The sequence below is a fragment of the Gadus macrocephalus genome, chromosome 6 (genome assembly GCF_031168955.1).
Source record: "Gadus macrocephalus chromosome 6, ASM3116895v1".
In the NCBI taxonomy this organism is placed as follows: domain Eukaryota; kingdom Metazoa; phylum Chordata; class Actinopteri; order Gadiformes; family Gadidae; genus Gadus; species Gadus macrocephalus.
Genome location: NC_082387.1, coordinates 1 through 141,080, shown reverse-complemented (window position 1 = coordinate 141,080; position 141,080 = coordinate 1). Strand labels below are relative to the sequence as shown.

At 43.9% G+C, this 141,080-nt stretch overlaps 8 protein-coding genes, 6 long non-coding RNA genes and 12 other non-coding genes across 41 annotated transcripts; 18 read left to right on the top strand and 8 right to left on the bottom strand.

Moving 5' to 3' along the window:
- Positions 1–14,116: 14,116 nt before the first annotated feature.
- On the top strand, positions 14,117–16,901 carry LOC132459016 (uncharacterized). Its single transcript, XR_009526075.1, has 3 exons — positions 14,117–14,265; positions 16,165–16,269; positions 16,399–16,901. It is a non-coding gene; the product is annotated as an uncharacterized LOC132459016 (long non-coding RNA).
- Positions 16,902–51,213: 34,312 nt separating this feature from the next.
- Positions 51,214–51,404, top strand: LOC132460239 (U2 spliceosomal RNA). The gene has a single exon (XR_009526390.1). It is a non-coding gene; the product is annotated as a U2 spliceosomal RNA (small nuclear RNA).
- A 941-nt stretch (positions 51,405–52,345) lies between these two features.
- LOC132460233 (U1 spliceosomal RNA) lies at positions 52,346–52,510 on the top strand. Its single transcript, XR_009526384.1, has one exon. It is a non-coding gene; the product is annotated as a U1 spliceosomal RNA (small nuclear RNA).
- Positions 52,511–52,919: 409 nt separating this feature from the next.
- On the top strand, positions 52,920–55,150 carry LOC132459145 (uncharacterized). Its single transcript, XR_009526114.1, has 3 exons — positions 52,920–53,071; positions 53,993–54,020; positions 54,714–55,150. It is a non-coding gene; the product is annotated as an uncharacterized LOC132459145 (long non-coding RNA).
- Positions 55,151–56,394: 1,244 nt separating this feature from the next.
- Positions 56,395–56,585, top strand: LOC132460238 (U2 spliceosomal RNA). The gene has a single exon (XR_009526389.1). It is a non-coding gene; the product is annotated as a U2 spliceosomal RNA (small nuclear RNA).
- Positions 56,586–57,189: 604 nt separating this feature from the next.
- LOC132459144 (uncharacterized) lies at positions 57,190–60,285 on the top strand. Of its 2 annotated transcripts, XR_009526112.1 has the most exons (3): positions 57,190–58,209; positions 59,127–59,154; positions 59,849–60,285. It is a non-coding gene; the product is annotated as an uncharacterized LOC132459144 (long non-coding RNA). The 2 variants fall into 2 exon arrangements; XR_009526113.1 differs by having other exon boundaries at positions 59,127–60,285.
- On the top strand, positions 57,527–57,691 carry LOC132460232 (U1 spliceosomal RNA). The gene has a single exon (XR_009526383.1). It is a non-coding gene; the product is annotated as a U1 spliceosomal RNA (small nuclear RNA).
- Positions 58,738–60,082, bottom strand: LOC132459143 (uncharacterized). Its single transcript, XM_060053523.1, has 2 exons — positions 59,821–60,082; positions 58,738–59,720 (listed from the first exon to the last, which is right to left on the bottom strand). Exons 1-2 carry the CDS (start codon positions 60,080–60,082, stop codon positions 59,194–59,196), a joined length of 789 nt encoding a protein of 262 aa, XP_059909506.1. The 3' UTR covers positions 58,738–59,193.
- Positions 60,286–61,529: 1,244 nt separating the features above from the next.
- On the top strand, positions 61,530–61,720 carry LOC132460237 (U2 spliceosomal RNA). Its single transcript, XR_009526388.1, has one exon. It is a non-coding gene; the product is annotated as a U2 spliceosomal RNA (small nuclear RNA).
- A 604-nt stretch (positions 61,721–62,324) lies between these two features.
- LOC132459141 (uncharacterized) lies at positions 62,325–66,807 on the top strand. Of its 2 annotated transcripts, XR_009526108.1 has the most exons (3): positions 62,325–63,344; positions 64,260–64,287; positions 64,982–66,807. It is a non-coding gene; the product is annotated as an uncharacterized LOC132459141 (long non-coding RNA). The 2 variants fall into 2 exon arrangements; XR_009526109.1 differs by having other exon boundaries at positions 64,260–66,807.
- LOC132460230 (U1 spliceosomal RNA) lies at positions 62,662–62,826 on the top strand. Its single transcript, XR_009526381.1, has one exon. It is a non-coding gene; the product is annotated as a U1 spliceosomal RNA (small nuclear RNA).
- LOC132459137 (uncharacterized) lies at positions 63,871–65,215 on the bottom strand. Its single transcript, XM_060053518.1, has 2 exons — positions 64,954–65,215; positions 63,871–64,853 (listed from the first exon to the last, which is right to left on the bottom strand). The coding sequence occupies exons 1-2, from the start codon at positions 65,213–65,215 to the stop codon at positions 64,327–64,329; spliced, it is 789 nt and encodes a 262-aa protein (XP_059909501.1). The 3' UTR covers positions 63,871–64,326.
- On the top strand, positions 66,663–66,853 carry LOC132460236 (U2 spliceosomal RNA). The gene has a single exon (XR_009526387.1). It is a non-coding gene; the product is annotated as a U2 spliceosomal RNA (small nuclear RNA).
- Positions 66,854–67,457: 604 nt separating this feature from the next.
- LOC132459142 (uncharacterized) lies at positions 67,458–70,551 on the top strand. Of its 2 annotated transcripts, XR_009526110.1 has the most exons (3): positions 67,458–68,477; positions 69,393–69,420; positions 70,115–70,551. It is a non-coding gene; the product is annotated as an uncharacterized LOC132459142 (long non-coding RNA). The 2 variants fall into 2 exon arrangements; XR_009526111.1 differs by having other exon boundaries at positions 69,393–70,551.
- Positions 67,795–67,959, top strand: LOC132460229 (U1 spliceosomal RNA). Its single transcript, XR_009526380.1, has one exon. It is a non-coding gene; the product is annotated as a U1 spliceosomal RNA (small nuclear RNA).
- On the bottom strand, positions 69,004–70,348 carry LOC132459140 (uncharacterized). The gene is made up of 2 exons (XM_060053522.1): positions 70,087–70,348; positions 69,004–69,986 (listed from the first exon to the last, which is right to left on the bottom strand). The coding sequence occupies exons 1-2, from the start codon at positions 70,346–70,348 to the stop codon at positions 69,460–69,462; spliced, it is 789 nt and encodes a 262-aa protein (XP_059909505.1). The 3' UTR covers positions 69,004–69,459.
- A 1,244-nt stretch (positions 70,552–71,795) lies between the features above and the next one.
- LOC132460235 (U2 spliceosomal RNA) lies at positions 71,796–71,986 on the top strand. The gene has a single exon (XR_009526386.1). It is a non-coding gene; the product is annotated as a U2 spliceosomal RNA (small nuclear RNA).
- Positions 71,987–72,929: 943 nt separating this feature from the next.
- LOC132460228 (U1 spliceosomal RNA) lies at positions 72,930–73,094 on the top strand. The gene has a single exon (XR_009526379.1). It is a non-coding gene; the product is annotated as a U1 spliceosomal RNA (small nuclear RNA).
- A 1,045-nt stretch (positions 73,095–74,139) lies between these two features.
- On the bottom strand, positions 74,140–76,512 carry LOC132459139 (uncharacterized). Its single transcript, XM_060053521.1, has 3 exons — positions 76,447–76,512; positions 75,228–75,768; positions 74,140–75,127 (listed from the first exon to the last, which is right to left on the bottom strand). The coding sequence occupies exons 2-3, from the start codon at positions 75,487–75,489 to the stop codon at positions 74,601–74,603; spliced, it is 789 nt and encodes a 262-aa protein (XP_059909504.1). The 5' UTR covers positions 75,490–75,768; positions 76,447–76,512; the 3' UTR covers positions 74,140–74,600.
- Positions 76,513–76,936: 424 nt separating this feature from the next.
- LOC132460234 (U2 spliceosomal RNA) lies at positions 76,937–77,127 on the top strand. Its single transcript, XR_009526385.1, has one exon. It is a non-coding gene; the product is annotated as a U2 spliceosomal RNA (small nuclear RNA).
- A 943-nt stretch (positions 77,128–78,070) lies between these two features.
- LOC132460227 (U1 spliceosomal RNA) lies at positions 78,071–78,235 on the top strand. Its single transcript, XR_009526378.1, has one exon. It is a non-coding gene; the product is annotated as a U1 spliceosomal RNA (small nuclear RNA).
- A 1,039-nt stretch (positions 78,236–79,274) lies between these two features.
- Positions 79,275–80,849, bottom strand: LOC132459138 (uncharacterized). Its single transcript, XM_060053520.1, has 2 exons — positions 80,363–80,849; positions 79,275–80,262 (listed from the first exon to the last, which is right to left on the bottom strand). Exons 1-2 carry the CDS (start codon positions 80,622–80,624, stop codon positions 79,736–79,738), a joined length of 789 nt encoding a protein of 262 aa, XP_059909503.1. The 5' UTR covers positions 80,625–80,849; the 3' UTR covers positions 79,275–79,735.
- Positions 80,850–83,008: 2,159 nt separating this feature from the next.
- Positions 83,009–85,910, top strand: LOC132459135 (uncharacterized). 4 transcript variants are annotated; one of them, XR_009526106.1, is made up of 3 exons: positions 83,009–83,293; positions 83,515–84,067; positions 84,623–85,910. XR_009526106.1 is itself a non-coding variant. In XM_060053517.1 (3 exons), the coding sequence occupies exons 1-3, from the start codon at positions 83,089–83,091 to the stop codon at positions 85,548–85,550; spliced, it is 1,179 nt and encodes a 392-aa protein (XP_059909500.1). In that variant the 5' UTR covers positions 83,011–83,088; the 3' UTR covers positions 85,551–85,910. The 4 variants fall into 4 exon arrangements, 3 of the variants coding, with proteins under 3 accessions (XP_059909500.1, XP_059909499.1, XP_059909498.1); XM_060053517.1 differs by having other exon boundaries at positions 83,011–83,293; positions 83,584–83,689; positions 84,683–85,910; XM_060053516.1 differs by having other exon boundaries at positions 83,012–83,297; positions 83,519–83,689; positions 84,683–85,910.
- On the bottom strand, positions 84,874–88,108 carry LOC132459136 (uncharacterized). Its single transcript, XR_009526107.1, has 2 exons — positions 87,591–88,108; positions 84,874–86,671 (listed from the first exon to the last, which is right to left on the bottom strand). It is a non-coding gene; the product is annotated as an uncharacterized LOC132459136 (long non-coding RNA).
- A 27,662-nt stretch (positions 88,109–115,770) lies between these two features.
- On the bottom strand, positions 115,771–123,173 carry LOC132459193 (histone-lysine N-methyltransferase PRDM9-like). 5 transcript variants are annotated; one of them, XM_060053588.1, is made up of 14 exons: positions 122,966–123,173; positions 122,618–122,744; positions 122,383–122,496; positions 122,019–122,149; positions 121,275–121,418; positions 121,112–121,176; positions 120,672–120,862; positions 118,808–120,258; positions 117,674–118,606; positions 117,555–117,605; positions 117,425–117,475; positions 117,280–117,344; positions 117,056–117,164; positions 115,771–116,588 (listed from the first exon to the last, which is right to left on the bottom strand). In XM_060053588.1, the coding sequence occupies exons 1-8, from the start codon at positions 123,044–123,046 to the stop codon at positions 119,483–119,485; spliced, it is 1,629 nt and encodes a 542-aa protein (XP_059909571.1). In that variant the 5' UTR covers positions 123,047–123,173; the 3' UTR covers positions 115,771–116,588; positions 117,056–117,164; positions 117,280–117,344; positions 117,425–117,475; positions 117,555–117,605; positions 117,674–118,606; positions 118,808–119,482. The 5 variants fall into 5 exon arrangements, with proteins under 5 accessions (XP_059909571.1, XP_059909570.1, XP_059909573.1 ...); XM_060053587.1 differs by having other exon boundaries at positions 117,674–120,258; XM_060053590.1 differs by having other exon boundaries at positions 117,674–120,258; positions 122,019–122,200; positions 122,618–123,173.
- Positions 123,174–124,201: 1,028 nt separating this feature from the next.
- Positions 124,202–140,304, bottom strand: LOC132459187 (C-type lectin domain family 4 member M-like). 6 transcript variants are annotated; one of them, XM_060053569.1, is made up of 10 exons: positions 140,172–140,304; positions 132,408–132,557; positions 131,239–131,388; positions 130,888–130,959; positions 128,133–128,183; positions 126,600–126,742; positions 126,334–126,434; positions 126,089–126,249; positions 125,150–125,450; positions 124,202–124,776 (listed from the first exon to the last, which is right to left on the bottom strand). In XM_060053569.1, the coding sequence occupies exons 2-9, from the start codon at positions 132,496–132,498 to the stop codon at positions 125,164–125,166; spliced, it is 1,056 nt and encodes a 351-aa protein (XP_059909552.1). In that variant the 5' UTR covers positions 132,499–132,557; positions 140,172–140,304; the 3' UTR covers positions 124,202–124,776; positions 125,150–125,163. The 6 variants fall into 6 exon arrangements, with proteins under 6 accessions (XP_059909552.1, XP_059909551.1, XP_059909553.1 ...); XM_060053568.1 differs by lacking the exon at positions 140,172–140,304 and having other exon boundaries at positions 124,202–124,685; XM_060053570.1 differs by lacking the exons at positions 128,133–128,183; positions 140,172–140,304 and having other exon boundaries at positions 124,202–124,685.
- Between the last annotated feature and the right edge of the window lie 776 nt (positions 140,305–141,080).

The following is a 141,080-nucleotide window of genomic DNA, read 5'->3' as shown; positions in this document are numbered from 1 at the left end:
ATTAACATATTAAGATCAAATTACTAACATTTCCATCTCACTCTAGATTCAATGCATCTCAGTCGAGTGTGTCTTGACGAGGCTGGCTGCTAGCGCCAGCTTCAGGGGCTGTGGCAGCTCGTACCTGCGAGCTTTCTACCAAACGTTTTGCGTTGAGGTGATATTTAAGGGTTGATGAACTCCGGTGATAGGAAAATTCCTTACTACAGTGATTGCAGATAACGGTTGCTATCTACAGTTCCGTCTGGGAATTTAAACTTGAACTTTCCGTGCACGGGGCCGAGCAGCGTCTTCTCGTCTGCCTCCATTTTGTTTCAACGCAAATGAGGCACCGGGTCAAAGGGCACTATAGAAGTGCGATTATTGTTTTGGTTTTTTTCTGTGATTAATTAATCGAAATTAACGCGGTAATTTCATAGCCCTCATTTTATTCATATTAAGGCCAGACATGGCAGGTGAATAGGGTAACATTTTTAAATACAAGGGATCACCATGAAACTTTACCAGTTGATTACATACATCATTATAAGAAAAGAATGTATTACAAGTTTTTGAATTTTGCATATTTAATTATGCTAATTAGGCTGAATCTCATTAAATATGCACGTTTTTGCATATATTTCCGGTGCATGAATCTTAAACTGTGATAAAGCCAGGACCAAAATTCTTTTTTTATTTTGTTTATATATCAAATGACAAAAAATCCTCACATGGATTTTAGGATATCTGCTTTTATGACCTGGGAAATCAAAATATACTATCCATGGCCTTAAAAACCCTATTTTCGCCATGATTTCCAGGTAAAATGACCCATAAATCTGGCCAGGAACAATTTATAAATAAATCCATGTGTATATGTCTTCATAACAATGCTATGTGTGAAACTGAGAAGTGTGGTGTACCTAGGTTCTACATAGGCTGAGAAATGCGCACCTAAAAATGGAAAAACACTCATTTTGAGAAAACGGCATTTAAAGATTCTTATGGAAAAAGCCAACCAAGCATGAGAGCATACCACGTGATACATTCGAATCAATCGTCCGGTCGGAAATCGAGTCCAGCCAATCAGATATCAGTTTTATGTTGTGCAGCAGATCGAGTGCTTTCCAATGATACCACGGAACACATATGACAGAGACCGGCTGTAATTTGAAACGGTGCGTAATAAAGCAAACGTTTGGTGAATCTTCTGTAAAATTCAGAGGCGCAAGTTGACAAACTATAATAAAACAAACACCTAAATGTTTCGTTTTGACTTTTTTTTTTCTTTTGTGCGAAACATTACATGTTAATGGTGCAAAATAGCCCAAAATATCAAAGTTGACCAGTGACTGAAAAATCGATGATTTTGCCTGCCGTGTCTCGCCTTAAAGGTTGCATCAGCGATTCTGATTGAAACATAAAGTATCACATTAATCTGCTTCTTCCTCACGATCCGCTAGCTGCCCGTCCCATAAGCAGGCTGTCAAAAAACCGCGTCTCTCTAGGCAGCCTAGGCTCCGAGATCGCACACAGAAACCAATGGTACTACCAACACCTCAAAATCGAAATAAACAGTGTTCCAACAAGTCACAGACAAGGGGTGGGTGTTGTGGTGTTTCGCGCTTGTGCACGCAAAGTGGTGGCTACAAATTCCTGTTGCATTTTCATGCACGTTCATGAAAATGCGCGTCCATGATCATTTTCAAAACATAGGAGGGAGGGGCTAGCTGGCTCTGTTTTTTTGGAATCTCGCAACGGAAGTCAGGGTAACCAGAATCGCTAATACAACCTTTAACCAAGAGGCGGTGAATCCACCTCGGTGCAGTTCACCTTCTGGCCAACAGGATTAGGGTGAAGGAGACACAGGTGTGTCGTGTGTGTGTGTGTGTGTGTGTGTGTGTGTGTGTGTGTGTGTGTGTGTGTGTGTGTGTGTGTGTGTGTGTGTGTGTGTGTGTGTGTGTGTGTGTGTGTGTGTGTGTCTGTGGCGGAGGTGTTTGAATGGTTGAAGAGCCTTTGGTGCTCAACACTCCACCATGTTGAGTCAAACAGCACTATGTTAGACGCTGGGGGGGCAATGACGGTGGTTACATCTTGACATGCTAAGACAGTGTGTGTACGCGCGTGTTATTGTGTGTGTGTGTGTGTGTGTGTGTTTATGTTAGTATGTGTGTGTGTGTGTGTTCGGTGTGTGTGTGAGAGAGAGAGAGAGAGAGAGAGAGAGAGAGAGAGAGAGAGAGAGAGAGAGAGAGAGAGAGAGAGAGAGACAGAGACAGAGAGGGAGACCTGAGAGAGTGGGGCCCTCACCTCCAGGGCCGGTGAGGGCCAGGTTGAGGCCAAGAGAGAACACCGCAATCTTGGATGTGTATCTCAGACCTGTGTGACGTGTTGCTATTTGGCACCGGAATAACTCTCCATGTGGACGTCTGTGTGGGGAGGGACCCGACTCAGGGTTGAGTCACCGATGATCACTACGGGCTGGATGGATCTAATAGTCCAATCCCTAACTTTATGCCCCGTAGGATCGTGTCTGGTCCTTTAGAACATCGTCTTGTTCGGTCGAGGCTTCGGGTCGGTGGTTACACTGATGTGTGTATATATATATTAATTGTGGAGGTGTATATATTAATTACTATATTGTGGCTGAGCTGATGTGTGTTAATGTGTGTGTGTGGAGGTGTATATATTAATTAATATATTGTGGCTGAGCTGATGTGTGTTAATGTGTGTGTGGAGGTGTATATATTAATTTATATATTGTGGCTGAGCTGATGTGTGTTAATGTGTGTGTGGGGGTGTATATATTAATTAATATATTGTGGCTGAGCTGATGTGTGTTAATGTGTGTGTGGAGGTGTATATATTAATTAATATATTGTGGCTGAGCTGATGTGTGTTAATGTGTGTGTGGAGGTGTATATATTAATTAATATATTGTGGCTGAGCTGATGTGTGTTAATGTGTGTGTGGAGGTGTATATATTAATTAATATATTGTGGCTGAGCTGATGTGTGTTAATGTGTGTGTGGAGGTGTATATATTAATTAATATATTGTGGCTGAGCTGATGTGTGTTAATGTGTGTGTGGGGGTGCCGGTGGGGCTGTCTCTGGGCTGGCGGTGGGTGAACGCTGTGAGGACAGCGGGCTCCTCAGTGAGTGTGGGACCGTGTTGAGGACCTGGGCCTCCACGGGGACCGTTCTGCCGGCCGGGGGGTCTAAGGTGGGGGCTGAGGGAAGTACCTGTTGGGATGTTGTCAGGTTGAGTGGTGAAGGTGTCGAGGGGAGTTTCTAGTAGGGGACTGAGATCAGTGACTATGCAGCTGTTGAGTGGCGTAGGTTCTGCTGTTGTTTCGGTGAGTGGTTGATGACTGGGAAGTGGATGGTGGCGTTGGGGAATGTGGTAAGAGCGTTTATTAAGGGCCGATATTTGTTTGATGGATGTAAGTTCGGGGTTGTGATTCATGTTGTTTATGCCAACTGAAAGGATGACTGTTTGTGTGTTTGGTGTTTTCTGTAGGATGTGTTAGATATGTCCTATGGTGGCCCCGGGATAACTGTCTATTTGTATGTGTGCGTGTTCATGTGGGGGAATTCTGTTGAGATTGGAGTCGCCGATGATGAGTGTGGGTGTGTGTCCTAGGTAAGACCAATCCTGCAGCTTGTGGCCCCCCCTAACCTTATGGTAGGTGGGTCGATAGTATTTTAACACTGCAGGATTGGTCGGGGAGGGGATGGACTGTGGTTTGATATCTGGAGGGGGTAGTGTAGGGGGGGGCAGTGGGGGCCGGAGGGTTGGTGTCAACAGTGACCTGGCAAGAAGGTTGTGGGGGGAGGGGGGAGAGTTTTGGTCAGTTGGGTTTGTTGTGGTCGTGTTGACCTTAGTAGGCCCCTTCATCATTGCTCTTAGATTTTTCTCCAGGCCACTGGTGACACCTATGGGGGAGAGGGGGGGGGGGGGAAATGGATTTTAGTGAGATGGAGGCAACAAGGTCCACAATGAGGTTGGTGCGTGTGTGTGATCTAAGGAGGGGTCTGCTGGGTGTTAGTGTGTGGGGTGTGGTGGAATCTGGTGGGGAGTTATGGGTATGAATGACCTGTGCGTCTAGGTGGAGGATTGTCTCCTTGCGGGGGTTGGGAGTGGGAGAGGTTGGATGCAAGTGTGTGGATGGAGTGAGGGGGAACTCTGGAGAGAGGGTGGTGTATGGTGGTGTGTTGGTTGTTGCTCGGTCCTCTGAGGTGGAGGTTCATCTGGTGAGAGGATTTCTGACTGGGGGGAGTGGGGGAGAGGGTGGGGATGGGTGGGTGGGGGTTGGTTGAGTTGGGGGGGGGGGGTCATTGATCTGAGGTGGTGTGGAGGGTGTGTGGTGCGACTCTGTGGGTGTCCTGGCTCCTGCTGCAGGTAGGGAAGGTGGGGGCCCTACCCCTCCCCCTTATCCTTGAGGGAGGGGGGAGGGGGAGGGCCGGTTGTGTGAGGGGGGGTCTGTTGTGTTTCTGGTTGTGTGTATAGTTGTGAGCTCCGTCAGTGTGGGGCGTGGGCCTGAATAGAGTGATCTAGGGTGTGTGTGGGTGCTGGTTGGGGAGGCAGAGGGAGGCGGGGGGGGGGGGTCTGTGTGGCTGAGTGTGGGCTGTGGAGGTGTCGGTGAGGGGGAGGTCCAGGCTCGAGGTGGGGTGGTATGGGGACTGGTCGGTATGGGGGAGGGGGGGAGTAGGTTGAGGGGGGGTGGGTTGGTAATGAGTGGTGAGTGAGGGGCGGACGGTGTATGGAGTAGTGTGTGTTCTAGTTGATGTAAGGTGGTGGGTAATAGTCTGTGGCCCAATCTCTTGTGCGCCCGGTTGGTAGCGGTCTGAAGTGAGAGTGTGTTGGTGGGCTGGGGTGTGTGTGTGAGTTGGTCTATTGTGTGTGTGTAGTGTTCTTTTAGGATCAACATGTTATTGTGCATCCAGGTGTTGGTGTTGTCATTATTTCTTTGTGATGTGATGTCTGTGGGTGATGGGTTTGATGAAGTGTGATCATTTGAGGACCTGTCGTAACATCCCCCTGGGGAGTTCCCGGGAGGACACCGCTCTGTCCGCTGGGTCCCTGTGGTGCAGGGCCTGGAGTATTTTAAAATATACTTTGTCTTTTCCACGGGTTGGGCCGTCTGGTGCAATGTACCGGGTGTGTGTTGGTGGTGGTGGGAGGAGTGGACGGGTGGATGGTGGAGGTGGTCTTTGTGGTCTGAGTGGTTGTGTGTGTGGGTGTGTTGGTGTGGGTCTGGTGTGTTCTGTGGTTTGATATGTGTGTGTGGGTCTATTGTGGTGATGGTGGGTGTGTGGGGGTCTATACTGAAGGCTGGGGGGTCTATAACGGGATGTAGGTGTGGGAGGTAGCGTGCGTCTGTTGTGTGTGTGGTAGTGTGGCTGTGTGGTGTTGGTGGGATTGGTGTAGGTCGGCCTCCAGGGTGAATACATTTCAATAAAGATAGATCTATTTCAAAAGGGTGAAGCTGTGATGGGGCTCTGACCTGCTGACGGTGACGGTGGTGGTCCCGTGGTGGGTAGCCGGAGAGGGTGGGGGTCCCGTGGTGGGTAGAGGAGAGGGTGGTGGTCCCGTGGTGGGTAGAGGAGAGGGTGGTGGTCCCGTGGTGGGTAGAGGCGACGGCAGGACGGTCCCTGGTAACTGCTGACGGTGACACAGCCAACGGGCCCATAAAAACACACTTCTATTGGAAAGTACACACACACGCATAGAAGTATATACATATACATATATATATATATATATATATATATATATATATATATATATATATATATATGTGTAAACATATGTATAGAGAGAGACACACACACACACACACACACACACACACACATACACACACACACACACACACACACACACACACACACACACACACACACACACACACACACACACACACACACACACACACACACACACACACACACACACACACACACACGCATGTATCCACGCATCCAGACCCATCCATACACATCCTCTCATTAATAGTAAATCATGCACATTTACGTAAAATATAGGAATAAAAGGAGCACACTGCAATCTCAGTAGAAGTCATGGGTGAAAAATGCAAGAACCCTAAAATTGCACACACATATACATATATATATATATATATAAAAAACATGGTAAAAGCATGCAAGAAGTATTAAAAACACACAGGGTAAAGATAAGTGCTGGCAGATAAGTGCAAAATAGATGAAAATAAGACATAGTAAAACCATTCACACATCCATACCATCCTTCCACATAAAAGAAGCCTCCAATGAATAAGAGGGTAAGGGTTAGGGTTATGGGTAGCATAGCCCTAACAGGGAGGGTTATGGGTAGCATAGCCCTAACCCCCGTCCCCGAGCCCAATGGACGCTGTCCTGGGCCGTTGTTTAAGGTGACCACATCGGGGGTCCACCTCCTCTACGCTGTCTCTCACAAAGCTGCTGAAGGCCTCAGTGCAGTGGAGCTGGTGAACGGATAGCTCGATGGAAACAGAGGAGAGGAATGACGAAACGGGCCTGAGGGGCTTTAGCTCTGGCTGTTCCAACGAGTCGTTGATCATGATGGTCACACCCACACCCATGGTCATCACTAGGTGCTGGGAGGCGTTGGGTGGTGTTGGTGGAGGACCAGCAGTGGGTGTAGTCTAGGTGCTGGGAGGCGTTGGGTGGTGTTGGTGGAGGACCAGCAGTGGGTGTAGTCTAGGTGCTGGGAGGCGTTGGGTGGGGTTGGACCAGCAGTGGGTGTAGTCTAGGTGCTGGGAGGCGTTGGGTGGTGTTGGTGGAGGACCAGCAGTGGGTGTAGTCTAGGTGCTGGGAGGCGTTGGGTGGTGTTGGTGGAGGACCAGCAGTGGGTGTAGTCTAGGTGCTGGGAGGCGTTGGGTGGGGTTGGACCAGCAGTGGGTGTAGTCTAGGTGCTGGAGGCGTTGGGTGGTGTTGGACCAGCAGTGGGTGTAGTCTAGGTGCTGGGAGGCGTTGGGTGGTGTTGGTGGAGGACCAGCAGTGGGTGTAGTCTAGGTGCTGGGAGGCGTTGGGTGGTGTTGGTGGAGGACCAGCAGTGGGTGTAGTCTAGGTGCTGGGAGGCGTTGGGTGGTGTTGGTGGAGGACCAGCAGTGGGTGTAGTCTAGGTGCTGGGAGGCGTTGGGTGGTGTTGGTGGAGGACCAGCAGTGGGTGTAGTCTAGGTGCTGGGAGGCGTTGGGTGGTGTTGGACCAGCAGTGGGTGTAGTCTAGGTGCTGGGAGGCGTTGGGTGGTGTTGGTGGAGGAGCAGCAGTGGGTGTAGTCTAGGTGCTGGGAGGCGTTGGGTGGGGGGGGTCCCTCTAGTTGTTTGGCTGGTTGAAGGCCAGGTGTGATAGTAGAGGGGGGAGGTAAACCTGGGGTTAGGTTAAGGGAAAGAGGTGGGAGGGCCAGGAGAGAGGGGATAACGTAGGTTTAAACGGTAAAGTGAGTGTGTTGGGGTGTCTAAGAGGGGCTAGGGGACCTGTGGTGGTGTAGGGAGCGGTGGGACGCCCTACTCCCCCTGATGAGTAGCGGGGGGGTGGGCGGGGGGGGCCCTACTCCCCCTGATGAGTAGCGGGGGGGTGGGTGGGGGGGGCTGAGGTGGTTAACAGGGAGTGTAGTGTGGTGATGGAGGATGAAGTCAGTCGCCTGCCGTAGCCTGGTGGGCCCACCTGAGGGCTCTGTCATAAGCCTCATTGTTGAAAGGCCCTAAACCAGTGCTGAGATCCAGTAGGATCCCAGCATAGTGTTCTTTAGAGCAGTCAGGTTCTGCTTCATCCACTTCGTGGTGTTATCTTTTGTTTTATTTAGGACCGTGTCGTTTGGAGCAGCTGGCTTGATGAATGAAGTCAGGTGAGCTACCTTTTGAGCCATCCCTATCGGAGGGGAGCCTCTTGTGGTTGCTTCTTCAAGAATCTCTCTGTGATGAATAGCTTGTAATAATTTGAGGTAAACTTGTATTGAACTCTAAATTGCTTGTTGTGTTTCTTTCTACAGGGTTAACAGCTAGTAGAGGAGGCCTACGTGGTGTGGCGTGGCCTGAAGCCAACACTCTGAAGCCATTATGGTAAGAGTTATCCATGGTTTTATGGGAGTGCATTCATAAAGGAATAGAGAAAGGGCCACACTTGATTAATTCAAATGAGATGAGGGAGGGGGGGTAAGAAAGAGGGAGGTAGGGGGGGTAAGAAAGAGGGAGGGAGGGGGGGTAAGATAGAGGGAGGGAGGGGGGGTAAGAAAGAGGGAGGTAGGGGGGGTAAGAAAGAGGGAGGGGGGTTTTAGGAGGTAAAAGTAAGATGACAACAGAGGCAATGCAAAACAAACTATAATTGGGTTAAGTTATGCATTACCATTGGAAACCAAATACTGAAAATAATAACCAGTAAAATCAGCAGGGAGGGAAAAAATAATAACCAGTAAAATCAGCAGGGAGGGAATAGGGGAAAATATAATACAAAGGGGGGTTTTAAATCATAAAATAAAAATAATTAAACAGATACTGTAACAGAGAAGAAAAAATACTAATGTTCTTTGTCCATTTGTGGAGAGGTAGGCTGTAGCTAAGTCGGATGGTGGGAGGGTCAGGGTCAGGGTCAGGGTTAGGGTCAGGGTCAGGGTCAGGGTCAGGGTGAGGGTCAGGGTTAGGGTCAGGGTGAGGGTTATGGTTAGGGTCAGGGTCAGGGTTAGGGTTAGGGTTAGGTTCAGGGTCAGGGTTAGGGTTAGGGTCAGGGTCAGGGTTATGGTTAGGGTCAGGGTTAGGGTCAGGGTGAGGGTTATGGTTAGGGTCAGGGTCAGGGTTAGGGTCAGGGTCAGGGTCAGGGTGAGGGTGAGGTTGAGGGTCAGAGTGAGGTTGAGGGTGAGGGTTAGGGTGAGTGTTAGGGTTAGGGTTAGGACGCTAAGGACGGTCAGTGGGACCCGACAGTATGTCACCTCATCTCCGAGTCCAGTGGTGGTTAATGTGTGTGTGTGTGTGTGTGTGTGTGTGTGTGTGTGTGTGTGTGTGTGTGTGTGTGTGTGTGTGTGTGTGTGTGTGTGTGTGTGTGTGTGTGTGTGTGTGTGTGCGTGTGTGTCACCAAAGCTGTAAAGAAAGAGCGTCTGAGAGAGAGAGAGAGAGAGAGAGAGAGAGAGAGAGAGAGAGAGAGAGAGAGAGAGAGAGAGGGAGAGGGAGAGGGAGGGAGAGAGAGAGAGAGAGAGAGAGAGAGAGAGAGAGAGAGAGAGAGAGAGAGAGAGAGAGAGAGAGAGAGAGAGAGAGAGAGAGAGAGAGAGAGAGAGAGAGAGAGAGAGAGGGAGAGGGAGAGGGAGGGAGAGAGAGAGAGAGAGAGAGAGAGAGAGAGAGAGACGAAGGGTTCTCATTAGACTTGAAAACCAACCTGGGGGTGGGGGGGGCGTCCGCTCACTCTGATCCACAGTGTCGTCCAATCACAGGGAGAGGGTTTGGCTCACAGAGGGAATATTGCATTGGGAATCGGGATGAGTGTGTGTGTAAGTTGTGTGTGTGCGATGAGCGTGTGAGTGCGTGAGTGAGTGAGAGGATTTAAACAGTTATTGCTCTGAGGTGGTGTGATTAAGAGGAGGGATATGGCTGTTTTAGCGATGTGGTTGACCTGGTGTGAATGATTGCAACTGTTTGTTCGTCTGAATTCATCAATCTCCGTTCGTAAACAACATGAACAATTATTACTATTGTAAAATGACGACTTTTTACTCTGAAATGTGACTTTCTGCCTGGACGAGTGAAACGTAAATGTACTTATCCCAGGAACAAGGCCTCATGAAAAAAGTTTGGTAACCCTTCCTTTTACAATTTAAGAACACTTAAGGGTTGCCTTTTGTCTCTATTTAACGATCACTTAGAAACTTTATTTCATGAGCAAAAGAGTAATTTAATTAATACCCTTTTTATAACCTATTTTAATCCCTCAGTTTTCAGCACCAGTGTTTCCCCCATGGGGACCTTCCACACTGGGACTAGTTCTGGTCTACCAACACGGGTGCAGTCCCATAGATAGCTCCAGCCTGGGTGGCTGGAGGGCTCTGCACCCCTGTGTGGAGCCTCCTGTCTGCCCGGGCCAGGGTGGTCACTGTGGCGGCACTCCCTATGGTCGTGGGCGATGACCCCTCTCAGTCTGGATGGCCCCCAAAAGTGACTTTCTTTGGCTCAGGGTCAGCCTCTGTGAAGCACGTTGTGTAACTTTATGTATGAAAAGTGCCATATGAATATTGTTGGATTTGAGTACACTAAATTGAGTATACCTTTTTTGTTTTTATTTTCAAGTTTTTTTTCTCTTAAGCTTTTCTTTTACTTGGAATCGATTCTTAGTTTGTTTCTCATTGTGCCTTATTTGTTTTCACAGGACGTCACCCAAGAAGCAGTGAAAGAGGACTGCAGTAATCACATGATGCAGATCAACGTCATCCATCCCAATGTGGCACAGGAAAACCAAGATCCTGTGTATGTGTCAGTCATCATCAAGTGTGACAAACGCTTGCCTCCTGCTCATGGGTGTCATCTATGCTGTAAACTTAAGTTACCCACTTAAACTGAAATATACGTTTGAAGTATTTCAGAAGCTGTTTCTTGAGCTTGACGTCATTACAATGTCACCAAAGGTCCAGTTTCTCCACAATAAACTTTTAGCGTGAGTGTTCCAGTGCTATTTGTGCTTTTGTCCAGCACAAACAATCTCTTTACTTTTGTCATTTTTCTGACTGAAATTTCAAGTTTTGCTTAGTTTTTAAGTTATTTCTGTCCTGAACATCCTGAGAATGTCTGCAAAGGTAGCCATTGCAGTTTATGTATGCATTCTTTGCTGTTCTGAAAAGTCAACTGTAACACTGTATTCGTTTGTATGCTGGAATATCAGTCCTAAAGTCAGTTGGTGCTTTGTCATTCCGCATTGAATTTTTCAAATCCTAAACGGCTTTACTTTTGAGCTTTTGTGTGTGTGTGTGCACTGTTTTCAAATTTGCTAGCAGGAAGTTCTGTGTGGTTATGTTATGTATTTTAAATACATCTATGCCATTTCAAATGTGAAATAAAAGTGTATTTGAAACATCCCTTAAGCTGCAAATATTTGTTTCTGGAAAATATTGAATTAGAATAGTAAAAATATTTACTAAATTCAATTAATATGAACTAATACATTCCTAATAAATATTACTTAATAATTACATAAAATATAACAAAGAAGAGATGAGTAAGAAACACAAAGAATCATGAGCAACGTTTACTTGGGTTTTGTAATTAGATGCAATGGTAATTTGAGTGAAAGTTACAATCCATAGGCAAGTACTGTCAGTGCAATTTACTTGTGAATTTTTCATAAAAATTAAGTGGTTCTAGTAAGTAAATATTACTTAGAAATAGCCTGAGTAAAGATTACTAGCACTTTCTGTGTGGAAAAATATGCCTTAGTTTTTTTAAGTAAATGTCACTCCAAATTTCTTTCAGTGTGGGGGGGGGGGGACTGCTGCTGCTGCTGGGGCTCCTCTCCGGGGGGTCGGCAGGAAGGACCCTTCAGAGCGTCTCGGTCAGAACTATATATAGAACCGGAACTAGAACTATAGTGGTCCCGAAGAGCAGTGCTTGGTTTTGCTGTCTTTCCTTTTGATGTGAAAATGCGTCTGTCTGTCTGTCTGTCTGTCTGTCTGTCTGTCTGTCTGTCTGTCTGTCTGTCTGTCTGTCTGTCTGTCTGTCTGTCTGTCTGTCTGTCTGTCTGTCTGTCTGTCTGTCTGTCTGTCTGTCTGTCTGTCTGTCTGTCTGTCTGTCTGTCTGTCTGTCTGTCTGTCTGTCTCTCTCTCTCTCTCTCTCTCTCTCTCTCTCTCTCTCTCTCGTGTAAAGTGGGTCAGTAAGTGCTTCGATTCTACTTACAGTCAGAGCCTTCAACAATGAAGATGTACACCAAAAGTGCAAAAATCCTTTAAGTACATATAAAACAAAATCATGAAATAACTACAGCAACAGCTTTTAAGTGTTGTATTATGAAGACAAGACATAGCGATGGATAGAGGACATCTCTCAGATAGCACTTGTTCTGATACCATTATGTCTGCACATTATCATGGCTCCTATTGCACTCCTACCATCCCTGGAGAGGGATGGTAGGAGTGCAATAGGAGCTTCTCCAGGTTCCCTGATATTAGGGGGGGTTTCCCTGCCCTTTGGGGGGCTAGGGTCAGGGGGCGTCCTTTAAGAAGCGGCCTGCGAAGCCCCTCAGATCTCTGGTCCAGGGCGTTCTAACCTGTTTGACCTGATGGGGATGTGGTGTTTCAAGGCTGCTTGGCTGGGGAGTCTATAACGGATTGTGTGCGTGGTAGTGTGGCTGTGTGGTGTTGGTGCGATTGGTGTAGGTAGGCCTCCAGGGTGAATACATTTCAAAAAAGGGATATCTATTTCAAAAGGGTGAAGCTGTGAGGGGGCTCTGACCTGCTGACGGTGACGGTGGTGGTCCCGTGGTGGGTAGCCGGAGAGGGTGGTGGTCCCGTGGTGGGTAGAGGCGACGGCAGGACGGTCCCTGGTAACTGCTGACGGTGACACAGCCAACGGGCCCATAGATTTGGTAGGTGACCTTTTTAGAGCATTTAAAAGAAATAAACCACTCAAATAAATATTTCCATCTATTATGTTTATATATTACTGTATAACTGTGTGTATGAATTTATTACTGTGTAACTGTATGTGTGTGTACATGTTAATAATCAGTGAATAATAACAAGTATGCTAGAGACCAGCACTTGTTCTGCTTAAGTGTGTTCTTAATTCAACACGAGAGCTACAGTACTTCTGATGTTTCTTCTAGATGGGGAGGGATTCTGCAGACCGTAGGAACACTGTCTGGACTGTGAATGACAGCCATGCAGTATGAATGAACGTTGTGCTCCGAGGTTTGCAGATGGAGGGACTGCAAAAGGTTGATGCGAAAAGAGTTCTAAAATTCTGCTCAGTCTCAGCGACCATAGGCAGCCTCCACATCTGGAAGAGACGTTGTGTTGTCTATCCCTGAATGCCATATTGTCATATGCAATGCTTTAACCTCAGCTAAACCATCATAATTTCATCTCTACTCCTCTGCGTGCTTAAGAATTTTGCACATTCAGTGTCTGGTTAGTTTTCAGATTGAAACCTTCTAATTAATGTTTGGATCAAAAAAAAAGAAAACTTTGTTTTGCTTGTAGATCCAAATAAAATAATTTAAACCTGTGTGTGTGTGTGTGTGTGTGTGTGTGTGTGTGTGTGTGTGTGTGTGTGTGTGTGTGTGTGTGTGTGTGTGTGTGTGTGTGTGTGTGTGTGTGTGTGTGTGTGTGTGTGTGTGTGCATTTATCTTTTGAGTTTTATACGTCACCATAATCACGAAACATTGACTGAGCGTCTCTCTCACGGTCTCTGACAGCAGACAGGGCCCCGAGAAAGGACCGGTCCCAGGTATTGGGGAACGTGAGGGTCCGGGTGAGGGCACTACGAAAGCAGAGGGTTGGAACACTTACCATCGCCCTGAAGGATCAGGAGGAGGTGAAGCCTTTCCGGCCCTTCAGGACGGAACCCCTTCAGACACATTAAGATGGCCTGGGCCGAAACCAAAGCCGTCATCACCACCGACGCCCCCTGAACAACCCTGAACATCAAGATTTAGTCGTTGAGGCTGAGAAGGAGGGGGAAGCCACACAGAAGGCTGAGGGGACGGGCCTCAGGCCTCGGTTGAAGAATGACACTCTCAAACTTGTGTTTGAGTATCAATAGAATTGATCAGAGACAAACTAATGACTAGTCTTTCTTGGCCCCACTGTGAGTGTTAATGCAAATGTTTGGGTATAAAACATGAATAGATTTGGAAACAGCTGATGGACTTGGGAGAACAAATTTCCAATGGTGACTTTGTAAACACGACATGTTATTGTCAACTTTTTGTGTTAAAGTAATATTCTTATTTCAGTGGTTTCCATTTGAGTTATTAAAAGGCCTATTCGGTAGATTGCAATAAAAACAAATCCAGTTGCCTGCGACGACGAATCAACATCAGGTACCACCTCTGGCCGGTCGGAACCCGACGGGCCGCTGTGACATCACCGCCTCTATATAAGTCCCCGCTCCTCAGTCCAGTCCTCAGTGGTGATCAGAGAGCAACGACTGAGCTGCATATCAATAACCAGCGACAGCAACAAACTGAGAGATCCACTATGGTGAGGAAGAGACAGGAAGAGAGACAGGAGGGAGACCAGGAGACCCTGTGTGGGGACCCCTCGTCGCCCCCCGGAGAACAGCGTCCGGCACAGGTGAGGAAGGAGAGGACACGCACGCCAACCGCACACGCACACTTTGAGTCTGCAGACGCACATTTGTATTCTGTAAAAACTTGTGGTTGTACATGATTATATTAAGTTAGGGTCCAACTGACTTTCTTTAAAGAAGTGCAGGCAACACACACACACACACATACACTCACACACACACACACACACACACACACACACACCCACACACGCTAAAATACACACACACGATTGTACACATTTAATATCAGTGCTTTATAAAAAAAGATATATGATACATATGTATATGATCTATAAATACGTTTATGCATGTTTTTCTTGAACTTTTCTATTCGAAAAAACATCAAAATTATTGATTTATGCTTCAGCATATTTTTGCCATTTTCAAAAGAATGTATCCCCAAACATTCCGTCCCCGTGACGACGCCCCCTTGACGACGTCCCCGTGACGACGTCACCGCGGTGGCCCTCTGACATCACGGGGCCACGCTCCTCGATATAAGATAATAATAACAACTAGAAAATGCATTTCCTGCAGAAAATGAGTGCTTTAGTGCAAAGTGAGGTTGAAAATATTATGAAAAGCGCTGTGCTTAGCCTGTATCGTAGCGCGGTGAACTCTGTAGGGATTGTGCTTTGCGGGGTTTGTTTAACGGCGTTGCTATGGTTACCTAAATTATTGTAAGCAACTGAAAACGATGCCGGTTTGAAACTAAAACTGTGACTTTGGAGAAAGTATAAATGCTATTGAAATTTCGTTGGTATAGTATTGAAGATACAAGTGTGTAGATTTGTTTAATGGTTTGACCGATGATAAACGGTTGAAAAAGGATTGAGTTACGAAGTTATAAGAAGTAGGTGTATCAGAATGGGCATTGACGTCTTCAATGAAAACAGCTGAAAACGAAGCGGTATGAAACTAAAAGTGTGATTCTGAACAAAGTTTAAATGATATCGAAATTCCGTTTCGATATTATGGAAGATACAAGTGTGAAGATTTGTTAAATGGTTTGAACGAAGATAAACGGTTGAAAATTGATTTAGTTACGTTACTAAGTACCATGGTAGGAGGGCTCTGCCGTCCTCCCATTGACTCCCATGTTATAAAAAAGATAATATTTTAAAAGTAGAATATCTCAAAAAGTATAAAATATTTTCAGAATCTGAAGAGAAACGCGCGATTCCAAGCTATTCTGAATATTTAAAAATTTGAATGGAGTCTCTAGGTGAAAAATTGAGGAAGGAGATAGGTCCCAAAGTTTGTAGAGAATAATAAAGAAAGAATAAAACTTATGAAGAACAATAGTTGAGCGCTGCATTCAGCACTCACCTAATAACCTTTATTTATGCATTACTTTTCCAAACAGAGCTACAAAGTGCTTTACAAATAAAAAGAAAGACAGCAAAACAACCAAACAAAAATTAATGTCTAAGAATAACTGTATCACAGGTCTTTTTTTTTTTACAATAATGAAACCAAAAATACCATCAATGAAAAGTGTACCAGGCAAAAAACATAAAAAATAACATTTAAACTTAAATAAACTCTTCAAAAGCTTTGCGGTACAGGTGAGACATAAGGAGGGACTTAAAAGATGTCACCGAATCAGCTAACCTTATTTTCTCAGGCAATGCATTCCAAAGCTTTGGGGCTAACACAGAAAAAAAGACCCGTCCCCTTTAGCAGCTAGGCGGGACTCAGGAATAGTGAGTAAAATATAAGTCACCGCTCCTCAGTGCCGTGCTCAGTGGTGATCAGAGAGCGGTGCGATGAGCGTTACCTGGTGATCAGAGAGCGAGAGCCAGAGAGCAGCGGCCAGTGAGCCAAGTTGGCAATCAGCGAGGGAACTATGGAGAAGAGAGGGGCGAGGAAACATTAACGGTGACGATCTCCTCCGACAGGAGGAAGAGGCCACCCCCGATCCGGACTCCTCCTCCCCCTCTCCGGACCCCCCCCCGCCCCATCAGGTCTCCACCTCGTCACAAAAGAAAGAACGTCTGAGACAGGTGAGGAAGGAGAGGACACCAACACCAACACAGAGCGACTGAGACGTCTTTGTGTTTCCTGTCGTGGGTCTTCAGTGTCGGTTCGTGTTTGACCCGAAGGGTTCCTGATGCCGTGTGTTTGTGTCCTAGGTGGTGATCAGATGGATGGAGACAAATGAAGAGGCGAATGACCCGGACCAAGGCCAGACCCCCCCGGACCACGGCCAGACCGCCCCGGACCAAGGCCAGACCCCCCCGGACCAAGGCCAGACCGCCCCGGACCGAGACGAGACCGCCCCGGACCGAGGCCAGACCGCCCCGGACCGAGGCCAGACCGCCCCGGACCAAGGCCAGACCGCCCCGGACCACGGCCAGACTGCCCCGCACCAAGGCCAGACCCCCGATGAACCTGGTGAGTTCGCAGCATTGTTGTTTTTACCTGTTTGTGTGTGTGTTTACCTGCTTGTGTGTGTGTGTGTGTGTGTGTGTGTGTGTGTGTGTGTGTGTGTGTGTGTGTGTGTGTGTGTGTGTGTGTGTGTGTGTGTGTGTGTTTGTGTGTGTGTGTGTGTGTGTGTGTGTGTGTGTGTGTGTGTGTGTGTGTGTGTGTGTGTGTGTGTGTTAGAGCCCGACATATATATCCGCGGTCAGATATTATCGGTCGATATTACGCATTTTCCAGACGGAAAATATCGTCTGATTAATAAATATTAAAAAAATTTAAAGTTTTTAGTTATTGTGGTTTTGTTCAAAGGACATTGATTCTCATATCTTAAGTTTGTATTTTTATACATTTTATTTATCAGGAATTTAATGAATTTTGATTTTGACTTTTCTGTTGTAACAATAAAACAATAAAATAAAGTTTATTTTAAAACTGCATTACCTTATTATTTAATTGAGGACTCATAAATAACTACAACTAACCAATGTTAGGGAAATCTGTTTATGTTTTGTTACGCGTTTATGGAATTTCTTTTTTTATATGTATCGGCCGATATATCGGAATATCGGATTTTTAAATCACAAGAATATTTGTATCGGTATCGGCCTTAAAAATCCTTTATCGGTCGGGCTGTAGTGTGTGTCTGTGTGTGTCTGTGTGCGCACACGTGTGTGTGTACAGTATTGTTTGCATTTATCTTTTGAGTTTAATGTGTCAGCATAATCACGAAACATTGACTGAGCAACTCACTGTCTCCCACAGCAGACAGGGCCCTCAGAAAGGACCTGTCCCAGGTCACGGGGAACACGAGGACCCGGTTGAGGGGACTCAGGGAGCTCTGGGCTGAGATCCTTACCATCGCCCTGCTGGATCAGCAGGAGGAGAAGCCTTTGGGCCGCCCTTCAGGCCTGAACCCCTTCCCTGGCCAGACCGCCCCGGACCAGACTGCCCCGGACCGAGGCCACACCGCCCCGGACCGAGGCCAGACCGCCCCGGACCGAGGCCAGACCGCCGCGGACCGAGGCCAGACTGCCCTGGTCCGAGGCCACACCACCCCGGACCGAGACCAGACCGCCCCGGACCGAGGCCAGACCGCCGCGGACCGAGGCCAGACCGCCGCGGACCGAGGCCAGACCGCCCCGGACCGAGGCCAGACCGCCCCGGACCGAGGCCAGACCCCCGATGAACCTGGTGAGTTCGCTACAGTTCTTTTAATCTGTTTGTGTACCTGCGTGTGTGTGTGTGTGTGTGTGTGTGTGTGTGTGTGTGTGTGTGTGTGTGTGTGTGTGTGTGTGTTAGAGCCCGACTAATATATCGGCATTCCGATGTTATCGATCGATATTAGGCATTTTCCAAACTATCGGTATCGGCCGATTAATTAATTGTAAGAAAATAAAATATATATATTGTTTTTTAGTCATTGTGATTTTGTTCAAAGGAGATTGATTTTCATATCTCAAGTTTGTATTTTTATACATTTTATTCATCAGAAATGTAATGAATTTTGATTTAGACTTTTCTGTTTTGACTAAAATAAAGTTTATGTTTAAACCGCATTACCTTATTATTTTAGTGAGGACTCATAAATGACTTTAAATAACCAATGTTAGGTAAATCTGTTGATGTTTTGTTACTCGTTTCTGGAATTTCTTTTTTTAATATATATCGGCCGATATATCAGAATATCGGATTTTTAAATCACCAAATATTTGTATCGTATCGGCCTTAAAAATCCTTTATCGGTCGGGCTCTAGTGTGTGTCTGTGTGTGTGTGTGTGCGCGCACTTGCGTGTGCGTACGGTATTGTTTGCATTTATCTTTTGAGTTTTATGTGTCAGCATAATCACGAAACATTGACTGAGCCACTCACTGTCTCCCACAGCAGACAGGGCCCTCAGAAAGGACCTGTCCCAGGTCAAGGGGAACAAGAGGACCCGGGTGAGGGGACTCAGGGAGCTCTGGGCTGAGACCCTTACCATCGCCCTGCTGGATCAGCAGAAGGAGAAGCCTTTGGGCCGACCTTCAGGCCTGAACCCCTTCCCTGGCCAGACCGCCCCGGACCGAGCCCAGACCGCCCCGGACCGAGTCCAGACCGCCCCGGACCAAGGCCAGACCCCCGATGAACCAGGTGAGTTCGCTGCAGTTTTTTTAATATGTTTGTGTCTGTGTTTGTACCTGCTTGTGTGTGTGTGTGTGTGTGTGTGTGTGTGTTTGTGTGTGTGTGTGTGTGTGTGTGTGTGTGTGTGTGTGTGTGTGTGTGTGTGTGTGTATGTGTGTGTGTGTGTGTGTGTGTGTGTGTGTGTGTTAGAGCCCGACAAATATATCGGCGGTCCGATATTATCGGCTGATATTAGGCATTTTCCAAACTATCGGGATCGGCCGATTAATAAATATTAAAACAATTAAAAATATATATATTGTTTTAAGTTATTGTGGTTTGTTCAAAGGACATTAATTTTCGTATCTTAAGATTGTATTTTTATACATTTTATTTATGAGAAATGTAATGAATTTTGAACTAGACTTTTCTGTTTTGAAAATAAAATAAGATTAATTAATATAAAAAAAAAAAATATATGCATACGTTTTTGTAGATATTGTGTTTTTGTTCAAAGAACATTGATTTTCATATCTTAAGTTTGTAATACATTTTATTTATGACAAATTAAATACATTTTGATTTTTCTATTGTGACGATAAAGGAATAAAATAAAGTTTATTTTTAAACTGCATTACCTAATTTTTTTAGTGAGGACTCATTAATAACTACAAATTACCAATGTTTGGGAAATCCGTTTATGTTTTGTTACGCGTTTCTGGAATTCTTTTTTTTAATAAATATCGGCCGATTTATCGGCCGATATATATTTATACCTTTATCGGTCGGGCTCTAATGTGTGTGTGTGTGTGTGTGTGTGCGCACGCGCGATTACGTGCGTGCTGTATTGCATGCATTTATCTTTTGAGTTTTATGTGTCAGCATATTCACGAAACATTGACTGAGTGACTCACTGTCTCCGACAGCAGACAGGGCCCTCAGAAAGGACCAGTCCCAGGTCACTTGGAACACGAGGACCCGGTTGAGGGGACTCAGGGAGCTCTGGGCTGAGACCCTTCCCATTGCCCTGCTGGATCAGGAGGAGGAGAAGCCTTTGGGCCGCCCTTCAGGCCTGAACCCCGTCCCTGGCCAGACCGCCCCGGACCGAGGCCAGACCGCCCCGGACCGAGGCCAGACCTCCCCGGACCGAGGCCAGACTGCCCCGGACCACGGCCAGTCCGCCCCGGACCAAGGCCAGACCCCCGATGAACCAGGTGAGTTCGCTGCAGTTTTTTTAATATGTTTGTGTCTGTGTTTGTACCTGCTTGTGTGTGTGTGTGTGTGTGTGTGTGTGTGTGTGTGTGTGTGTGTGTGTGTGTGTGTGTGTGTGTGTGTGTGTGTGTGTGCGTGTGTGTGTTTGTGTGTGTGTGTGTGTGTGTGTGTGTGTGTGTGTGCTAGAGCCCGACAAATATATCGGCGGTCCGATATTATCGGCTGATATTAGGCATTTTCCAAACTATCGGTATCGGCCGATTAATAAATATTAAAAAAATTAAAAATATATATATTGTTTTAAGTTATTGTGGTTTGTTCAAAGGACATTGATTTTTATATCTTAAGTTTGTATTTTTATACATTTTATTTATGAGAAATTTAATGAATTTTGAACTTGACTTTTCTGTTTTGAAAATAAAATAAGATTAATTAATATTAAAAAAAATAAAATATAAATATATTTTTGTAGTTATTGTGTTTTTGTTCAAAGGACATTGATTTTCATATCTTCAGTTTGTAATACATTTTATTTATGAGAAATGTAATACATTTTGATTTTGACTTTTCTATTGTGACGATAAAATAATGAAATAAAGTTTATTTTTAAACTGCATTACCTCATTATTTTAGTAAGGACTCATAAATAGCTACAAATAACCAATGTTAGGGAAATCCGTTTATGTTTTGTTACGCGTTTCTGGAATTCCTTTTTTTAAAAAATATCGGCCGATATATCGGCCGATATACATTTATACCTTTATCGGTCGGGCTGTATTTTGTGTGTGTGTGTGCGTGCGTGTACGTGCGTGCTGTATTGTATGCATTTATCTTTTGAGTTTTATGTGTCTGCATAATCACGAAACATTGACTGAGCGACTCACTGTCTCCGACAGCAGACAGGGCCCTCAGAAAGGACCTGTCCCAGGTCACGGGGAACACGAGGACCCGGTTGAGGGGCCTCAGGGAGCTTTGGGCTGAGACACTTACCATCGACCGGCTGGATCAGGAGGAGGAGAAGCCTTTGGGCCGCCCTTCAGGCCTGAACCCCTTCACTGGCCAGACCGCCCCGGACCACGGCCAGACCGCCGCGGACCGAGGCCAGACCGCCCCGGACCGAGGCCAGACCCCCGATGAACCAGGTGAGTTCGCTGCAGTTTTTTTAATATGTTTGTGTCTGTGTTTGTACCTGCTTGTGTGTGTGTGTGTGTGTGTGTGTGTGTGTGTGTGTGTGTGTGTGTGTGTGTGTGTGTGTGTGTTAGAGCCCGACAAATATATCGGCGGTCCGATATTATCGGCTGATATTAGGCATTTTCCAAACTATCGGTATCGGCCGATTAATTAATATTAAAAAAAATTAAAATATATGTATTGTTTTAAGTTATTGTGGTTTGTTCAAAGGACATTAATTTTTGTATCTGAAGTTTGTATTTTTATACATTTTATTTATGAGAAATGTAATGAATTTTGAACTAGACTTTTCTGTTTTGAAAATAAAATAAGATTAATTAATATAAAAAAAAAAAGAAAAAGTATATATTTTTGTAGTTATTGTGTTTTTGTTCAAAGGACATTGATTTTCATATCTTCAGTTTGTAATACATTTTATTTATGACAAATTTAATACATTTTGATTTTTCTATTGTGACGATAAAAGAATAAAATAAAGTGTATTTTTAAACTGCATTACCTAATTTTTTTAGTGAGGACTCGTTAATAACGACAAATAACCAATGTTAGGGAAATCCGTTTATGTTTTGTTACGCGTTTCTGGAATTCCTTTTTTTAATAAATATAGGCCGATTTATATTTATACCTTTATCGGTCGGGCTCTAATGTGTGTGTGTGTGTGTGAGCGCGCGCGATTACGTGCGTGCTGTATTGCATGCATTTATTTTTTGAGTTTTATGTGTCAGCATATTCACGAAACATTGACTGAGCGACTCACTGTCTCCGACAGCAGACAGGAACCTCAGAAAGGACCTGTCCCAGGTCACGGGGAACACCAGGACCCGGTTGAGGGGAATCAGGGAGCTCTGGGCTGAGACCCTTACCATCGCCCTGCTGGATCAGGAGGAGGAGAAGCCTTTGGGCCGCCCTTCAGGCCTGAACCCCGTCCCTGGCCAGACCGCCCCGGACCGAGGCCAGACCGCCCCGGACCGAGGCCAGACCTACCCGGACCGAGGCCAGACTGCCCCGGACTACGGCCAGTCCGCCCCGGACCAAGGGCAGACCGCCCCGGACCACGGCCAGACCGCCCCGGACCAAGGCCAGACCCCCGAAGAACCAGGTGAGTTCGCTGCAGTTTTTTTAATCTGTTTGTGTCCGTGTTTGTACCTGCTCGTGTGTGTGTGTGTGTGTGTGTGTGTGTGTGTGTGTGTGTGTGTGTGTGTGTGTGTGTGTGTGTGTGTGTGCGCGTGTGTGTGTGTGTGTGTGTGTGTGTGTGTGTGTGTGTGTGTGTGTGCGCGTGTGTGTGTGTGTGTGTGTGTGTGTGTGTGTGTGTGTGTGTGTGTGTGTGTGTGTGTGTGTTTGTGTGTGTGTGTGTGTGTGTGTGTGTGTGTGTGTGCTAGAGCCCGACAAATATATCGGCGGTCCGATATTATCGGCTGATATTAGGCATTTTCCAAACTATCGGTATCGGCCGATTAATAAATATTAAAAAAATTAAAAATATATATATTGTTTTAAGTTATTGTGGTTTGTTCAAAGGACATTGATTTTCATATCTTAAGTTTGTATTTTTATACATTTTATTTATGAGAAATTTAATGAATTTTGAACTTGACTTTTCTGTTTTGAAAATAAAATAAGATTAATTAATATTAAAAAAAATAAAATATAAATATATTTTTGTAGTTATTGTGTTTTGTTCAAAGGACATTGATTTTCATATCTTAAGTTTGTAATGCATTTTATTTATGAGAAATTTAATACATTTTGATTTTGACTTTTCTATTGTGACGATAAAAGAATGAAATAAAGTTTATTTTTAAACTGCATTACCTCATTATTTTAGTAAGGACTCATACATAGCTACAAATAACCAATGTTAGGGAAATCCGTTTATGTTTTGTTACACGTTTCTGGAATTCCTTTTTTTAATAAAAATCGGCCGATATACATTTATACCTTTATCGGTCGGGCTGTATTTTGTGTGTGTGTGTGCGTGCGTGTATGTGCGTGCTGTATTGTATGCATTTATCTTTTGAGTTTTGTGTGTCTGCATAATCACAAAACATTGACTGAGCGACTCACTGTCTCCGACAGCAGACAGGGCCCTCAGAAAGGACCTGTCCCAGGTCACGGGGAACACGAGGACCCGGTTGAGGGGACTCAGGGAGCTTTGGGCTGAGACATTTACCATCGCCCTGCTGGATCAGGAAGAGGAGAAGCCTTTGGGCCGCCCTTCAGGCCTGAACCCCTTCACTGGCCAGACCGCCCCGGACCACGGCCAGACCGCCGCGGACCGAGGCCAGACCGCCCCGGACCAAGGCCAGACCCCCGATGAACCAGGTGAGTTCGCTGCAGTTTTTTTAATATGTTTGTGTCTGTGTTTGTACCTGCTTGTGTGTGTGTGTGTGTGTGTGTGTGTGTGTTAGAGCCCGACAAATATATCGGCGGTCCGATATTATCGGCTGATATTAGGCATTTTCCAAACTATCGGTATCGGCCGATTAATAAATATTAAAAAAAATTAAAATATGTGTATTGTTTTAAGTTATTGTGGTTTGTTCAAAGGACATTAATTTTCGTATCCTAAGTTTGTATTTTTATACATTTTATTTATGAGAAATGTAATGAATTTTGAACTAGGCTTTTCTGTTTTGAAAATAAAATAAGATTAATTAATATAAAAAAAAAAAAAAGATGTATATTTTTTTGTAGTTATTGTGTTTTTGTTCAAAGGACATTGATTTTCATATCTTCAGTTTGTAATACATTTTATTTATGACAAATTTAATACATTTTGATTTTGATTTTTCTATTGTGACGATAAAAGAATAAAATAAAGTGTATTTTTAAACTGCATTACCTCATTTTTTTAGTGAGGACTCATTAATAACGACAAATAACCAATGTTAGGGAAATCCGTTTATGTTTTGTTACGCGTTTCTGGAGTTCCTTTTTTTAATAAATATCGGCCGATATATCGGCCGATATATATTTATAGCTTTATCGGTCGGGCTCTAATGTGTGTGTGTGTGTGTGCGCGCGCGCGATTACGTGCGTACTGTATTGCATGCATTTATTTTTTGAGTTTTATGTGTCAGCATATTCACGAAACATTGACTGAGCGACTCACTGTCTCCGACAGCAGACAGGGCCCTCAGAAAGGACCTGTCCCAGGTCACGGGGAACACGAGGACCCGGTTGAGGGGACTCAGGGAGCTTTGGGCTGAGACACTTACCATCGCCCTGCTGGATCAGGAGGAGGAGAAGCCTTTGGGCCGCCCTTCAGGCCTGAACCCCTTCACTGGCCAGACCGCCCCGGACCACGGCCAGACCGCCGCGGACCGAGGCCAGACCGCCCCGGACCAAGGCCAGACCCCCGATGAACCAGGTGAGTTCGCTGCAGTTTTTTTAATATGTTTGTGTCTGTGTTTGTACCTGCTTGTGTGTGTGTGTGTGTGTGTGTGTGTGTGTGTGTGTGTGTGTGTGTGTGTGTGTGTGTGTGTGTGTGTGTGTGTGTGTGTGTGTGTGTGTGTGTGTGTGTGTGTGTGTGTGCTAGAGCCCGACAAATATATCGGCGGTCTGATATTATCGGCTGATATTAGGCATTTTCCAAACTATCGGTATCGGCCGATTAATAAATATTAAAAAAATTAAAAATATATATATTGTTTTAAGTTATTGTGGTTTGTTCAAAGGACATTGATTTTCGTACCTTAAGTTTGTATTTTTATACATTTTATTTATGTGAAATTTAATGAATTTTGAACTTGACTTTTCTGTTTTGAAAATAAAATAAGATTAATTAATATTAAATATAAGATTAAATATATTAATGTATATATTTTTGTAGTTATTGTGTTTTTGTTCAAAGGACATTGATTTTCATATCTTAAGTTTGTAATACATTTTAATTATGAGAAATTTAATACATTTTGATTTAGACTTTTCTATTGTGACGATAAAATAATCGTCAGCAGACAGGGCCCTCAGAAAGGACCTGTCCCAGGTCACGGGGAACACGAGGACCCGGTTGAGGGGACTCAGGGAGCTCTGGGCTGAGAGCCTTACCATCGCCCTGCCGGATCAGCAGGAGGAGAAGCCTTTGGGCCGCCCTTCAGGCCTGAACCCCTTCACTGGCCAGACCGCCCCGGACCGAGGCCAGACCGCCCCGGACTGAGTCCAGACCGCCCCGGACCGAGGCCAGGCCGCCCCGGACCGAGGCCAGGCCGCCCCGGACCGAGGCCAGACCGCCCCGGATCGAGGCCAGGCCGCCCCGGACCGAGGCCAGACCGCCCCGGACCAGGGCCAGACCGCCCCGGACCAGGGCCAGACCGCCCCGGACCGAGGCCAGGCCGCCCCGGACCGAGACCAGGCCGCCCCGGACCAGGGCCAGACCGCCCCGGACCAAGTCCAGACTGATCAGAAGGAGAGGCCTTTGGGCCGCCCTTCAGGCCTGAACCCCTTGGGAGACATTAAGACGGCCACACAGCAGGCTGAGGGGAAGGGCCTCAGGCCTTGGATGCATGTCCTGTAAAGAAATAATCTATATCTATGTATATAATAATAATAATAATAGCATACAAAAAAAACAAAAAAATAAAAGCCCCATAAAATGTATTACTGCACCATTGTACAGACAAAGTATGCACGTCAAACATCTGATTGCACCCAACCTATCATCAATGTGGACTTGGGCGGGACCCATCCGATGTTTGAGGTCCATACTTTGTCTGGGCCCAGGTGAATTTATAAAAAGTATGTACGTCAACATCTGATGGCACCCGACCAGGTCGACATCAATGTGACATCACACAGGAGGGAAACCCCAGCTTTGTCGGAGCCCGGGTGAATTTAAACAAAGTAGTCAAACATCTGATGGGACTCAACCAAGTCCTCATCAGTGTTGCATCACACTGAGGTGTGTAATGCTTTGTTTAAATTCACCTGCGCTTGGACCAAGCTGCGGTTTCTCTCCAGTGTGAAGTCACATCGATGTGGACTTGGTCGGGTCCCATCCGATGTTGGACGTTTCAATTCGTCTGGGCCTAAATGCCAATTCTTGTATATAAAATCGAATAAAAATATGTTTGCCGGCGGTTGTTTGAGGGAAAGTAATAGCTAAAACCTCTAAAATAAAGAAACTTAAAGCAGAGGCGTACCAGAACCACTCTTTAAGATTAAGAGAACTGGAACAGCAATATCAAAAGACAAACAACCCGAATATATGTAAAAAAATTAGGGATACCCAAACTAAGATAAATTATATATTAATGGACGAATATGGAAAAAAGAACATATTTATGAAACAAAATTATTATGAAATTGGCCCAAGAGCAACTAAACTCCTAGCAAAACGGAAACGGAAACAACAAGCAGTTAATACCATACATACAATTAAGGATCCAAGCACCAATGAGACGATAGACGAGCCGGAAAATATAGAAAGAGTATTTAGGGGGTTCTATGAAAAATTATATACACAACCGGCTGCTGCGAACGAGGAAGAAATTAGAACCTTTTTAAACTAATTGGATTTACCGTCAATTGGCACTTACCAAAATGAAAGATTAACAGCAGACATTACAAGGGAAGAGATTATTTATGCAATAAAATCATTGAAAAACAATAAATCTCCAGGGAGCGATTGTTATCCTGCAGAGTGGTACAAGATTTTGAAGGAGGAACTGCTACCAGCTCTCCAGACTTCCTGTAATTGGACTCTAAAAGAAAACAAAACACCACCAACATGGGCAGAAGCAATTATATCAGTCATTCCAAAACCAGGCGAAGATAAGGATAGATGTGAAAATGATAGACCGATCTCAATACTAAATTTAGATTATAAACTATATCCGTCAATTATCTCTAAAATAATAAATACCTTCATTACAGAATTAATTGACGAAACTCAAACGGGATTCATATCGGGCCGCCAAACCCAAGATAGTATACGCCGAACTCTACAAATAATTGACAATGCAAGAAGAGAGAAACAAAGCACTGTACTGGTTAGCATTGACGCGGAGAAGGCATTCGACTGTGTGAATTGGAAATTCCTTTATCAGGTGTTGGAACGATTCGGATTTAATACTAAATCAGTACAATTGATTAAAACACTTCATCAAAAACCCTCTGCCAGAATTAAAATAAATGGAAGTTTGTCCAAGAAAATATATCTACAGAGATCGACCAGACAAGGATGCTGTATGTCGCCGATCCTGTTTGCGATTTTTATTGAGCCCTTAGCTCAAGCAATCCAACAAAATAAAGAACTTAAAGGGGTCACGACTAAGGGTATAGAACATAAATTGGGACTTTTTGCTGATGATTTAATAGCTTTCCCCGAACAACCCAACACGTCGCTCCCTAATTTGATGAAGCTACTACACACGTATGGCCATCTGTCAGGATATAAAATTAATGTTTCCAAAACACAGATTTTATCGTTGAATTATACCCCACCAAAAGAGATCATGGAAATATATGACCTTAAGTGGAACCTAAAGTCAATTCAATATTTGGGCGTTACGATCACTAAAAACTCCACTGACCTATATAAAGCAAATTATAACAATTTAGATCAAGAAATAATAAAAGATATAGCAAGATGGTCTACCCTCCCACTTGATCTAAACTCAAGAATTGAGATAGTTAAGCTTAATATATTGCCCAGATTTCTCTATCTATTCCAATCTTTACCAATAGAGGTCCCCAGGGGTCAATTTGCTAATTGGGACAGAATGATTTCCAGATTTGTCTGGGGGGGCAAAAGACATAGAGTCAGATGCAAAACTCTTCAGCTAAGGAAAGAGAGAGGAGGTATGGGTCTTCCAAAATTAAAGGAATACTATTATGCTGCTAAATTGAGACCTGTGTACTGTTGGTGTAGGTCAGAATTTAGAGCAAAATGGAAAGACATAGAAAGAGAAGTAAACCAAATTCCAATTCAACATTTCATTGGAGATAACAAACTATACAAAGAACTAAAAAATAAAATGGACCGAACAACAGTACACACGCGAGGTCTATGGTTTAAAATGTTGAAAGTATATAAGATTCAGAATGACATTAATATATTAAAATGGGTAGCACATGATATAAATTTAAAACCTGCATTGTATGATCCAGGATTCAAGCACTGGGTAACAAAGGGAATAACAACTTGGTGTGTTTTGGTAAAAGACGGGAGGCTGGAGAGTTTTGAAAATATAAGAAGAAAATATGAATTGGGAGCTCATGAATTCTATAGATACCTTAAAATGAGGGACTATTTCAAAAGGGAAATCGGGTCAGATTCTCCCAAGGAGGTGAACGGTGTCATCCAAATCATAATAAAAGCATATCAGGAAAGTAACATAAGAATAATTTCGGCAATGTATAGAGTTTTGAATACTAACGACAAACATTCAACTAAATATATTAAGACGAAATGGGAAAAAGAACTCAATGTACAAATTTCAGATGAAGATTGGCATGATATGTGGAGGGTACATCACTCGTCCACAGTTCACGAACTTGGAGGGAATTCTCATGGAAGAATCTCATTCGTTTTTTTATAACACCAAAAGTGAAAAGTAAGCAGCGACAAGAGTCAGAAATGTTGGCGGGAATGTGGGTCTTACAATGTGGACCATGCACATATTTTTTGGAATTGTCAGAAAATAACTGTATTTTGGGAAATGGTTTGTAAAGTATTAAAGCAAATACTAGGATATGAGGTCCCCAAAAGTAGTTTGGTGCTCTATCTATGTAAATTTCAGGAAGAGAATATTATTGCGAGTGTTATATATTTGATAAAAATACTGCTGGTAGCGAGCAAGAAAGCTATCACCAGACATTGGTGTAAAGAAACACCACCAACGAAGACTCATTGGTTTACTATTGTTGAAGAGATAGCTGTAATGGAGAAACTGACACACAAACTGAGACTTCAAGAAACACAATTCGACTGTAAATGGGAAAAATGGACACTTTAAGGACTCAAAATGAAGACATTGGATTGGAACAGTAGTAGATAATTACAAACTCAGGATATGAGAATATGAAGGTACTTCCCAGGCAGGTTTTTCTTGTTTTCTTTTTCTTTTTAAATTTCTATTGCCATTCCATTTGTTGATGTTGATATAATGTTGTCATGTTACTGTGAAAAACTGTCAATAAAGATCTAAGTGACAAAAATAAATAAAATATGTTTGCCAAAATCTTCATCCTCTACACACTCTATGACACACACGTGTGTGAGTGTGCACACACACAACAATAGCAGGTGGTGGAAGAAGAACCTGAAAGCCATGAGTCTTCCCAGAAAAGGGCCCTGGTAAAAGTAAAAGGCCCCCAATAGAATACGACTTGAGTAAAAGTCTTCCACTATCTGATATTAATTGCACTTAAGTATCAAAGGTAATTTTCTGATATTATGTGTAATTGAGCATGGAAATTAAAAGTACAAGTATTGTTAATAAAAAAAGCAAACCAATAAATGTTTTCCGATTTGAGATTTATTGGAACTTTGACAATAACACACACACACAGAGAGCGAGAGAGAGAAAGAGAGGAGAGAGCAACAGAGACAGAGAGACAGAGACAAAGAGTAGGCACAGCAATTGTCACCGCATTGTCTGTGTCGTTTCACGTCGTATTCACTGTGAAATGGAAAAATGACTCAAGCAAACTTCACACAAAACTTTACCAGACTCGCCTTGCACTCGTTTCACCCAGGGAAAGATAGTTTCCCAGTCTTTATTGTAGCTGCATTCCTGTTCTTAGCCGTACGAGTCGTGCTTTCCTCCGTCTTGTGCTGAAGGCAGTTTGACCTGAGTTGCATTTTTTCTTGTTGGTGGGCGTGCCCTTAACCTGCGTCCGCGTCCCATTTTGATTGACATGATCAATCGGCCCGCCCCGCCCCCTGATGAAAGCCCTCATTGAACTAAATTGAGATTCTGAAGCCCTGTTTACACGAAGGGAAAACGCAGATATTTCCACGCGGTTTGGCCTCTCATTTACACGAAAACGCAGTTTTTGTCACAGAAAACGATCATTTCTAACAACTCCGGCCAAAGTGGAGATTTCTGAAAACGCTGGTTATGTGTTGTCGGGTCAACGGGGGGAAACAGGGTTTTAGGTTCTGAAGCGTCACATTATGCGCCAGGAAATGCTTAACGTCATATGAGTGCCCGATGTCAAGTAGGTCTATCTGCAGCCGGAGCCACTTGCCAAACACGCCCATTGCTTTGCCAAACACGCCCATTGCTCTGCCAGACACGCCCATTGCTCTGCCAGACACGCCCATTGCTCTGCCAGACACGCCCATTGCTCTACCGAAACGTCCGTTGCTCTGCCAAACACGCCCATTACTCTGCCAAACACGGCCATTGCTCTGCCAAACACGCCCATTACTCTGCCAGACACGCCCATTACTTTGCCAAACACGCCCGTTGTTCTGCCAAACAGGTCAAGTCTATTTTCGGAAATGTAGGGGGATATATGAGTGGCCCCACGTCGAATGGCATGACCCAAGATACGTCCGACAGAGAAAGCGCGCAAATTCGAGCAAAATATGTTTGACAGTGGAAGGATTTACATGGTTGCTTGGGTTATAGACTTCAAGACCATGTTCAAGACCCCCCGGCCCCCCCCCCTCTTTCTCCTTTAAGTTTGGCGCCGAACAACTCGGCCCATACCAAGTGTGACGGGATATTGTTGGTCAATGAAATGATTGAATAAATGTTCAACATGCATGCATGTAGCCTACTACTTTGACTTTCTAATCTTCTGGCGAAATTACCCAGGTTAAGTGTAAATATTAAGCATATATAAAGCACATACGTGCCTTTTTTTTCATAAATATCCTTAATACATAAAGCGGTGCAGTAAGAATTAAATGACGTCTTCCAAGTAGCTCTAAGCACTGCTTATTAATATTAGACCAAACAAGACTCGTAATGGTAGGTAAAACAATACTTTATTAAAGCATGCAATTGTGTTGTAGAACAAAATAAAAATAAAACGTATGAAGTGCTTGCATGATATTGAAGCCTACAGCGATCATTAGTTAACCTTGTCATTTGTTTACCCAGGTGCCATAGCAACACCATTGCTACCTCTCATTGGCTGAATCTTTGAGAACGTTGTAGACTCAATCAATATAAGGTCGCGGGGAGACGAAGCTCTGTTGGTTTGTATATTTTATTTACGTGACCATATTTTTGTTTTATGTAAAAAAAAAAGAATCAAAGAACCAGGGGCCGTATTCACAAAGCATTTTATCTTACCGCTAGGAGTGCTCCTAACTCGCGCTAAAACATTTTACGTAGGAGTTTTTTCTTAAAAGTTATTCACAAAGCCGCTGAGACCTACTCTTACTAAGGATAAATCACAAAGAGTGAACTAAGAGTGATGCGCCGTTGCTATGGATTACGTCAATTCTCGTGAGTAGTTGATATTACGTGCCCTTTGGGTCCATTCCTATCAGAACTCACTTCCGGTTGGGGAGGGGGTGGGGGTGGAGGGTGGGTCCCTATTCACAGAGGCACTTCCGGTTGGGGTGGGGGTGGAGGGGGGATCCCTATTCACAGAGGCACTTCCTGTTGGGGAGGGGGGGTGTAGTGGGGGATCCCTATTCACAGAGGCACTTCCTGTTTATGTTTTATGACGGGTCATAAACATAGTTTAAAAAGGGGGCGACGGTTGCTGTAGGGTCCCCGCATCAAGTTGTCTGCAGTGTTCTTTTCATTCAACATGGACTGCTCATCAGAAGAAACCCACCGATCAGATAGTGCTATTTGGTTGTATAGGGACCCTCGTACCCAGTCACCACTGGCTTCTCCCGCCATGGACGACTCTGTGTCGAGCAATGAGGACATTGAAAACCAGATGCCTGATGGTATGTCCGACTTTAGTACGCCTGTGTCTAACTATGTCAATAGTTGTGGAGATGCGGTACTGCTTAATGCTCCACTCAAAAGAACGAGGCCTGTTTTAGGCTTGAGAGACCGGTGTGTCGGGGATTCATTCACCCACGTTGGCGAATACGGCTTGGAGTATGTAATATCATGAGTAGTAGATATTATATGCTCTTTGGGTCCATTCCTATCAGAACTCACTTCCGGTTGGGGGAGGGGGTGGGGGGTGGAGGGGGGATCCCTATTCACAGGGGCACTTCCTGTTTATGTTTTATGACGGGTCATAAACAAAAGTTTTAAAAAGGGGGCGACGGTTGCTGTAGGGCCCCCGCATTCATCAAGTTGTCTGCAGTGTTCTTTTCATTCAACATGGCCTGCTCATCAGAAGAAACCCCCAGATCAGATAGTGCTATTTGGTTGTATAGGGACCCTCGTACCCAGTCACCAATGGCTTCTCCCGCCATGGACGACTCTGTGTCGAGCAATGAGGACATTGAAAACCAGAGGCCTGACGGTATGTCCGACTTTAGTACGCCTGTGTCTAACTATGTCAATAGTTGTGGAGATGCGGTACTGCTTAATGCTCCACTCAAAAGAACGAGGCCTGTTTTAGGCTTGAGAGACCGGGGTGTCGGGGATTCATTCACCCACGTTGGCGAATACGGCTTGGAGTATGTAATATCATGGATCGATGGTTGGGTTATTTTGAATGTTAAAGATTGTGCTACAGAGTGGCGGTTGAACGTTCACGAATGGAATTTTTTCTTGGAGAATTTATGCCCCATGCTAGACGGTGTCCGGGGTACATGGCATGCGGGAACCCATGTATTCCAATGGACCTTTCAGTATGAATCGAGGATTCATCGCATGGATGCAAACTATCATACGAAGAGACCACAGGATTTCATTTTTTTCAGACGCTGTGTTGATACAGACGAGCTACCACAGTGCTATGATATGCATTGCATCGGTAGCTCTCCTCTACGCACCAGTGTTTTAGAAGCTGCTGATTATTTTGATAATGTCTTTTTCATGCAGTGGGCTGATCTGTCTACACTACGTGGAATTTTTGCAGAGATTGATTCTCTGGCTAAGACGAATGAAGCACCATGGAGCACACCTGATGATGAATGCCGAATGTGCCTGTTTGAGTCGTCTGTGTTTGATGAGGGGGTACATGGTGTGTTTGAGTATGTTTAGGGTTATGCTAGCATTAGAAAATGTCAGCAATGTATAAGAAGGTGGGGGTACATGCTAGTAGTATTAAGTGTGTTTTATTTTCCTTTTTAAATGTGTTTTTGATAGGCTATACCTTATATTAATATGTGTGTGTGTTTTTATTTTCATATTCTAATGGTATATTTTTGATACGCTATGCAGCACAGGTCAATGGTGAACATGTGCAAAGTGGGGGTGTGGCTATGGAGACTGCTGATTTAAAGGCTGTACAACCCGGACCCCACTGGCTTCAAGAGTATGCCATCTACCTGACCGGATTGAATCTGACCTTCCTACACATCGGAGAGGACAGTGAGCTGGAGGTGGACACTTCTATAGGAGATGACGGATGGCCTGTATCAATACAGATCCGTTTAAACCCTGCATCGTTGGCTGTTCTGCGATTTACCACGGGGCTCTGTGTGGTCGCCATCATCAACCATCAGAAGCAAGCGGCCTGCTGGGGATGCCAATGTGATTGCCCAAGTCAACGACGCCATTCATGCCTGCAGGGAGCGACACATCATCACTATGAATCCCACTATCATGACATCTGTGTTATCCTGGACAGACGCCCCTTCCTGTTACTTTTAGAAACTGTTTTAAAGAAGACTACAGGGTTGACTGTGTCCCCAGGAAAAATCTATGGCGTGGTCGAATCTTTTCTGTGTGATTTAATATGCAATACCTATGATACCGAAAACCTGCCGACGGGTGGCGTTTATAATGGGGATTTTGTTTTCTTATGCGTATGATGTGGATAGCAAGTCTGTATCAGATAGACTAGCTGTTTTGATGCATGCTGCCATAGAAAATGATACGTATGTCCAACATAATGCTTATATCAAATGTACGTATAAGGGTTGGAATGATCTGGTCATGAAATTCTTGTGTGATAAACCTACTGATCAAATGTTAGCTGAAATATTTACCCATTTCCCCGATGGTGACTGTTTTAACGTCGGACATGTCATGTGCATATGTGCATTTGTATCGGATGTCTTGATGTTGAATAATGTCTCAAACGCCGAGGGTATTAGAACTGCTAGAATGATGGCTTGTAAAATGGTGCAGAAAAATAAGACTGTCTGTAAACTTTATTTGAGAATTGTTTTGAGCGGACAGACATTTTAAATAAAAGGATGGATAACTCTGAGCATTGTTTCAGTATTCGTTTTTTGTCACAGACATACGACATGGATAAACGGCTGCATAAGACTTATTATGATCCCTCCGGACCAGGGGGTTACGGCGGCATCAATAAACTAAGAACGGCCCTAGAGCATAGTGAGGGTGCAGCGCCTCCACTAAAATATATCAAGAAATGGCTGCTGAAGCAGGATCCCTACACCCTGCATGTACCTGCACCGATACATTTCCGCAGAAATAGAGTATTGGTTAGTGGGATAGATAGACAGTTCCAGGCTGATTTAGTGGATATGTCAGAGTATGCATCCGAAAATGATGGTGTGCATTTTCTGTTGACATGCATCGATGTATTCTCAAAACATGCATGGGTTCGTCCGTTACCAACCAAGAGGGCTATCGACGTCGCTAAAGCTTTTGATGATATTCTTGGCGAAGGGCGTACCCCCGATAAACTGCAGACTGACGCTGGCAAAGAATTTTATAACAAGATCTTTCAGCGTTTGATGGAGCGGTACAACGTCAAACATTTCTCTACATCTAACGAGACCAAGGCCAGTATAGTGGAACGCTTCAACAGGACTCTGAAAACCCGCATGTGGAGATATTTAACAGCTGCCAACTCCAAACGATATGTGGATAATCTACAGGATATGGTCCATGCTTATAACCATTCATACCATAGATCGATAAAAATGACCCCGGTCAGCGTTGATAAAGATAATGAGAAAACAGTGTTTAACACGCTATACAAAACCACTCACGAGCCGATGGTGGTGTTTAGATACGATGTTGGTGACACGGTTAGAATTTCAAAAGTCAGAGCTACATTTCGAAAGGGGTATGTGCAGACATTTACAGATGAATATTTTGTAATATCGCAGCGCCTAGCAAGGTGTCCTCCAGTCTATAAGCTGCAAGACTATGCAGGTGTCCCTGTCCATGGAACATTTTATGGGAAAGAGCTACAAAAAGTTATAGTGTCTAAAAACAAGGTGTATAAAATAGAAAAGATTATAGATAGAAAAAGGGAGGGGTCTAAGAATCTGATATATGTCAAATGGCTGGGGTGGCCGGAGGCATTCAATTCATGGATAGCTGAAAAGACACTAGTCGATGCATAAAGAGACATACAATCCGTTATAACCAGAGTGTACGATGGATAAGGAGGTGTCTGGGGGTTTCTATGTGACTCTGGCGAGTAATGCATCGGCAGGGATCTACCCACAAAATAAGATATGGAATTTTAGAACTAAATTAGCAAAAGCTATACACACCAAGCAGCCCTATGAAGTAGGCCTAATTGAAGCTCAGTACCCATGCAGCTGGCATAGTTTTCCTACCGAGGACGCTACGATGACCGTTCACGATAGTAAAACGGGTCATAGGACATCATGTCTATTAGTTGGTGGGCTTTATGAGAGTATCGGATCGTTGTTACTACAAATCAACAAGACTTGGGCCAAACATGATCCTGACTGTAGAGCCATACTACATCATGAAGGTATTAGAAACCGCGTTTATGTAGTAGGAGACGACCACATATCTGTCGTCTTTAGAGGAAAACTGGCTGCTATGCTGGGTTTCGATGCAGGGGTCAAGCATGCAGCTCATAAAACGTATGTAGCATATGCCCCCCATCCCACCGATATTCACGGCGGGTGTTACAACATGTTCATATATAGCGACATTGTCGACCATCAGCTGGTCGGAGATAGTTATGTCCCCCTGCTCAGGAGTATTAATATAACCGACACCCGCAGGAGACACTGCATTCACATGTTCGACAAGCCGCATTACGTACACGTAGCCCGAGACCCTCTTGGAGATATTGAAATCGATCTAAAGTCTGACCAGAATACAAATATAAAATTCACATATGGTAAAGTGATACTCAAGCTGTATTTTAGACCTGTAAAACAGTAGAATTCATAGCACCATCTATAGGGATGAGGGGGTATAGACCGCCTTACGACGAGAACAAATATGTTCAGTATTATTTAAACCAAGCAGGGAGTGGGCTACCTGGCTATGAGGGCAGCAGCACACAATATGGAGCCGGTATCGGAGGGATGTTCCGTAGCCTCTTTAGAATGGCTATACCGCTATTTAGGCGTGGGGTTAGCATAGCAAAGCCTCATCTGAAGACTGCTGCTAAACATATTATAGGCGACGTTATGACCAACATAGCCCATGCTGCATCTACGCCCAAACAGCAGGGGTCAGGCATGAGGGTATATGCCAGAAGAGCAACAAAGTATCCTCCTATAGGTTGTGGGCGTACCCGCGCACCGGCACGACGCCGTAAACAGAATAAAAGATTGGCATCTATCAAAAAGAGACCCAAACCTAAAAGGGTCAGGAAGGCGGCAACCCGTCGTTTTAGAGGGGCGGCTAACGATATATTCATCTAGTATAACAATGGCGCTGCTACATAACTTGTCAGACGAATGCATTAAGAGTGAACTGGACCTCTTCTCCCTGCCGATGACGCAGACTTCGATAGAAAAAAGTACATATATTGAAATACCCCCACTATCGGCGCTAACAGATGGTGGACCCATAGAGTTCTTTGTATCGGCCAGCAGCGAAGACTATATTGATCTAAACAATACGTATTTACACCTGAGGATCAAGATTACTAATGCCGATGGAACAGACTTGGCTCTGGCAGCACCCGTGGGACTGATTAACTATCCAGGATGCACATTATTCTCCCAAGTAGATATTACACTGGGTGATAGGCTTATCACCCAGTCGTCAAACACCTATCCGTACAGAGGCATAATAGAATGTCTGCTAAACTATGGAAACGGAACATTAGACACCCAATTTGGCTGTGGTCTATTCCAGAAAGACACACCCGGACATATGGATGCGATTCTTCCCGGAGGCCTCAATCTAGGCTTAGCGGCAAGGAGCGTATATACGGCGCAAAGTCGTATAGTGGAGTTGATATCTCCTATACACGTCGATATGTTTTTTCAGGAGAAACTGTTGATTAACGGAGTTGATCTCCGCATGAGATTCATTAGAGCAAAAAATAATTTCTGTCTCATGTCCGATGGTGCTGCGGAATACCGTGTCTCTATAGCGTCTGCAAATGTTTTCATTAAAAAGGTATCGGTAGCACCAGGCGTCAAGCTGGCACATGCCCGTGCGTTAAACCAAGCCAACGTTAAATACCCTGTTGATAGGGTATGTCTAAAGAATGTATCCATCGCGGCGGGCAGCCGTATATGCACACAGGATAATCTATTTCTAGGACAAATACCCAAGATGGTTATTATAGGTTTTGTGAATAACGAAGCATTCACAGGGAGCTATGCCAGGAATCCTTTCAGCTTCCAGCATTTCGGCATGGAGTTCTTATCCCTATATTGCGACGGTCAAGCATACCCCTCTAAACCCTTTCAGCCTGACTTTAGAAATGGCCTCTATACACGAGAATATTTCCAGCTCATTCAGGCTACAGGTCGACAGCTCAAAGATAGAGAAATAGCCATTAATCATAAGGAATTTGGGGACGGGTATGCATTATTTTGTTTCAACCTTGAGGCAGATGAGGGCTGTGGACAACATGTATCGCTAGTCAGAACAGGGAATGTGAGGCTAGAGGCACGATTCAGAGCAGCATTGGCTACAACGGTCAATTTGATATGCTATGCAGTTTATGATTCTGTTATAGAAATATCAAATAGACGGCAGGTGCTGTTGGACTATTACTGAGAAAGGTGGTGCGATATGAATACTATAGAGCTAACAGCCGTGTGTCAGAAAATGGCACACCAGGCATATTTTCTTGGTGCGCTACCGTGTAATCACCTACCCCGGGAAATTCATCAGAGGCCTGCAATGGTGGTGGTCAACACCGAACCTTCACACATGGCCGGGGCACATTGGCTGGCTGTATATATTACGGCTGAGAGCCAGGGCTTCTTTTTCGACTCCTACGGCAACCCTCCCTCATACTCTGAGTTTCCTGAGACCATACAGCGTTTCCTCGATCAGCACTGTATAGACGTTGTTCATTCTACACAACAGGTCCAGGATCCGTCAAGTACCGCATGCGGGCAGCATTGTGTTTTTTTCTTGTTTAATATGCAAAAAGGGGTATCCTATCAAAAGTTTTTGAAAATGTATGGAGATAATTTACCCCGTAATGATGAAAAGGTTTATGACTTTGTTAACCGTGTACAACCTAATGTCTGTAATGAACATGATATGATGTGTGTGCAGTCATGTGTATGCGGATGTAACATGTAGCATGTGTTGTTGCTGTTGTTATGGTTGTTTTCTGTATTGATAATAAAAATACAATAATTTGATTACAGTTTAGTCGTACCGTTTTCTTTTATTTTTACGGATAACACATACATTTAGATACATAATTTAAAATGGTATCCACTCGGCCATATGCATACCAGGGGAAGTAATAGATGACAATGGCTGCTTGCGCTTCCTCCTTTTAACAGACGAGACAGGCATAGATGCCGTCGCATTGTCGTCCGTAGTGACGGGGTTATGCTTATACATGTCTACAGTTTGTCTGAGCTGTTTATTAGGGATAGCCGATAGCGGTATATTATTACTGGCTAAAGATTTCAGAAATACATTCCATCCCTGTGGTCTGACAGATTCGACAACATTATAAGGGGCGGTAACATTCTTTAACAGATCAAACATATGGGACCCCTTAATAGTTTCGCCATGTAATATGATCTCCCCCTTGTCCGTCCATGAAACATTTTTAGATTTCTTTAAAGAGTCCAGGATATGTCTGGTATTGCTCTTGCTTCTGACGGGTATATGTTTCATTATATCCTTATAAATATGATCGCCGGTGCCATCATCGCCATGCGGTGCCGCCATAGACGTATGAACTGGGTCCCCCTCAGCAAGTGACAGAGTTAATTCTCCATGCTCGCGCTGCCCTTGCTTTACCATGGATAGATAGCGCTGCAGGACCGCTCCGTACCTAGCAGCTTTTTCATATAGGTCTGTATCGGGAGTGTTCAACACCATCGCAATTGCCTTATCCAGCTCATTTTCAGCAGTCTGTCTAACAGAATCCCTGGGTTGGGTATGCTTTAAGGCATCGAGTTGATGTTGAGGAACTAGATACATCTTGTGCGTATGATCCATTATAATCACCCTCCTCTTGAGAACAGGCTTGTAAACAACGGTATGGCCACAGACAGCAGGGGTAGGAGAAATCCACCGGTCTGATTGATTAGTCTTTTCTTTCTAGATATTAGTACATTTTTATTGGCGAGTATTCTGAGGTCCTTCTTTCGTCTACGCAATTTCGTATGCTGGCGTGGAGTCAGAGGTATTTTGCCTTGTAAAATGTTCAAGGCTATTTCACACAGCGAGTTGATAAAGTCGGCGTTGGCTGTCCTGAGGATAACTTTACGATGGGCCGGAGGGGCGCTATATAGTTGCTTAAGACGCTCACGATTTCTACTTATACGTGCGGACATGGTCTTTTGGGCTAATCACTTTGGCTCTCTGAGTGTATACAACATGCCGGTCTGACAATATAGCTGTTCTAAGTCTCATGTTGTCTGGGGTCATGGCTTTAAAGTCTACAAGCAGATAGCCGTAAGGCATGTCGGTAGCATCGTTAAAGGCTTCTAGAAAATATTTTGTCTTGCACGGAAACATCTGTTTGGCTATCAACATAATCTGATATTTGTCACGAGGGTTCTTAAACAAAACCATGTAATTGGTATTTAGACTAATCGTACGGCTGGTTTTACCCTGCATAAATAAATTCTGGACCAGATACATACAACTGAGATTACGATGGTGTACATATTTGGTAAAAACGTATTGAACCTCTATATTATTGCATGCATCGTTCATCAAGTCGTCAATAATGAGCAGATTTCTAGTATGGACTGGTAAGATTGCATCATCACATAGAGATTTGGGGATCCCTTCTACAAAGTGAATGTTCCTTATTTTAAGCAAATCATCATATATGGGCTGCCAGCATGAATAAACATATACTATATTTTCAATCTTTTCTGAGAATAACCGATCCATATTTTCAATGACTGTTTTGACAAAGTAGGTTTTGCCGCTGTTTGAAGGTCCCGATACTACCATGCTGAACGGGTGTTGAAGTCTAGGGTCGAACGTAGAGTGTACAACAGCCATCTCTGCGGTCTGTGTGCATCCCCTCTGATGGACGGGTGTATTGTGACCATAGAACATGAAACATTTGACGGTTAACATTCTTTATTAGCACAGGCATTCATCATTAATACATGATGCATAAAAAGTATATTCAGATACATGATGATACATATACATTTAACATGTGATTTGAATTTCTTTTAGCACAATATGAATACCCTCCAAAATATAAATGAATAAAAACATGGATCATTTGAAAACAATATGTAAAAAGAAGAATAAAAACATGGATCATGTGAAAAAGTGAAAAACAATAAACAATATGGTTAATAGCCGTAAGGAAGCGTGGTGTAGTCGGGGAAGACCCTGCGCTTGTTGTAAACCACCCTAAGCCGTTTAACTACAGTAGCGTTTTTAAGCAGAAACCTAGTCTTATCCCGCTGGATGGTATCTACAGTGGTGGTGACGTCGAGGGATTGAGGCCGATGGTTGACAAAATCATCCAATAGACATTTCAGTGTCTGCTGGGTGACCACTTTAGAATTTGCTGCATTTAAAGTCACCCCTTTGCTTTTGACGACAGACTTGTGGTGACGGGTGTGGTAGGCATAGCTTTTAGGACCTGTTGAGACATATTCGCTAATGTAATCCTCCTGTTTGGTACCATACAGATCACCATCATTTATCTCATCGGTCAAGTCGCCCAGATAAGGGCCTAAAGGGGGTACCCAATCACCCTCCTTGGAAACAAAAATGATGCTGTCTGTGTCGCAATAGAGGACACGTTCCTGTAGTTTGTCTAGAAGATCGTAGAGCATGAGCCTGGCATGGGCGGTAGTCACAGCCCCCACAATCACGTTGACATCCCGCGCCCTGGCGAGACGTGCATCTACATGTTTCCATTGTACAAGGGCAACTTCATCAGAGATAAAGCAAAAGTGACTAATGTGATAGCTATCGCTAAACATGAGCTGAGTGAACCTTTCAGGCTCAGAAATGAGCTCACAAGTGGGTAGGTCTGGTCGTAGTGAAAAGCGACCCCACAGACTGTTTAGAATCAACTTGTTGCAATTACGCATGGCCTTGTTCGCACACATGTTGTCGTGATCCAACTGTATACCTTCCTTTTCCAGGTAGTTTTGCACATACGCCCGCTGTTTCGCTGCAGTATCCACTGTGCTGGGGTATCCTGAAGCCTCCTGTTTACGCTTGAGAAATGTTTTGACATACCCTTTAAACAGAGTCTTTGACAGTTTGGGGTAGTGCCACACCTCATGCATTTGGATTAGCACGTAGCCCATTTCAACTGCTTTTTGTAGCTCAAAAGTCACCCAGGTGCCTGTCAGAGCCCGTTCATCGTTGCAGTGATGACACGCGGCTGTCTGATTGAGCTCAGTGGCGCATGTACCACAGAGGGGGAACATCAGCTTCCCATGACACCTGTAGGGGAGCACGGGATGGTAGAGACCTCTGGGGGGCAACACGGTGCATTTGATGATGCCGAAATACCCATCCAAAGGACCAAAATTCCTGAAAATGATCTGGGGGTGCCCTACAGGATAAGGACAGCGAGCCTGTACTGTGGGGTAGAGAGAGGTAAAGTCATAGTAGCGTATTTTCTCACCGGGCTCGGCCTTGTGATACATTTTGATGGCATTGGTGCGACCCCCATAGAGAGAGTCTCGAGGATCAATCCTGGGTTGTATCTTCAGAGTAGCCAAGAATGCCTGCACTGCAGCATCTGTCTTTTTCAGACGGTGCCACTCACACTCCCACATGACCACGACTCTTAAACCATGATCTTTTTTGAGAGCCTTGACTTTGAGGTGAAACTGCACCCACAATTCGCCATAGGTCTTCTTGAGGACGGGGTTCTGATGTCCTGCATTGTAGCACTGTTCACACCCATGATAAAAGCATCCTGCAAATTCATAGGCTGTGTTTATAGACGGTGCATGTCCGTCTAGGAAGAATGGTCCATATTTAGCCTCTCCATGGTTGAGAGCATGCCGAATCTCCATGTTATTGGAGCGGGATAGATATTCAAGCCACTGGATGGATGCACATGAGAACGACTTTTGTTTTTTCTGATAGACCCCCTCGTAGGTCAATGCCAGGACGTTTTTCTTCAAGAATGACTTTTTGAAGGTGGCCATGCACGCCGAAGCCAGAGTGGCGTAGGACAAGGGGTCTATAGTGGCACACTCTATGAAATTTTCCCTGTAGATCCTACACGCCGTGTATAGGATCATCACATCATTGACGCAGTAGAGACGCAGCTGTTTCTGAAAGTCAAATTTTTTGTGTCGTACAGATCTGTACCAAATAGCGAAATCTGTCTTTTGATCGCTAGTCATGGAATCATACCCATAATATGAGATCTCAGGGTAGGCACCGACATAAGACTCGTTGGCCCGTGTGTTGAATTTATGCGGAAAATTACCTTTTGCCATATCATCAAAATCCAACGCCGCCGGTGCATTAGCCAATCGCATGGGCAAGAAGCTAAATGAGTCGACCCATCTCTGTTGGTAGGCGTCATCACGCATCAGAATGACTCTGCTACCCTTCATGACTATATTGGGTTTAATACCCTGCTTGGTCATGTAGTCCAGGACAAGATAGTTATCAAAGCCCGACGCATTGTGTGCTACAAATGTATACAACGAATACTCCCCTCTTCTGTAGCGTATCACAAACTCTCTTACACAATCTAGACCGGTAGCATACCATTCTATGCCTTCAGACGTTATAGCAGCCACACAGTTTGCTTCGTGACGACCATCATGCATGCGCGTTTCGAAATCATAGTATATGTATTTATCAGGCGGAGCGTCGTCATCATCAGAGTCATCCGGTGGACCCGCGCGACCACCCCTGCGTTTCTTTTTCTTTTTCTTTTTGTACGGCTGGATATAGCAATCATGTATTCCATCATCGGGCCTCGGCTCACCACAGTTATGACACTTTGCCACGCTGCATACGTGACCATTATCCTCCTCCTCCTCCTCCTCCTCCTCCACCCCCACCCCCTTCTTCTTCTTCTTCTTTTTCGATATGATATACTGTCTACAACAACGATCGCAGTATTTGAGCTTTTCACAAGGTATCATGTCATGTTTGGCAGAATGCTTCTTGTGTGTGTTGTAGCAGACCTGCGAGCGGCATATACGACTACAGTCCTTGCACTTTATCGTGCGACCTGATAGTCTATCGCACACTGTCAGACACACATTGCAATGGATCGGGCATTTGTGTAATAGAATTCCCTCATGGGCCTTGTAACAATATTCACACACATATCCCGTACCAAAGAATGCCGTTCTGTTCTCTATGCAGTGATAATGGTTATCATGGAGGTACAGCCATACTGTTTTTGGATGCTGGGCCGTATGTGTCTGGAACATCTCCAGCTTCCTGAATGCATCATTATGATGAAATATCAGGATTTTAACATCTAGATGTCTCTCAAATTTGGAAACATCCGAGAAACCCACAGAGTGATCTGGACCAAACCCCAGATCACTGTGTAATTTGCGAGCCGCCTCCAAATTAGTCTCGTCGAACGCTGTGTCGCCCCCGGTTACCCCCTCATGCAGAAAATGTGTCATGCATAGTGAGAAACACAAATTGTCGTGAGTATTACTCGGTGTGTAGAGACTTAGCTTCTTCTTGTGTATGATTTCATCATAGGGAATGTTTTTTAACTTCAAACGTGCCCCACCCCGTTTGTTGTGGACCCCTGTGACCACCAACTCTAGCACATCATCCGTCAGACCTGTGTCGTTGCTCTGTATGACTTGGCTAATATGCTCCATAAACAAATCCGCATTGTAATCGTCACCCGTTACGAGCACAGCCTGTACATCAGAGGCCAATGAAGGGCCTCTCAGCACCACGTTTAAGACACTACCCTCGGCTGCACTTTGCGAGCAGCTTGTTATGACACCCGACAGCCTCTCCCTAATCAAATCAGGGACCTCCTGTAAATTTGCAAGGGATATACTTCTCAGATCAATGGACTGTCTAACCTCAAAGCCGTTAAACCGGGGGAATAATCTAGTATGCAACTCGTCATTATCTCCCCCCGTTACAACAGGCACAGGCGTACCACCATCAGCAGCGCCACCGTCAACATCACCGTCACCACCGCCATCATCATCAACAGCGCTATCGTCAACGTCACCATCACCGCCACCCCCCACCCCGCCAACACCTCCACCCCCCACACCATCACCACCACCACCACCGCCACCACCCCCCACGCCCCCACCACCACCGCCCTGTATAATCGACTCTATAGGGACCCCTACCACCACCGGGGGGTCCTGAAAACCCCCGCCAACCCCTTCATCACGCTGCGACACCTGCAATACATCGATCTGCGCTGATGTGTATAGACTCTCTTGTGCACTATCCAACCACCCCCCGACGGCGTTAAGTACATCTCGGGTGTTTGCCCCCGCATACAACACACCCCTTGTGTCTAAATCTCCTGGCTCCATGTCATCTAGACCTGGCTCGTTCGAAACATTTATCTGTGCTGCCTGATATAGAGCATTAGCCATGCTATGGCCCCATGCCTCAGCTGCCATTAACACACGCCTAGTTCTATCTACGGCAACACATATTTCCCGTATGTCTAAACAACCTTCTGCATGCATGCGCCCGCCCCCCACATGTCCTACGGCCGACAAATGAGACGTATCGTCGGTTGCGTCATACCTCATTGTCAGCTCTTCAAGTTCTAAATCCATAATGCTACCCCCACTATCAGATCTACGCCGTCTCTTGGGATTACCGTCTATAGATTTGAATTTCCTTTTTCTAGGGCTAATGGCGTTATCCATAGTGTACAGCTATAGTTTTTATTTTATTTTATTTTTATGGCAATAGATAGAAAAAAGAAATATATATATATATATATATATATATATATATATGTATATAAATAATAATAATAATAATAATAATAATAATAATAATAATAAAAAAAAACGTTAATTAGTCAGGTATTAAAAGAAAAAAGTTTTATTACATGCAGTTTAAAACAAAAATACCCTCTCCACGAAATAAAAGAAAAAAAATAAAACATTTAAAAAACAAAACAACAAAAAAAACAAAACAAATCAAATAGCATTCATCGTAAGCGTTGCTAGTGTGTCATTTATCACAGACATCTCGGTACTCATTGCCCGATAGGCATTGACGTTAGCCTCGCTAGCAGATTGAATTAGCCAGAATTTTCTAGCGGTTTTAGCAGCTCTTAACCTCTCTTGCGCATTAATTCTCTCTATCCCCTGTTTGTTGACACGCACAGTTGCCTCGGCCTCCAAATGCTTACGCTGAAGAGCAACGATAGCGCGACCATTACGCGTCTCAGTGTTTGGGGATTCAGCAGTCATACGCTCACTCGCAATCTCGGCCCTGATGGCACTGAAGGACTGCTTAGTCTGCTTTTCGAGAGTCTGATATCTAATGTCAACACGTTTAGCAGCCGCCACACTCAGTTTACTCTGACGAGCAATGGTTAAGGAGTTTACATCCACCGATGCAGTTAACAATGCTAATTTATCAGCAAATTCTTTACGCCAGTTAGCACATCGCACCCCTGCATGGTGTTCATCAACCGCAATTACGGGGCCAGCTGGTAGCAGCGGCACCGATACCTCTTGAGTGCTGAGACTCACGATGCACTGAGGGTCGCCGCTAGGGTCTTGAAGGGCGTGTAGGGATCCAGATGGAGGATCTGCAGGCTGCTGGTGTTGCACAGTCTCTGCACTGGTAGCCCCTAAGGATGTAGCAGGAGAGTCGATCCACTGTGCTGGAGTGAAGTCTCTATGTTCCAGAAACGATGAAGTCCAGGACAAGATGTCGTCAAGACCCTCCAAATCATAGGCGGTCACCACTGGTGGTGGCGCACACTGGGGATCTTCATGGACTGTTTGTAATAGAAAAAAGAAAAAAATCGGTATCAGTCCCATCATAAATCATTACACTCTATAGAATATATATATATATATATATACTTTTTTCATTTAATTTCCTACCGTGTTGTATAGCCCCATTCGGTTGCACTGTGACGATCTCTGTAGGGGATGCAGGCACATGGACCTCCACGGCACCGATCACCTGGCGTTTGGCATCGGACCATACAGCTCCATGTTGCGCGATTTGTGGGTTTATGACGGCCTGTATAACATGGTTAAAATTCTCCGGAGCTATAGCACTATGTGCGGCGTCCTTGCGCGTCTTTTTATAAGGAATTTGCGGCTGCTCTATGGTCAGCGATGAGCCGGCTATAGCCGCATCTATCCCCGCCGGCCTTTTCTTGGATAGTCGGCTCAGTCCGGGGGATCGCTGATTCACGTTGGCCGCGATAGGTGCTAAACACGCATCAAAAAAAACAAAATACAAAAGTAATCATGGGTTAGGTTTGGTTGTTTTAGATGTTAAATAAATAGATAATTTATTTTGGTAATACACCTATAGATATACTATTAGCGGGGGCGTATTAACAACTTACCAAAACTACCGCATGTCAACACATTTGTCTGGTCGGCTAGAATCGTTTGTTGAATGTCGAGCCATATATCATTCGAACCTGTTACACATGGAGAAAACACACATTTAATCGTTGTTCTACATGAATATACCATAACAACTAATAATAATAATAATGATAGAGCGATTGTATGGAACTAAATATTATACGCTACTATAAAAACAATAAAAACAAACATACTTCCATGTGGCCCCAGCTGATGTTTCGCGCTCTCACCGACGGAGCCCGCAAATCGCTGCGGGGCCGCAGATCGCTGTGGAGTAATCACTGATTCAGTCAGATATAAACAGCTGATTCACATAGACAGTCATAATATAATCATAATACACTCATGTGAATACTTACAGTCAGTCGGCATAGTGACGCAGGACGGCTCGATGTTTTTTTTTTTCTTCCCGCTGCAACGATGCGTTTACTAACGTTTGGGTCAGAGGTTGTACTCTGCTGATTCATTACCTCCGCATATTTATGCCTGATAAACGCCCATCTGCAAACATTCGCACCTAGGCCCACAACGTCATAGACTCCTGGCCAATAGGCACTGATCCCACCCCATTCGCACCTACCCCCTCGCCGTCATAGACTCCTGTCCAATAGGCACTGGACCCACGACCATGTAGCTACCTATGACATACGCCCACTCGCCCGACCTTATACAGAATCTCATATTGATAAAATAAAGTTAATCCAAATACACTATATTAGATGAGAAATACTAAACTATCTTAATAGTATCATGACATCACCTAATATATTGTCAATGTGAACCACCGTCCGTATCTTCACTATGATAGTTCTACCATCGGTGGAGCCCATTACTTTTTTAGCCCTACTATAAATATATCTAAAATATTTATATATACATATATATCTATATCCCTATACAGATGATTACGGCCCTGTTATTGGCATCCCCATCACTATATATAAATGTATCTGCCAAATCAAATCAATCTGACTATAGTGACGAGGGTACATCAAACAGCACTTGTTTTCCAGTACCAACGACTCTGTCCCGTAATCAACATAGAGGGTGGTGTGGTCGTCATGCATATGTGTGGCAATCGACGCATCGCATCTCCTCCAGCCATTAAGGCACCGAATTATACATCCCCTCAGTGTTCAAAGGCCTTGCATGTCACTACTTACAAAACACATTTGTTATAAGAATTGTATCATATAATGCTGCTGCTACTGCTGCTGTCCATATAATGCTAATAGAATCAAATCACTCTGCATACAGTATCGGGAGAGACTTGAAACAGCACTTGTTTTCCTGAAACATCTGTTGACACATTCACACACACACACACACACACACACACACACACACACACACACACACACACACACACACACACACACACACACACACACACACACACACACTCCCTTCAAGATCAATCTGCCTATAGTGACAAGGGTACATCAAACAGCTCGTGTCGATCCACCTTTCGACAGTGTCCCATCTCACACGCTTTATGACCGTGTCTACATCCCCCCCTTCCTCCATCAAGGGCCTCACCACACAATCCGTATATACGACTGCCTGTCCTTCCAACGCCCCTGTGCCCACACAACAATCACCCCTACAGAACACACACTATTGCATGGCATCCCCCTAGTACCACACACACACACACACACACACACACACACACACACACACACACACACACACACACACACACACACACACACACACACACACACACACACACACACACACACACACACACACACACACACACACACACACACACCTCTGTCTATACAGACCCCGCATCCCAGCGACCCCTACAGGATCACCACTGTCATTACAAGGGTCATCCCAACACACAGGGCTATGCTTTTATGACCTGTCATAAAACATAAACCGGAAGTGCCTCTGTGTATAGGGATCCCCCCCCCACCCCCACCCCCTCCCCCAACCGGAAGTGAGTTCTGATAGGAATGGATCCAAAGAGCATATAATATCAACTACTCAGGAGGGACAAAGCTCTGGCTGCAGGATGGCCCACGAAACAGGACGGAGGGGGCCTGTGGCTGTGCGGGGAGGACCAGCAGTATGGGTGCTGCCGACACAGGGGCGGGCCGTAGGTCAACGCAGCAGGTGGCCTCGGCTGGAGGTGGGTGGACGCAGGAGGCCTCGGCAGAATGGGGGTGGGCGCAGCAGGCTTCAGCCGGGTGGAGGACGACAAACCCAGTGGGCTGAACGGGCCGGTTCGCGGGAGTCCCAGGCTCATCAACAAATAATCTGGAAACATAAAATACACATGTGATCAGTATTGATATGACTTGTGTGCTATTTGCTTTCCACAGCCAACAGGTGAAACAAAGTGCTTATGACAACTTACCTCCGCTTCTCACCACGTCTCTTTCCAGCCTCGTGATGGATGTGCCGGTACTGGACCTGAGGCCGGTCTGGCGGAGCAGTCGCTCCTTCTGCCACTTCAGCAGCTCGTTCTGCTCTCCCTGCTGGCAGTACTGGAACAGCAGCCACACCAGCCAGCCGACATCATTCTCCACAAGCCACCTGAAGGTCTGACCGGCGTACTTCCCGAACGTGATGACCAGCTGACCTTTCCAAAGGTCTCTGCCGTCTTGAGATCCAGCCATTTAGGGTCAACAACAGTGCTGCTGCGGTCCTCTGCCACAGACCTTGCTGCCTCTGTACAGTACAGCCTGGCCTCTCCTTGCCGGTACAAAATGATGTTGGGGTACTGGTGTAGCTGTTGATGGCTGACCAGCGATGGTTTAGTGGCCAAGCTCTTCCCGCAGACGTCACAGATAAAGGTCTCCCTGGCGATGGCATGGATCTTCAGATGCCTCGCCACGTTGGACTTTTCACCGAATGTCTTGTCGCACACGGTGCACTGATGTGTAGGCATGTTCCATCTGGCACAGTAAAACATGAATAAATGAGTAAAACTAAAAACAGATCATTTAGATTGACAATATGTAGCCCTTTATTATACAGAAATCTGCTGTTGGTGTATTAGCCTAGGACAACAAGCTCGCCAGATTGTCGAGAGATTAACACGGTCGCCAAATTGCTTCATGTTACAATTACTCTCGCATCAGCTGTTGTCTAAACAGTCACATTTACCCATATTAACACATATCCACATCAAATTGACCAAGAAAACGTTGATTGTCGCCGAAAAGCAACAAGTTTGCAGGTAGGCTATGCGACGTAGCCCTTACTATTGTGAACAGTGTCGTTAGCCGCGCCTAGCTATCGTCACAAAACACACATTAATCAGCTTATTATTTCAACGACCCTTGGGTGAATATAGTAATGCCATACACCGTTGGAAAGCTTAGATTGCCACGATTAAAACGAGACTTCCCACGGGTAATATGGTTGCTCACCGACAAAACGGCGATAGGTTGACTAAAGTCTACCCAGCAGCTAAAAACGTACCCACTACTTCTTCCCTTTATACACAACGACCGCGTTATGACACGGTCGAAATATTTTCTCTTTCTACAAAATCGAAACAGCTTAATACAAACCGTAAAAAATAAATGTCTAATTATTAACTAGCAAACGATGCAGGGGATACAATTTACCTGAGTGAATCCTCCGTTGACTGCTTCACCGGGGAATACCACGTGCTGTAAGCTATTTTCTTTTTCAACTCGAGCTCATTGGCTGCAATAGAGTTCCGGGTGTTATAGATATATATTTATTTGTCATTGGACAGAAGTACAACGAAATTCAGTGCACTCACGTACTGGTCTCATTTAAAAAGGTAACATAATAAATAAATAAAGAAAGAAAATACATTCAACATTTCGTTCACTCACTGCTTCACCTGTAGTCTCATAGAAGCCTCCACTGCTCCAAACTCTATTTGTGAAACATGCAGACGGCCTAGTGAGACTGCCAGCAGGCAGCAGCAAAGAGATGTAGCGACCTCGGTTTATTTCTCCAGCTTTCACAGACACACAAACACGCACACAGATTGCTTGGTCTTTTTTTTGTTTCGTCGTTGTCTTAAACCGCCAAGTGGAGCGACGTGTCTGGGAAGCTCGCCTATTGGTCTGAGCTTGTGTGTGCATCGCTTCTCGGCCTTTTGGCTAAGATCAAGTGTAGTATCTGTTCTTATCAGTTTAATATCTGATACGTCCCCTACCCGGGGACCATATATTAAATTGATTTTTGGAACTGGGAGATGGAAAAGGGGCTTGCTCCGTCCACTCCACGCATCGACCTGGTATTGCAGTAACTCCAGGACCGGTGCACCCCTCTCTCACTGTGAAAAACAAAACTAAACTCCTCCTGAGAGTACACCCGTCCGCCTGTAGACAATAAAGTGTCATTTACAATTCATAAACGCACTGTTTACAATTACTCCAACGATATTCTGTTGTAGTGATGTTATGGTTTGCGTCGAGGCATCGGGGCGTGTGTCGAGTACCTCGGCTCCTCCCCCAGCGAAGCTCCGTATCACATAGGCGAAATGACGTGGCGCGTGACGTTCGAGGCTTCATCTCGGGCTGTTCCGCGATATGGGTTCACAATTGGCACATTTTTACAAAAAGAAGACCCTACCCAGTTCCAAGATCACTTTTATGGCAATGTAATTAATCACACTCGTTCTCAGTCATCATGCAGTTCTATTATTACAATTATTAGTAGGCTACTGTAGTTATAAGACAATCTATTTTGCCCGGGATGACTTAAAACCTTTGTCAAATGATTTGTTCTCTACCATGAGCTCGGGAGATATTTATGAACGGCACACTCACACGCATCACTGAAATGACTTTAATTCTTAAACGTTTTGATGTTGTACGAAGCAAACATCACATCATCACAGGAAACTCTTTCTTTCATCATAATTTCATTCCTTGTCCCTAGCGTACTCATTTGAAGCTTCGAGGTCGAACCACTTTTATGGTTCACCTGGCTGCGAGGCTTTGACGTTTCATGAGGCATCATCTCGTCACCACTATTCTGTTGTTTAAGAAAGAAAAAAGGATTCTTTCTGTGGCGTGTCGATAACTCGGACCTCCAGGTTTCCTTTCGTTATGCTTCCATCACGCTGATTTCAGATTCGCCTGTCATCGTGTATGATACCGGTGGTCTACAGTGTTTATTAAAGTCTAGACATCTCCGAATGCTTTGCAACCGTTCTCCTGGGGAACACGCGTGGGCATCGTTCAGCCCACCTGAACGTGTACAACTCATACTTACCTGGCAAGGGAGATACCATGATCAAGAAGGTGGTTCAGCCATAGCGAGGCTCAGCCATTGCACTGAGGCTGTTGCTGACCCGTGCGAATTCCCCAAATGTGGGAATCTCGATTGCAAAATTTCTGGTAGTGGGGGACTGCGTTCGCGCTCTCCCCTGGTCGTGTTGTTCTAAAGAAATAATAGCTATGAAAGATACCACCCTGAGCACGCCCGATCTCGTCTGATCTCGGAGGCTAAGCAGGGTCCGGCCTGGTTAGTACTTGGATGGGTGACCGCCTCGGAATGGCTCATGACCCCCCAAAGTCCCTATCCCTCAACCCTGGGATGGATCCCAAAGGATCGAGGATCAAAACGGACGGCTCCATCTGGTGGCCACTGGTGGGTGGTTTTATTTTCAGAAATGTCATGTGCAAGGCCTAGATGATCAAAATCCACTTGTCTGCTGGATGTTTTGTTTATTATTTTCATACTTTGAGTGGATGTAGCTGATGAGATTCATACAATCAAGTGGAAAAGTGTTAAATTGTTACACATTTTTGGGCTGAATTAAGAAAAATAATAAGACTGTATTCAGTGCACTCTCACTTTTTCTGGAAGACATCAGAGCCATTCACAGAACTCATTGTTTTGACCACACAGGGAGTGCAGCCATCACAGTGGGGGTGTATTCACACCTCTGGTTGCGGGAGTGAAGACACAAGGACTTCTAATTGCTTTGGTGTGTTTTTTCTTTCCAATACCCCACCCCTTCTGAAACCCAAGCACACTGAGACTCCGAAATACTTTTACAACTTTTATTTTTCAACCAGAATGTGTTTCATTGAAAAAGCAATCCATATAAACAAGATCATTTTAGTTAAAAGCTCGCCCACCACGACTAGGTACAGATCTACAGGCGAGAACACGAGAACATGAGACGAGAGACAAACATGTACTACCATTTGCAAACATTTAGTTAAACATGGAGCTGACAGACATACACACATCACAAGGACAGGCACATATAAATAACATTAATAATAATAAAAAACACTCAACAATTAAAGAACACACACACACACACACACACACACACACACACACACACACACACACAAACACACACACACACACGTACTTAAGATACAAATCAACAATTGGCTTGTACAGGCTAAAGTGCAATAATGAACATGATTATCCATAGACTCAGGTGACCAATCAACAAATAAAGGCTCAAGCTGTTCCTGGCTTTTGGGTTTTCTTTAGCAAACTTTTGTTAAAACTGAAGCAGACAAATACATACAAACATCACAAAGACATGAAGCTGACAAAGACAAACAACATGCATGACAAAAACACAGATTATCTGAACATGAACAACCACTAAAGGGTATGTAAACTGATTGTGTTAGATTGGAACTGATTATGGTTTAAAAGATTGGCCTCGATATTGAACATAGAGCAGAATGGATACTACAAAGTTAATTTTAACAGCAATATAAATAATAATAAATAAAAAACGAACAAAAGAACTTCAAGTAAAACTGCAAAGTGCCTTTTTTTTAACGATATAAAAAAATAGATAGTGCTTGCTGAAGCACTTTAAAAAACACACACAAAGACAAACACACACAAACAAGCCTCTTTCTCTCTCTTACAGATGGCACAGGAACAGTGGCATCACAGAGGTAAGTTATTCACACACACACACACGCATTTCCAGGTATTTACACAGTCCTCCTTTCCAACTCCGCATCCACGACACTCTTAAAGTGTTCAAAGTTGTCATACACCACATTGTAAAAGCCAGGGGTAGTGGACATCCTAGTGGGTGGACAGTAGGAAAACATTTTCTGCATGCTTCCAGCCACTTTGTCCTTGGAAGGGGTGTACCTCTTCCGCTGTCCACCACAGTCTGGCACGTGGCAAGCCCCACATGGCCTTGAGGACTTGTTAGGCATGAATGTCTTCACTGTTGGTGCAGGAGGGACAAAGCTCTGGCTGCAGGATGGCCCACGAAACAGGACGGAGGGGGCCTGTGGCTGTGCGGGGAGGACCAGCAGTATGGGTGCTGCCGACACAGGGGCGGGCCGTAGGTCAACGCAGCAGGTGGCCTCGGCTGGAGGTGGGTGGACGCAGGAGGCCTCGGCAGAATGGGGGTGGGCGCAGCAGGCTTCAGCCGGGTGGAGGACGACAAACCCAGTGGGCTGAACGGGCCGGTTCGCGGGAGTCCCAGGCTCATCAACAAATAATCTGGAAACATAAAATACACATGTGATCAGTATTGATATGACTTGTGTGCTATTTGCTTTCCACAGCCAACAGGTGAAACAAAGTGCTTATGACAACTTACCTCCGCTTCTCACCACGTCTCTTTCCAGCCTCGTGATGGATGTGCCGGTACTGGACCTGAGGCCGGTCTGGCGGAGCAGTCGCTCCTTCTGCCACTTCAGCAGCTCGTTCTGCTCTCCCTGCTGGCAGTACTGGAACAGCAGCCACACCAGCCAGCCGACATCATTCTCCACAAGCCACCTGAAGGTCTGACCGGCGTACTTCCCGAACGTGATGACCAGCTGACCTTTCCAAAGGTCTCTGCCGTCTTGAGATCCAGCCATTTAGGGTCAACAACAGTGCTGCTGCGGTCCTCTGCCACAGACCTTGCTGCCTCTGTACAGTACAGCCTGGCCTCTCCTTGCCGGTACAAAATGATGTTGGGGTACTGGTGTAGCTGTTGATGGCTGACCAGCGATGGTTTAGTGGCCAAGCTCTTCCCGCAGACGTCACAGATAAAGGTCTCCCTGGCGATGGCATGGATCTTCAGATGCCTCGCCACGTTGGACTTTTCACCGAATGTCTTGTCGCACACGGTGCACTGATGTGTAGGCATGTTCCATCTGGCACAGTAAAACATGAATAAATGAGTAAAACTAAAAACAGATCATTTAGATTGACAATATGTAGCCCTTTATTATACAGAAATCTGCTGTTGGTGTATTAGCCTAGGACAACAAGCTCGCCAGATTGTCGAGAGATTAACACGGTCGCCAAATTGCTTCATGTTACAATTACTCTCGCATCAGCTGTTGTCTAAACAGTCACATTTGCCCATATTAACACATATCCACATCAAATTGACCAAGAAAACGTTGATTGTCGCCGAAAAGCAACAAGTTTGCAGGTAGGCTATGCGACGTAGCCCTTACTATTGTAAACAGTGTCGTTAGCCGCGCCTAGCTATCGTCACAAAACACACATTAATCAGCTTATTATTTCAACGACCCTTGGGTGAATATAGTAATGCCATACACCGTTGGAAAGCTTAGATTGCCACGATTAAAACGAGACTTCCCACGGGTAATATGGTTGCTCACCGACAAAACGGCGATAGGTTGACTAAAGTCTACCCAGCAGCTAAAAACGTACCCACTACTTCTTCCCTTTATACACAACGACCGCGTTATGACACGGTCGAAATCTTTTCTCTTTCTACAAAATCGAAACAGCTTAATACAAACCGTAAAAAATAAATGTCTAATTATTAACTAGCAAACGATGCAGGGGATACAATTTACCTGAGTGAATCCTCCGTTGACTGCTTCACCGGGGAATACCACGTGCTGTAAGCTATTTTCTTTTTCAACTCGAGCTCATTGGCTGCAATAGAGTTCCGGGTGTTATAGATATATATTTATTTGTCATTGGACAGAAGTACAACGAAATTCAGTGCACTCACGTACTGGTCTCATTTAAAAAGGTAACATAATAAATAAATAAAGAAAGAAAATACATTCAACATTTCGTTCACTCACTGCTTCACCTGTAGTCTCATAGAAGCCTCCACTGCTCCAAACTCTATTTGTGAAACATGCAGACGGCCTAGTGAGACTGCCAGCAGGCAGCAGCAAAGAGATGTAGCGACCTCGGTTTATTTCTCCAGCTTTCACAGACACACAAACACGCACACAGATTGCTTGGTCTTTTTTTTGTTTCGTCGTTGTCTTAAACCGCCAAGTGGAGCGACGTGTCTGGGAAGCTCGCCTATTGGTCTGAGCTTGTGTGTGCATCGCTTCTCGGCCTTTTGGCTAAGATCAAGTGTAGTATCTGTTCTTATCAGTTTAATATCTGATACGTCCCCTACCCGGGGACCATATATTAAATTGATTTTTGGAACTGGGAGATGGAAAAGGGGCTTGCTCCGTCCACTCCACGCATCGACCTGGTATTGCAGTAACTCCAGGACCGGTGCACCCCTCTCTCACTGTGAAAAACAAAACTAAACTCCTCCTGAGAGTACACCCGTCCGCCTGTAGACAATAAAGTGTCATTTACAATTCATAAACGCACTGTTTACAATTACTCCAACGATATTCTGTTGTAGTGATGTTATGGTTTGCGTCGAGGCATCGGGGCGTGTGTCGAGTACCTCGGCTCCTCCCCCAGCGAAGCTCCGTATCACATAGGCGAAATGACGTGGCGCGTGACGTTCGAGGCTTCATCTCGGGCTGTTCCGCGATATGGGTTCACAATTGGCACATTTTTACAAAAAGAAGACCCTACCCAGTTCCAAGATCACTTTTATGGCAATGTAATTAATCACACTCGTTCTCAGTCATCATGCAGTTCTATTATTACAATTATTAGTAGGCTACTGTAGTTATAAGACAATCTATTTTGCCCGGGATGACTTAAAACCTTTGTCAAATGATTTGTTCTCTACCATGAGCTCGGGAGATATTTATGAACGGCACACTCACACGCATCACTGAAATGACTTTAATTCTTAAACGTTTTGATGTTGTACGAAGCAAACATCACATCATCACAGGAAACTCTTTCTTTCGTCATAATTTCATTCCTTGTCCCTAGCGTACTCATTTGAAGCTTCGAGGTCGAACCACTTTTATGGTTCACCTGGCTGCGAGGCTTTGACGTTTCATGAGGCATCATCTCGTCACCACTATTCTGTTGTTTAAGAAAGAAAAAAGGATTCTTTCTGTGGCGTGTCGATAACTCGGACCTCCAGGTTTCCTTTCGTTATGCTTCCATCACGCTGATTTCAGATTCGCCTGTCATCGTGTATGATACCGGTGGTCTACAGTGTTTATTAAAGTCTAGACATCTCCGAATGCTTTGCAACCGTTCTCCTGGGGAACACGCGTGGGCATCGTTCAGCCCACCTGAACGTGTACAACTCATACTTACCTGGCAAGGGAGATACCATGATCAAGAAGGTGGTTCAGCCATAGCGAGGCTCAGCCATTGCACTGAGGCTGTTGCTGACCCGTGCGAATTCCCCAAATGTGGGAATCTCGATTGCAAAATTTCTGGTAGTGGGGGACTGCGTTCGCGCTCTCCCCTGGTCGTGTTGTTCTAAAGAAATAATAGCTATGAAAGATACCACCCTGAGCACGCCCGATCTCGTCTGATCTCGGAGGCTAAGCAGGGTCCGGCCTGGTTAGTACTTGGATGGGTGACCGCCTGGGAATGGCTCATGACCCCCCAAAGTCCCTATCCCTCAACCCTGGGATCGATCCAAAAGGATCGAGGATCAAAACGGACGGCTCCATCTGGTGGCCACTGGTGGGTGGTTTTATTTTCAGAAATGTCATGTGCAAGGCCTAGATGATCAAAATCCACTAGTCTGCTGGATGTTTTGTTTATTATTTTCATACTTTGAGTGGATGTAGCTGATGAGATTCATACAATCAAGTGGAAAAGTGTTAAATTGTTACATTTTTGGGCTGAATTAAGAAAAATAATAAGAGCCATTCACAGAACTCATTGTTTTGACCACACAGGGAGTGCAGCCATCACAGTGGGGGTGTATTCACACCTCTGGTTGCGGGAGTGAAGACACAAGGACTTCTAATTGCTTTGGTGTGTTTTTTCTTTCCAATACCCCACCCCTTCTGAAACCCAAGCACACTGAGACTCCGAAATACTTTTACAACTTTTATTTTTCAACCAGAATGTGTTTCATTGAAAAAGCAATCCATATAAACAAGATCATTTTAGTTAAAAGCTCGCCCACCACGACTAGGTACAGATCTACAGGCGAGAACACGAGAACATGAGACGAGAGACAAACATGTACTACCATTTGCAAACATTTAGTTAAACATGGAGCTGACAGACATACACACATCACAAGGACAGGCACATATAAATAACATTAATAATAATAAAAAACACTCAACAATTAAAGAACACACACACACACACACACACACACACACACACACACACACAAACACACACACACACACACGTACTTAAGATACAAATCAACAATTGGCTTGTACAGGCTAAAGTGCAATAATGAACATGATTATCCATAGACTCAGGTGACCAATCAACAAATAAAGGCTCAAGCTGTTCCTGGCTTTTGGGTTTTCTTTAGCAAACTTTTGTTAAAACTGAAGCAGACAAATACATACAAACATCACAAAGACATGAAGCTGACAAAGACAAACAACATGCATGACAAAAACACAGATTATCTGAACATGAACAACCACTAAAGGGTATGTAAACTGATTGTGTTAGATTGGAACTGATTATGGTTTAAAAGATTGGCCTCGATATTGAACATAGAGCAGAATGGATACTACAAAGTTAATTTTAACAGCAATATAAATAATAATAAATAAAAAACGAACAAAAGAACTTCAAGTAAAACTGCAAAGTGCCTTTTTTTTAACGATATAAAAAAATAGATAGTGCTTGCTGAAGCACTTTAAAAAACACACACAAAGACAAACACACACAAACAAGCCTCTTTCTCTCTCTTACAGATGGCACAGGAACAGTGGCATCACAGAGGTAAGTTATTCACACACACACACACGCATTTCCAGGTATTTACACAGTCCTCCTTTCCAACTCCGCATCCACGACACTCTTAAAGTGTTCAAAGTTGTCATACACCACATTGTAAAAGCCAGGGGTAGTGGACATCCTAGTGGGTGGACAGTAGGAAAACATTTTCTGCATGCTTCCAGCCACTTTGTCCTTGGAAGGGGTGTACCTCTTCCGCTGTCCACCACAGTCTGGCACGTGGCAAGCCCCACATGGCCTTGAGGACTTGTTAGGCATGAATGTCTTCACTGTTGGTGCAGGAGGGACAAAGCTCTGGCTGCAGGATGGCCCACGAAACAGGACGGAGGGGGCCTGTGGCTGTGCGGGGAGGACCAGCAGTATGGGTGCTGCCGACACAGGGGGCGGGCCGTAGGTCAACGCAGCAGGTGGCCTCGGCTGGAGGTGGGTGGACGCAGGAAGCCTCGGCAGAATGGGGGTGGGCGCAGCAGGCTTCAGCCGGGTGGAGGACGACAAACCCAGTGGGCTGAACGGGCCGGTTCGCGGGAGTCCCAGGCTCATCAACAAATAATCTGGAAACATAAAATACACATGTGATCAGTATTGATATGACTTGTGTGCTATTTGCTTTCCACAGCCAACAGGTGAAACAAAGTGCTTATGACAACTTACCTCCGCTTCTCACCACGTCTCTTTCCAGCCTCGTGATGGATGTGCCGGTACTGGACCTGAGGCCGGTCTGGCGGAGCAGTCGCTCCTTCTGCCACTTCAGCAGCTCGTTCTGCTCTCCCTGCTGGCAGTACTGGAACAGCAGCCACACCAGCCAGCCGACATCATTCTCCACAAGCCACCTGAAGGTCTGACCGGCGTACTTCCCGAACGTGATGACCAGCTGACCTTTCCAAAGGTCTCTGCCGTCTTGAGATCCAGCCATTTAGGGTCAACAACAGTGCTGCTGCGGTCCTCTGCCACAGACCTTGCTGCCTCTGTACAGTACAGCCTGGCCTCTCCTTGCCGGTACAAAATGATGTTGGGGTACTGGTGTAGCTGTTGATGGCTGACCAGCGATGGTTTAGTGGCCAAGCTCTTCCCGCAGACGTCACAGATAAAGGTCTCCCTGGCGATGGCATGGATCTTCAGATGCCTCGCCACGTTGGACTTTTCACCGAATGTCTTGTCGCACACGGTGCACTGATGTGTAGGCATGTTCCATCTGGCACAGTAAAACATGAATAAATGAGTAAAACTAAAAACAGATCATTTAGATTGACAATATGTAGCCCTTTATTATACAGAAATCTGCTGTTGGTGTATTAGCCTAGGACAACAAGCTCGCCAGATTGTCGAGAGATTAACACGGTCGCCAAATTGCTTCATGTTACAATTACTCTCGCATCAGCTGTTGTCTAAACAGTCACATTTGCCCATATTAACACATATCCACATCAAATTGACCAAGAAAACGTTGATTGTCGCCGAAAAGCAACAAGTTTGCAGGTAGGCTATGCGACGTAGCCCTTACTATTGTAAACAGTGTCGTTAGCCGCGCCTAGCTATCGTCACAAAACACACATTAATCAGCTTATTATTTCAACGACCCTTGGGTGAATATAGTAATGCCATACACCGTTGGAAAGCTTAGATTGCCACGATTAAAACGAGACTTCCCACGGGTAATATGGTTGCTCACCGACAAAACGGCGATAGGTTGACTAAAGTCTACCCAGCAGCTAAAAACGTACCCACTACTTCTTCCCTTTATACACAACGACCGCGTTATGACACGGTCGAAATCTTTTCTCTTTCTACAAAATCGAAACAGCTTAATACAAACCGTAAAAAATAAATGTCTAATTATTAACTAGCAAACGATGCAGGGGATACAATTTACCTGAGTGAATCCTCCGTTGACTGCTTCACCGGGGAATACCACGTGCTGTAAGCTATTTTCTTTTTCAACTCGAGCTCATTGGCTGCAATAGAGTTCCGGGTGTTATAGATATATATTTATTTGTCATTGGACAGAAGTACAACGAAATTCAGTGCACTCACGTACTGGTCTCATTTAAAAAGGTAACATAATAAATAAATAAAGAAAGAAAATACATTCAACATTTCGTTCACTCACTGCTTCACCTGTAGTCTCATAGAAGCCTCCACTGCTCCAAACTCTATTTGTGAAACATGCAGACGGCCTAGTGAGACTGCCAGCAGGCAGCAGCAAAGAGATGTAGCGACCTCGGTTTATTTCTCCAGCTTTCACAGACACACAAACACGCACACAGATTGCTTGGTCTTTTTTTTGTTTCGTCGTTGTCTTAAACCGCCAAGTGGAGCGACGTGTCTGGGAAGCTCGCCTATTGGTCTGAGCTTGTGTGTGCATCGCTTCTCGGCCTTTTGGCTAAGATCAAGTGTAGTATCTGTTCTTATCAGTTTAATATCTGATACGTCCCCTACCCGGGGACCATATATTAAATTGATTTTTGGAACTGGGAGATGGAAAAGGGGCTTGCTCCGTCCACTCCACGCATCGACCTGGTATTGCAGTAACTCCAGGACCGGTGCACCCCTCTCTCACTGTGAAAAACAAAACTAAACTCCTCCTGAGAGTACACCCGTCCGCCTGTAGACAATAAAGTGTCATTTACAATTCATAAACGCACTGTTTACAATTACTCCAACGATATTCTGTTGTAGTGATGTTATGGTTTGCGTCGAGGCATCGGGGCGTGTGTCGAGTACCTCGGCTCCTCCCCCAGCGAAGCTCCGTATCACATAGGCGAAATGACGTGGCGCGTGACGTTCGAGGCTTCATCTCGGGCTGTTCCGCGATATGGGTTCACAATTGGCACATTTTTACAAAAAGAAGACCCTACCCAGTTCCAAGATCACTTTTATGGCAATGTAATTAATCACACTCGTTCTCAGTCATCATGCAGTTCTATTATTACAATTATTAGTAGGCTACTGTAGTTATAAGACAATCTATTTTGCCCGGGATGACTTAAAACCTTTGTCAAATGATTTGTTCTCTACCATGAGCTCGGGAGATATTTATGAACGGCACACTCACACGCATCACTGAAATGACTTTAATTCTTAAACGTTTTGATGTTGTACGAAGCAAACATCACATCATCACAGGAAACTCTTTCTTTCGTCATAATTTCATTCCTTGTCCCTAGCGTACTCATTTGAAGCTTCGAGGTCGAACCACTTTTATGGTTCACCTGGCTGCGAGGCTTTGACGTTTCATGAGGCATCATCTCGTCACCACTATTCTGTTGTTTAAGAAAGAAAAAAGGATTCTTTCTGTGGCGTGTCGATAACTCGGACCTCCAGGTTTCCTTTCGTTATGCTTCCATCACGCTGATTTCAGATTCGCCTGTCATCGTGTATGATACCGGTGGTCTACAGTGTTTATTAAAGTCTAGACATCTCCGAATGCTTTGCAACCGTTCTCCTGGGGAACACGCGTGGGCATCGTTCAGCCCACCTGAACGTGTACAACTCATACTTACCTGGCAAGGGAGATACCATGATCAAGAAGGTGGTTCAGCCATAGCGAGGCTCAGCCATTGCACTGAGGCTGTTGCTGACCCGTGCGAATTCCCCAAATGTGGGAATCTCGATTGCAAAATTTCTGGTAGTGGGGGACTGCGTTCGCGCTCTCCCCTGGTCGTGTTGTTCTAAAGAAATAATAGCTATGAAAGATACCACCCTGAGCACGCCCGATCTCGTCTGATCTCGGAGGCTAAGCAGGGTCCGGCCTGGTTAGTACTTGGATGGGTGACCGCCTGGGAATGGCTCATGACCCCCCAAAGTCCCTATCCCTCAACCCTGGGATCGATCCAAAAGGATCGAGGATCAAAACGGACGGCTCCATCTGGTGGCCACTGGTGGGTGGTTTTATTTTCAGAAATGTCATGTGCAAGGCCTAGATGATCAAAATCCACTAGTCTGCTGGATGTTTTGTTTATTATTTTCATACTTTGAGTGGATGTAGCTGATGAGATTCATACAATCAAGTGGAAAAGTGTTAAATTGTTACATTTTTGGGCTGAATTAAGAAAAATAATAAGAGCCATTCACAGAACTCATTGTTTTGACCACACAGGGAGTGCAGCCATCACAGTGGGGGTGTATTCACACCTCTGGTTGCGGGAGTGAAGACACAAGGACTTCTAATTGCTTTGGTGTGTTTTTTCTTTCCAATACCCCACCCCTTCTGAAACCCAAGCACACTGAGACTCCGAAATACTTTTACAACTTTTATTTTTCAACCAGAATGTGTTTCATTGAAAAAGCAATCCATATAAACAAGATCATTTTAGTTAAAAGCTCGCCCACCACGACTAGGTACAGATCTACAGGCGAGAACACGAGAACATGAGACGAGAGACAAACATGTACTACCATTTGCAAACATTTAGTTAAACATGGAGCTGACAGACATACACACATCACAAGGACAGGCACATATAAATAACATTAATAATAATAAAAAACACTCAACAATTAAAGAACACACACACACACACACACACACACACACACACACACACAAACACACACACACACACACGTACTTAAGATACAAATCAACAATTGGCTTGTACAGGCTAAAGTGCAATAATGAACATGATTATCCATAGACTCAGGTGACCAATCAACAAATAAAGGCTCAAGCTGTTCCTGGCTTTTGGGTTTTCTTTAGCAAACTTTTGTTAAAACTGAAGCAGACAAATACATACAAACATCACAAAGACATGAAGCTGACAAAGACAAACAACATGCATGACAAAAACACAGATTATCTGAACATGAACAACCACTAAAGGGTATGTAAACTGATTGTGTTAGATTGGAACTGATTATGGTTTAAAAGATTGGCCTCGATATTGAACATAGAGCAGAATGGATACTACAAAGTTAATTTTAACAGCAATATAAATAATAATAAATAAAAAACGAACAAAAGAACTTCAAGTAAAACTGCAAAGTGCCTTTTTTTTAACGATATAAAAAAATAGATAGTGCTTGCTGAAGCACTTTAAAAAACACACACAAAGACAAACACACACAAACAAGCCTCTTTCTCTCTCTTACAGATGGCACAGGAACAGTGGCATCACAGAGGTAAGTTATTCACACACACACACACGCATTTCCAGGTATTTACACAGTCCTCCTTTCCAACTCCGCATCCACGACACTCTTAAAGTGTTCAAAGTTGTCATACACCACATTGTAAAAGCCAGGGGTAGTGGACATCCTAGTGGGTGGACAGTAGGAAAACATTTTCTGCATGCTTCCAGCCACTTTGTCCTTGGAAGGGGTGTACCTCTTCCGCTGTCCACCACAGTCTGGCACGTGGCAAGCCCCACATGGCCTTGAGGACTTGTTAGGCATGAATGTCTTCACTGTTGGTGCAGGAGGGACAAAGCTCTGGCTGCAGGATGGCCCACGAAACAGGACGGAGGGGGCCTGTGGCTGTGCGGGGAGGACCAGCAGTATGGGTGCTGCCGACACAGGGGGCGGGCCGTAGGTCAACGCAGCAGGTGGCCTCGGCTGGAGGTGGGTGGACGCAGGAAGCCTCGGCAGAATGGGGGTGGGCGCAGCAGGCTTCAGCCGGGTGGAGGACGACAAACCCAGTGGGCTGAACGGGCCGGTTCGCGGGAGTCCCAGGCTCATCAACAAATAATCTGGAAACATAAAATACACATGTGATCAGTATTGATATGACTTGTGTGCTATTTGCTTTCCACAGCCAACAGGTGAAACAAAGTGCTTATGACAACTTACCTCCGCTTCTCACCACGTCTCTTTCCAGCCTCGTGATGGATGTGCCGGTACTGGACCTGAGGCCGGTCTGGCGGAGCAGTCGCTCCTTCTGCCACTTCAGCAGCTCGTTCTGCTCTCCCTGCTGGCAGTACTGGAACAGCAGCCACACCAGCCAGCCGACATCATTCTCCACAAGCCACCTGAAGGTCTGACCGGCGTACTTCCCGAACGTGATGACCAGCTGACCTTTCCAAAGGTCTCTGCCGTCTTGAGATCCAGCCATTTAGGGTCAACAACAGTGCTGCTGCGGTCCTCTGCCACAGACCTTGCTGCCTCTGTACAGTACAGCCTGGCCTCTCCTTGCCGGTACAAAATGATGTTGGGGTACTGGTGTAGCTGTTGATGGCTGACCAGCGATGGTTTAGTGGCCAAGCTCTTCCCGCAGACGTCACAGATAAAGGTCTCCCTGGCGATGGCATGGATCTTCAGATGCCTCGCCACGTTGGACTTTTCACCGAATGTCTTGTCGCACACGGTGCACTGATGTGTAGGCATGTTCCATCTGGCACAGTAAAACATGAATAAATGAGTAAAACTAAAAACAGATCATTTAGATTGACAATATGTAGCCCTTTATTATACAGAAATCTGCTGTTGGTGTATTAGCCTAGGACAACAAGCTCGCCAGATTGTCGAGAGATTAACACGGTCGCCAAATTGCTTCATGTTACAATTACTCTCGCATCAGCTGTTGTCTAAACAGTCACATTTGCCCATATTAACACATATCCACATCAAATTGACCAAGAAAACGTTGATTGTCGCCGAAAAGCAACAAGTTTGCAGGTAGGCTATGCGACGTAGCCCTTACTATTGTAAACAGTGTCGTTAGCCGCGCCTAGCTATCGTCACAAAACACACATTAATCAGCTTATTATTTCAACGACCCTTGGGTGAATATAGTAATGCCATACACCGTTGGAAAGCTTAGATTGCCACGATTAAAACGAGACTTCCCACGGGTAATATGGTTGCTCACCGACAAAACGGCGATAGGTTGACTAAAGTCTACCCAGCAGCTAAAAACGTACCCACTACTTCTTCCCTTTATACACAACGACCGCGTTATGACACGGTCGAAATCTTTTCTCTTTCTACAAAATCGAAACAGCTTAATACAAACCGTAAAAAATAAATGTCTAATTATTAACTAGCAAACGATGCAGGGGATACAATTTACCTGAGTGAATCCTCCGTTGACTGCTTCACCGGGGAATACCACGTGCTGTAAGCTATTTTCTTTTTCAACTCGAGCTCATTGGCTGCAATAGAGTTCCGGGTGTTATAGATATATATTTATTTGTCATTGGACAGAAGTACAACGAAATTCAGTGCACTCACGTACTGGTCTCATTTAAAAAGGTAACATAATAAATAAATAAAGAAAGAAAATACATTCAACATTTCGTTCACTCACTGCTTCACCTGTAGTCTCATAGAAGCCTCCACTGCTCCAAACTCTATTTGTGAAACATGCAGACGGCCTAGTGAGACTGCCAGCAGGCAGCAGCAAAGAGATGTAGCGACCTCGGTTTATTTCTCCAGCTTTCACAGACACACAAACACGCACACAGATTGCTTGGTCTTTTTTTTGTTTCGTCGTTGTCTTAAACCGCCAAGTGGAGCGACGTGTCTGGGAAGCTCGCCTATTGGTCTGAGCTTGTGTGTGCATCGCTTCTCGGCCTTTTGGCTAAGATCAAGTGTAGTATCTGTTCTTATCAGTTTAATATCTGATACGTCCCCTACCCGGGGACCATATATTAAATTGATTTTTGGAACTGGGAGATGGAAAAGGGGCTTGCTCCGTCCACTCCACGCATCGACCTGGTATTGCAGTAACTCCAGGACCGGTGCACCCCTCTCTCACTGTGAAAAACAAAACTAAACTCCTCCTGAGAGTACACCCGTCCGCCTGTAGACAATAAAGTGTCATTTACAATTCATAAACGCACTGTTTACAATTACTCCAACGATATTCTGTTGTAGTGATGTTATGGTTTGCGTCGAGGCATCGGGGCGTGTGTCGAGTACCTCGGCTCCTCCCCCAGCGAAGCTCCGTATCACATAGGCGAAATGACGTGGCGCGTGACGTTCGAGGCTTCATCTCGGGCTGTTCCGCGATATGGGTTCACAATTGGCACATTTTTACAAAAAGAAGACCCTACCCAGTTCCAAGATCACTTTTATGGCAATGTAATTAATCACACTCGTTCTCAGTCATCATGCAGTTCTATTATTACAATTATTAGTAGGCTACTGTAGTTATAAGACAATCTATTTTGCCCGGGATGACTTAAAACCTTTGTCAAATGATTTGTTCTCTACCATGAGCTCGGGAGATATTTATGAACGGCACACTCACACGCATCACTGAAATGACTTTAATTCTTAAACGTTTTGATGTTGTACGAAGCAAACATCACATCATCACAGGAAACTCTTTCTTTCGTCATAATTTCATTCCTTGTCCCTAGCGTACTCATTTGAAGCTTCGAGGTCGAACCACTTTTATGGTTCACCTGGCTGCGAGGCTTTGACGTTTCATGAGGCATCATCTCGTCACCACTATTCTGTTGTTTAAGAAAGAAAAAAGGATTCTTTCTGTGGCGTGTCGATAACTCGGACCTCCAGGTTTCCTTTCGTTATGCTTCCATCACGCTGATTTCAGATTCGCCTGTCATCGTGTATGATACCGGTGGTCTACAGTGTTTATTAAAGTCTAGACATCTCCGAATGCTTTGCAACCGTTCTCCTGGGGAACACGCGTGGGCATCGTTCAGCCCACCTGAACGTGTACAACTCATACTTACCTGGCAAGGGAGATACCATGATCAAGAAGGTGGTTCAGCCATAGCGAGGCTCAGCCATTGCACTGAGGCTGTTGCTGACCCGTGCGAATTCCCCAAATGTGGGAATCTCGATTGCAAAATTTCTGGTAGTGGGGGACTGCGTTCGCGCTCTCCCCTGGTCGTGTTGTTCTAAAGAAATAATAGCTATGAAAGATACCACCCTGAGCACGCCCGATCTCGTCTGATCTCGGAGGCTAAGCAGGGTCCGGCCTGGTTAGTACTTGGATGGGTGACCGCCTGGGAATGGCTCATGACCCCCCAAAGTCCCTATCCCTCAACCCTGGGATCGATCCAAAAGGATCGAGGATCAAAACGGACGGCTCCATCTGGTGGCCACTGGTGGGTGGTTTTATTTTCAGAAATGTCATGTGCAAGGCCTAGATGATCAAAATCCACTAGTCTGCTGGATGTTTTGTTTATTATTTTCATACTTTGAGTGGATGTAGCTGATGAGATTCATACAATCAAGTGGAAAAGTGTTAAATTGTTACATTTTTGGGCTGAATTAAGAAAAATAATAAGAGCCATTCACAGAACTCATTGTTTTGACCACACAGGGAGTGCAGCCATCACAGTGGGGGTGTATTCACACCTCTGGTTGCGGGAGTGAAGACACAAGGACTTCTAATTGCTTTGGTGTGTTTTTTCTTTCCAATACCCCACCCCTTCTGAAACCCAAGCACACTGAGACTCCGAAATACTTTTACAACTTTTATTTTTCAACCAGAATGTGTTTCATTGAAAAAGCAATCCATATAAACAAGATCATTTTAGTTAAAAGCTCGCCCACCACGACTAGGTACAGATCTACAGGCGAGAACACGAGAACATGAGACGAGAGACAAACATGTACTACCATTTGCAAACATTTAGTTAAACATGGAGCTGACAGACATACACACATCACAAGGACAGGCACATATAAATAACATTAATAATAATAAAAAACACTCAACAATTAAAGAACACACACACACACACACACACACACACACACACACAAACACACACACACACACACACACGTACTTAAGATACAAATCAACAATTGGCTTGTACAGGCTAAAGTGCAATAATGAACATGATTATCCATAGACTCAGGTGACCAATCAACAAATAAAGGCTCAAGCTGTTCCTGGCTTTTGGGTTTTCTTTAGCAAACTTTTGTTAAAACTGAAGCAGACAAATACATACAAACATCACAAAGACATGAAGCTGACAAAGACAAACAACATGCATGACAAAAACACAGATTATCTGAACATGAACAACCACTAAAGGGTATGTAAACTGATTGTGTTAGATTGGAACTGATTATGGTTTAAAAGATTGGCCTCGATATTGAACATAGAGCAGAATGGATACTACAAAGTTAATTTTAACAGCAATATAAATAATAATAAATAAAAAACGAACAAAAGAACTTCAAGTAAAACTGCAAAGTGCCTTTTTTTTAACGATATAAAAAAATAGATAGTGCTTGCTGAAGCACTTTAAAAAACACACACAAAGACAAACACACACAAACAAGCCTCTTTCTCTCTCTTACAGATGGCACAGGAACAGTGGCATCACAGAGGTAAGTTATTCACACACACACACACGCATTTCCAGGTATTTACACAGTCCTCCTTTCCAACTCCGCATCCACGACACTCTTAAAGTGTTCAAAGTTGTCATACACCACATTGTAAAAGCCAGGGGTAGTGGACATCCTAGTGGGTGGACAGTAGGAAAACATTTTCTGCATGCTTCCAGCCACTTTGTCCTTGGAAGGGGTGTACCTCTTCCGCTGTCCACCACAGTCTGGCACGTGGCAAGCCCCACATGGCCTTGAGGACTTGTTAGGCATGAATGTCTTCACTGTTGGTGCAGGAGGGACAAAGCTCTGGCTGCAGGATGGCCCACGAAACAGGACGGAGGGGGCCTGTGGCTGTGCGGGGAGGACCAGCAGTATGGGTGCTGCCGACACAGGGGGCGGGCCGTAGGTCAACGCAGCAGGTGGCCTCGGCTGGAGGTGGGTGGACGCAGGAAGCCTCGGCAGAATGGGGGTGGGCGCAGCAGGCTTCAGCCGGGTGGAGGACGACAAACCCAGTGGGCTGAACGGGCCGGTTCGCGGGAGTCCCAGGCTCATCAACAAATAATCTGGAAACATAAAATACACATGTGATCAGTATTGATATGACTTGTGTGCTATTTGCTTTCCACAGCCAACAGGTGAAACAAAGTGCTTATGACAACTTACCTCCGCTTCTCACCACGTCTCTTTCCAGCCTCGTGATGGATGTGCCGGTACTGGACCTGAGGCCGGTCTGGCGGAGCAGTCGCTCCTTCTGCCACTTCAGCAGCTCGTTCTGCTCTCCCTGCTGGCAGTACTGGAACAGCAGCCACACCAGCCAGCCGACATCATTCTCCACAAGCCACCTGAAGGTCTGACCGGCGTACTTCCCGAACGTGATGACCAGCTGACCTTTCCAAAGGTCTCTGCCGTCTTGAGATCCAGCCATTTAGGGTCAACAACAGTGCTGCTGCGGTCCTCTGCCACAGACCTTGCTGCCTCTGTACAGTACAGCCTGGCCTCTCCTTGCCGGTACAAAATGATGTTGGGGTACTGGTGTAGCTGTTGATGGCTGACCAGCGATGGTTTAGTGGCCAAGCTCTTCCCGCAGACGTCACAGATAAAGGTCTCCCTGGCGATGGCATGGATCTTCAGATGCCTCGCCACGTTGGACTTTTCACCGAATGTCTTGTCGCACACGGTGCACTGATGTGTAGGCATGTTCCATCTGGCACAGTAAAACATGAATAAATGAGTAAAACTAAAAACAGATCATTTAGATTGACAATATGTAGCCCTTTATTATACAGAAATCTGCTGTTGGTGTATTAGCCTAGGACAACAAGCTCGCCAGATTGTCGAGAGATTAACACGGTCGCCAAATTGCTTCATGTTACAATTACTCTCGCATCAGCTGTTGTCTAAACAGTCACATTTACCCATATTAACACATATCCACATCAAATTGACCAAGAAAACGTTGATTGTCGCCGAAAAGCAACAAGTTTGCAGGTAGGCTATGCGACGTAGCCCTTACTATTGTAAACAGTGTCGTTAGCCGCGCCTAGCTATCGTCACAAAACACACATTAATCAGCTTATTATTTCAACGACCCTTGGGTGAATATAGTAATGCCATACACCGTTGGAAAGCTTAGATTGCCACGATTAAAACGAGACTTCCCACGGGTAATATGGTTGCTCACCGACAAAACGGCGATAGGTTGACTAAAGTCTACCCAGCAGCTAAAAACGTACCCACTACTTCTTCCCTTTATACACAACGACCGCGTTATGACACGGTCGAAATCTTTTCTCTTTCTACAAAATCGAAACAGCTTAATACAAACCGTAAAAAAAATAATTCTAATTATTAACTAGCAAACGATGCAGGGGATAAAATTTACCTGAGTGAATCCTCCGTTGACTGCTTCACCGGGGAATACCACGTGCTGTAAGCTATTTTCTTTTTCAACTCGAGCTCATTGGCTGCAATAGAGTTCCGGGGGTTATATATATATATTTATTTGTCATTGGACAGAAGTACAACGAAATTCAGTGCACTCACGTACTGGTCTCATTTAAAAAGGTAACATAATAAATAAATAAAGAAAGAAAATACATTCAACATTTCGTTCACTCACTGCTTCACCTGTAGTCTCATAGAAGCCTCCACTGCTCCAAACTCTATTTGTGAAACATGCAGACGGCCTAGTGAGACTGCCAGCAGGCAGCAGCAAAGAGATGTAGCGACCTCGGTTTATTTCTCCAGCTTTCACAGACACACAAACACGCACACAGATTGCTTGGTCTTTTTTTTGTTTCGTCGTTGTCTTAAACCGCCAAGTGGAGCGACGTGTCTGGGAAGCTCGCCTATTGGTCTGAGCTTGTGTGTGCATCGCTTCTCGGCCTTTTGGCTAAGATCAAGTGTAGTATCTGTTCTTATCAGTTTAATATCTGATACGTCCCCTACCCGGGGACCATATATTAAATTGATTTTTGGAACTGGGAGATGGAAAAGGGGCTTGCTCCGTCCACTCCACGCATCGACCTGGTATTGCAGTAACTCCAGGACCGGTGCACCCCTCACTCTCACTGTGAAAAACAAAACTAAACTCCTCCTGAGAGTACACCCGTCCGCCTGTAGACAATAAAGTGTCATTTACAATTCATAAACGCACTGTTTACAATTACTCCAACGATATTCTGTTGTAGTGATGTTATGGTTTGCGTCGAGGCATCGGGGCGTGTGTCGAGTACCTCGGCTCCTCCCCCAGCGAAGCTCCGTATCACATAGGCGAAATGACGTGGCGCGTGACGTTCGAGGCTTCATCTCGGGCTGTTCCGCGATATGGGTTCACAATTGGCACATTTTTACAAAAAGAAGACCCTACCCAGTTCCAAGATCACTTTTATGGCTATGTAATTACTCACACTCGTTCTCAGTCATCATGCAGTTCTATTATTACAATTATTAGTAGGCTACTGTAGTTATAAGACAATCTATTTTGCCCGGGATGACTTAAAACCTTTGTCAAATGATTTGTTCTCTACCATGAGCTCGGGAGATATTTATGAACGGCACACTCACACGTATCACTGAAATGACTTTAATTCTTAAACGTTTTGATGTTGTACGAAGCAAACATCACATCATCACAGGAAACTCTTTCTTTCATCATAATTTCATTCCTTGTCCCTAGCGTACTCATTTGAAGCTTCGAGGTCGAACCACTTTTATGGTTCACCTGGCTGCGAGGCTTTGACGTTTCATGAGGCATCATCTCGTCACCACTATTCTGTTGTTTAAGAAAGAAAAAAGGATTCTTTCTGTGGCGTGTCGATAACTCGGACCTCCAGGTTTCCTTTCGTTATGCTTCCATCACGCTGATTTCAGATTCGCCTGTCATCGTGTATGATACCGGTGGTCTACAGTGTTTATTAAAGTCTAGACATCTCCGAATGCTTTGCAACCGTTCTCCTGGGGAACACGCGTGGGCATCGTTCAGCCCACCTGAACGTGTACAACTCATACTTACCTGGCAAGGGAGATACCATGATCAAGAAGGTGGTTCACCCATAGCGAGGCTCAGCCATTGCACTGAGGCTGTTGCTGACCCGTGCGAATTCCCCAAATGTGGGAATCTCGATTGCAAAATTTCTGGTAGTGGGGGACTGCGTTCGCGCTCTCCCCTGGTCGTGTTGTTCTAAAGAAATAATAGCTATGAAAGATACCACCCTGAGCACGCCCGATCTCGTCTGATCTCGGAGGCTAAGCAGGGTCCGGCCTGGTTAGTACTTGGATGGGTGACCGCCTGGGAATGGCTCATGACCCCCCAAAGTCCCTATCCCTCAACCCTGGGATCGATCCAAAAGGATCGAGGATCAAAACGGACGGCTCCATCTGGTGGCCACTGGTGGGTGGTTTTATTTTCAGAAATGTCATGTGCAAGGCCTAGATTATCAAAATCCACTAGTCTGCTGGATGTTTTGTTTATTATTTTCATACTTTGAGTGGATGTAGCTGATGAGATTCATACAATCAAGTGGAAAAGTGTTAAATTGTTACATTTTTGGGCTGAATTAAGAAAAATAATAAGAGCCATTCACAGAACTCATTGTTTTGACCACACAGGGAGTGCAGCCATCACAGTGGGGGTGTATTCACACCTCTGGTTGCGAGAGTGAAGACACAAGGACTTCTAATTGCTTTGGTGTGTTTTTTCTTTCCAATACCCCACCCCTTCTGAAACCCAAGCACACTGAGACTCCGAAATACTTTTACAACTTTTATTTTTCAACCAGAATGTGTTTCATTGAAAAGGCAATCCATATAAACAAGATCATTTTAGTTAAAAGCTCGCCCACCACGACTAGGTACAGATCTACAGGCGAGAACACGAGAACATGAGACGAGAGACAAACATGTACTACCATTTGCAAACATTTAGTTAAACATGGAGCTGACAGACATACACACATCACAAGGACAGGCACATATAAATAACATTAATAATAATAAAAAACACTCAACAATTAAAGAACACACACACACACACACACACACACACACACACACACACACACACACACACACACACACACTTGTACTTAAGATACAAATCAACAATTGGCTTGTACAGGCTAAAGTGCAATAATGAACATGATTATCCATAGACTCAGGTGACCAATCAACAAACAGCTCAAGCTGTTCCTGCCTTTTGGGTTTTCTTTAGCAAACTTTTGTTAAAACTGAAGCAGACAAATACATACAAACATCACAAAGACATGAAGCTGACAAAGACAAACAACATGCATGACAAAAACACAGATTATCTGAACATGAACAACCACTAAAGGGTATGTAAACTGATTGTGTTAGATTGGAACTGATTATGGTTTAAAAGATTGGCCTCGATATTGAACATAGAGCAGAATGGATACTACAAAGTTAATTTTAACAGCAATATAAATAATAATAAATAAAAAACGAACAAAAGAACTTCAAGTAAAACTGCAAAGTGCCTTTTTTTTGAACGATATAAATAAATAGATAGTGCTTGCTGAAGCACTTTAAAAAACACACACAAAGACAAACACACACAAACAAGCCTCTTTCTCTCTCTTACAGATGGCACAGGAACAGTGGCATCACAGAGGTAAGTTATTCACACACACACACACACACGCATTTCCAGGTATTTACACAGTCCTCCTTTCCAACTCTGCATCCACGACACTCTTAAAGTGTTCAAAGTTGTCATACACCACATTGTAAAAGCCAGGGGTAGTGGACATCCTAGTGGATGGACAGTAGGAAAACATTTTCTGCATGCTTCCAGCCACTTTGTCCTTGGAAGGGGTGTACCTCTTCCGCTGTCCACCACAGTCTGGCACGTGGCAAGCCCCACATGGCCGTGAGGACTTGTTTGGCATGAATGTCTTCACTGTTGGTGCAGGAGGGACAAAGCTCTGGCTGCAGGATGGCCCACGAAACAGGACGGAGGGGGCCTGTGGCTGTGCGGGGAGGACCGGCAGTATGGGTGCTGCCGACACAGGGGGTGGGCCGTAGGTCAACGCAGCAGGTGGCCTCGGCTGGAGGTGGGTGGACGCAGGAGGCCTCGGCAGAATGGGGGTGGGCGCAGCAGGCTTCAGCCGGGTGGAGGACGACAAACCCAGTGGGCTGAACGGGCCGGTTCGCGGGAGTCCCAGGCTCATCAACAAATAATCTGGAAACATAAAATACACATGTGATCAGTATTGATATGACTTGTGTGCTATTTGCTTTCCACAGCCAACAGGTGAAACAAAGTGCTTATGACAACTTACCTCCGCTTCTCACCACGTCTCTTTCCAGCCTCGTGATGGATGTGCCGGTACTGGACCTGAGGCCGGTCTGGCGGAGCAGTCGCTCCTTCTGCCACTTCAGCAGCTCGTTCTGCTCTCCCTGCTGGCAGTACTGGAACAGCAGCCACACCAGCCAGCCGACATCATTCTCCACAAGCCACCTGAAGGTCTGACCGGCGTACTTCCCGAACGTGATGACCAGCTGACCTTTCCAAAGGTCTCTGCCGTCTTGAGATCCAGCCATTTAGGGTCAACAACAGTGCTGCTGCGGTCCTCTGCCACAGACCTTGCTGCCTCTGTACAGTACAGCCTGGCCTCTCCTTGCCGGTACAAAATGATGTTGGGGTACTGGTGTAGCTGTTGATGGCTGACCAGCGATGGTTTAGTGGCCAAGCTCTTCCCGCAGACGTCACAGATAAAGGTCTCCCTGGCGATGGCATGGATCTTCAGATGCCTCGCCACGTTGGACTTTTCACCGAATGTCTTGTCGCACACGGTGCACTGATGTGTAGGCATGTTCCATCTGGCACAGTAAAACATGAATAAATTAGTAAAACTAAAAACAGATCATTTAGATTGACAATATGTAGCCCTTTATTATACAGAAATCTGCTGTTGGTGTATTAGCCTAGGACAACAAGCTCGCCAGATTGTCGAGAGATTAACACGGTCGCCAAATTGCTTCATGTTACAATTACTCTCGCATCAGCTGTTGTCTAAACAGTCACATTTACCCATATTAACACATATCCACATCAAATTGACCAAGAAAACGTTGATTGTCGCCGAAAAGCAACAAGTTTGCAGGTAGGCTATGCGACGTAGCCCTTACTATTGTAAACAGTGTCGTTAGCCGCGCCTAGCTATCGTCACAAAACACACATTAATCAGCTTATTATTTCAACGACCCTTGGGTGAATATAGTAATGCCATACACCGTTGGAAAGCTTAGATTGCCACGATTAAAACGAGACTTCCCACGGGTAATATGGTTGCTCACCGACAAAACGGCGATAGGTTGACTAAAGTCTACCCAGCAGCTAAAAACGTACCCACTACTTCTTCCCTTTATACACAACGACCGCGTTATGACACGGTCGAAATCTTTTCTCTTTCTACAAAATCGAAACAGCTTAATACAAACCGTAAAAAAAAAAATTCTAATTATTAACTAGCAAACGATGCAGGGGATAAAATTTACCTGAGTGAATCCTCCGTTGACTGCTTCACCGGGGAATACCACGTGCTGTAAGCTATTTTCTTTTTCAACTCGAGCTCATTGGCTGCAATAGAGTTCCGGGGGTTATATATATATATTTATTTGTCATTGGACAGAAGTACAACGAAATTCAGTGCACTCACGTACTGGTCTCATTTAAAAAGGTAACATAATAAATAAATAAAGAAAGAAAATACATTCAACATTTCGTTCACTCACTGCTTCACCTGTAGTCTCATAGAAGCCTCCACTGCTCCAAACTCTATTTGTGAAACATGCAGACGGCCTAGTGAGACTGCCAGCAGGCAGCAGCAAAGAGATGTAGCGACCTCGGTTTATTTCTCCAGCTTTCACTGACACACAAACACGCACACAGATTGCTTGGTCTTTTTTTTGTTTCGTCGTTGTCTTAAACCGCCAAGTGGAGCGACGTGTCTGGGAAGCTCGCCTATTGGTCTGAGCTTGTGTGTGCATCGCTTCTCGGCCTTTTGGCTAAGATCAAGTGTAGTATCTGTTCTTATCAGTTTAATATCTGATACGTCCCCTACCCGGGGACCATATATTAAATTGATTTTTGGAACTGGGAGATGGAAAAGGGGCTTGCTCCGTCCACTCCACGCATCGACCTGGTATTGCAGTAACTCCAGGACCGGTGCACCCCTCACTCTCACTGTGAAAAACAAAACTAAACTCCTCCTGAGAGTACACCCGTCCGCCTGTAGACAATAAAGTGTCATTTACAATTCATAAACGCACTGTTTACAATTACTCCAACGATATTCTGTTGTAGTGATGTTATGGTTTGCGTCGAGGCATCGGGGCGTGTGTCGAGTACCTCGGCTCCTCCCCCAGCGAAGCTCCGTATCACATAGGCGAAATGACGTGGCGCGTGACGTTCGAGGCTTCATCTCGGGCTGTTCCGCGATATGGGTTCACAATTGGCACATTTTTACAAAAAGAAGACCCTACCCAGTTCCAAGATCACTTTTATGGCTATGTAATTAATCACACTCGTTCTCAGTCATCATGCAGTTCTATTATTACAATTATTAGTAGGCTACTGTAGTTATAAGACAATCTATTTTGCCCGGGATGACTTAAAACCTTTGTCAAATGATTTGTTCTCTACCATGAGCTCGGGAGATATTTATGAACGGCACACTCACACGTATCACTGAAATGACTTTAATTCTTAAACGTTTTGATGTTGTACGAAGCAAACATCACATCATCACAGGAAACTCTTTCTTTCATCATAATTTCATTCCTTGTCCCTAGCGTACTCATTTGAAGCTTCGAGGTCGAACCACTTTTATGGTTCACCTGGCTGCGAGGCTTTGACGTTTCATGAGGCATCATCTCGTCACCACTATTCTGTTGTTTAAGAAAGAAAAAAGGATTCTTTCTGTGGCGTGTCGATAACTCGGACCTCCAGGTTTCCTTTCGTTATGCTTCCATCACGCTGATTTCAGATTCGCCTGTCATCGTGTATGATACCGGTGGTCTACAGTGTTTATTAAAGTCTAGACATCTCCGAATGCTTTGCAACCGTTCTCCTGGGGAACACGCGTGGGCATCGTTCAGCCCACCTGAACGTGTACAACTCATACTTACCTGGCAAGGGAGATACCATGATCAAGAAGGTGGTTCACCCATAGCGAGGCTCAGCCATTGCACTGAGGCTGTTGCTGACCCGTGCGAATTCCCCAAATGTGGGAATCTCGATTGCAAAATTTCTGGTAGTGGGGGACTGCGTTCGCGCTCTCCCCTGGTCGTGTTGTTCTAAAGAAATAATAGCTATGAAAGATACCACCCTGAGCACGCCCGATCTCGTCTGATCTCGGAGGCTAAGCAGGGTCCGGCCTGGTTAGTACTTGGATGGGTGACCGCCTGGGAATGGCTCATGACCCCCCAAAGTCCCTATCCCTCAACCCTGGGATCGATCCAAAAGGATCGAGGATCAAAACGGACGGCTCCATCTGGTGGCCACTGGTGGGTGGTTTTATTTTCAGAAATGTCATGTGCAAGGCCTAGATTATCAAAATCCACTAGTCTGCTGGATGTTTTGTTTATTATTTTCATACTTTGAGTGGATGTAGCTGATGAGATTCATACAATCAAGTGGAAAAGTGTTAAATTGTTACATTTTTGGGCTGAATTAAGAAAAATAATAAGAGCCATTCACAGAACTCATTGTTTTGACCACACAGGGAGTGCAGCCATCACAGTGGGGGTGTATTCACACCTCTGGTTGCGAGAGTGAAGACACAAGGACTTCTAATTGCTTTGGTGTGTTTTTTCTTTCCAATACCCCACCCCTTCTGAAACCCAAGCACACTGAGACTCCGAAATACTTTTACAACTTTTATTTTTCAACCAGAATGTGTTTCATTGAAAAGGCAATCCATATAAACAAGATCATTTTAGTTAAAAGCTCGCCCACCACGACTAGGTACAGATCTACAGGCGAGAACACGAGAACATGAGACGAGAGACAAACATGTACTACCATTTGCAAACATTTAGTTAAACATGGAGCTGACAGACATACACACATCACAAGGACAGGCACATATAAATAACATTAATAATAATAAAAAACACTCAACAATTAAAGAACACACACACACACACACACACACACACACACACACACACACACACACACACACACTTGTACTTAAGATACAAATCAACAATTGGCTTGTACAGGCTAAAGTGCAATAATGAACATGATTATCCATAGACTCAGGTGACCAATCAACAAACAGCTCAAGCTGTTCCTGCCTTTTGGGTTTTCTTTAGCAAACTTTTGTTAAAACTGAAGCAGACAAATACATACAAACATCACAAAGACATGAAGCTGACAAAGACAAACAACATGCATGACAAAAACACAGATTATCTGAACATGAACAACCACTAAAGGGTATGTAAACTGATTGTGTTAGATTGGAACTGATTATGGTTTAAAAGATTGGCCTCGATATTGAACATAGAGCAGAATGGATACTACAAAGTTAATTTTAACAGCAATATAAATAATAATAAATAAAAAACGAACAAAAGAACTTCAAGTAAAACTGCAAAGTGCCTTTTTTTTTAACGATATAAATAAATAGATAGTGCTTGCTGAAGCACTTTAAAAAACACACACAAAGACAAACACACACAAACAAGCCTCTTTCTCTCTCTTACAGATGGCACAGGAACAGTGGCATCACAGAGGTAAGTTATTCACACACACACACACACACGCATTTCCAGGTATTTACACAGTCCTCCTTTCCAACTCTGCATCCACGACACTCTTAAAGTGTTCAAAGTTGTCATACACCACATTGTAAAAGCCAGGGGTAGTGGACATCCTAGTGGATGGACAGTAGGAAAACATTTTCTGCATGCTTCCAGCCACTTTGTCCTTGGAAGGGGTGTACCTCTTCCGCTGTCCACCACAGTCTGGCACGTGGCAAGCCCCACATGGCCGTGAGGACTTGTTTGGCATGAATGTCTTCACTGTTGGTGCAGGAGGGACAAAGCTCTGGCTGCAGGATGGCCCACGAAACAGGACGGAGGGGGCCTGTGGCTGTGCGGGGAGGACCGGCAGTATGGGTGCTGCCGACACAGGGGGTGGGCCGTAGGTCAACGCAGCAGGTGGCCTCGGCTGGAGGTGGGTGGACGCAGGAGGCCTCGGCAGAATGGGGGTGGGCGCAGCAGGCTTCAGCCGGGTGGAGGACGACAAACCCAGTGGGCTGAACGGGCCGGTTCGCGGGAGTCCCAGGCTCATCAACAAATAATCTGGAAACATAAAATACACATGTGATCAGTATTGATATGACTTGTGTGCTATTTGCTTTCCACAGCCAACAGGTGAAACAAAGTGCTTATGACAACTTACCTCCGCTTCTCACCACGTCTCTTTCCAGCCTCGTGATGGATGTGCCGGTACTGGACCTGAGGCCGGTCTGGCGGAGCAGTCGCTCCTTCTGCCACTTCAGCAGCTCGTTCTGCTCTCCCTGCTGGCAGTACTGGAACAGCAGCCACACCAGCCAGCCGACATCATTCTCCACAAGCCACCTGAAGGTCTGACCGGCGTACTTCCCGAACGTGATGACCAGCTGACCTTTCCAAAGGTCTCTGCCGTCTTGAGATCCAGCCATTTAGGGTCAACAACAGTGCTGCTGCGGTCCTCTGCCACAGACCTTGCTGCCTCTGTACAGTACAGCCTGGCCTCTCCTTGCCGGTACAAAATGATGTTGGGGTACTGGTGTAGCTGTTGATGGCTGACCAGCGATGGTTTAGTGGCCAAGCTCTTCCCGCAGACGTCACAGATAAAGGTCTCCCTGGCGATGGCATGGATCTTCAGGTTGGACTTTTCACCGAATGTCTTGTCGCACACGGTGCACTGATGTGTAGGCATTAGGAATGCGCGATATAAACGATATACGATATAAACGATAAAAAATGGCCTACGATAGAGATTTTAGTTATATTGCTCTATCGCGATAATGTATGTTTGACGCGATCTATCCATGACTCGCGAAATATAAAGAGCCACGAGCTGCAACCGTCTGCAACGCATCGTCCGCGACCCGCGAATTTTAAAAAGAGCCACGAGCTGCAACCAGCTGCATCGCATCATCCGCGACACGCGAAATTTAAAGAGCCACGAGCTGCAACCGGCTGCAACGCATCGTCCGCGACCCGCGGAATTTAAAGAGCCATGAGCTCCAACCGGCTTCAACGCATCATCGTCATCCAAGTAAATATGGCTGAAAGCGAAACGGAGGAGCTGGTGTTGCTCTCATTTCATGTTCATTTCAAAATTATATGCGTTCATTTTGCACTTATTGTTTTATGTTTTAATAGCAAGTATCTGTGCACACACTTGGAAGATTTTTCTTTATTTAAAATAGCCATGCCTAATACTGGACGTATTTCCCTAATTCACAGTATCAGTTTCTTTATTAACAAGACACCACCAATTTTTATTTCATTAAGAGAAGTATACGTCATTACACAGAAGATTTCTTTCTTTTTTAAAGTCTCTGCAGCTACAACATTATGTTGTATGATTAGTTTTGCACAATAAATGTTCTCAAAACGACATACATTTAGCAGTTTAGCTTTCCTTAGAGTCTATGTAACCTGTTCTGAAATGGTTCTATTATGATTTATATATCGTGATATATATCGTCATCGCAATAGGTTGCATGTATATCGCAATATGGATTTTAGGCCATATCGCCCATCCCTAGTAGGCATGTTCCATCTGGTACAGTAAAACATGAATAAATGAGTAAAACTAAAAACAGATCATTTAGATTGACAATATGTAGCCCTTTATTACACAGAAATCTGCTGTTGGTGTATTAGCCTAGGACAACAAGCTCGCCAGATTGTCGAGAGATTAACACGGTCGCCAAATTGCTTCATGTTACAATTACTCTCGCATCAGCTGTTGTCTAAACAGTCACATTTACCCATATTAACACATATCCACATCAAATTGACCAAGAAAACGTTGATTGTCGCCGAAAAGCAACAAGTTTGCAGGCATGCGACGTAGCCCTTACTATTGTAAACAGTGTCGTTAGTCGCGCCTAGCTATCGTCACAAAACACACATTAATCAGCTTATTATTTCAACGACCCTTGGGTGAATATAGTAATGCCATACACCGTTGGAAAGCTTAGATTGCCACGATTAAAACGAGACTTCCCACGGGTAATATGGTTGCTCACCGACAAAACGGCGATAGGTTGACTAAAGTCTACCCAGCAGCTAAAAACGTACCCACTACTTCTTCCCTTTATACACAACGACCACGTTATGACACGGTCGAAATCTTTTCTCTTTCTACAAAATCGAAACAGCTTAATACAAACCGTAAAAAAAAAAAGTCTAATTATTAACTAGCAAACGATGCAGGGGATAAAATTTACCTGAGTGAATCCTCCGTTGACTGCTTCACCGGGGAATACCACGTGCTGTAAGCTATTTTCTTTTTCCACCTCGAGCTCATTGGCTGCAATGGCTGCAATAGAGTTCCGGGTGTTATAGATATATATCTATTTGTCATCGGACAGAAGTACAACGAAATTCAGTGCACTCACGTACTGGTCTCATTTAAAAAGGTAACATAATAAATAATAAATAAATAAAGAAAATACATTCAACATTTCGTTCACTCACTACATTCATGTCGTCATACACTATACCGGTAACTTAGTGCCATTGCATGGCTAAAAAATAGTAAAAAAAAATATAGTATGCCTTAAAATAGTAGTAAAAATATTTAAAGTGCTGAGCATTGCATTACATGTGGACGTCACGGATTAATACTGTCGGAACTAGTGGATTTATTTTCAGGTCAGAGTTAAGTATGGTGACTGCTTTGGGATAGAAGCTGTTTATGAATCTTGTGGTGCGTTTTCTGATGGACCTGTAACGTTTCCCTGAGAGCAGCAGTTCAAACAGATAGTTGGCAGGGTGGTATGAGTCTTTCATAATGTCGTGTGTCTTCTGCAAGCGTTGTGTGTTGACGTTGTTGGGGCGGGGAAAACGTGGGCACCACCATTTTGACAGTATTCGGCAGGCTGGCGCTATTGTGGTGGAGAAGACATGGTCGATGACTGTTGTGCACCAGGTTGCACAAATAAACGAGGCAAAAATAAATGTACGTCGTTCCACCGCGTTCCTAAAGATGCGGAGAGGCGAGCTAAGTGGATCAGCGCCATTAAAAGAGCCAGGAGCAAGCAAAAAAAGACTGAAAAATGGGACCCCCCGGCTGTTGGATTCCGCTTGTGCAGCGATCACTTCATATCAGGTAAGTTACAGAATACAAAGCTTGGCAGCTTAGCTTCATTATTTAATAGGCTATAATTGTGGTTTCGGATCAGTTTAATACTACATAGCTAGTTGAATTATAGCATGCAATTCGTGGGGCTAACAATGTCATGTTTTGTAGCTGCTAAGCTAGCAAGTGCTAACGTAGTAGTAAACAAACCCAAGACATTCGACACTGAAATGTTTCTATTTATTTTGTAGGGAGAAAGAGTGATAATCCCTTGAGTCCGGACTTTGTTCCATCTGTTTTCAACTACGTTCCATCTCCAGAGAAGAGGAAAAGAAAAATGAGACTGGAGGTTTTCAACAGACGACAGAAAGCAAAGCTGCAGAAGATAGAGCAGACAAAGCAATCTGCGAAAGCCATCCCTCCCAGGTGAATATTTAAGTTCCTTAACCTGGTCAACCCCACTTCCATGGACTTGGTAAAATTATAAACCAATTATTTTTTGTACAATTCATTGTAGGTTTAATAACACCCAATGAGCTAAAAACCATAACATCTGTGACTGGTTTGAAATCATCACACACCTCTGCCGACATGCATTTGGCAGCCACTGACTATGCATGTGATTGTCACTGTCATTGTCAATACCCCTGTCATTGTCTTTCTATTCATTTATTTTATTACATTGTTTATTTATCATATACCGACTATGAAGCACTTTTGGATGTAAATGTGCTATACAATTTACTTACTTTCTTACTAACGAAAGCTAGTATACTGCAGAAAACAGAGAGTGACTGACAAACAGTGTTGTTTTCGTCAGGCAAGACGAAAACGAAAATGACGTCGTCAGACCCCTTTTTTCCATGACGAAAATGAGACTAAGACGAACGTCACCAAAGCCATATAAAGACTAAAATGTGACGAAAAATGTAGACATTTTCGTCAGACGAGAACTAGACGAGACTAAATTGTTAGTGAGTGGACGAACAAAGTTTCAAAACATGCTTTTTTCCCGCCAACTATAATATGCGGAAAAGAAATGGAGAAATGGAGCCAGCTGCTTGTCCTAACAGTCACGCCCCCATCACACACTAAAAGCCTCGCTCGCGCGCAGCTGCGCCTGCACGCACACGGCACACACGAGTGTGCCGTGTGCGACGAGTGCGACAGTCCGACGAGTTTTCGTCGGACTAAAACTAGACTAAAACCTTTTGAGTTTTCGTCAGACTAAAACTAGACTAAAACTTTCAAAGATAGAAATGACTAAAATGGGACTAAAACTAAGAAGCATTTCGTCAAAAAGACTAAGACTAAAACTAAATCTAAAATGCCTGCCAAAAACAACACTGCTGACAAAAGAATGACAAACTGTCATCAGTAGTGTATACATACTCTTTATACTACTTTTGTTTTCACCAGAGCATCAACAGATTGTCCTCAAGACAGCAACAAGGATCCTACTGCAGAGCAAAGTCCCACCACAGAGCCTTTGAAGGGATCTACCCATGAAGAACCTGGAAATGATGTCCAGCCTGTTCTCCATGAGGATGATCCAGCAACCCCACCATGCAGCACTGAAACCTGTGGTAAACGCGACCAATCTCTTGAGCAAGAATGCCAAGCTCTGAGGAATGGAAATATGTTGTTGAAGGAAAAAATGAATAGGACTACACTGAATGAGATGAGCTTGCATAACGATGATAAAAGGGTTAATACTCTCACTGGTTTATCAGCATTTTCCACTCTCATGACAATTTTTCATATTGTGGCTCCTTTTCTCCAACTTAAATCTAGTATAACATGTTTTCAGCAGTACATGTTAACTTTAATTAAGCTTAGAATGAACTTGTCCTTTGAATTTTGGGCTTTTTATTTTGACATTGACTCAACCACTGTTTCAAAGCTCTTCAAACACTGCATTAGTGTGAGGCATTGTAGACTGGTGCCAAGTCTGGTGTTGTGGCCTGACAGAGAATACTTAAGAAAATCTCTTCCATATGCATTTCCAAACAGTAGCTTTGAAAAGACAGTTTGCATCATAGATTGTTTTGAAATATTTCTAGAGAAACCCAGTAGATTGCTAGCCAGTGCTCAGTGTTACTCCTCATACAAATCACACCACAATATGAATTATTTAATTGCAATTTGCCCTCGAGGTTCCATTTGTTTAATTTCCACTGGATGGGGAGGTCGCACAAGTGATAAGTTTATCACAGAACAAAGTAACTTTTTATCTCATTTGCCCCCCAGGGGACGTAGTTTTAGCGGACAGAGGTTGTCTGGTTAAAGAGTCCATTGAGAGATGCCAAGCTGAATTAAAAATTCCAGCATTTACTCGTGGAAAGAAGATCCTGCTGACTTGGAGAACACCAGACGTCTAGCCTCCCTTAGGATACATATTGAAAGAGTGATAGGAGTTCTCCGTCAAAAGTACACAGTCTTGCAAAGCACTGTCCCCATATGTTTCACGGACATAGACGGAGAAAATGATGTGACCTACCTTGACAAGATGGTGAGCGTGTGTTGTGCACTTACAAATGTGTCTGAATCTGTGGTGTCCTTCCAGTGATGGGGATGTACAGTAAATTGAACTGATGTGACTGGCTACAGATGTGCTCAACCAGCAAATAAACCTTTGTGACTCACACTTCTTGCTTGCTTGTCGTGACATTATTTTTAATCACTCGCTATTCTGATGCGATCGCATTGTTTCTCTTTACAGATCAAGCTGCACATCCACCCATTCTAACTGAGTTCCACCCAACCAGATATTTGTTCTGGTGTGTCTTATATGAATGACCTACCCATGTTTCATATCCCTGATTGCTACAGATATTTAATACAAATGATGGGGAAGAGAACAATATTGGTTGAACAACTGTTTATTCATAAATAACAGTACAGTATCAGCTACTACAAACAACTCATTTCACAGTCTCCTCACTAAGGTTTTCTTCTTTGGGCATTGATCACTTTTCGGCAGATGGGACATACCCACTGTTTTGGGACCCTTTTCATGCGAAGGCAGGTCTGGTGAAACTTTTTAACTGAACAAAAACCTGCCGCACAGACCAACATGTTCCCTGCTTCTGGCTCAGGGCAGTAGCACCACTGTTGTTGACTATGATCAGCAAATGCTGCTGCTGCTGCTGGTGCTGGTTTCTGTGCAGAAAAACACTTTACTGCCTAATTAACAGAAAGGTCCTTTGCAGAAAATGGGCACTTAATTTCTGTGTCACCTGACCCACAGCAGCTACAGGAAACGTATCCATCAGGTGAGGCCCCAATAAGTGGGTGCAGGGGTGAAATCCTGAATCCAGCCGTTCCTACCATGACATCCGTGTGTGTGAGAGGCGATGCCGCATTTCATAGTATTTTCTTGCCAAGTCCTCGTGTTGACATCCCCAACTGAAGAAAACAACAATAACATTAGTTTTGGACAATAGTAATGCCACCCCACATTGGTACCGCCCTGCTCTTTCAAAGGGATACTACATGGTTTTACACTCCTTCTTTTTAAGAATAGTACTTCCTGGATTTACCCTCCCTGTTATTTTACCTACTTCACATTCATTTGATTGTACACCATCTGGAAATGACAATTTTACACACAGGAGCAGTTACACACTGTGTAACTGCTTTCTATACCCCCCTCACAGGTAGGACCGGTGGTTGTGTAATTGTTTGTGTAGGCCTATTTATATTTGAATGCTAGGGAACATGCAGAGAGGATTATAGCCATGCATGGATGGTTTGAAGGGGTAGTTGGGTTGAACACGGGGGAGTCGCTCTGCCGTGGCGTGCTTGTTGGCATCCCACGGGCAGGCGCGTGGTAGGAATGTGTCCGCCATTTCCTGACAATGCGTGATGGCGCTGTGTTTAATTTAATGTGTAAAATATAATATAAGTGTGAATAAGCTGGCACAGTATTCAGTTTAAGTGTCGTTAGACAGTATTGTTAGTGTGTTTTAACTGAAACAATACTTTAGTTAATAGCCATGGAAAAATGTCTTATGGTGAAAAGCTTTAAATGTAGTAGCCTACTTAGTACTCAAACAATGCACACTTTAATATGCTGTTTATTTGAATGTTGTTTTGAAGGTTGTTTGGTTTTGCATGCTGTGAAAATGCAATTTCATGAATACTGTACAGATATATCTGGTATTTGGAATTGCATATGGGATGTACTGTTTGTTAAATGTTGTGAACACCATTACAACTTTGGACTTGACTACAACACTGCGTCCTCGTTGTTCTTTCTATACCCCCCTCACAGGGGCGTAACACATGCCCTATTTTACCCTAATCCTTCTATGCTCATGAATACCTGGTAGCCTCACTGGTGAAGCTATGGGACTTTGGGTAGCATATTTGTCTTATTAGAGACACTGCAGGCTTTCTGACGTCTGTCTTTGTGGCTGCTCTGAAGGTAGTTATATATATCCGGATACTGCAGATCTGGGACGTCTTCTTCAGCAGAGATGCTTTTGAAAAGCACCCCGGGGGCATTGTATGGGTCGGTAATATTTAACCTATTTAATTGTTGCATATAAAGCTCAATGTCATGCGAATTAAAGTGAGATGAGTACTCCGATGGCTTGAAAGCTTCGGCGCTGGTGCTGGGTCATTTTAACGAAAAACTTTAAGGGCGGAGCTTGATTTTACTGCCAAAATGGCGTTCCGAACACCGGTGGTCACGTGGGGTCAGGAACTCTATGGCCTGCCATGCCCTGATCTTTAGCGCCCACTGTTTTGGAGAATTTAAGCAACATACAGACACTGACAACGTCTCTCCAAACCAGTGGCGGCTGGTGGTCAAAATTATTGGTGAAGCAAACCCCGTCGACCGATGCACCGAAACGAGAACTGATTCCCAAAACAAGAGAACTGATTCGTTTTTTTAAACATATAACAAAAATATGGTTACGTAAATAAAATATACAAACGAACAGAGCTTCGTCTCCCCGCGAGCTTATATTGATTGAGTCTAAAACGTTCTCATCTCTTCAGCCAATGGGAGTGCAATCGCGTTGCAATGTCACATGGGTAAACAAATGATAAGGCACCACGATCGCTGTAGGCTTCAATATCATGCAAGCACTTTGTTTTCTTTTATGACACGGGGCCAACAGTATAGGCGTTTTTTCAGCAAACTCCCAGTTAGCCAGTTTACCTTGTCATAGGCCTACATGGAGCAATTTAAAATGCTCCTACCGTAGCACCAACGAGCTGTGTGGTTTTCACAGTAGGTTTTGGTCTGCCCTCTGCTTTCACTCGTAATTTGTCCTCAGATGAAAATGACTGAAAATAATCCTGTAAAATGCAGTCAACGGTGTTCATCCTCCCCATCATTACCGTTAGCCCAATCCATCTTGAACGTGAGCTAGCGACTACTAGCAAACAACCCTACCCCTAAACAACACTAACCAAACAAAATCCTCACCTAAACAGAAAAAAAATGTGTATCTTATTCAATTAATGTTCAACAAATTAGGTTGGCCCATGTGTTCGTCATCGAGTTTCCTACATAGCCCGTCGTGTAATGAAAAACGAAACACGTATATTGTCAATCATAATTAGGATGTATTATGGATTACATTTTATCGTACTCATGTAATTTAATTGTAAATATTGACAATTATTAACCATAGATTACGTGAAGACTTTTATTAAAATATTGTTATTTTCATATTTTGTAATGAAATATATATTTTATTCTTTCTTATTTTGGTAGTCGGACCTCGACAGGTCTGTTTTTATGCATTTCTACCGCTTGTCCTCAGGGTCCTCTATTGGGGGGGACTCTTCCGCTCTCCTACGAGGCAGGTTATCCCAGAATTCTCCTAATAAGAATCCCCAGGCCTGGATAATCCCCGAATTTCTGTGGACGAGCGGCATGCATGCTATGGACAACTTTAAAGGCTAACCGTTCATGATGGAGTTTAGATAATTATTCCTATCTTAAGATCACCGTGTAACTGTCGTACAGGGATCTGGTTTGATGTAAGACCCCTGGGTTGGTGTCCTTTTGTAGGACTTCTTTCGGTTCTGGAATCCGGCTTTCCTTTCAATGGCGCCTGCATCCAGCTTGTATTGCATCTCGACGACCACGTGGTTAGAGTCTCGGAAGAACTTTTCCAAGAACGTCAGGATCACCAAATGCTGAATAGTTCTTCAAGGAAAGGGTTCAAATCCGGGATTGCTTTTAACTCACTTTATTGTTAAAGTAGGCATGTTTCGGTATGGTAACTGACTATGGAACGAAAGTCTAGGAGTCGTGTCGAACACGTGTGAGAGATAATAACTCTAGCTACTTCCAGCCACGGGCAGAGGCCCGTGACTGTCCGCGGGTGTGTGTGAAAATCTCTGGCGCTCTCCACCTCGAGTCCACAGGTAGAGACCGTCAAGTGGGCGTGGCCTATGTAGTGGGCGTGGCCCGGGGTGACGTAATGGCTTCAGCTTCTTCGCCTAACTAAAGGTGATGCCTTCTGTGGTGGAGCAGCCTTCAATAAGGTCTTGCTCCCCTTGTGGCTTTGTATAGTATTTACGGCTTATATGTTTGGTCCTGCTTCATTGGGTCTATGTGTGGGTAGCTTAGATTCTTAAAATACGTAACAGCTTTTTTCTTTTTCAACTCGACCTCATTGGCTGCAATGGCCTGCCGTGCGTTGATCTTTAGCGCCCACTGTTTTGGAGAATTTAAGCAACATACAGACACTGACAACGTCTCTCCAAACTCTATTTGTGAAACATGTGGACAGTGTAGTGAAGCTCCTTATATCCCCAATCCTTACACAATACAAAGTTGGACTTTCATCAAATATTGATGTGCATAGCATGTTTTTCTGGGTCATACTGTGTGGATGTCAGCATATTCTCATGTCTTCTGGATCCCAATGTGACCTTAGAACATATATCACGCAAACGATGATGCCCAAGCAGTGTAATGCATTGCGTTCAAATATGTAACTCTGAGTCTGGAATAACGTATTCCTTCATTCATTTCTTTCATTCATTATGGATCTAATCATTGTTTCTGTACAAGTCCCGTCTCTGGCCACGGCAGCGCTCTCACTCCTTACGTGCTCCTCCTGTATAAATGCTAATATGGTCCAGACAATAATTGCATACGGCCATACCACCCTGAGCACGCCCGATCTCGTCTGATCCCGTTCAGGTGTGCAACCAGGAAGTGAGCAGTGAGCAGAGAGAGCAGGTGGAGAGAGCAGGTGGACTTTTTTTGTTTGTGCTAGATTTAAAGTGAGTGAGTGTGTTTTACTTTTTGTTTTAGTTTTTTTTTATTCCCCCAGCAGCTTGCTGTTCGGGGGAACGTCTTTTTTGTTTTTGTTTGTGTGTGTGTTTGAATGAGTGACGTAATGGAGAGGAGAGAGCGAGTAGAGAGGAGTAGGACGGATATCATGGCAACTGACAGCGGACCGGCAAGCACAACGACACAGAATATGGACAACGGCATGGAGCAGACATCGCCCAAGAACACCGACCATGGAAAGACCCCGACCACGAGCAGGATCATGGACAACGGCAAGACGCAGCAACCGACAAAGAACGCCGACATTGGAAAGGAAACGACTACGAGAAGGATCACGGACAACAGTAAAAGTACCTCGGAACTTCTTCAAAGCACAGATAAGAAATTTGAGAAGGAGCTTACCTTGGCGGTAGAGATCGTTGGAGATGAGATGGTGACTATGATGGAGCTTCTAAGTGAGGTTAAAAAAACGTGCGGGGTGGTGAATGGATGCCGTTTTAAAATGCCCAAAAAGTATGAAATAACAATGGACAATGTTGAAGGGAAGGATAAACTGTTAGATGGGATTAGAATAAAGAAGAGCACGGTAGTGGCAAAAGAAATTAGAAATGACGAATTAGTTGTATCTTTTTTAAACTTGCCGACGTACATTGTGGATGGTGTCATTCTTGCCAAACTTGCAGAATGGGGAGTTAAGGCAATCTCGCCAATTAAAAGAAGAATGTGGCCAGGAACGGACATAGCCGATGGAACCAGGTTCTTGAAGGTCCGGTTCACTGAAACAGTGAAATCGCTACCTTACACAACGAAGTTCGAAACACTAGAGGGGGGAGAGTACTTCCGCGTGATCCATGACAGGCAGATGAAAGTATGCAGATTATGTATAAAACCGGGTCACATCTTCCGAGAATGCCCAGAATTCAGATGTCACAGGTGTAAAAAACAGGGACACTATGCAAGGGAGTGTGTTCCAGAAGCAGCGGAGAGAGAGGATGTCAGCGTCGCGGAGGAGGTCAACGTCGCGGAGGAGGTCAACAGCACTGACGGCGAGGAGGAGGAGCCGGAGGACAGCGACGAGGACGACATGCAGACGGAGGGAGACCTAGGGGGCGACCCAGAGAGCAGGGCGGAGACCATGGTGCAGAACCAAAGACGGCATCCCCTGAGTGACGTCGCAGCAGGAGACGTGTTGGGAGCTGTGGGGCAGGAGGAGAGCCGGTCCGGAGAGGAATCGAGTGGAGAGAAGGCTCCCCGCGAGACGGCTCCAGCAGACGGAACCGGCAGCGTTGGGGTAAAGCAGCATGGAGATGGAAACCGAGACGAGAGGGAAACTGCGATGGACTTCATGATTATCGAGGATATTTCAGAGGCAGAGAGCGTAAGCAGACCGCAGAAGGAACGAAAGGCGGAGGAGACCACAAAGAAAAGAAAAGCTGCGCTCCAAGCTGAGGAGAAAAGGAGGAAGAGGGAGGAAAGAAGGACAAAATGAAGGTTGGGAATGAAACCATAATTATGTGTTTAATGTTAAGCTTGATTTCATTCAACACAAATGGGCTAAGGAATCAAAGCAAATTTGGAAAACTATTAATTAAATGTAAAAATAATGACATGTTATGTCTGCAAGAAACGAACTGGACAGACCATATCATGAAAGATATAAAAACGAAATGGACAGACATTATGTATGCAAACCATGGTACGGATAAATCATGTGGGGTAGCAATCCTGATAAAAAATAATACTGTAGAAAACCTCAAAGAAATCTACAAAGATAAAAAAGGAAGAGTCATAATCATAGAATTTAAATACAAAAAGATAGAGTACAGAATAATTAATATATATGCACCAAATATAGAAGCAGACAGGAAGGCTTTTTTTTGGATTTAGGAAAATGGTGTGTGGGAAACTGTATAATAGTGGGAGATTTTAATTTAAAAAGTACAAGGTTGGATATGGCAAGAGGGAAGGAATTTAAAAATGATGCTTCAAGAAAGGTTTTTCTGAAAACAATGGAGGAAAAACAATTAATTGATGTATGGAGAAACGAAAACCCAAACAGGAGAGAGTACTCAAGAAGGCAAATGGTAATGGGGGAATTAAAACAAAGCCGAATAGACTTGTGTATTGCACATCAGACAATGGTTAAATTTATAAAAAATATGATGTATAAATTCACATCATTCAGTGACCATGCAATCCTGTCAATAGAGGTTGGTACTGGGATAGAGAGAAGGGGAGGAGGAGTGTGGTGCCTAAACAGTACTCTCCTAGAGGAAGAGGGATATAGAAATAAAATAGTGGCCTGCATAGAGAATGGAAGGAAGAACATGGACATGTGTAGAAACAAGGGATTATGGTGGGAAAGACTGAAGCAAAAGATAAGGACAATAAGTATTAGATATGCAAAGGTCCGGGCTTTTAAAGAAAGAGAGAAAATAAAATGTTTGAAGGATGAGCTGGCAGAAGAGGCAGAAAGAATTGATAAGGATCCAAAACATAGCATAGAAAAATACATAAAGGTGAAATCCAAACTGGACGTTTATGAACAGAATAAATGTATGGGGGCAATAACAAGGAGTAGGGAGAAATATGCGATGAAGGGGGAGAGATGCACAGGCTATTTTTTGGGATTAGAAAAAAGGAAACAGGAAAGGGTATATATTGAAGAGTTAGAAAATGAAAATGGAGAGATAATAAATGATTTTGTAGACATTATTGGAAATGTTGGGACATTTTATAAAAATCTATACAAAAAAGGAAATGCAAGGAAGGAAGATATAAATACAGTATTAGGTAATATTAATAAAACGATAACAAATGATGAGAAAAGTATGTGTGATGACAACATCAAAGACATAGAAATAAAGGAAGCAATAATGTAATTAAATACCAATAAAAGTCCGGGAACAGATGGCCTTACAAGTGAATTTTATAAAACATTTATAGACGATCTGCTACCAATTTTAAACATACTTTATGCAGAGATGGAGAAGGAGCAGGAGATACCAGAGTCGCTGGCAACAGGACTAATAACGATCATATATAAAAATAAGGGAAGCAAAAGAAAACTGGAAAACTATAGGCCGCTAACTGTACTAAACACGGATTACAAGATCTTAACAAAGGTATTAGCAAACAGAATAAAAACAGCAGCACCAACAATCATAGCACCAACACAGGCGTATGGGATACCAGGGAGGGACATATCTGACATTATTTGCACAATAAGGGACACAATCGAATGCATGGGGAAGGATGGTGGAATTAACAACAGGACTCAAGCCTCTGACCCTTTGGCCTCTAACAACAGGACTCAAGCCTCTGACCCCTTGGCCTCTAACAACAGGACTCAAGCCTCTGACCCCTTGGCCTCTAACAACAGGACTCAAGCCTCTGACCCCTTGGCCTCTAACAACAGGACTCAAGCCTCTGACCCCTTGGCCTCTAACAACAGGACTCAAGCCTCTGACCCCTTGGCCTCTAACAACAGGACTCAAGCCTCTGACCCCTTGGCCTCTAACAACGTGACTCAAGCCTCTGACCCCTTGGCCTCTATCAACGTGACTCAAGCCTCTGACCCCTTGGCCTCTATCAACGTGACTCAAGCCTCTGACCCCTTGGCCTCTATCAACGTGACTCAAGCCTCTGACCCCTTGGCCTCTATCAACGTGACTCAAGCCTCTGACCCCTTGGCCTCTATCAACGTGACTCAAGCCTCTGACATCTCTGAGAAGCTTGCTTCCAGTCAAAGCAACAACTCCATGATGCCCATTCATCACAATCAAAGTGAGGGAAATGGAAGCCATTCATAATAAAGAGATATGCATAATATTTTGTGCACTATTTTAGTTGCTAACAATCTTTGTTTCAGATGTTTCACAAACATCGCCAAGTAAAGGCTGCAGTGCTAAATGTGCTATGTGCTAAATGTTGCCCTGTAATTGTTTTTAGTCTCTTGCTCCTCATTTGGAGGGACCAACGGAAGATCCGGAGATGAGATCGGCCTGGGAAGTAAGGGATGAAAAGGCAATGTATATATTTGACTGTCTCCTTCAGTCAGAGTAGTTGACTTGATGGTTTGATTTTCAGATGTTCCACAAAATGACCTAGCTGATGTCATTAAAATGCAACAACTAATTGAGGCCCTGTATCAAGACCACTATATTATAGAAGGTATGCTCACTCCAGGATGTCTGTAGCTGTAACTTTAGCATTAAATTAAATGTTGTAACTCTATTTTCTGTATCAACTGAACAGAATACCTCAAGTCTGCCGCAAAAGCCTATGACCACGTGACCACAGACCCCCTGGCCTCTAACAACGTGACTCAAGCCTCTGACCCCCTGGCCTCTAACAATGTGACTCAAGCCTCTGACCCCCTGGCCTCTAACAACGTGACTCAAGCCTCTGACCCCCTGGCCTCTAACAACGTGACTCAAGCCTCCGACCCCCTGGCCTCTAACAACGTGACTCGAGCCTCCGACCCCCTGGCCTCTAACAACGGGACTCGAGCCTCAGACCCCCTGGCCTCTAACAACGGGACTCGAGCCTCTGACCCTTTGGCCTCTAACAACAGGACTCAAGCCTCTGACCCTTTGGCTTTGGTTTTGGGCAAAGAATTTGGTTTTGGGCAAAGAATAATCAACTGGATTAAATTATTGTACAAAAATGCAAGGAGTAGGATAAAAATAAATGGAGCTATAACAGATTCTTTTCCATTGGAAAGATCTGTGAGGCAAGGGTGCCCGCTATCGGCAGTACTTTACAGCTTAACTGCAGAAAGTCTCGCGGAAATGATAAAGAAGGATAAGGAAATAGAGGGGATAAAATTGCCAAATGGGGGTGAAAGCAAAATACAGCAATATGCTGATGACACCACATGTATGGTAAAAAATATGAATAGTGTGAAAAGGATAATGGGAAAAATGGAAATATATGGGAGAGCAGCAGGGGCTAAAGTAAATGTAGACAAAACTGAAATAATGTACGTCGGAAATATAAACCAAAAAGATTGTAACATACCTTTTAGAGTTTCACATGATTATATGAAAATATTGGGGATAAATATGGGAGTGAAAGAAAAGGAGGCGAGAGATGAGACATGGAATGGGGTAATAAATAAAGTGAAAAACACATTAAATGCGTGGAAGCCGAGGAGATTGAAATTAAAGGGGAAGGTTTTAGTGGTAAATGCATTAATACTATCCCAGATTGTCTATGCCTTGACTGTGATAGACATGCCAGAGTGGGTGCACAAAGAGCTAAACAGCACAATTACAAATTACATTTGGGATGGGAAACTGGCAAGAATAGCACAAAAGACACTGATAGGGAAATATGAAGAAGGAGGATTGAAATTGGTGGACTTGAATATTAAGAAAAAAGCAATACGAATAAAAACTGTTAAAAAGTATCTGTACGATAGGGTTGATTATGGATGGAAAAATGTTTTTAAGGAATATTTATATAAAAATGGAAGATGTGAAGAAAACGGTCTAATAATGATAATGAAAAACTCCATGTATGAGAAAGTGCCTAGATATTATAAAGAGGTGTTTGATGCATGGGGGAAATACAGAATAAACATTAAATATGAATGCACAAAATACAGTCAGGTAATAAATCAACCAATATGGTGTAACCCATTGATAAAAATGAACAATAACATGCTGTGGGATAAAAAAATATTTTATTCCGGACTAACGCAAATAAAAGATTGCCTATATGAATTCATACCTGGGTTTCTAAGATACCAGGCTATAATAGACACAGTTAAGGAGTATGATGAAGAAATGAACGAAACCACTACTGTAAATATGTACGATAAAATAAAAGAAAGCATACCAATAGATTGGGTGAGGCAAATAGAAAATAACGTGGTTATAGAAAGGAAAATAACGTTCCCCGAGTTATATATAGAAAATAATGGGGAAAAAAGGCCACTAAGGGATTCAAAGGTAAAGGACTACTACAAAGCGCTGATCCAAAAGGAATTTAAGGAACCTGCATCGGAAAAGGTTTGGGAAAAGGTGTTCCCAGGTATGGAAGGAAATCAAATATGGAAGCAGTGGAATGTAAGCAAAAATAGTATAGAATGTCAGGATCATGATTTTAAATTACGGCACAACAGACTGTACACAAATGTGGTGATACACCAAATAAATAAGGATGTAAGAAGGGAGTGTGATATATGCAAAACTGATCCGGAGACATTAATGCATTTGTATTATGAGTGTGACAAATTGAAGATCTTTTTCATGAAGTTAAAGGAATTCTTGCAGGAGAACTGGGGGAAGCAGTATTTTGAGGGAAAGGACTGGAAAAAAACATTTCTGTTTGGAGTATGGGAAAAGAAGGAGAAAGTAAACATAAATATGATAAACTATGTACTAAGTCATGCTAGATATGCTGTGTGGCTAAGAAGGAATCTAGCACATTTTGAACAAAAAATAATATCTGTCTGGGCCTACTTTGTATCGGGGTTGAAAAAAAACATTTTGTTAATGGATGCAGTTTCATTTCTATCAATGACAAAGGAAAACTGATGTGTAAGATTGAATAATGCTTGGCAGGAGGACCTATTTGTTAAGATGCTGATGTTATTGTTTACTTTTATTTTATTTATTTTGTGATTTTACATTTGAATTCAAGTATATGTTTTTTCCCCTCTGTGTAGATTACGCTTGTATATAAAATCTTATTTATTTTTATAATAAAAGATAAAAAAAAAAAAAAGCACGCCCGATCTCGTCTGATCTCGGAAGCAAAGCAGGGTCGGGCCTGGTTAGTACTTGGATGGGTGACCGTCTGGGAATACCAGGTGCCGTAAGCATTATACTTTTTCAACTCGAGCTCATTGGCTGCAATGGTCTGCCATGCTTTGATCTTTAGCGCCCACTGTTTTGGAGAATTTAAGCAACATACAGACACTGACAACGTCTCTCCAAACTCTATTTGTGAAACATGTGGACAGTGTAGTGACGCTGCTAGCAGGGAGCAGCAGAGAGCTGCAATGACGGCGGTCCACTGTTGTCCATCCCAGGTTTTGCAACGCTACGTTTCTTCAAAAGATCATGAAAAGTCATGAGGAGATTTGGGGTTTTTCGATACCTGTAAGTGTACAATATCGTCTGTGTAAGCACACGGTCTGTAAAACACAAGGTGACATTAGCTTTTAGAACATTGATTTTGGATTAAGGTCATAGTCTACGTTTGCAGTTTTATTGGGTTTACATTATCTCTCCCAGTTCTCCGTATGTTTCCACAAGACAAGGGCGCTGGGGATTGTCTTTCCCTCAATAAAACTGTTTCTGTGGACACGTCTTGTGATGAATGTGTTTAACGATTTTGAAAGCGTGTTCAGAGATATGCAAATGAAAGCATATTTTGCTTTGGTCCCGAGTCCTGTAAGGTGTCCACTACTTCCGTCCCATCCCGGTGAACATACAACGGATTTTCGGCAGTTGGATCCTGATGTTAAAGATGTTAAAGATGTTCCCTGTCTGACCTTCAATTAAAAAATAACTCTGCTCCCAATATCATGTGGTTTTATTCCTAGTTTTGAGGTGTAGTTTTGGTAAACTGCTTACATTTGCACACAAAAGCAGATAAATAAAAACTCCATTGAAATTATAATCTATTTTTTATTTTATTCTCTTTTTTTCATTAATGGAATCTCTACAACAATAGTAGGCCTTTACTGGCTTTACTCTTGGCTACTACCATATAATAATAATAATAATAATACATTTAATTTAGAGGCGCCTTTCAAGACACCCAAGGTCACCTTACAGAGCATATAGTCATCATTCAAAACTATGTAAAACAGACTAGGAATAAAAGGAAAACAGAGGTTAAACATGAAGAATAATAATAATTAATAACACTCAAAGACGCCTAAAGTGAAGGGGGGACCTCACTAACCACCACCAATATGTAGCACCCACTTGGGTGGTGCACGGCAGCCAATCGGTGCCAGAACGCTCACTACACACCAGCTTGAGGTGGAGAGTTAGGGATGAGGTGGAGAGTGAGGGAAAATAACATATTTAAACACTATCGACCATATTTAAACACTGTCGATCACATTTAAACAATATCGACCACATGTAAACACTATCGACCACATTTAAACACTATCGACCATATTTAAACACTATGGACCACATGTAAACCCTATCGACCACATGTAAACACTATCGCCCACATTTAAACACTATCACCCACATTTAAACACTATGGACCACACGTAAACCCTATCGACCACATTTAAACACTGTCGCCCACATTTAAACACTATGGACCACATTTAAACACTATGGACCACATGTAAACCCTATCGACCATATATAAACACTATCGACCACATTTAAACATGTAAACCCTATCGACCACAATTAAACACTATCGACCACAATTAAACACTATCGACCACATTTAAACATGTAAACCCTATCGACCACATTTAAACACTATCGACCACATGTAAACACTAGCGACCACACTCAAACACTATCGACCACATTTAAACACTATCGACCACATGTAAACACTAGCGACCACACTCAAACACTATCGACCACATTTAAACATGTAAACCCTATCAACCACATTATTAATACATTATTACATTATTAATATATATACAGACATACTACCACATTTTTTAATTTAGCAATCGCACATAATTATTTTCAATTGATACAACTATATTTTAATGACTTGCCATTTTACTCAAGATTGTCCAGTAGAATTGTGACAAACAAAATAGATTGAGTTGTATGTTTTGTTTATGTGAAGCAAACAATAATAATGAAAATTTGAATGTAAAATAACTATTAACATTTTGAACATTACTAGGTTAATACTAATATATGAATGTGATAAAAAAAGTCCCTAAAACACCACCCTTCACCACCCTTCACCCTTCTACCTATCACCCTTGGTGATAGGTACAACAATCAATCAACAAGTCAGATTGAATGAATTGTCTCTGTTATATTAGTACACAATCTTTAAATAAATACTTAAGATATGTAACGCATCAATACAACAATCTGTATACAACGAAAGCCAAACAAAGGCACTGTTAGGTAAAGCACAACAAGCACATGGAAACATCCTTTCTGTTCATGGCAGACCTTCTACACCTCATCTCAGGACGCCTCGTCCTGGGACGAGTGTCCACAGCACTCAGGACAGCAGCAGCAGCAGCTGCGGCAGCAGTAGCGTTGAAGTGGACTCAGAGGTCCTGTTGAGCCCCCTCCAGCCTGGGGCTCTCGTTGGTTTACTGCTCCCCCCTGTGGCTGTACCTCTCTGTGGGGCTTGAAGCTAATCTTAGGGTGCTGACATGCGGTCGGACCACATACAGAGTTAGATTAGATGCACCAAACACCGACACTAGTTTCGACAACATTGTAGTTCATGTCGGCACCAACGATGCTAGGATAAGACAAACTGAGGTCACAAAAAGCAACATAGCTAGGCTTTGTGACTTCGCCAGAAAGATGTGTCGGCATCGATTAATTCTCTCTGGCCCTCGTCCCTCCGCCCAATGATGAGCGTTATAGTAGATTATTGTCTCTAAATCGCTGGCTGTCACGATATAGTTCAGAGCAGGGCTTTGGTTTCATAGATAACTGGCCCTCCCTGTGGGGTCGCCCTGGTGTGCTCATGAGAGACGGCCTACACCCTACTGGGTTAGGCTCCTCAATTATGTCAAAAAACATAGACAGATGTCTTAGTCAGGCGTGACTCATCCACTCACAGCACGCTGGGCTGCAGGAGTTTAGCAAACCTGCTAGCAACATGATAGTTTACGTTGCAGAGTCTGGAACAGCAGATGGGTTAGCTGAACCAGTATCTATTGCACCAATTGTTTCAGAGCTGAGTGTTAACCAGACTCCCTCTGAAATTAACACTGTACCTATATGTACGGTGGTGCGGCCCCGCTCTGTCTCGAGGTGTAAAACCCGCAGGCGAGGGCCGCGACCAGTATGTCGAACTCTGGCGATCCCACTGATCGCCCCAGAGCTGAGTGTTAACCAGACTCCCTCTGAAAATAATGCTGTACCTATATGTACGGTGGTGCGGCCTCGCGCTGTCTCGAGGTGTAAAACCCGCAGACGAGGGCCGCAACCAGTATGTCGAAACCGCGGCATCCCCTTGACCGCTTCAGAGCTGAGTGTTAACCGGACTCCCTCTGAAAATAATAAAAAGGAAGCACTCAGAATAGGGTTCATGAACATAAGGTCGCTTCCATCGAAGGCGCTCTTGGTCCATGATCTTATTATTGATAAAAAGATCGACATACTGGGCCTTTGTGAAACCTGGTTAAAGCCAGATGGGTTTCTAGCCCTAAACGAAGCTACTCCACCCCATTACGTTAGCACCCAAGTATCTAGAGAAGTTAAGAAAGGTGGTGGAGTAGCCCTGATATCTAATTCTAAGCTTAATTTAAAGCCAAAGAATAGATATATTTTCAGATCCTTTGAGGTGCTAGCGCTCTGCACCTCAGCTCCCAGAGAAGCAAAACGAGTTCCAGACTCTTTCGTTTTAGCTGTAGTATACCGTCCCCCAGGACCGTATTCAGTTTTTCTTGATGAGTTTTCTGACTTTGCAGCTGATCTGGCTACATACTCAGACAATATTTTGCTTATTGGGGATTTCAACATTCATGTGAATAACCCATCTGATGCCCTCGCAAGGGCTTTTCTGTCCATTACAGATACGCTTGGCTTCAAACAGCTCGTCCAGCACCCAACCCACATCGGTGGAAACACGCTGGATCTCGTTCTGACCCGCGGTGTAGACATTTCACAGCTAGTGGTCTCTTCCTACACCTCAGCTTTATCAGACCACTTTTTGCTTTCCAGGTGGTGGTATCCTGCCCCTGCGACGATCAGCAAGCTACTTTCAGCTGTCGCCGCATCACACCTGCAACCATTACAGCTATGGCAGATAAGTTATCTGGTTCACTTGCACCTCTTTGTAACTATAGTGGTTCTGTGGAGTGCCTTACTGATGACCTCAACATTGCCTTGTCTGTTGCCATTGATTCAGTTGCTCCGAACGTAACTAAAAAACGAACATTGAAAAAACCAGCCCCCTGGTTTAATGCAGAAACGCGCACTCCTTGAACGCAAATGGCGCTCGACTAAACTTGAGGTCTTTCATCTTGCATGGCATAACAGTCTGCTCACCTGGGGTGAGCAGACTGTTATGGGTGCGCTGACAAATGCCAGGAACGCCTACTTTTCCAGTATCATCAACTTGAATAGAAACAATCCCAAGTTTATTTTTGACACGGTGAGGAGTCTCACTCAGAAACAGACTTAGACAGTGGGCTCCTCGATCGTGGCAGGTGAATTCTTGGATTTCTTTGAGAGTAAGATTCAATCAATTAGACAGGAAATTGATGCTTGCCGCGCGGCTTGTCCTACACATTCTGTGGGGCAGGATGGGGAACTCTGACGCAACTCTCCTGGAGTTCAAGGCAATTCCTTTGGTGGAACTTGAAAGGGTGATAAAGGCATCAAAGCCAACAACCTGTATGTTGGATCCTCTCCCTTCCAGGGTTCTCAAGGAACTTCTTCCCACGGTGGGGCCTGCAATCCTCTCGCTTATGAATCTCTCGTTTTCAACAGGAATTGTTCCAATTAAATTCAAATTACTTTATTTTTCCGTTAGGAACTTCAGATGTGGAGGAGCAGCAGCGTGTGTCCATACCCAACAGTACATACAATAAACAAAAGAAAAACACGCACACACTCGCAAACATACACCATCAGCCCTGCAGAAAATAAAAATAAAAATCCTTGCCTAAGCCTAATAAGTAAATAGGATTATTACCTCCATAGTGGAGGATGAATAAATAAATAATTTAAAAAGATTCCAGGTATTAAAACAAGAGGATACAGTTCAAGGAGGGGTTAAACCATTCAAGAGTCTTATGGATGCCGGGACAAAACTTGACAGGGCTCCGTTTGTCCTTACTGTAGGGGCTCAGTATCTGCGGCCTGAGGGTAAGAGGGAATACTGGCTGTGTAGAGTGTGTGTGATGTCAAGGGTGATTTGTGTTGATTTCTGCTTAGTCCTTTTGTTGTATATATTGATGAGGGATTCCTGCTGTTGTCCAATTATTTTGCTGCTCAGTTTGATGATTCTGTTTAGTGGGTTCCTATGGATGTTGGACAGTGCTCCAAACCAGGAGGTGATGTTAAAGGTGATTATGGATTCAATGAAACATCTGTAGAATGCTGTCAGAACGGATTGGTGGACCTGGAGTTTGCGGAGTTTACGAAGGAAAAAGAGACGTTGCTGGCACTTGGAGTGGATGATATCAGTATTTGTTTTGAAGTTGAGTTTGTGATCGATTGTTGTCCCAAGGTATCTGTATGTGTCAACCCTCTCTATCGGCTGGTTGTTAACAGTCAGAGTGGGGAAGGTGGAGGGGGCCTTACGGAAGTCTATAATTAGTTATTTTGTTTTGGTGATGTTGAGGTCAAGGCAGTTCCGCCTGCACCAGTCTAAAAAGGTGGCCAGCTCGGACTCTAACTGATCTAATGAGTTGGTGGAGTCCATGATGACAGTGTCGTCAGAATACTTGATGTATGTGATGTCTGGGTTTGTGCTTCTGCAGTCGTTGGTGTAGAGCAGGGGTGCCCAACCAGTCGATCGCGGTCTACCAGTAGACCGCCGACAGATCCCAAGTCGACCGCGAGGGGTGAAGAAGAAAAAAAAAAATATATACATATTATTTTTTAATAAAATAAGATTTGCGCAGGACATATACGCGCGGTAGCGCATGCGCTGTCAACAGCAGTTGAAAGCCGTCAACAGTAGTTACTCACTCCGAAACGTTGGCATGGCTGAGGGGAAACGAGCTAAGACCTACCATTTTCACCCTGAGTTGGAGGAAGATTATTGAATATTGTTGAGAAGGTGCCGTGCGCAGACGGAATGAACCCCCCCCCCCCCCCCCCCCCCCCATAGCCCAGTATCCTAGCAGTGAGCTCCTCCATTAGCTTCTCCCTCTCCTGTGTTTGGTCCAATTTCTCAAACCTGCAGTGGAACTGGTTAAGGTTCTCTGCCATGTCAATGCAGTCTTTTGCCCCGGTGGTGGGAAGAACTGAGTTGTTAATGGGGAGGCCAGCTAGGATTTTGACACCTTGGATTTTGACACCCTCCAGAAAGAGTTTCTCAACTCTCTTCCTGTATTCCATCTTTGCTGCTTTTAATTGTTTATTCCGTTTTTTTTTAATGAGTTTAGACTCAATTTTATTTCCAGAGAAGAATGCAATTTTCTTTTCATTCAGTGTTGATTTCAGGGCTTTTGTAATCCAAGGCTTGTTGTTAGAAACAACCTTAACAGTCTTAGTAGGGACAACCATTGCCTCACAGAAAGTTATGTAGTCAGTTACCACATCAGTAGCCTCCTCTAGGCTGTTACCCTGCGTTAGCACCTCCCACTCAGTGCACTCGAAGCAGGCCTGAAGAGTGTCAATTGCAGCAGAATCCCACTTTTTCACCTGCTTCTTTATAACACCCTCCCTTTGAAGCTTTGTGCGATAAGCGGGGATAAGATGGACGTTATGGTCCGCAGTACTGAGAGGAGGTTTTCTAAATGCCTTGTATGCGTTCTTTACATTACCATAACAGAGGTCAATTGTTTTATCGCCTCTGGTAGTGCATGTAACATATTGTTGGTAAGTAGGAAGTATTTTATTTAGTCTACAGGCATTAAAATCCCAGAGGATGAGAACAGGTGAGTCAGGGGATGCGCATTCAATTTTGTGGACACATGCAGCTATGGCCTCAGATGCGCGTGTGACGTTGCCTGACGGAGGAATGTAAACAAGCAATAGGGACAATTGACTAAACTCACGCGGTAAATATTTGGGTCTAAATGACACGGCAAGCAGCTCTAAGTCAGGTGTGCAGCAAGAGTCATCCACAACAGCAGTTCTGCTCCATTCCTGATTTACGTAGACACACAGCCCGCCCCCGTGCCTTTTCAGGCTACTCACAGCGTCCCGGTCCAGTCTGAGCGGAGTTCCGAATCCGTCAATAGAGAGCTCTGAGTCTGCGATGTTATTATCCAACCAGGTCTCGGTGAGACAGATCAGGTTCGCCTGACTGTACGCCCATTGGCAAGCTATGTTCGCATGCAGTTCATCCAACCTATTCCGTAATGAGCGAACATTGGCAAGTACAATGGAGGGGAGCTGTGGGCATTTCGATGTGCCGGTGAGTCGTTTCAGCCTCTGCCTTACTCCTCCTCTCCTACCCCGCTTCCTTCTCGAAGTATCCCGCCGACAATCGTGGTTGGGGCTATATCGTCTCAGTTCTCCGCAGTTTCCCAGATTTGGTTCTGAATAATCCAAATTCCGTAGTAGCAGCAGATCATCTCGGGAGTACTGCAGAATTCCAATTCCGAGCCTCCCAAAAGCCGCGAGTGATCTGGCTATCCAAAGTAGCAGCAGCAGTAGTAGTAGACACTTCCTCATCTTAAAGTTTAATTTTATAAAGTTCCGGCAAGCTGGAAGCTCTTTGATCAAACCAGTAATCTAAGTAGGCATACGATGTACCATTCAATCACTTCAGCCAACTAGACACGGGACTAAAACTTTGACAAACAAATAGAACGCACAACAGGACGCATTAGAGACGCTCTCCACTTGTCGCCATGACAGCGCCATGGCGACAAGTGGTTTTATCACCACAAGGCTGCGGTGATAAAACCGCTACTCAAAAAGTAGCGGTTTGTCCAAGGTACAGGAAAGGATTGTAGCAAAGCAAATCGTTGATTATCTGACGAGGAACAATTTCTTCGAACCTTTCCAGTCGGGGTTCAGGAATTTCCACTCAACTGAAAATTACAAGAGTTGTAAATGACATCCTTCTTGCTTTGGATAAAAATACAAGCTCAATGCTTGTGCTGCTGGACCTGAGCGCTGCGTTCGACACGATCGACCACAGCACTCTTCTTCACCGTCTTGAGCACTATGTTGGTTTCGGGGGTACGGCTCTTGGTTGGCTTGAATCGTACCTCACAGATAGAACCCAATTTGTGCTTCAAGAGGGTTCAGAATCAAAGCACTGCAAATTACGCTTTGGCGTACCACAAGGGTCGGTCTTTGGTCCATTACTTTTTGCAATCTACATGCTTCCCCTGGGCGACGTTATCCGCTGCTAATGAAGATTAACCGAGATTTAAAACACTTAGACTAATTCAAGAGAGAGAGTGCAAAAGAAATCGAGGGGTCCGGAGCAAGAATTGACAAAAGACTTTATCGTGCAGAAAAACAACAACGACAACAGCCTGAGTAGGTTTGCAAAGTCACTGCCTGGACTTCGGTCCCAGCCCTCCTTTATACACATACAGGAACTTCTTTTTACAATGGAGGTTCCCTTTGTCCCTAATGAGGTTTTCCGCCTTGTCTCTTCGTCTCAGCATGTTATCAACCGTGCCCCGGTCTGAGGTACGCAGGGATTAGCCTTGTCAGTCAAAATGACCCACGCCTGAAAGGTGGAGGTCAACATGACTTGACCCCGCAGTTCCCAGGGCATTTCTGCGTACCTACCATCTGGTGTGAACCCAGACTCAGGCGTCATGTGCTTTCCACTATTTAAAATATCAAGCCTATTAATAATCATGGTTTACTATAGAATATACTCACTAATTTCTACCACACTGCTTCGGAATTAGTTTCCACTGCTACGCGGATGACACCCAGCTCTACAGTCCTGTAGATTCCGGGGACTCGGCCCAGATTCAAAGGGGTTTAGTCCTGTCTGGCTGCTGTGAAGGGCTGGATGTCACAAAACTTCCTACAGCTTAACACTGGGAAGACAGAGCTGATAATTATCGGCTCGAAGTGGGACCGGGAAGAGTTTGAGGATGTCTCTCTGTGGTTGGATGGCCTCGCCATCCCACGGAGTGCATCCGTCAAAAATCTTGGTGTCCTGTTTGACCCTCAACTATGCTTTGACCAACATATAAGAAGTATAACTAGAATTGCCTTTTTCCATCTGAGAAACATTGCAAGAATCAGACCAATGTTATCTGCAGCGGATGCAGAGACACTGATTCATCCATTTGTTTCGTCAAGACTGGACTATTGCAATGCACTGTTCTCGGGATAACCGAACTCTACCACAAAAAGTCTACAGCTGGTACACAATGCGGGAGCTAGACTGCTGACCAGAACGAGAAGGTTTGATCATATCACACCTATTCTTGCCTCTCTGCACTGGCTACCAATAACTTTCAGATCAGACTTTAAGGTGCTACTGCTAACCTATAAAGCCTCTAATTCACTATTCTGTCTGTTCTAGCGTGTTGCGGGTACTGGACTGGATGCCTGGACTCTCCTCATGGATAACCGGCCAGAACCCCATCACCATTTTAATATGATGTGCATGTATTTACCTGTATGTCAAATACCGGCACCCATTGCACTCCTGACCAATGGATCCCCTACTATGCGTTTCTTCTCAAGATTTCTTCCTTGCTGATTTCAAGGGAGTTTTTTCTTGGGGCATGGGTAATAACAGGCCATTTTTGGCCTGTTATTAAAACGTTGAACCCAATTTTGATATCATCCATCAATCGTTTCAAGTCACTCTCTAGAACCACTTGTTGTTTCTGTTTTTGGGCCATGTCTTGTATCTCTTTATGAAGTTCTTGGATGTTCTTTTGGACTTCAAGAAGTACATTTTCCATTCAAGAAGTACAGTTCTATTTCTTTATCCTTAAGTTCTTGTTCTTTCTGTTTCATTCTAAGACCATTCACAACATTCCTGTATTCAGCCTTTCTCTTTTGAATGTTAAGAGCATTTTCTTGTAGTCTTTTCCTGTGTTCCTGTGTTTCATTGAGGGCTCTATTTATAATAGCCTGCTTGCTCGCCAGTTCCACCACTGTCATTTCAAGTCTCTTTTTTTCCTCTTCCATTTTTCTTTGGTGACCTGGCAGTATAACCATTAACCTGTGTATAAAGAACTTAATCAATTCCCCTTCTTCTTTCTCTTTCTTTGTTTTCTCATCTATATCATTGGATTTGATTGAATGATTTGTGTTTGGGCCAATTCCTCTTGAATGTAATCAGCCAAGTCCTCTTCGCCTCCTGCTGTAGGCTCTTGCATTAGCTCTACATTTCCACTTTGTGGTGCCTGCAGTCTTGGTTCTGGCTTCCCTCCGGGGTTTCCTGTTTGCCCTTGCAGATCTACCTTCATAACCCCAGAGTCGTTTATCTTCTCTTTGCTGCTCACCTCAATCCTCTGTTCCACCGCTCTCCTTTTTAGTGTTTCTTGCTCAAAGGCATCCGTTTCTTTCTGTACTCCAGACAACGATCACATCCGTTAAGCCTCTGGCTCTTTTCTATTGACCATCCGTAATGTCTTTTTGTTTTGATTTCTCTCCACTTCCAGCTCAGACTTAAGCAGCTCCAACTCTCTAATCTCTCTTTTAGTCCTCTCGAGTCATCAAGCTCGCTCCACTTCCCTTGTGTGACTCAAATTTGCATCTCAGTTGCATCTCATGTTTATTTTTTTCTCAATCAATCTTTCAATCTGTAACTAAGATTTTAGTTTCTCTATGTTCATCTTCTCAGTCTTGTTCTCAGCTGCTAGTGTTTCAATCTCCTCTCGTTGTTTCTCCAGATTGAGTTTTAGGGTTTTCAGATCATTCATTTTCATGTTTCCTCTCATTTCCATTTCTCCAAGATCACTCATAACTTGGTTAAATTGATCAGTGTCTCTTCTTTGTAATTGTATCTTTAGAACCTCTAACTGATCCCTTTCTCTTCTGATCTTCTCCATCCTATCATCCAGTTCTCTCCTTCTCTTTTGCGTATTTGTTTGGAGGGATTCCTTTTCTCTTTGAATTTCAACCAACCGCATTCCAACTTCCTCTCTTTTTCGTATTTCCCTCTCAGATGACCTATCATTTTCTTTTCTTTTTGTTACCAACTCTGCCTTCAGTAGCTCAATCTCCCTTGTCTCTCTCTTGATGTGTCGCATTTTATCGTCAAGTTCTTGGGTTTGTTTCGCAATACCATCCCTTGCTTTGTTTATTTCTGTACACAGCTTTTGTCTTTCCTTTATCAGGCTCTCTCTCTCGTACTCAACCTGATGTTTCAACATCTCCATTTCCTGTCTTTCAGTTCTGCGACAAGCCCTTAACATTTGAAGGTCCTCCTTTTGTTTGTCCATAGCAGACTCCGTCCCCATCTTCTGTTTGAGTTGGCCTTGAAGTTCCGCCATTTCTTTCATTTCTCTTTGTCCTTGGTCTAAATTGGCACTTTACTCAGTTTTCTCATTTGTTTCTTCTTTGGATACAAGTTCTAAAATATCTTGTTCTTCTTTCTCCATGTCTCTTTCTTGAAATTGCTGCCTATCAATTACCACTTCTCTTTCCTGTCTGTGTAGTTTAACCTGTGCTAGATATGCCTCATCTCTATCAATATTGGAGTCCATGTCTATCCTCTGTTGACTGATTTCTCTATTGACTATCTGAAGCTCAACGTTTTTCTGGCAAATCATATCACTTTCTAAGCTTTGTTTCTCTGCCTCAATCTTGCAGTTCAAACCCTTGAGTTGTGTCTGTTTTACTTGGTATTCCTCTAACTTAGTCTTAAAATGTGAAGCCATACGTTCAATTTTATGTTTTACTTTGGCTATGTTCTCGATCTGCTGGTCCACCAGCACCTTCTTCTGATGTAGTTATGTTTTTAAAACGTCCAATTCATCCCTCTCTCTGAGAGTTTTTCTCTCGTCGCTGGTCAAGTTCTCTCTGCTGTTTCCTAATCATCATTTGAATCCATTTCATGTCAGTCCTCTCTTTGCTCAGATACATTTCACGTTGATCCATGGCTTCTTTAACTCTGTTTGGGACATCTGTGATGTGTTGCAGCAGCTGCAGCACTGACCCCTCAGCGTTCCCGCGGACCTCCCTGGGAGCCCTGTCAACGCAGCTTTCTTCACTTTTTTTCAATGATATTTGTTCTGATGATTCTTGTATTCTGTTCATCTCCCGAATCAAGGTTTGTATCCTGTCCTTTCCTAACGCCGGTGGCCTCTCTGATTCACGTTCTATCAGATTTGCTGGTTTTGTTTGGTGTTCAGTTGTTAAAGACGCCACTGGTATTTCATATTCAACATTCTCTCCTTCATAACTCTGTCTGTGAACCTGTAAACGTACTCTGTACTGTTCTGTCTGTTTGATCTGCCCGGTTGATCTATCATCTTGAACTCCTTCGTCCCTCTCGTCTGACCCATCGTCAGCCCCTGGCAGATAAAGGTTGCTTATATCCTCAATCAGTCTTTCCATCTCTTTGTGCTTTTGTTTTAAGTGGTCCATAGCCCCTTTCTGAGCAATCTTCTCCAATCTTTAGTCGAGCTCACGTCTCTGTTTCTGTGCTCTGTAATTTGTCCACTTGGTTTGTCTTCCGCCCTGTTGCAAATCGGTTCTCCCTTGCTTGGGTGTCTGTGTCACCGTCTTTAACACATCTCTGATCGCTTGCACTTTATGAACCAACCTTTGGATTTTTACGTTCACTCTAATCCCTTCAACTGCCCCTCATTCTCTGTATCCATGGCGAATTGACTTGCATCGTCCTTCTTTGACCTCTCTTTAGCTAATCTAATCTAGCTAGTAAACTGAGTGTTTAATGTGTATCATAGTCTAGCTAGCTTGTGTTAATTTAATTTCCTTAATTAAATTTAGAGAATAGATGATAGATAGATAGATAGATAGATAGATAGATAGATAGATAGATAGATAGATAGATAGATAGATAGATAGATAGATAGATAGATAGATAGATAGATAGATAGATAGATAGGTGAGCAGGCATTTACTAACTGGTAAATGTTTTTTATTATAATTATTCACGTTATCCCCATAACATGTAGCTATTACTGTGTAGGGAAATAGATAAATACAATGCAATACAATGCAAATATAAAGTTAGGAACGCTAATAAATGTAATTTGTAAAATAAGTGTTATCTGTCTTGTCGCGCTGAATGAACGAGTTCGCGAATGTTCAAGAACCTTCCACGTCATTCGACGCGATCGATCGTTGCCAGGCAGGTTTGGAATGGATTACTATGGATGACGTAGGCCGGTACAATTTTAACGTGACACCTCCACAATGGCTGCAGCCGATCTTACCCCAGCAAGGAGTCTGTCGCTGATTCCTTGCAGGAATGTGCCCACTGGGAAACATATTGTTGGTTTCATGTATTTAAAAATAAAATATCCACCATATTTAGGAGCACCGGTGCTTTTTTTTTATATAGCTTACCATTGTATTGGTGTTTCGCCATGTTTTAATGGTGAAATGGATGTCAAGACCCCTGCAAAACATATCAAAGAGGAAACATTCTAAATAATTTATAAAAAATTTAACATTAATCATTTCAATTCATGAAAAAAGGAAAAAATTATGTAAAGAAAGATTTTCTAAAACTCTTTTCCTCTGCAGGTTCGTGTTCAATGCATTAGCCCCCTCATTTTAAGTTTTAAAAGCAAACAAACATGTCAAAAGTTAAAGTTCACTTCTCTCACCTCTGATGATTTTCAGTTCCAACTGCTCAAAGACATACAGTTCAAATAATAATCTATGTAATAATTAACCCAGTTCACAGTGTTGACTTGAGTTCTCAGTGCAACGCTTGGTACTCCCAACAGAGATAAAAAACAATATCACCCCCTAAAAAAATAAGCCATCTCTTTAGCTCCACCCTGTTTTCTTCCCCATAAAACCCACATGACAACGAGTGTTGTTCAACATGATTGGACGACAGCTTAGAGAGAAGTGGTGGCGTTTTTATTTTTTGGCCATTTGTTCTTACTTCAGCCTGACTTTCTGTGATGAGGGTGACAGGGGGTGTCTCTGGCTCGGTGTCCCCGGACCCCCCACGTGGATAATCACACGTGCACAGGCACTGTGGCGCACGTACTCACACGCTCCACGCACCTATCGAGGGGGACACATTCATGCATGGTCTCACACGTGATCACACCGGGCTGCACGCCCACTCGGTTGATCGCCTCCTGTTCATTTTGAATAACCCCCCACATACAGGCACTGTCGCCCAACCTCCCAACCGAAGGCCCGGCCACGCGACGCGCGGTGAGGACAGAGCAGCACACCCATAGGTTGTTCCCGTATACATTTATTACCTAATGGTCTATATGATCCATCCTGAACTAGGGCAAATACTCACAATCTTAGACCGTATTTTTAAAAAAAACATCCTTTAAATCGCTACAACAAATGTGTTATCAGTGGGGTTTTTATGCTGTTTTCTTGCAGTCACACAAGTTTGAATAACCACCAGTGACAATGGTGATGCAGGCACTGCCTTTTGCTGTCACGAATACATGTGGTGTCTTTTTAAACTCTATACAGTAAATGTATACATTATACATACATTTTATACAGTGTGGGCTTTGTGTGCACGGTATGGCCTCTACTAACAGGATCATTAATTTGTCCCCTTCATTATTACAATAAATCCAGTCCAGCGAAAACGAATAAAGTAGTGCTGTCAGTTAAACACGATATTAACGGCGTTAACGCAGAACAATTTTAACGGCGTTATTTTTTTTATTTGGCATCGTCCTGTTTTTATCAGTATATGCCAATGTTGTTATCAATAAAAAAACATTAGCACAAGGCAAGCTCGGTTGGAAAGAATACCTTCAGCCACTCGGCCCTTTGTGGAATAGTTTGGACATGCCTACAGAACAAAAAACAAAGGGCATGTCCACGATGAAACACTAAAGCACTTTACTTCTGCTAACAATAGTCTTCGGGTTCCATTGATTGCATTTCCATTTGATTTGAGGTCAAAATCACTGCTCTTTAATGGTTTGTGAGTGTCGGACTAATGGTTGTTGTTACTTCATGAGGTGGATGCATTGGTTTGTCTCGTCCACTAGATGGAGGTAAGTGACCACGGATTACAGTTTATGCGTTAAAGTCTAGGACCCACACTCCTAAAGAACAAAGAGATACTCCTTGAACACCTAGAGCTTTGACCTTTGACCCTGTCTGTCCGTCTGTCCATCCGTCGGTTTTTTTGTTAAACAATGAGTGAGACGACAAGAATGTGTTTGTGTGTGTGTGTGTGTGTGTGTGTGTGTCCAACTGGAAGAACAAGAGCAAAGTGAAGGAACTGGGAACAATATTGTGTGTGTATATCAGGGGCGGCTGGTGATCAAAAATGTTGATCACACCCCCCCCCTCATACATTTTTTTTAATATAATAGATTTGATTTCCTGTATTCTGGTGCATTTTGGAGATGGCCACTTTTACCTACTATTTATTCAGATTCATAGCCTACATCCTGACTTGCAGGGCCTGGACAAGCTTACACTGCATATCTACAGACCTACTTCATGGCCATTCCACCAGCCATTGCTATTTGACCCATTGTTGTTATTCTGATATTGAGACAAATCATGATCACTGTCCTATAGTCTCAATGTCTACTTCAAATGCAGTTATTGGAATATGGGACAGTTGCTTCATTTTGTTTATATGCTACAGGTCGAAAGACCAAATTAATATGTAACTTACTTGCTCCTTTTAAAGCTATACTGTACGATGTGAGAGAGCTAGCATGATTTGAAATTAGCTTCTCTTCGGAGTTCCGTTTAACTCCTCCCCCACCCTTCAGGACTCCCTGCCCCAACCCCTCGACACAGAGCCGTGCACGAGCGCTAATGCTGCTTACGGCTTACTTCAACGGCAACCATTGCGTCACTTTTCAGGCCATTCAACTCCCTCAGCTGTCGCCATCGCTGAAAAGCGAATCCAATATTTATTCTCGTTTTTCCTCGAGCATTCTCCAACTTTTTTTTTGTTGCTGCCTTTTCATTTTCTGTCTTTCTTTTTCTTGCCTTTTTAAAAGGATGAACCGGGGCAAGTAACGGTGGCAGTGGTAACTTCTGTTTTTTTGTTGACGTTGTAGGTTCACTAGGTCTAGTCCACTGTCATGAACTACTATGATAACAACGCTTTCTTTGCCCTCCGTGAACGCGCTCAGGCCGGCTCAGGCTCGTACACAGAGGGGAGAGAACGCGCAGGCTTGTGATTGGTTCTTTAGATTCGGGTACAATGTCTCAGATTGGTAAGCATTTCAACAGGTTTATAGCAGATACAGAATTCGTTTTTTTTTCGCTTCTTTTTCATTGCCCATAAGTTATTTATTGCTGTCAGGATGTAAAAACCAATTTCAACAACATATTAAAAAGTGCATATCACTGAAAATCGTACAATATGCCTTTAAGTATAACATTGCTTGGGGAGTCCAATTCCTCCACTGAAAAGGGTGGAAAGTGCTTACAACTCTCTACTAGTTAGCGATCTATCTCTTCTCTACACGTAGTTGTGGTGCGCGATTGCTGCTGAGGGAGGTAGCCTATTTGATTGATTCGCTGAATTGTCAAATCATGTGGTGATAACAAAAAAGAAAAGCGACACCATTGGCCTGGGGCGCACTGGTGCGACCCGAGGGCGAATTTTCTTGCGCCAATGAAAAGCTGTCTCTGCTTGATAGACAGCAAGGTTAGCGAGCTTACATTGGCCGTTTCTCAATTCGCGTACTTGTGCGTGCTCCTGTGCTCGTGGACTCGTGAAACGTCATCAGTCGTTGCCCGAGCACTGTTCCAATTCGAAGCACGCATCAAGCGAGTACTGTCGTAAAACCCGGAAGTGTTCTTGATGCGTGCTCGATCTCGCCGTTTCACCGAGCATGCATCGCGTGTGTGCTTGCAATCGCTATAAATCCCAGGATGCATTTCGCACTCGCAGCAGTACGATGGCGGACAATATGGAGAAGACGCACAACTGTAGCTTAAGTTACTCTTAACTTATATATATATTTATATAATATATAATATAATAATAATATAAGATAATATATAAATATATATATATAAAGTCGTGTGTGTATAGCTTATACACATGACAGGACACGCATATCTTTTAAATTTTTATCCATTCAGAATACTGTATTTACACACTATTTGAAAATGAAAGAGGCTGGGATTTTGTTTTATATCATTTGTTTATATTGTTCAGTAGTATATGCCTAAATGAGGCCGTAGCACAGTTAACGGACGAGCTGAGGTGGTGACGTCATCGAGTCCGCTGCTGTTCCAATCGCAGGTACGTACTCGCATGCTCGCAAGTCTGTGCTTGAAGTACGGACTTGCCAAGTACGTACTTGCAAGTCATCGAGTCCGTAGTACGCGTGCTAGGAATTGAGAAACGGCCATGCTCCTGTCTGGCCGGTTAGCCGTTAAGGCCGATTTAGGGTCGTTTTAGACGCAGAGACGTAAGCACGTAATTTACACAAGGGACTTGTTTTAGACAAGTTTTGATTTACGGTTCCTTAAGGATTGCGCGTGTTGCAAGGGGATTCTCCGCCAGAACAGTAGGGGGAGCAACGAACGAATCTGTGGGCGTGGAAGTGGAAATCGCTGTGAAATGTGAGACTCCTGAAAGGATGTGGTTAGCTGGCCAATCACAGTCTTTGCGAGCTGCGTAGGGCCGTAGTGTTTCAGTCGCATAGTCAGGAATTTTGGGCGACGCACTTAAGCGCGTAAGGGGGGATATTTTACCGCGCAAGGGGGGGGGTTATGTATCTTACGTGCTTACGCGTTACGTCTAAAACAGAGCATATATCGGCCTTTATAGTCTGCAGCTGTGGCTCATAGGCTAATTGAGCCACACCCATTCTGGAGCTCTTTAAGAGGGCCAGAGTTTTCAAGAGAGTCTAGCTGCAGACATCCACCCACACGCTCCAGACATCCACCCACACGCACTTCCGCTGCAGACAGAAACATCCACCCACACGCCGGAAATCGGATAATAAAAAATAAAAATCGGAGAATTAAATAAAAATCGGGTGTTACGTAATGTGTTTACATAAATGAACGGGCGTTAAGTAATGTGTTTACATAAATGAACGAAATAAGTTAATTTATAAAATCGGATAAACGCTTCCGGTTTTGGACAGAAGACCTGACACTCGCTGTTGACTTTAAGCTGGAGCTTATGGCTCTTCTCTTTCCGTAAATACACAAACCTTATTCAGAATTCCCTCTGTGTTATACTGCAATCATCTCAATTTAATATTTGATAGGACACAAACTGATACTCGTTTTTAAAGCTGAAGGGCATCAGAGATTGAGGCTAATAATTATTTTAAATACTATGTATGAGTGGACAGGAATAGATAGAACAATTCCCCTTTAGCTTCACCTTTTCTGACATATTTATATTAGGTCTAGCTATGTTACATTCTGTTGTCTTAACATAAGGTTCGACTGCATTCCAACATAATTTATCATGTTATTAGCACTTTTACATTCCTAAATTCTTACTCTGAACCATCATTCATTTAATATCTGGCTCTAATCGTCTATAATATTGTCTTACCTTGTGCTGCTGGACCACCTTATTTGCCCATATTTAAATACGACAAACTCAAGTCTGTGTTTTAACTTAGCTCTGTGTGTAACCAAAGTGAATAAGTAAAGTCACACAAAAAATCAATACATTGTAAACGTTATAACACTTTATTAAGAACACTCAACAGATAACTGAACTCAGAACCTCACACACACACACACACACACACACACACACACACACACACACACACACACACACACACACACACACACACACACACACACACACACACACACACACACACACACACACACACACACACACACACAGAGAGCAATGTCACTGGCTGTCCACCCAGCGACCCAGAAACATGGCGTTGACCCGAAGATCCTCCTCAGCTGCCATGTTAAGGAAGACCTCCATGTCTTCCTGAAAATCAAATGTGAAGAGCAGGGGATACTTTTCTTCTTCATCAGTTGAAGAACGTATCCTTTCCAGGAGCTCCTGCTGTTCTTTTGCGTCCATATTCGGAAATGTGGGCTCGACCACCTTCCCCCTGAGCAAACCTGCATTCTGACGCAGCCAGGCAACTCCAGCCACAATGTTGTCAAGTGGCCCCTGTTTAATGGAAAATGAAATGCCACCAAGTTGGAATCATTTTATATTCAATTATATTATTTTTGCAACCAGTTAGTTACTTAAACTAAGACTTGGAACTGTAAGGTTCTACACCCCGGACTGCAGACAAGCCCATCCAGATAATAACACATCAAATTAGACAACAACGGCACTGTGGTGGGAAACATAACTGGAGGGGGTAAGTCTGTCTACAGAGAGGAGGACCTGAAACTGTTGAACACTGAGTGAGTTGAACACCAGAATAATTTTGTCCTCTTTAAATACTTAGAATAATGAAAGACCATCACACCTAGGATGGCACATTCTTTACAAAAGATTATTGTCATGACTGAATGGTGGAAGATTCAGGGAAATTAAAGATTGTTGTAGGAGTAAATGAACAAAAAAAGATCAATCAAATGCAACTTAACATTAACAGCATTAAAAATATATAAATAAAAACGTACCTCATCAATGTCATCTCGCCTTCTCTTCTTCAGTTTAAAAACTGGTGGCACCTCACCCCGAAGAAGAGCCTTAGATGTGTCAGTCCAGTGGGCAAAGAGTTTGCCATGGCTCAAATATTAAGAATTAAAGGAAGAAAGAGAAATTAATACACTACAAATACAACAGAGGCACTCATGTGTAATCATTTCTTAGTCAAACAAAGGTGAACATAATTTGGCCTTACCTTCCAAGGTCAAGATTTTCAATCAGCATGATATACCACCATTTTCTCAACGATGGCATATCAGTCTAATAAAATAGAAAAAATATATATCAGCCATAATATAAAATAACTTTTTAGATAGCTTTGAATAAGCAAGGGAACTTACAACAGTGAAGTCAAAGGGTGCATCCATGACTTTGTAAAGGGCATAGGCCTACTGTAAATAAAACAATAATTTTATGTTAATATTTTTTAAGCACAAAGAGTAAATAAATCTGCCTAATAGTCACACCTACCATCAACATGAAGATGCCACAGTCGATGCCATACTTTTGCCGTGGAAAGCCCTATCATGTCAGAAATGAGTTAGTATTTGTACTTCTAGTTTCACAGTATCATTAAACAATATATTTACCTCGATGTCCAAACCAGTCGTCTCTTTCCATGGCCCAGGGCTGAGAGACTGACAAAGGTTTCTAAAATGGAACAGACAGCAGCATTTAGAGCATATCAATCATGCAAAATATGGCCGTTTTTCATGTACCGCACACATGACGCAATCTATTTAGTCAGGAACAAGATCTTCATGCAGTCACACACACCATTTCAGCAGGCTTTTTATGGTACCATTATATAAACTCACTTAGCGGTTTCAATTTATTGTAGGTTTAGGAGTTCACAGTGTGTGGACATTTCTTGTTAAATTCTAAGGTTAAGTTGATATCCAATATTCATGTTATAGATAAGCAGCACCATAAAATGGCTGCTATACAGATTAGAAAATGATCTGGAGAACAAACATTTTGGAACAAACAGAAAGGCATTGAAACTGCATCAATCAGGAACATCAATAAGAACCATCATGCAAGTTTGTGTTAGTGACCTCAACAGTTCTCTCATTTCTAGATCGCCAATTCCAAACTGTGCATGTTCACATTTGGAATCCAGAAAGAATATCTCTCTCTGGCCTGTGTTCAAAACCTATGATTGCAGTTTATGACAATTACATAACATTGCGTGAGATGACAAGACAACACAACACAATACCAACTCAATCACTGAACAGTCTAATATGGAATAGGCCTACTGATTATTTTTCAGAACATTAAATGAAAGTTTAGAAAAAAAAAAGTAGAGCAGTTGTGCTCAAAGATACCACTATGTGCATTAAATAAGTACAATTTGGAGTACACTCAGTGTGCAAGAGGTAGTTTGGTCTATTTTCGTAATTTCATAATTTGCTTAATGAAAGTCACATGTCATAGTTAGTATCGCTACTTGCAGATAACAAGAAATGTCCAGGTTTCCAAACAGGAATTACAACAGCGTCTCTGAAGTAAACATCATCCTAATAATAAGGAAAAAAGTTGAAAATAAACTGTGAAAATACAGGAAGAATATATAGACAGAATTTTTAGAATAACAACTTATTGTCCTGCAACTTCTCTTCCCGATTGTTCTGATTTATGCATTTATTGTAAATGGGTGTGGTTTTAAGTTCCCTGAGTTTATCATTTAAATTGAAACCAGTAGGGCATAATAGACTTACAGGTAAACTTGAAAGTGGGTCACATGCTGTTGGATATCGCCAAGTCGGAACAGCATTGAGATCAGCCACAAATATGCTCTTCCCCTGTGTAATATCTTCGTGCAGTGAGTCCCGTTGTTACACCGAATTCTGCGACCCACCGAAAAGTGTGACCCGAGGGGGCGCTGTTGAATAATGTGCAACTCGCGCTCCAGACATCCACCAGCACGCAATTTCCAGCGTGTGGGTGGATGTTTCTGTCTGCAGCGGAAGTGCGTGTGGGTGGATGTCTGGAGCGTGTGGGTGGATGTCTGCAGCCAGACCCCTCTCAGAGTTTTAGACTGGAGGGGCTGGAGTTGTGCAAGTGACTCGACAGTTGTGCTGTGTTTTAAGTAAAGAGATGCATTGTAACAACAACGTGCGTGAAGAAAGCTCTTTTTCACAAGGATAAATAAATACATACAAATGTAATAAATATAACAATGACGTCAGATCTACGATACCTTACTCTCAAACTATTTTTCTTCTGAACATTTTTTGGGTAAAAACCTTCACTCATACAGACATGAATATAAATAAATACATAAAGTTGATAAGATAAACAATTAACCGTTCATGTGCCCTTTTAACATATAACAGGAAGAACCATGTTTGATTAGATTTGAATAACAGATGTCTGGGAACCATTTAGTTTCTTCACGTGGTTGTTTGGGTGGAGACTCCTCTGTGAAGTTGTTGGTGACTTTTGAGATGACAAGATTGACTAAATGTTTTCCCACACTGTTTACAGTGGTATGGTTTCTCTCCTGTGTGGATGCGTTGGTGTACCTTTAGATTACCAGATTTACTAAATGTTTTCCCACACTGTTGACAGTGGTATGGTTTCTCTCCTGTGTGGATGCGCTGGTGTACCTTCAGATCACCGGACTGACTAAATGTTTTCCCACACTGTTGACAGTGGTATGGTTTCTCTCCCGTGTGGATGATCTGGTGTCTCTCGAGTTCGTCAGATCTACTAAATGTTTTCCCACACTGTTGACAGTGGTATGGTTTCTCTCCCGTGTGAATGATCTGGTGTCTCTTGAGTTCACCAGATGTACTAAATGTTTTCCCACACTGTTGACAGTGGTATGGTTTCTCTCCCATGTGGATGCGCTGGTGAACCTTCAGACTATCAGAGCGACTAAAGGTTTTACTGCACTTCTCACATCTGTGGCGTCCGGCTCCTTCTGCTGGAATCTGGCTCGTGCTTTGGACGGTTCCCGGGGAGGCTCCGATCGGTTCTTGATAGGAGGCTGCGACGTATGGGAGGAGACTGGGCTCCACCTTGATTTCTCCACTCCTCAGCAGTCGGCCGTACAGGTCGCCATGGCTCCTCTTCATGTGTTTGTGGAGGAAGATCTGAGACGTGTAGGAGTACGGACACTCGGGACAGGGGAAAGCCTGTGCTGGTGCCAGCTGGGATCTCCCTCCTAGCAGAAAGAGAGTCATATGTATTTTATTTTTGAGTGCTGCTGATGGCTGGTTTAAGCAGCCTCACCTGGTCAGAGTCAGGTGCTTTAGGCTTTGGGGCTTGATAAGGCTGCACAGCCTAATCAAGCATACCTGAATTAGTATACTTATATGTTTTTTTGAAACCTCCATGGTACTGTATATTTTGCATTTAGACCTTTTTCCAAGTAAGAATATTTTTCTATTATGTTGTCATCTTTTGTTTATTATATTTAAATTTATGTTAAAACTTCACCATTTCCTGCATAACTTCTTAACTGCTTTGTTAATGTCGATGTTTATTGTCCAAGCTCTTTTGAATTAAAATGAGATGTGGTCATGAAGTGCCGCATAGAAACCAAACCCTGACAGAAAGACAGACTTGAAGGCAGACCTTTAGTAGAGCTCTTGTTGTTCCACAGTCGATCAAATCCGATTCCCAGATGTCTGGCGTATTCGTCCCCATACCAGACCAAGAGCTCTGCTCCTGAAGTCACGAGGCCACAGGTGCGATACAGAATCCCTCCTTTGTACTGAAACGCTATTAGGTTCTGTTCCTCTTCATTACGAGCACAATTGACGTACCTAACACACAGACAGGTACGTCAACACACCTTTACAGTCTATCTTCTGCACATGTCATAGCAACACAGAAAATATTGTGGATCTAATCAGATAACAGACACGGAGAAATATAAATGTTATCAATCAAGTAATGATAGTAAGATAATTGTGAACATTCTTCATGCAGTAGATGGTATAACAACAATTTCCCCCCGGGGATCAATAAAGTATTTCTGATTCTGATTCTGATAAAAGTGAATAGGGTCCTACCTCATCCAGTTAGAAAGTGTCTCTCTCTTTGCATCAATGTAATCACTGTGTCTGCTCTTGTAGATCTGGAGAAATGTGTTAATCAGACTCTATGCCATCCAATAAACTCACACAAGCACACATACAAGACTAGATCAAAATAAATGAATACAAACACACTGACCTCCCAGGAGTATCCACTCTCCAGGGCTCCCTCTTCATCTGTCCTGTGTCCTTCGTAGGGTCCAAAGTGTGTTCCAATGGGAAGGCCACCGTCTCCACAGTAAAACACCCCTAGACCGGCCCCAGGGATCCCAGAATCTCTGATCTACCCCACATGAGACAGAGACGGAGAGAGGAGGAGAGTCGTAGAGTGAGAGGAATACATAGAGGGAGGGAGAGGTGGAGGAGGGAGGAGAGATAGAATACAAGAGAGGTAGAGGAGAGCGAGATGGAGACACATGGAGAAGAGAGATGTAGAGAGATTGAGAAAGGGAGAGACAAAGAGAGGTGAGAGGAATGGAGGGAGGGAGAGAGGTGGTGAGATGGAGGGGGGGAGAGGAAGATAAGATATGATAAGAAATGAATGGAGATGAGTAGTTGGGAAACAAGTGAGAAAGAGAGAGATTTAGACAGGAAGAGGGAGGGAGGAAAGGAAAGAGGGGGTTGGGACAGGGGGGGAGTTCAGAGAGGGAGTCACATAGAGGGGCAGATAGAGGGAAATGGGGGGAGAGAGGGAGAGATAGACGGAAAGCACGATTCAGGAAGAAGAACCATTGGGGGAGAGAGATATATCCATCTGCTTTGGCAATATAACTGTTCACATTACTGTTTTTATATACATTAGCTGGGCAATGTATTAAACAATGAATGTTATACTGTCTCATTGGACGGGGAGAACTTTGTTGCGTTAAAGTACGACATATACCTCAAACCCAGCGGGCAGCGTCTTCTTGGCTCTGTCTTTCTCTCTGACAGCAACGGGGCGATCAGCCATGAAGACGATAGGACCGTGGACCTCGCACTCTTCGAGGAAGAAAGTCCTACACTCATCACAGACTGGAGAGAGTTCATTTATTTATTACGTCCAAAAGAGCTTCAGCTACAAATCTATATTAAATAGACAGAAACAGGAAGATTAAAAATTGGTTTGTGAATATATATATATAAGAGAGAGAGAGAGAGAGAGAGAGAGAGAGAGAGAGAGAGAGAGAGAGAGAGAGAGAGAGAGAGAGAGAGAGAGAGAGAGAGAGAGAGAGAGAGAGAGAGAGAGAGAGAGAGCGCCCTCTTACAGAAGTAGTCGTCATCCTTAGGTACTTCCGGTTCTTGGTAGTTAACTCTGAGAACATTTCTCAGGTTCCTCCCTCTTGAATAAACACTTGAGCCCTTCATATGTTCATGGAGAACTGATACACACACACACACACACACACACACACACACACACACACACACACACACAGTTACAGACTATACGTGCACAACAAGGTGTTATTGCAGGGAAGCAGTGGTGGGATCAGAGCTAACCCAATGAGACCTCCTCCTGGACTGCAGAGCCCCTCTCTACTCTTCCTCCGGGGGGGTCGATCTCTGGATGAGAAGGAGTGGGCCCTCCAGAGACCTCCTGGTCGCTCCGGCCCCGCCCTGAGAGACTCTGACAGACAGAACCTCTAGTTAGGAGTACTCCCTGTTTTATTAATGTGGGTAGGACACACCTTACCTCCTAGCAACAATACGTCTAAGGTTATACATCGTGCTGGTGTCATTAATACCCTTGATCCATGAGTCTGCTGTCACACGGACATGAAGCAGGTCTCGTACCATAGAGGACAGGACATGGTAAGGCTGCTGAAGGTGATGTGTGCTGTTTTATACCTGTACAGAAACTGCATCTGACGTACTGGGCTGTTGTAGAGTATTGATATGGTGTCTCACCTCCTCCACTGAGTTACTCATCTGACTGGTAGGCCTACAGCTTGAGTCCAGATCAATCGTCTAACAATGAAACATAATTAGAACATCTGGGAAAAATGTCGACGGCTAACATCCCTTTGCTAAGTTAATAAGAGTTACTTAAAGTGTAATTCCGGCGCAAATTGAACCCAGGATCTTTGTTTTGGCATTAAAACCCATCAAATAAGCCTCCCAGATACCTTTTTCATTTGAAAATCGAGTATTATAGTTTGCCGGGCGCAATGTTTGGCGTCCATGTTGTTGACTTGGGGCATAGTGTTTCGCTTCTAAATCCGCATTTTTGAACCACTAAATAGCACCAAACCTCTGCAGTAGCATGACTAGGGTCCCTACACATAAAACGAAGCACAAACAACTTAGTTTGCAAACCCGGAGTTTATTTAAAAAGACAGTTTAACAAGCATTACCGGGAGGTCCGTGTTTACAGGAAGTCCACACAAGTCGATTGCCGAATGCGCCGGAGTTCAGTTCAAGGAGGAAAGTTTTGGAATTTATAATTTATATAATATATATTTATAAATAATATATAGCAAGTGTTGACACGTAAATTAAAGGAATTGCATATGTAAGTTAGTTACAAAATAATTGTTCGCTACAATCAAGCATGGCACGTTGTTGACGGAAGACGCACTGCACACGTGATTGACGCATAGAGTGAAGGACAGCTCAAGCACCGGAGAAGACGACCCACCCACAGCTTGAAGTCAAGAGAGAGATGGTTCGTGTTTGCGTCAAGAAACAAAGTTATAAGCCCTAACTTCATTCGAGGAAGTGAAAGATGATCTTGTGAGTTGTCCAGGTAGGTTAACCTCGATTTATTGTGTATAAGGATTTGTGGTGGGAATTTACGGACCACGTCAATCGTTTTCTGCGTCAACCGGGTAGAATAAAGTCATCAGAACGTTTAACAATTGCGGTCATATTTGTGTAAAAAAGGTACAAGACCATACAACAAACAATTAAACAAACGTTGCAAGGAGAACTCCATTGCATTGGCTAAAGCCAGGAATTCACATTGCCAAGACAGCATTGCCCCCCAATACTACCTTACCATTTGGTTAATAAAATGGTAATCTATCAGTGGAAGCTGATAATGGACTTCTCCTTGCAACGTTTGTTTTATTGTTTGTTTCCTGGGTGAAGGAGGACCAGAAGGTGTGGAGGTGTGTCAGTGTGTCTGAGGACCCTCCTCCACCTGGGGACACTCTGTAGAAGGACAGAGAGCCAGCAGGCCGGTCCAGATACACTCCTACTCTGGTGGAGCCAGCGGGGGGGAGAGGGAGGGCTGTCTCTGTACCGTTGTACCGGGCAGAGTAACCACCATCAGAACAATAAAGACCCCAGGACTTGTTGTTCCCTCCAAGCCAGCTGTGACAACCCCCTCCTCTCCTTGTGATTCCTCTGTATGTCACTCCTATCTCAACCCATCCTTTCCTCTCTACCTCCCAGTAACAGCGGCCAGTCAGAGCCTCTCTACCCAACACCTGGGGCCTGGAGTCAAATCTGTCTGGGTGATCCGGATACGACTGGTCCTCTCCAACCCGCGTCACCTTCCTGTTGTCCTCAGACAGAGAGAGGAGTCTGTAGGCCGTGTTGGGGTCCAGTGTGAGGTCACAGGCTTCTGAGGGAGAACCAGACATGATGAGCTGCTGAACTACTCTTCATCCTCATCATCATCATCATCATCATCACTAGTACTGTTCTCCTGCGCTCTGTGTACATATACATAGATATGAACACATACATACATATACATATGTACACATACATAGATACACACACCTCAACAATAACGTTATGAAAACATCAACAACAATATTATCAATACATCAACAACAATGTTATGAAAACATCAACAATCAGAATCAGAATCAGAAAGGATTTAATTACCAAGAAGGGTTTTACACCAACCAGGAATTTGGCTTGGTGAATAAGGTGCATACATTAAGACAATAACGATGAACAATGAACAAACAGTGATATATATATATAACACAATATAAACAAGCAGGGAGGGACATAAGTGATCAATTAAAAATAGGATGAATATATCAACAAACATCTCTCCTTGGATCCAGGACTTACCAAAGACAAGCAGCTCAGCGCTGTGATTGGCCGTGCCAGCGCTGTTGCTCGCCATGCAGCAGACCGTGTTCACGCCGTACCTCCCACCGCTGACGAAGAGGAAGCCCCTCTCCACCCAGGCCTCTGATTGGTCGTCTGTGCCGTCCCTCTCCAGGGGCCTGCCGTTGTGGAGCCACTCTACTGTGGGCTCCGGCGTGGCAGGTGTAGCGGGCCGTTTGGCCCACGGGCAACACGTGGGTAGAGGAGTGGAACTCTGTGATGCTGGGGGCCTCCTCCTCCTCCTCCGTGGGCATCACTGAACCTGAAGAAACCAGGAGGAGAGGAGTGAAAGTCTACAACACGGATCTAGAGATGCAGCGTCAGACACTCCCTTCACTCTCTCCTAACACCCGTCCACTAGAGGGCGACCCAGGGGATTCACACCCAGTATTCTGGCCTGCCTTTTCATACATGATTGAGTATCAAAGCAGTGTCTACAAAGATTACCCAGGGAGGGGAAGTCACTCCACGAAGAGATTAACGATTCGGGGGCGGAGCTTGTGGAGGAGAACGCAAAACCGTTCAGCAGCTCCAATAGAAACTAGTGCAGGTGAACCCAGAAAGGGTGGACCCTTGTGACCTGACATCACTAGACCACAATAGAAACCTGACCTCAGTAGACCACAATAGAAACCTGACCTCACTAGACCACAATAGACACCTGACCTCCGTAGACCACAATAGAAACCTGACCTCAGTAGACCACAATAGAAACCTGACCTTAGTAGACCACAATAGAAACCTGACCTCAGTAGACCACAATAGAACCCTGACCTTGGTAGACCTAAACACATCCAACAACCTTTCAACTCTTAAAGAGTGTATTTACTGTATCTATGGCACAGAGAACAGAAAGGAGGAACCGTTCTCCACTCATGAACACAAACAAAGTCTACGGACCCTCTTTGTTCCGCTCAGCCTCCAGATGATCCAGGTCTACGACCTTCTCACAGATCCAGTGGTGCACGGATCTGTTACACGGTTCTTCAGACCAGCCGTCCTCCCCTGCTACGACACAGTCTCTTGCTCCACCGTCATCGCGTGGTTTAACGTGTCTCCAACTGAGAACCACGAGGAGGAGACAGTGGAGGTCAGTCTGTCACTCTCAGAGAAGAGATGCTGCTGAACAGAGTCTTCAGCCTTACCTTGAGGTCATGGGGGTACCATCCACCCACTTGTGGGTCCCCTCTTTCTCTCGATCACTCAGTCCAATCCAGGAAGAACCCATCAATCTGCTGACAAACGCCTGTTTCCAAAGGTAATAGCATCTGTTGTCATGACCACAAAACACACACACACACACACACACACACACACACACACACACACACACACACACACACACACACACACACACACACACACACACACACACACACACACACACACACACACACACACACACACACACCAGTTCTTCTCTGCTGTTGATGACCACCAGGTCTGCCTTTCTCTTCTGACAGTCTTCTCTACTGGCCCTCCAGCCCTTCTTAGTAGTAGAAACACGGTAGAGACTCTTGTCGTGAAACATCCAGCCCTGAAGTGTCAATTCATCTGTTGAATGTAAAAGAACATCCTGAACAAACAGAGAACTGCTTATCTTACGGTCTTGGTCAGGGGTCAGTCTTGGGTCCACTCCTCTTCACCACTTACCTCCTCCCGCTGGGCACACTCCTCCGTCACCATGGGGTCCATTTTCACTGCTACGCTGACGACACACAGGTCTACATCTCCACCAAACCCACCGCTGCCATCCCCCCCACTTCCCTCATCACGTGCCTGGAAGAGATCCGGAGCTGGTTGAGCAGGAACTTCCTGAAACTCAATGGAAACAAGACCGAGGCCCTGCTCATCGGATCCAAATCCACCCTCACTAAATCACAACACACCCCAGCTCCACTCATAATTATCGATGGATTCCCAGTACCCTTCTCCTCCAAAGTCAAGAGCCTCGGCGTCATCCTGGACAACACCCTCTCATTCGCACCCCATATTCACAACATCACCCGGACTGCATTCTTCCACCTCCGCAACATTGCCAGACTCCGCCCATCACTGACCCAATCCAGCACTGAAATCCTAGTTCACTCATTTGTCACATCACGCATAGACTACTGCAACGCCCTCCTCACCGGACTCCCCACCAAACTCATCAACAGACTGCAGATCATTCAGACCTCGCCCGGATCATCACCCGCACCAAATCATCTGACCACATCACCCCTGTCCTCATTCAACTTCACTGGCTCCCAGTACACTACCGCATCCAATACAAAACCCTACTCCTCACCTACAAAGCTCTCCAAAACCTAGCCCCCAGTTACCTCTGCGACCTCCTCCAAGAATACACTCCCTCCCGCTCCCTCCGCTCAACCTCTGCTGGACTACTATGTATCCCCACATCACGACTCACTACAATGGGTGCCCGGTCATTCAGCTGTTCAGCACCCAGGCTCTGGAACTCCCTCCCCCCACACATAAAACAGTCAGACACCATTACAACCTTCAAGTCACAACTCAAAACTCACCTGTTCAAACTCGCACACAACGTCTAACTGATCACTGTTTTGATTGTTTTTTAGTTTTGTCCTGGTTTTGTTTTATTTAATTCTTATTGCTTATGTTTATTTATTTATTTATTTATCTTTTTCCACAATGTCTTGTTTTTTAAAAAATTGTATGATGACTATATGCTCTGTAAGGTGACGTTGGGTGTTTTGAAAGGCGCCTCTAAATTAAACGTATTATTATTATTATTATTATTTGGTTACGGACACACAACCCTGAGACCTGACCTTAACAGACCACATAGAAGCATGACCTCAATAGACGACAATAGAAACCTGACCTTAGTAGACCACAATATGAATCACAGAAGCAGAGGGTGTTTTTTAAATGAATGTTAATGACGCGATTGATTTAATAACTTTGATAAAACCCTCACCGAGTTCATCCAGTAAGTGCTCTCTCCCCTCCCTCCAGGGTGACGGTGAGTCTAGGACAGGACAGAGGAATACAGAAGATATGAGCTCTATAACAGAACGACATCGTCTCTAAACATCACAGGACCCACAGCCAACCAAACACAAAGTCCATAATATTAATACTAATTAAAATAGCAATAACTACAGTTATCAATATCATTATTGCTATTGTTACAATTATTCATATTAGTAGGCCTAAAAAAAATTCTAACAAATACAATAATGATTATTATCATTGATATTATTACAGGTTGAGAGCGCTCAACCTCTAGTTGTAATTAAACCCATAGCTATAATGTGGAAACCCCAGTCGATAATGTAACAGCCAAAGTGTTGCATTGCAAATCCTCATGAAGGCGCTCGCCGGTGCAGGGCGCTACAAATCAAATCTTGGAGCAGGATTTTTCTAGCAAAAAATTGCCTGATTCGCGTCTCTACGTTGAATTTCTATGGAGTCATGTCGCCCCTTCGCGTTTGGTGTGGACGCACCTTCACTTGTGCGACAGGCCTGCTATTCTATAGCAGTAAGATGTTTAAAAACATAACGTCTAACCGTGTGTGTTCTTACCTGGGCGCGTGTGTCGATGACGGAGCCGTTATGTTTGAAAACATAACGTGTTACCTGGGCAAGTGTCGCTGCGGTGTGTGCGCGTGCGTGTTAGTGGTGGATTTAATGATTCGTTTACGTGACCCAGTTCGCGTGATTCAGTTCGCCAAGAGGAGTCGTTCGCGAATCGTTCGTCAGTTTGTTCGTTTAGTCGAGTTTCCGGTAGCACTAACTCTGAGTCTGACTGACTCAGCTGAGAACCGTGCAATGGCGTGCATTCCATGATGCGATTTACCGCTACCGGAAACTAAACAACGAACTGAGCTGAACGAACAAACGGTTCGCAAACGTCTCCTCCCAGCTCAGTGGAGGAGGTGGAGGAGTCGTTCGCGATTCAGCCTAGTTTCCGGTAACGGTGAATCGCATCATGGAATGCACGCCATTGCACGGTTCTCAGCTGAGTCAGTCAGACTCAGTGGAGTTAGTGCTACCGGAAACTCGTTCGTTCAATCAGTCGAGTTTCCGGTGAATCGAATGGTGAACGAGACGACCGAACAAACGAGAGAAACGAACCGGTTCGGTTCATTCGTCCTAAAGACTCGTTCATTTGAACCGGTTTGCGAACGAACGAGCCAACACTAGTGCGTGTGTGTTCTTACCTGCACGTGTGTCGATGGCGGAGCCATTGCGGTTAAAAACATAACCTCTTACCTGGGCGAGTGTGTCGCTGCCTTTGTATTGGCTAGCGGTGTGTGTGCGTGCGCGTGTGCGTGTGTGTGTGTGTGTGTGCGGTGTGTATCTGTGTACTTGCGCTGTATGTATGCGTTTGCGTGTGCTGTGTGTGTGTGAGAGCTGCAGGCTGCTTGGCACGTGCGCACTGACCAACTTGAGTGACTGGTGCGACAGGCCTGCTATTATATAGAAGTAAGACTAGAGTGTCCGTGTGTGCGTTGCCTGCGCTCAACCTCTAGTTGTTTTTAAACCCATAGCTATAATATGGAAACCCCGGTCGATATTGTATTTAATTTCTGAGCGCATAATGTAATAACATTTTGCCTATAATGTTACAACGTATAATATATTGGTTCACCTATAAAGTAATGAAGCAAGCATAATAATTTTCTCCTTACTTCATGAAGCAAGCATAATAATTTAAGTTCGCAGCATTTGTGTATCAGAAGATTAGACCCTGAGGGTGATTCACACTTGATGCTTTATATGCGTTCAGACATCAGTAGAATCAAGGGGGGTGGGCCTGCAAGGGGCGGGATATGACGTACGGTCTAAGTTCGCAAGAGGCGGGATAAGTGCGGCCGCTGACACTGTAGTTTGTTTTGGTTTGACCGCAGACAGCACGGAGGCAGAACGGGCAGAACTCATCACCATCAGCTAACAGCTAAGGCAGCAACCTACCTAACTATAGTGAACTAAAGCACGGGCTTGTGTGGGGGAGGGGGAGGGGGGGGGGGTGTGAGGGCAAGATTACAGATTGTACATTGGCTACCTGACGTGAGAGATGTTTTTTTATTGTTAACAGAAGAATGCGTCATTGAGATTAAACATCTCTTCAAGTGATCTGGCCAAGACAAGCAGCAGTAGCCTACAGTCACACATAGCCTACACATAAAACATAAGAAAAATAAAACAACTAAAGCAGTCGGCCGGGGGGAGGGGGGATTTCAATATCACAAGACATTTCTGGAGGCTCAAGGAGGTGGATAATGTTTAAAGAAAAATAACGTTTTGCAAAAAAGTGTCTATGATGGACATGGGCTGTTATCTCAATCTTGCCGTTGTTTTGAAACATCTGCATCCGCGCGTGTGCAGTGTGTGTATGCACGTGCATGTGTGTGCATGCGTGTGTGCATGAGTGTGTGGTGTGTGTGTATGCGGTGTCCTGCGCTGCCCTTTTCTTGAAACGTCTGCATCAGCACGCCCGTGTGTGCAGTGTGCATGCAGTGCGTGTGTGTTCGTGCACGTGAGTGTGGATTGTTTGTGTGTGTGTATGCTGTGTTTATGTGTGTGCGTGCGGTGTATGTGTGCTAACCCTATTATTATCACTAAATCTAACTAAAACAATATTTAACATTATCATTGCTATTAATACAATCAATGATATGATTATACTGTATTGTAATTCTGTTTAGGAGGATATGATTGAGACTCACTGAAGCGCAGGGAGATGAGGAGAATACTCAGCAGTCCGATGCTCACAATGACAGTGATGTGAAACCATAGAGCTGTTCAGGGGTAGGACACACACACACACACACACACACACACACACACACACACACACACACACACACACACACACACACACACACACACACACACACACACACACACACACACACACACACACACACACACACACACACACACACACACACGGTCACTTCGGCTAAAAAAGTTTTATAAACATAAATCTTAAATGTATTTGGAGGAAAACATACTTTTTTGGATCATTGTTTTGGACTGGATTATTTCTTTTAAATTCTGTATAAAGGGGCACCTACCATATCTTCTCTTCCTGGTCTCCTCCCGGTCCAAAGACGTGTCCTCAGGTTCCTCAGAGAGTCCAGGGTCCGGTTCAGAGATGGTGACCATTGTTACTCTCTGACGGCTTCCCCGGCGTCTGGACTTCGCCTTCTTCTTTGCTCTACCAGCTGGAAAAACAACGTCAACTGTGATCATTCTGACCAATTATCAGCGTGCACTCCGATACCATCAGTGTAAGGAAATGTTTTTCTTCTACTGCACACAGACTCACGAACGCACTCAAGCACACGCACACGGAGTAATGTACACACTGATAAATTCATACTGCGTGGCTGTCATTCACAGTCAAGACTCCCTACGGTCTGCAGAATACCTCCCCATCTTGAAGAAACACCTGAAGACCTCTACTGAGAACACCTCAGTAAGTGATGATTGGTACTGTGGCTCTCGTGTTTAGAACACACTTAAGCAGAGCAAGAACTGGTCTCTAGCATAAATGTTATCATTCCCTCATTATTGTCATATACACGCTCATAGTTATACAGTAATACACACAGAATCACATACGTACACACACAGTAATGGAGGGGGGACAACATGTGGCCTGCGTGTCACCAGGGTCTTTCACATCGGCCCACGCAGAAAATATGAGGACATGTATTGTGGGATAATTTGAGATATGGTCATATTAATGACAAACTTTATAGAATTATGTTAAATTCATAAGTTCACCTGATATCGCTTCAGTTAAATGAGCAGCCATTATTAAAACACAAAATTGTTGATTAAATAAACCATTGTCAATCTAATGTTACGTTGCACTACCATTAATAATAAGTCATGAAAAAAATAAACTTGTGTTCTGCTCCCTAAAGTTACTCTGCACCCTGTTCCACGTATATAACGGACATATAACAGGAAACACACAACTACTTGAGATGCCTATCAATAGTCCGTAACTCATGGGCGTAATCTCACGTCAAGTAAGGTAAATACAAGCTTTTTGTCTCAAACACACACATGTCTTTATTTAGGAGAATAAATCTGTCTATACGGTCACTGGTTCATCAGGTCGGCCTATTTGACTTAAAACTTTTTCTAAAAGTAAATTTTAAACGTATGCAGATGAAAATACATTTTTTTTTACTGGATTATTTATTTTAGATCCTCTCTAAAGGGCACCTACCAAATCTTCTCTTCCTGCGCTCCCTCCGGTCCAAAGACGTGTCCCCAGGTTCCTCAGAGAGTCCAGGGTCCGGTTCAGAGATGGTAACCATTGTTCCTCCCTGACAGTTTCAGATATGTCTGCTCTCAGGAGTCGGCTCTGATATATCAGCTGGAAAAAACACGTTGAATGTTTTAATTCTGAGCAGTCGTCAGCCTGCAATCTGATATCATCAGTGTCAGGAAGCAGGGGTTGACACTAACGGTTGCCCGCTTGCCCGGGGCAAGTAAAAAAAATGTTTGGGCAAGTTGAGATTTTTTCTGGTTGCCCGAACGGGCAAGTGGATTTTGGGTGGATGTTAATATAAAAGCTATTTATTCAAATGTTTTTAGAAATTGCAGAACAACCTTTTGTTCCGCAAAACCACACAAAATAGAAGTATTTGCAATTGATCAGCGCACTGTCTTCTCTTCTCTCGGAAAGCGAGTTAACAGACACGCATCGCTTTAGTGCGAATATAGCCCCGCCTTCTGTCACTCACTCACAGTGCGGTCTCTGGCAGTGCTAAAGGTTAGCCAACACAGCTAGCATCTCAAGTGCAGGCACCTCCGCGAACGGTTTAGGTACAAGTTAAATGGAGTAGTGATGGAGGAGTGCAGTTTGGAAGTACTTTGGATTGAGGCAAATTATCAAGGAAAGTCAAGAACACGGTTTTGGGTTTCATAACTGTGCACATGCACACAGCAATAGCGATCTTTTTTACGAAATTGGACCCTCACAAACTACTGTATATATTACATGAAAGCTGAGCCTCCACTTATTCCAACAGTCCAAACCATATCATTCTGTGACTAAAACTCGCAAATAACAACTTAAGAAGAAACGTCCCCTTTTCTTTTAACAACCAAAAATGAAGTATGAAGTGATTTTTGTCCACAAAGTTGATTCTGATCGAATAAAACCACCATAAAAAGATTATCCAGTATCTGGGCCAAATTTTGCAACTTAACATGGTGTTTTCAATCAATGAATAAGAGAAGGTTTCTTAGGAAATAGGTAAATTGCCTTCAATCAGAAAACATATTCTTCAGCACAATCTAGTGGCCATATATTTATTTGCGAGTGTTTGGCTTGGTGCATTCGATTGCCCTGAACTTTAAATAGAGGTGTCATTCAAGTGTCAAAATTGTAAAATATCTTCCTTTATTTGTGTCTCATAGTAAGAGCGCTCCCAACTGATAACGAACAACTGATACTGATAATTATTTCAGGTGGAAATGTTATCTTCCACTTATGCTGTGTTCCATGGCTTTATTCACTTTAACCAAGTATTATCCCCATTGAATATTTCACTTGCACAACAATCTTTATTTTGGCCCAAAGATGACATTATCGCCCTTGCAGGTGTGGAAATATAATCTATTTACTTTGGGTATGTTCTTTCCTGAAAAAAACTTTTCCCCTGATATCGAAAATGGTATGGAATATCGATCTTTTTCCAGGAATAGTGTTGAAGTTAGAAAATCCAGTATCGTGACTGACAACCCTACTAGAAACGCGATTGTGATTATTCAGTTAGAGCTAAAAGAAACTTGAAAGTTAAAAAAGACATCTTTGCTACTACCTCTGACATTTAGTTATACATTTGCATCAAATCATGCAGGTCTACATATAACTTGGCGATAGCTTTAATAGGTTGGAACGGTGGACTGAAATCACTTCATGGCACGATGTGACCGCTCGATAAATAAGTAAACAAAGAGAAGTTTGTTATTTTTTAAACACAACATGTGTGGAAGCTAACATTCAGCTTCAGTCTGAGCTAGGATGATTTTTCTGAGCCCCCCCAAAACCAGGCCGGGTGCCTGGCAAAAAGAGGCCCGTTCACGATTCTGATTATAATTTGGGCAAGTGAACATTACCTTCGGGCAAGTTGAACCTGACCTGTACTTGCCCGATGGGCAAGTGCTTTTGAACCCTTAGTGTCAACCCCTGCAGGAAGTGACAGTTGACACTCTTATCAGAGTGAAGACACTCTTATCAGATGTCTTCAGTTGACACACAGACTCACGGACGCATGCAAACACAAACAAGATTATTTTTCATTGAATATAAAGACACAACATACATAGCTATCAGAGACGTGTAGTGAGGCCCGTGGCTGGTGAGGCACTGACCTTTTCAGAGTCAGATTTGGAAAATATATGAACCCAACCCTGTCAGAAATGTTTTTTTAAATAAACAAACTGATGTAGTGCACTTGACTGCTTAAAATAAGACAACTATGGAAGCATATATGTAGCAAATGGCAATGCAATTGACAATTCGTTATGCAATTTTATAATGTAATTTTTAAATATGTTATTCAAAGTGTATTTAAATATGCCAAGGGACAATGCAATCCTCAATTAAATTTGCAAAAGTTATTACAATAAAAATAGAATAACATTTTGTCAAATTCTTGAGTTCCTTTATTCAAATTGAAAAGCTATAGCGTCCCCGTGATTGCAATCCACTTCGCCACGTGTGTTCAAATCAGATCGCTGGATTCAGGCCCCCCGTTGTATAATAACATTTATACAACGGGGGGCCTAAATCCAGCGTTCTGATTGGTTCCTAACTGTTGTATAATGAGCGTATACATAACTGCTATGACGCCCGATCATTTTGTGAAAGTATCACTCCGCGCCTTGAAGTGGAAAGCGTTACAACCGTTCTCTCGGAGGGACGCTAAAGTGTGTTGCATAGCGACCGTCGTGCATTTTGAAGGCAGCCAGGAGGGACTACTTTTTTTTATTCTTTAATAAAACGGCTACTTTGACTTTCTTGGTTTCTTTTTAAATGTAGTGTGTCTATGACTTTCGTTTCGCCATAACAGTAACCGTTGTATACAAGCAATAGATCACTTCAGTCAGTGGCATGTGCTCATTATACCATTGTGAAGGGGTCGCCGGCCCTCCGCTGCACGTCGGGGCCGGACAACGCCCCTTAACAGTGGTATAATGAGCACATACCACAGCCTGGCGTGATCTATTGCTTAAATATATCTATGGTCGGGAGACCCACCGGCGTGGAGATACCCTTGGAGGCAATAGGAAGTGACGTAGTTCCCGCCCAGACGCCGATGACTGATACGTTTGCCACTTTGCATATTTACTTTTTGGAAAACGTTTTGGATTACGTTTTGCCAAATCTTTTGCAAAGCGTTTTGCGGATTGAAATGTCATTTGAATATCGCTCCCCACGGAGCGTGGCGAAGTGGATTGCAATCGCGGGGACGCTATAGCTTTTCAATTTGAATAAAGGAACTCAAAGAATTTGACGAAATGTTATACTATTTTCATTGTCATAACTTTTGCAAATTTAATTGAGGATTGCATTGTCCCTTTGCATATTACAGGGTTTCCCCAGGTTTGATCAACCCAAATTCAAGACTTTTTTTAGACTTTTTTAAGACCACTTCAATGAAAATTAAGACCTACATCGCACCCATTAAGCGGTCGTAAAACGCGGTCGTGCATATGTTATTCATGTTTTTTTGGAACATATGAAACATTCATGTCAATTAGGGATGGGCATTTGAAGAAATTTTCTTGATCGAGCATCGCTAGAGTTATCGATCAATTATCGATTAATCATTAACTTTTTTCTATGTTTTTTTTCTAATGTTTTTATCAATAAAATCTTTATTCCAACAATAATGTATGGGCCAAAATTAATACAATACAGTTAACTTGAAGACCTACAACTGTTTAACAGTTTTAAAATAATAAATACAGGCATTATAGGTTATAGGCCTATGCGGCGCTCGTAAAGTCCGAACAATGCGCCTACAGGCGCTCTTAAAGGTTTGGAAACTATTCAACAAGACTAAATCTGTAGCCTATTCCAATTACAATAAGTAGCGAATTTATCGGACAACAATAATCAAACAAAGGCAGTAGGCTAAAAGTGGGCATTAAACTGTATAACTGTTATGAAAAAAAAGGGGGGGGAAAGGCCGACATATAATGCCTGCAGCCGGCGCGCGGAAAAGGCTCGCAACAAAAAGATGAGCCACCCATTTACAAACAATTGCATGAACTAGTCTATCTAAAAGCAATACCTTATTGAACATATATAAGGCTGGACTTGTTGCTAAAATATCACAGTTTTGGCAAAATGTAACGACTCCAAGAGGCACCAAGCGGAGCGAGAGTCAACACATTAAGAAAGAAAAGAGCGACTCACATACGGTGGTGACTGTCGTCCATAGCATACAGTAACTCCAGCCTACATATTTTTGTTTAGGAATATAAGCATGTTAACATGCTCGGGGGTCAGACGCGAACGCAGCCTTGTAACTGTCAGTCCAGCAGCAGAAAACACCCGCTCTGACGGGACCGAAGTTGCGGGGATGCAGAGGTATTGTCGCGCTAACTTTGACAGCCTGGGGAACCTTCTTCCATTCACTTTCCACCAGTCGGCAGGGTTATATTCAATTAAATGCTTCAAGACTCACAGTATGCAACACAACGTCCTTTTAATCGATAACAATATAAATTGATCGACGCATTTCTTAACGATCAATTATCGAGCATCGATTAATTATGCCCATCCCTAATGTCAATACATTAATGAATGTGCCAAAGGATAAGTGTGCACTCACCAATCAAAGAGCCAAACTGAGGGCCTAACTCAAAGCCTAGAGGCCTGATGTCTCTTAAGACCATGTACCCAGAAATGATAATAAAAGATTAAAAAAACAATACACAAAGTGATGGTGTGAAAGTGTAGCTGTATTTTTGGTTTAAATATCAAACTTTCAACACACAATATAAAATATAAACAAACAAACTCTTTTCAAATTGCTGTAGTTTCTCAGCATTCAAATTTCCTCAACCATTTCAATGAATCCACCACTTGCCTCGTTGACCTCTTTTACTAACTCCTTCGTAATGTATGGAGCCAGCCCTAACCCTAACCCTAACTCGTCCACAGACATGGTGACTAATGTATGATAGTAAGCATTATTGGCCCTTAACACTAATATTCGGAAACAACACTGCCTCAAAAGGATATTGGCCTAAGCAACACCAGTAGAGGCTATACTTTTCCCTGAACTTTTAAACGTTGCAAACGTGCAAAAACATAATTATATATTTATGTGGCATTCAGTCCAATGCTTAAAATATATCTGTGGCATTCAGTAGGCCAATGCTGTGGTAAAGTGTGTAAAGTATGACCAAGTGTTTCTTTCTGTTCAATAGATAGAACTTTATCAATCCCCTGTAGGAGAAATTTGTTAATGTTTGTCCCTATAAAACAATAATGGCAAAAGACGTCTGGTCACCCTTCGTAAGGGGAACCCATTTGATTCCTACCTGTTCCACTGTTAAATAGTGGCGCAAGTTGGTGGGCGCTATCCTGGTAAGTTCTCTGCGTGAGAAATACGAAGTGTGGCGTGTGAGCGTGTGCATGGGTTGAATTGCGTGTGTCTCACGCCGAATGCGTGAGACTTTAGAGCCCTGCTTCCCCATGATGTGGCGTCTCCTCTCGACTGATTATGTTTGTTGAGATTGCCGGCGCGAAAACCCAAAGTATTGTTCGCGCATACTCCAATAAATGAGACGTTCTCTGACGTTACGCAAAACCCTGATACGCAAAACGCCCCCCATTTTCCCCTTGTGTTACAGTCCGGTTGACTACGAAAACATATCCTAGCAGGAAATTTAAGACCATCTTTAAAAAATTAAGACTTGGGTAACGCAATTTAAGACTTTTTAAGGCCTTAATTTAGGAACATGAAATTTAAGACATTTTTTAGACTTTTTTAAGACCCCGCGGCTACCCTGTATTAAAATACACTTTGAATAACGTATTTACAAATTACATTATCAAATTGCATAATGAATTGTCAATTGCATAATGTAATTGCAAATTGCATTGCCATTTGAATTTTGCTACATATATGCTTCAATAAATCACAACGACCGCCTCCTTATTATAATACTGCAGCACAACGCCACCTGGTGGACAAAAGTCGCAAATCCCGGAGATGCCGTTGCCTGTGCAGGTCTTCAACTTTCAGGTAGTTGTCAAAATGTATTATTAATTTCATGTCTATCGTGAGACACAGATTTTAAATCAATAGGTAATGGTGCACTGTGCATTCACACCAAATAACCCGTGCCTCGTATCCTGACTCATACATAGCAGTTTAGCTGTCGTTGAATTGCCTAGAACGCTAACGTTAGGCTACCACAGGCGTCCTAAGTTATCTAGCATTTGCAGTCCAGCTAGCAGATGTGTGTATTCATAAATGTGACAAAAAGCAATATCCTCAGGATTAAACGTGTTTAAAATCGTCTTTGCGCCTTAGTCTGACCACATGAAAGCAAGAACAACACATTTTGGTTCCTCTGAAGCTAACGTTGGCTAGCTTACTTTGTGTGTACACACTTGACACGCTAGCTAATGGAGCTTTCTAATGTTGATAGCTGTAACTTGCTTTGTTAATCGATACCTCCCCCCATTTGATTAGATCGTCTATACCACATCATTAACAAGAATCTCAAAACTCAAGATAGGAAATAGGAATGCTAATTGGCGTATAACAACACTAGGCAGAGCTTAAACTAATAATAATAATACATTTCATTTAGAGGCGCCTTTCAAAACACCCAAGGTCACCTTACAGAGCATATAGTCATCGTACATTTTTTGAGAAACAAGACATTGTGGAAAAAAATAAATAAATAAATAAATAAACATGAGCAATAAGAAATAAATAAAACAAAAACAAGACAAAACAAAACAAAAAAACAACAATCAAAACAGTGATCAGTTAGACGTTGTGTACGAGTTTGAACAGGTGAGTTTTGAGTTGTGACTTGAAGGTTGTAAGGGTGTCTGACTGTTTTATGTGTGGGGGGAGGGAGTTCCAGAGCCTGGGTGCTGAACAGCTGAATGACCGGGCACCCATTGTAGTGAGTCGTGATGTGGGGATACATAGTAGTCCAGCAGAGGTTGAGCGGAGGGAGCGGGAGGGAGTGTATTCTTGGAGGAGGTCGCAGAGATAACTGGGGGCTAGGTTGTGGAGAGCTTTGTAGGTGAGGAGTAGGGTTTTGTATTGGATGCGGTAGTGTACTGGGAGCCAGTGAAGTTGAATGAGGACAGGGGTGATGTGGTCAGATGATTTGGTGCGGGTGATGATCCGGGCGGCTGAGTTCTGAATGATCTGCAGTCTGTTGATGAGTTTGGTGGGGAGTCCGGTGAGGAGGGCGTTGCAGTAGTCTATGCGTGATGTGACAAATGAGTGAACTAGGATTTCAGTGCTGGATTGGGTCAGTGATGGGCGGAGTCTGGCGATGTTGCGGAGGTGGAAGAATGCAGTCCGGGTGATGTTGTGAATATGGGGTGCGAATGAGAGGGTGTTGTCCATCAACTACATGACAATATGTATGTGATATATTATGTTATATCTATTACAATACAAGTGGTCTTCTAAACGTTTTTAGAAGCTAACATATAGTACATAATGAATGTCTCCGTAGCAGATAACTATCTGGGTGGGATGTGATTAGTATGGTAATATGTCCGACCAGGATGGCTTTGAATATAAGGTAAGAATATGTAGTGTATGCATTAAGCCAGAGGGCAGCAACAGGACAGGCACACATCTGCTTCCATCTGGGGTCAAAACACGGTTGATATGGGCTCGGTTGTAGGAAGACTCAAACGTTTAAAGACCTACATTGAGTTTCCAACACAAAGATGGCCGTACGCGTTGTGCTTCCCTCTTACCTTTGAGCTTGAGCAGGAGCCGCCTCTGGAACACCGTGTAGCGCAGGGCCTGGAGCCAGGGCTGCACGTCATGCTGCTTACAGGAGCTCAGGGCCTCGCTGTCCAGAGGGATCACACAGTCCTGCGGAGCAACAGGAGGACAGACACAGACACAGACCGTCATCCTCCACTGGGGAGAGAGAGAGAGAGAGAGAGGGATCACACAGTCCTACGGAGCAACAGGAGGACAGACACAGACAGTCATCCTCCACTGGGGGGGGGGAGAGAGAGAGAGAGAGAGAGGGATCACACAGTCCTGCGGAGCAACAGGAGGACAGACACAGACCCGTCATCCTCCACTGGGGAGAGAGAGAGAGAGAGAGAGAGAGAGAGAGAGAGGGATCACACAGTCCTACGGAGCAACAGGAGGACAGACACAGACACAGACCGTCATCCTCCACTGGGGGGAGAGAGAGAGAGAGAGAGAGAGAGAGAGAGAGAGAGAGAGAGAGAGAGAGAGAGAGAGAGAGAGAGAGAGAGGGATCACACAGTCCTGCGGAGCAACAGGAGGACAGACACAGACACAGACCGTCATCCTCCACTGGGAAGAGAGAGAGAGAGAGAGAGAGAGAGGGATCACACAGTCCTACGGAGCAACAGGAGGACAGACACAGACCGTCATCCTCCACTGGGGAGAGAGAGAGAGAGAGAGGGATCACACAGTCCTACGGAGCAACAGGAGGACAGACACAGACAGTCATCCTCCACTGGGGAGAGAGAGAGGGAGAGAGAGGGATCACACAGTCCTACGGAGCAACAGGAGGACAGACACAGACAGTCATCCTCCACTGGGGGGGGAGAGAGGGAGAGAGAGGGATCACACAGTCCTACGGAGCAACAGGAGGACAGACACAGACACAGACCGTCATC

Coding starts and splice junctions, on each gene's coding strand:
- LOC132459143 (XM_060053523.1), bottom strand. CDS start 60,082: ATGGCTGGATCTCAAGACGGCAGAGACCTTTGGAAAGGTCAGCTGGTC. Junction 59,721..59,820: donor AGACGTGGTGAGAAGCGGAG/GTAAGTTGTCAT, acceptor TTATGTTTCCAG/ATTATTTGTTGATGAGCCTG.
- LOC132459137 (XM_060053518.1), bottom strand. CDS start 65,215: ATGGCTGGATCTCAAGACGGCAGAGACCTTTGGAAAGGTCAGCTGGTC. Junction 64,854..64,953: donor AGACGTGGTGAGAAGCGGAG/GTAAGTTGTCAT, acceptor TTATGTTTCCAG/ATTATTTGTTGATGAGCCTG.
- LOC132459140 (XM_060053522.1), bottom strand. CDS start 70,348: ATGGCTGGATCTCAAGACGGCAGAGACCTTTGGAAAGGTCAGCTGGTC. Junction 69,987..70,086: donor AGACGTGGTGAGAAGCGGAG/GTAAGTTGTCAT, acceptor TTATGTTTCCAG/ATTATTTGTTGATGAGCCTG.
- LOC132459139 (XM_060053521.1), bottom strand. CDS start 75,489: ATGGCTGGATCTCAAGACGGCAGAGACCTTTGGAAAGGTCAGCTGGTC. Junction 75,128..75,227: donor AGACGTGGTGAGAAGCGGAG/GTAAGTTGTCAT, acceptor TTATGTTTCCAG/ATTATTTGTTGATGAGCCTG.
- LOC132459138 (XM_060053520.1), bottom strand. CDS start 80,624: ATGGCTGGATCTCAAGACGGCAGAGACCTTTGGAAAGGTCAGCTGGTC. Junction 80,263..80,362: donor AGACGTGGTGAGAAGCGGAG/GTAAGTTGTCAT, acceptor TTATGTTTCCAG/ATTATTTGTTGATGAGCCTG.
- LOC132459135 (XM_060053516.1), top strand. CDS start 83,089: ATGGTCGATGACTGTTGTGCACCAGGTTGCACAAATAAACGAGGCAAA. Junction 83,298..83,518: donor GATCACTTCATATCAGGTAA/GTTACAGAATAC, acceptor TTTTGTAGGGAG/AAAGAGTGATAATCCCTTGA. Junction 83,690..84,682: donor GCGAAAGCCATCCCTCCCAG/GTGAATATTTAA, acceptor TGTTTTCACCAG/AGCATCAACAGATTGTCCTC.
- LOC132459193 (XM_060053587.1), bottom strand. CDS start 123,046: ATGAGTAACTCAGTGGAGGAGGTGAGACACCATATCAATACTCTACAA. Junction 121,419..122,018: donor CGCTGCCCGCTGGGTTTGAG/GTATATGTCGTA, acceptor CATGTGGGGTAG/ATCAGAGATTCTGGGATCCC. Junction 121,177..121,274: donor AGAGTGGATACTCCTGGGAG/GTCAGTGTGTTT, acceptor ACATTTCTCCAG/ATCTACAAGAGCAGACACAG.
- LOC132459187 (XM_060053569.1), bottom strand. CDS start 132,498: ATGGTTACCATCTCTGAACCGGACCCTGGACTCTCTGAGGAACCTGGG. Junction 130,960..131,238: donor GACCAGGAAGAGAAGATATG/GTAGGTGCCCCT, acceptor ACCCCTGAACAG/CTCTATGGTTTCACATCACT. Junction 125,451..126,088: donor GGCTGAGCGGAACAAAGAGG/GTCCGTAGACTT, acceptor TGGTTTCTTCAG/GTTCAGTGATGCCCACGGAG.